General features: G+C 37.5%; 12 protein-coding genes and 1 long non-coding RNA gene across 24 annotated transcripts; 6 read left to right on the top strand and 7 right to left on the bottom strand.

Annotated features, from left to right (window-relative positions):
- Positions 1 to 7,844: 7,844 nt before the first annotated feature.
- smg (sterile alpha motif domain containing protein 4 smaug) lies at positions 7,845 to 16,855 on the bottom strand. Of its 4 annotated transcripts, XM_090173716.1 has the most exons (15): positions 16,566 to 16,855; positions 12,543 to 12,755; positions 11,866 to 12,462; positions 11,655 to 11,783; positions 11,433 to 11,585; positions 11,252 to 11,361; positions 11,086 to 11,172; positions 10,775 to 11,018; positions 10,624 to 10,712; positions 10,243 to 10,352; positions 9,804 to 10,173; positions 9,643 to 9,736; positions 9,501 to 9,581; positions 9,357 to 9,402; positions 7,845 to 9,273 (listed from the first exon to the last, which is right to left on the bottom strand). In XM_090173716.1, exons 2-15 carry the CDS (start codon positions 12,748 to 12,750, stop codon positions 9,246 to 9,248), a joined length of 2,346 nt encoding a protein of 781 aa, XP_090029842.1. In that variant the 5' UTR covers positions 12,751 to 12,755; positions 16,566 to 16,855; the 3' UTR covers positions 7,845 to 9,245. The 4 variants fall into 4 exon arrangements, with proteins under 4 accessions (XP_090029842.1, XP_090029841.1, XP_090029839.1 ...); XM_090173715.1 differs by having other exon boundaries at positions 9,338 to 9,402; positions 11,433 to 11,783; XM_090173713.1 differs by having other exon boundaries at positions 11,433 to 11,783.
- A 10,084-nt stretch (positions 16,856 to 26,939) lies between these two features.
- LOC149948647 (uncharacterized) lies at positions 26,940 to 27,274 on the top strand. The gene is made up of 2 exons (XR_016480407.1): positions 26,940 to 27,122; positions 27,217 to 27,274. It is a non-coding gene; the product is annotated as an uncharacterized LOC149948647 (long non-coding RNA).
- A 470-nt stretch (positions 27,275 to 27,744) lies between these two features.
- Positions 27,745 to 32,928, bottom strand: LOC149948646 (uncharacterized). The gene is made up of 9 exons (XM_090171124.1): positions 32,319 to 32,928; positions 31,667 to 31,833; positions 31,336 to 31,515; positions 30,728 to 31,244; positions 30,093 to 30,535; positions 29,168 to 30,016; positions 28,917 to 29,116; positions 28,274 to 28,598; positions 27,745 to 27,942 (listed from the first exon to the last, which is right to left on the bottom strand). The coding sequence occupies exons 1-9, from the start codon at positions 32,926 to 32,928 to the stop codon at positions 27,745 to 27,747; spliced, it is 3,489 nt and encodes a 1,162-aa protein (XP_090027250.1).
- A 78-nt stretch (positions 32,929 to 33,006) lies between these two features.
- On the bottom strand, positions 33,007 to 33,573 carry LOC149948645 (uncharacterized). The gene has a single exon (XM_090171123.1). The coding sequence runs from the start codon at positions 33,571 to 33,573 to the stop codon at positions 33,007 to 33,009; it is 567 nt and encodes a 188-aa protein (XP_090027249.1).
- A 19,948-nt stretch (positions 33,574 to 53,521) lies between these two features.
- LOC149948644 (uncharacterized) lies at positions 53,522 to 55,213 on the top strand. Its single transcript, XM_090173711.1, has 2 exons — positions 53,522 to 54,253; positions 54,328 to 55,213. Exons 1-2 carry the CDS (start codon positions 53,652 to 53,654, stop codon positions 54,539 to 54,541), a joined length of 816 nt encoding a protein of 271 aa, XP_090029837.1. The 5' UTR covers positions 53,522 to 53,651; the 3' UTR covers positions 54,542 to 55,213.
- Positions 55,214 to 64,481: 9,268 nt separating this feature from the next.
- sip3 (septin interacting protein 3) lies at positions 64,482 to 68,604 on the top strand. 4 transcript variants are annotated; one of them, XM_090173741.1, is made up of 14 exons: positions 64,485 to 64,651; positions 64,885 to 65,030; positions 65,243 to 65,488; positions 65,553 to 65,601; positions 65,657 to 65,760; positions 65,822 to 65,948; positions 66,013 to 66,112; positions 66,175 to 66,240; positions 66,814 to 67,112; positions 67,181 to 67,411; positions 67,474 to 67,660; positions 67,721 to 67,794; positions 67,854 to 67,953; positions 68,015 to 68,601. In XM_090173741.1, the coding sequence occupies exons 2-14, from the start codon at positions 64,902 to 64,904 to the stop codon at positions 68,016 to 68,018; spliced, it is 1,716 nt and encodes a 571-aa protein (XP_090029867.1). In that variant the 5' UTR covers positions 64,485 to 64,651; positions 64,885 to 64,901; the 3' UTR covers positions 68,019 to 68,601. The 4 variants fall into 4 exon arrangements, with proteins under 4 accessions (XP_090029868.1, XP_090029867.1, XP_090029865.1 ...); XM_090173742.1 differs by having other exon boundaries at positions 64,482 to 64,651; positions 67,766 to 67,794; positions 67,854 to 68,604; XM_090173739.1 differs by having other exon boundaries at positions 64,486 to 64,658; positions 67,854 to 68,601.
- Positions 68,605 to 70,989: 2,385 nt separating this feature from the next.
- Positions 70,990 to 76,570, bottom strand: LOC149948642 (uncharacterized). The gene is made up of 6 exons (XM_090171122.1): positions 76,303 to 76,570; positions 75,600 to 75,764; positions 75,282 to 75,380; positions 73,797 to 73,998; positions 72,496 to 72,773; positions 70,990 to 71,190 (listed from the first exon to the last, which is right to left on the bottom strand). Exons 1-6 carry the CDS (start codon positions 76,525 to 76,527, stop codon positions 70,990 to 70,992), a joined length of 1,170 nt encoding a protein of 389 aa, XP_090027248.1. The 5' UTR covers positions 76,528 to 76,570.
- A 5,231-nt stretch (positions 76,571 to 81,801) lies between these two features.
- On the bottom strand, positions 81,802 to 83,491 carry LOC149948641 (uncharacterized). Its single transcript, XM_090172315.1, has 4 exons — positions 83,186 to 83,491; positions 82,739 to 83,047; positions 82,310 to 82,548; positions 81,802 to 82,135 (listed from the first exon to the last, which is right to left on the bottom strand). Exons 2-4 carry the CDS (start codon positions 83,018 to 83,020, stop codon positions 82,009 to 82,011), a joined length of 648 nt encoding a protein of 215 aa, XP_090028441.1. The 5' UTR covers positions 83,021 to 83,047; positions 83,186 to 83,491; the 3' UTR covers positions 81,802 to 82,008.
- A 1,183-nt stretch (positions 83,492 to 84,674) lies between these two features.
- LOC149948640 (inositol-tetrakisphosphate 1-kinase-like) lies at positions 84,675 to 87,859 on the top strand. 2 transcript variants are annotated; one of them, XM_090173709.1, is made up of 11 exons: positions 84,675 to 84,813; positions 85,564 to 85,688; positions 85,772 to 85,796; positions 85,864 to 85,989; positions 86,048 to 86,165; positions 86,226 to 86,321; positions 86,425 to 86,468; positions 86,563 to 86,728; positions 86,789 to 86,856; positions 86,912 to 87,080; positions 87,136 to 87,856. In XM_090173709.1, the coding sequence occupies exons 2-11, from the start codon at positions 85,597 to 85,599 to the stop codon at positions 87,513 to 87,515; spliced, it is 1,284 nt and encodes a 427-aa protein (XP_090029835.1). In that variant the 5' UTR covers positions 84,675 to 84,813; positions 85,564 to 85,596; the 3' UTR covers positions 87,516 to 87,856. The 2 variants fall into 2 exon arrangements, with proteins under 2 accessions (XP_090029835.1, XP_090029834.1); XM_090173708.1 differs by lacking the exon at positions 84,675 to 84,813 and adding an exon at positions 85,128 to 85,151 and having other exon boundaries at positions 87,136 to 87,859.
- Positions 87,860 to 87,998: 139 nt separating this feature from the next.
- LOC149948639 (WD repeat-containing protein 20) lies at positions 87,999 to 92,614 on the bottom strand. 2 transcript variants are annotated; one of them, XM_090173707.1, is made up of 6 exons: positions 92,480 to 92,613; positions 92,077 to 92,392; positions 91,784 to 91,966; positions 90,995 to 91,719; positions 90,344 to 90,929; positions 87,999 to 89,899 (listed from the first exon to the last, which is right to left on the bottom strand). In XM_090173707.1, the coding sequence occupies exons 2-6, from the start codon at positions 92,323 to 92,325 to the stop codon at positions 89,831 to 89,833; spliced, it is 1,812 nt and encodes a 603-aa protein (XP_090029833.1). In that variant the 5' UTR covers positions 92,326 to 92,392; positions 92,480 to 92,613; the 3' UTR covers positions 87,999 to 89,830. The 2 variants fall into 2 exon arrangements, with proteins under 2 accessions (XP_090029833.1, XP_090029832.1); XM_090173706.1 differs by having other exon boundaries at positions 92,077 to 92,614.
- LOC149948638 (transmembrane protein 237) lies at positions 92,398 to 94,097 on the top strand. The gene is made up of 4 exons (XM_090173710.1): positions 92,398 to 93,075; positions 93,146 to 93,461; positions 93,523 to 93,706; positions 93,768 to 94,097. The coding sequence occupies exons 1-4, from the start codon at positions 92,886 to 92,888 to the stop codon at positions 93,912 to 93,914; spliced, it is 837 nt and encodes a 278-aa protein (XP_090029836.1). The 5' UTR covers positions 92,398 to 92,885; the 3' UTR covers positions 93,915 to 94,097.
- LOC149948637 (ral GTPase-activating protein subunit beta) lies at positions 94,024 to 101,377 on the bottom strand. 4 transcript variants are annotated; one of them, XM_090173702.1, is made up of 24 exons: positions 100,978 to 101,377; positions 100,719 to 100,920; positions 100,477 to 100,641; positions 100,167 to 100,400; positions 99,225 to 99,641; positions 98,885 to 99,163; positions 98,486 to 98,730; positions 98,283 to 98,425; positions 98,114 to 98,217; positions 97,817 to 98,056; positions 97,551 to 97,676; positions 97,188 to 97,328; positions 96,899 to 97,125; positions 96,734 to 96,844; positions 96,472 to 96,664; positions 96,145 to 96,358; positions 95,919 to 96,086; positions 95,362 to 95,605; positions 95,141 to 95,300; positions 94,906 to 95,079; positions 94,595 to 94,819; positions 94,393 to 94,531; positions 94,215 to 94,331; positions 94,024 to 94,159 (listed from the first exon to the last, which is right to left on the bottom strand). In XM_090173702.1, the coding sequence occupies exons 1-24, from the start codon at positions 101,179 to 101,181 to the stop codon at positions 94,045 to 94,047; spliced, it is 4,587 nt and encodes a 1,528-aa protein (XP_090029828.1). In that variant the 5' UTR covers positions 101,182 to 101,377; the 3' UTR covers positions 94,024 to 94,044. The 4 variants fall into 4 exon arrangements, with proteins under 4 accessions (XP_090029828.1, XP_090029827.1, XP_090029829.1 ...); XM_090173701.1 differs by having other exon boundaries at positions 94,595 to 94,843; positions 100,978 to 101,376; XM_090173703.1 differs by lacking the exon at positions 97,551 to 97,676 and having other exon boundaries at positions 94,595 to 94,843; positions 100,978 to 101,376.
- An 8,153-nt stretch (positions 101,378 to 109,530) lies between these two features.
- On the top strand, positions 109,531 to 119,178 carry LOC149948636 (uncharacterized). Its single transcript, XM_090171121.1, has 5 exons — positions 109,531 to 110,068; positions 110,224 to 110,331; positions 110,454 to 110,839; positions 118,917 to 118,980; positions 119,039 to 119,178. The coding sequence occupies exons 1-5, from the start codon at positions 109,531 to 109,533 to the stop codon at positions 119,176 to 119,178; spliced, it is 1,236 nt and encodes a 411-aa protein (XP_090027247.1).
- Positions 119,179 to 141,243: the final 22,065 nt, after the last annotated feature.

The following is a 141,243-nucleotide window of genomic DNA, read 5'->3' as shown; positions in this document are numbered from 1 at the left end:
CCTGGGCTGTACAAAGGGACGGATTCGACCAGTCAACATGTAGGTTAAAATCTCCCATTAAGATGAAAACATCGTGCGGTGGAAGAGTCTCGTGTAAGAAACCAAGAAGGTCACTTACATCCTAAGGACTGACAAATCTCCGCGAGTTAAATCGGAACATATTTTAAACTTTATTTTTGTTTCTGAAGGTAGTTTTGTTCGAATTTAAGACCCAAACCTTGCCCAAACGTGCTTTGGCTCGTATATACAGCCGTAAAAATAATCTTTAGACGAATTTCCGGTTAGGAATCCTCCCACGACAGACCATCATTAATATCATTAACCGACGACTTTCAGTTTCATAATAATGGTTATTATGTTAGTTATGATATTATATATTAAATAGTATATTTTATTTTTAATAATAAAAATATTTTGGTACGCCCTTAAAGCAAAGAGTGTTTATGTAGTATCAGGGGATTTTAGCGTATTTTACAATTGTTCTCTTTCTGTAAAATGAATAGCATCGCTCTTCGATTAGGAAAGCCCCAAAATTTGTCATAATTTAGAAAAAAGGCTCCGTTGAAAATTCGTAGTTTTTAGGTTTGGCCCGAGGGGCAGTTCACTCCCATGATTAAATCTGCACTCTTGGTTGATTAAATCTGATTAAATTTGATGTCTGTAGCTTTGGCTGTATTGAATTTAATCCGATTAAATTTAATGTCTGTAGCTTTGGCTGTATTAAATTAAATCCAATTAAATTTTTAACCTTGATTACTTCTACACTCTAAGAAGGAGTGAACTGCCCTTCGGTTTGGCCTCGGGTTTGGCCCCGTTGGGCGCATTTCATTTCGCCGTCTAGCTTACCTGCAAAAAGTTCCGATTCCTCGTCTGCTTTTATTTTTTGTTGACGTGCTTCGGTAAAGCTAAATTGTATCCAAAAACTTCCAAATTCGATTTCAAAGAACAAAATGAGCAGAAATGTTTAAAAAAATTAAGACTCGATACAATTAAGTGAATAAACGACTACAGGCCAGCTCTTATTTTCAAGTAGTCGGATTCTACCTAACCTAACGTACATAATCTCAGAATGTTATAGAATTTTAGGAACGTGTGAAAAGTATGGGAGACGTCACACTGATACTACTCTATTTCCCATTTTCTGTATTTCTGCTTGAAATACTTTAACACAGTAATAAATAATCTAAACTACTAACGCCCCCTTTCAAGTGAAAATGGACTGCAATTTCTTGAAAACAATATAATAACTTACGAAAGTTAGTTCCGCCATTTAGATCCCCAGATTTAATTTTCATAAACCATGGTACGGATACTAACAAGGAGAGTACCCGAGGTGTTTTTTCTGATTTTGTTCAAAGTCGGGCTTAATGTAGACCAATATGAAAATTGAAATTTACCAAAATGAAACGGTGCACTATCCATTGGTTTTGCCATGGCAACCGAAAATGTTTTTGATCACTTAAAACAGAAATGAGATTTTTTCCTTATTTTACCCAAAAATATTTACAACTTTAACCCAAAAATGTTAAAATTTACCAAAAAATGTTCCAATTTACCTAAACGTGGTCGAAATTACCTACTTCGTGATTTTAGTTTTTTTTTTAAATTTTCGTATGTAAAACCGAAAACATTCCATGCTTTTTAAAATGGAGATTTTTTGTTTAAAGTGGTCAAAAAAATTTCAGCTTCCATGGCAAATCGAAAGGGAAGTGCAACGTCTCCTTTTGGGAAATTTCATATCTCAGATAGGTCTACATTATATCAAAGATAATTTAAACTCGTTGTTAAGAAACTGTTTAAAACTATGTGGAATGTTAAAATTAAGAATTAAAAGTTTCAAAACTAAATGTCAAAAAGATAAAAATTAAAGGTTTTCTTAAAAAGTATTTTGTATTTTTAAACTTGTCTTTCTGTCGTTAATGATGTATTCGTACACGTTTTCAAGTTCGACAAGCCCTTGTAATGGCTGCCAGATGAGACCCGGGACCCCGCATTGTTCGCGGATGCTCCTTTTCTAGAAGGCCCAAGACACGTGTTAAGTGTTATCTCTTGGGGGAGCGGAAAGCAGACGAGCGGGGTTTAAACGGTATCTTTGGCTTTTCGGACGACAAAGCGTTCACCTTGTAAAAAATAAAAGTCCTCAAAAATAAAGCTATTTTTCTCGGTTTTAAATATACTTTGTTTCACTAGTTATTTCACCAATTCGATCAAACGATAGTTTAGTGGATTGTTTCAGTCCGATTGCTAAAATCAAACGCTCTCGTAAAATTAAAATTGTTACGAGAAGAAATAAACCGAAATTCTTCACTCGTACCCTAGATTCGAATACTAAGAGCTTTCCCATTGACGGTTTTGTTACGAAGCGTTTACCCTTTTCCGGCACGTGACTTCAGAAAAATCGGGCTCCATCGGTTGCGGTAAGGTGCAAACCATGGAGCGAATTTTTTCTGAGTTCCAGCGGGAAGTGGGTAAACGCTATCGTACACGCGCGAGAGAGTGATTTCGAATCTAGGGTACGAGTTTAAATTATCTTTGATTATATACGCCCGACTTTGAACAAAATCGGCAATTAACACATCGGGGATTCTCCTTGTAAGTGCGCAGTTTAATTGTACCCTTATTAGAGACTCTTATATTGGGATAATTACTTAGGTGGGGAATGAACTAGTGGCGACATGGAACCTAATCCTCGCCGATTAAGTTCTATTTCGTCGCTAGTTCAATTCGCCACGTAATTATTCTAATTGTACTGCTCTAGCTTGTACCAAAATATTTTTATTGTTAAAAACTTGTTATTAAAATAAGCTGATTACCACTCAACTGAAAAAAATATATGATTTAATATAATATCATAATTAACATAATAATCATAAGTATCACTGAACGACGTCGGTTAATGATATTAATGATGATCTGTCGCGGGGTGATTGCGTAATCGGTGGATTAGAAACTGCAAATTCGTCGAAAAAATGACACCTACGTATTATGTACCAGCCAAAGCACTTCCTTCAAACACCAGGGTAATGTTTAAAATTTGTCCCGATTTAATTTGCAAAAATCTGTTCGTCCATAGGATGAATGGTAATTGCCGAGACAGACTATCATTAACTAACGTAGCATTGGGAGAATAGGACGTGTCATACTTATAGTTATTATGTATTAATATAAAATTGCAATTATAATTATAAACTAAAATTAGGTAACGTTTTTTTAAGGCTAATATAATTCTCAATAATAATATGGTAGATAACTATACTATACGTTCTAAAGTATTACTCGTTATGTTAAAATGTAGCTTTTTTCGCTCGACTTTTTCATAATTTAGGTCGCCATTTACCAAAATGGCGATTTTTTTCTTTTCTTTAAACGTGTGATAGACAATAATTCGTAGAAGAGCACTTCATACTATTTAAACAGTGAAATTTTAACAAATTATTTAATTATAGTATGTGGAATTTTGGATTTCAAGAAATTTATCTATTGACCCTGTTTCAATGCATGTTTCCCACCTTCCGGTTTGCCTGTACTATAAAGGTACGATTTTCAGGAGCCACGGCAGTCTGCCCGCGCGATTTTAAAAAGTCGTAGTTTTTAGGGTCTTGATATTGGTGTTTTTTATTTAAAATTATTTATCTACCGCAATTTATATTGTCTTAAGTAACATATTCTACTTACAAAACGTTGACATTTTTTGTAAGAATTTTTTTTTGAAAGCTGTTTTATTCAGTAACCGCGGAAGTACTCCATGACTCAGGGGCGGCTTAAGGGCCGGGCAACCCGGGCAACTGCCCGGGGCGCCGTTTTGAGAGGGGCGCCGAAATTGAGTTGTGCGCCTTTTTGGTTTACCAAGAATTGGATTTGTTTATAAAATTTTTAATGAAAGCGTAACATAATTTGAAAAATCTTTAGCTAATTAGAAATACAAACCATTTTCACAACCAACATCGTCGATGAATGTTTTTTTGCGACTATTTATTTTACAATAGTAAATAAACCATAAAATTACGGTGCATAGTTCTGACGAATAAAGCATTTTCCGGGTATTTTCATTATAAACCAGGGTATATAATATGAAGAAGGAAAAGTGGTTGGGCGATACTAGAAGAATAGAAGTGTGTCAGAATTTTTAGGTCGGTGTACCTAGCAACAGGAGCCATACCACCGGAGGCCTATCATCATAGTGCCCTACGCCAGCGTCCCCAAGCCCGGACAGGTGACAAATCCAACATGGGTAGTAGCGTGGGGCTAGCCAGTAAGAATTTGCCTCTACACCGATTACGTAATCATTAATGAGTTCAGATGATTACGATGAATACACATGATTATGATGAGTACATAATGATTACGATGAGTACAGAATGATTACGATGAGTAAAGAATTATTATGATGAGTACAGAATGATTACGATGAGTACAGAACGATTATGATGAGAACATAATGATTACGATGAGTACACAGGCAACCCAAAACTTTAAAATTGTTACAGATGAGTAATTGAGTACGGGATAATTCCAATGAATAAGCGTGATTACAAATGATTACGCGCTTTACAAATGATTACACGTGATTACAGATAAGTACGCGTGATTTCATAATGATTACGGGTGATTACAGATGAGTACGAAGATTACAAATGATAACGGGATTACAAATGAGTACAAAAGAATAGGTAATCATTAGAGTTAGGGTGTACACCGATTACGGGAAGTCGTTAGCCCCTCGGGTAGTAGTACCCTACTACTGATGGTCGGACCTTTGACGCAAACCACTCAACCCCAGCAGAAGGTGCAGCAATGGGTGGACCAATTCTCACTTCGCACACAGCCGTGGGATTAAGAGTGGATGCTATAGCAACTCCATCCGACACCCTACCAACGTAGGTAAAGAGTCATACCCTTTGGAGAGAGCTCCTAAAGGGGAATGACGGGACGCAGCGGTCCACATAACCCGGCACAGCTGGCCACTGAGATCCCGGTGTGACTCCAAAAGGCCGGGAAACAGGACCAACGTGCCCTCATACGGAGGCCCGCCACCCCACAGCAGGCTACCAAATTCGCCGAGGCGGCCAGTTTACACGGACCCTCTACGTTAACCTGAGTCGAAGGCTCGAAGCTCAGTTTCCAGCCAAACCTGGCCGAAGTCGGAGGTGGAGATAGGACCATTTGATCAGAGCTAACATCTCCCAGTGGGTTACAAGAGCCGGACCCTGACTCCCCGGTAAACCCACCAATTATTGCACACTCTTACCCATTTAGGGTGAGAAGAATAGAAGGAAGCCCAAACTAATACAGTACTTCTATGTGCTTGCTTGCTATTTCGTTGTCATTTATCCAGCTTTATGATAAATAAACTAGCAGGCCATTTTCAATAATTATATTTGTTTCTTAGACTATAATGAACCTGCATTTAATATTCTAAAATGCATTTAAATCGTTTTCGATTTTTAGTTCTAAAGCAGTCTATCGGTACGATTTAAGCTGTCGTGTGTCCGTGGTTGCAGTAGTTTCTTCTATTTTACGCGCACGCGCAGAAAGCCATTTATTAGTTTCAGTTAAATAGTTTTAGTTAGATAGATATTAATTAGAGTCACGTTGAATTGAATTAAGATGTCCGAGAAAAAGAAGCATTCTGGTTCTTTTAATAAAAAAAGGAAATGGAGAGAAGCCGTTGAAGCAGAAAAGGCAGCGACAGCTTTAAAAAAGTTCATAAGTGTAGGCCTTAAAAAATCCCGCAAAAAAGTTTTTAAATTAAGTTGTTAAAGCAATTAATGTAATGAATAAAAGAATAAAGTTTACTAAGAACAACCCGTGAGTTAAAAATAAAAATATCCATTATTTTTATCTTTAACTCACGGGTTCTTCGTAAACTTAATTCTTTTATTTCACATATTAACCGTGATTCTATTCAGTATGGACATTACAATTAATGTACTTTAGGTATACTAGTCTGGCCACCTTACCTAGTGTTTCAAGCTCCATGTAAAATGACCATGTACCATAAAGAAGGTATTAAATATGTTTACACAAAGTATTTATAAAGTGATTAAAGGGATTATTTATTGTTATGAAAACGGTAAATTTATAGCATGGACATGGTAATGTTTTTTACGGGGGGGGGGGGTAGTTTAATTTAGTCTCAAAACAAGAGGGGCGCCAAAAACCCCTCTTGCCCGGGTGAAAAATATTTCTTGAGCCGGCCCTGCCATGACTAGCTCCTCCTAGGCTCCTACAACTAAAGCATAAATAACCCTACATTACCATGCAAAATGGGGGTGCATTTGGCCCTACCTGCCCCCCAATTCCGCGGCTCCTGCTTTTATTTAATTGTGTACTGTAGCTGACATGGATATTGAAAGCTTAATATGTGTTTTTATATTAAAAATTCATTCTTCTGTCCCCTTCTGACAGAGGACGTAAAACACAATGCCATCTACATTATAGAATTTGTATTGTAACAATAAAATATGCTACCAAACAATTTTCTTATACTGTAATAAAACATCATATTTAATTACGACCAAAAATTAAAATAAAGGGAAAACTTCAGTCAAGATTATTTAATTTCAATAATCTTGCTTTAGCCACAAGCGGGCGTGACACGTAGGAGGTTTAACTCTGCATAGTAACTAAATACATTTCGGAGAAATGGGACGTCGGTGATACATGGACTGTAAATTTTAGAGGACGAGTAAAGCGTAGCCTTCCCCTGTAGAATTTTGGTTTCCCCGAGCATCAATCACTTCGAACTAGAGAGAGAGAGTCCGTCAAGGTCATTTGTACCACGCATAGAGATAGACCCCCCCCCCGCATGTTATCTGGAAATCTGGCCGCCCGAATGACACGCGCTTTAGTTTTTTTTTATGACCTTGAGCGACTCCCGTCAGCCTGATCGGTGAACGGGGCGTAAAATACCTCGGGAATACCGGTCCTCTAAAATTTACAGTCCGTGGGTGATATGAGCTTTCGGATTAAAAGCAAGAATATGTCAATTCGGTGAAAAGGGAATTCGGTGATATGGGAATTCGGAGAAAGGGGAATTCGGTGATATGGGAATTCGGAGAAATGGGAATTGGGAGAAATGGGAATTCGGAGAAACGAGAATTCGGAGATGTGAGGTCACTAAATACATTTCGGAGAAATGGGACTTCGGAGATATGAACTTTCGGAGTAAAAGCAATTCGGAATTATATCAATTCGGAGAAAAGAGAATTCGGTGATATGGGAATTCGGAGAAAGGAGAATTCGGCGTTGTGAGGGCGACCCTAACTAAATACATTTCGGAGAAATGGGACTTCGGTGATATGAGCTTGCGGAGTAAAAGCAAGAATATGTCAATTCGGTGAAAAGGGAATTCGGTGATATGGGAATTCGGAGAAAGGGGAATTTGGTAATATGGGAATTCGGAGAAATGGGAATTCGGAGAAACGAGAATTCGGAGATGTGAGGTCACTAAATACATTTCGGAGAAATGGGACTTCGGAGATATGAACTTTCGGCGTAAAAGCAATTCGGAATAATATCAATTCGGAGAAAAGAGAATTCGGTGATATGGGATTTCGGAGAAAGGAGAATACGACGTTGTGAGGTCGACCCAGCTATGCTAGCATTCTTACGCCACCTATACTTGTATCGGTCGCGAATTGAATTTGTGACAAATTAAGAGTTTAAAATCTGAATAGTTCAACCTTTGAGTATTATTATAAAAATTATTTTATAACAAATAGTTTAACGCAAGTTTCGTTTCGGTCGAGAATAGACGAGCGTTCCCCATTAGGATATATTTAGTAAAAAAATTGTAATTTCCAATTCAAAACCAAAAGTACTTAACATTTCTTTATTCTTTATTTTATAACCATAAGAAATTGGTTCATTAAAATTCGCTTAAAATGAAATAAACATTTATGAGACAGCTTTATGTCTATTGAAATGTGGTGTTCTTTTAAGCTGTATGAGACAAAATAAAAAAGCAATGTTAATCTTGATTACACAACATTTTAACAATGTAATCTTAGATAGGCAATAAGAAAAATGAAATTCTCGCCATAATATCTATCAGCTTTTTTATATGCAATCTGCTAAACCCACCAGGGGCTTTTGATTTCTTCTGACAATTTGAAGATATTTTTTAGTAATAGAAAATCAACTCATTTATTGTCTTTAACATTCTCATTAAAAAAAAGGTTAAAAGAAATTCTAAAACTATATTTTCTTTACAAAGAAAAATCTAAAATCTGACTGATTTTTTTTTCTGTGAGAAGCTAAAAATGTCCAGAAATTAGCTGGTGGCATAATCCTTTTATACCCCCAAAAACTACTCAAAAGATCCAATCTATGACATGTTTTTTAGTAGCAAAAATAGTTTTATATTTGAGCCATGTCTTTTGAAAAAGTTGTAGCCATTATTAATTAAAGTAAATCAAAAGAAGAGAAAAGATGTCTGAAAGATGGCACAACACGAAAATAATCACATTTATACATTTTTTTCTATGAGTATCTGCTAAACAGTGAGTATCTAAAAACCTAATAAAAAGTTTGATTAGAATTAGAGGAGTCTATTTTTGCGACTGCCATTTAAAAAAAGGAAATTAAAAGAAATTTTAGACTGTCCCAGCAGTCTTCACTCTATAATAAGCAGTATTTGAGATAATTTATGTTTAAAACTTTAAAACAAACCAAAAATAATGCACTGTACTAAAAAAAATTACAAAAGAAAACACTGCAGTTTCCTCTCAAGGAAAAGTGGAACCACATTCAGCCACACAAATAAAATAGTACTTTTGATATTTTCTTTTTGAGAAATCAAATGTACGGGATTCTACATGTAAATCTATCATATTTTACCAAAAATAATCCAAGACTTTGGTAATATTAATAATAATAATAATACAGCTGCTAATTCCAACTTTTTGAAAAGAAATATTCAAATAGACAATAGGGACGGAAAGTAGGGGAAAAAATCACGTACACAAAGAGAAGGTGCTAAAAAAAGTAAAGTTAGCTTAGATAGTCAATGCTCAATGTTCGCATCAGAGAAAAGCCACTGAACACTTGAAAATTTTCTCCCATAATGTTGTTAATATTGATTTCTTTTCCAATTGAGCTAATGCGCATATTAAAGTTGAGCGCAAAAAAATTGATCATTAGCTCTTCTTAATGAATCAATTCTTTTTAAAAAATGCGACAAGTTTGACTGAGTCTTCCAGCCAACTTTATAGGATTATTTTCCATTCTTGGCACAAACACAATTAGTATAGTAGCCAGGCACGTTTTTCCCTTAAAAATATAATTAAATATTAATTATTTCTTTAAATTAAAAAAACTACACATGATAAACAACCTAAAAAAATTACCATTACTTTGAAGATTTACTACCAGGGCTTGAGAGACCATCCGTATTTTCATCTACAATTAAAATAAAGTCAAATTAATAAGCTTCACTTGTAATTATTTAAAACCAAGTACAAAATAAATCTAGGACAAGATCCAAAATTTTTTCATACCTAAAGATTCAAGAGCATGTTCAGTCATGCTAAGGCACAAGGACTCAAGCCTGTTGTTAATTTCAGGATCTCCAGACAGATCTATATTTAAATACGAGATAATTACAAAAAGAACTAACTGTAATAAGAAACAATTTTATACCTTCCATGGGCTTTCCTAACAGAGAATTTGCCAAAGGATTAAAACGCACTGGGGCTGAATGTGTCCTTTGTATATTTACATGTGGTTTAAGATGCTACAATCAATATAAAAGTAAGTTATAGCTATAAAAACTACCATTGACAAACTCTTCTCATACTTACATCTTGAAGGCTTGGCCTTTTGACTACCATAGATAGAGGACTACGTTGATTTGTCCCTGTCTGTTGAATTCTTGTTAAAAAATCCTGGTTGCTCTGGGAATTTCCCAGAGCCACAGTATGAGATGACTGCTGGCATGGTATTCCCGGAGACTTCCTAAAACCAGAAATAGCACTATTGCCACTGCCATTGTGATGATGAAGGCCAAGGGAGCCAGAAGATGATGTAGTAGGATTGGCAGAACCAGCTGCATTTATTCCTTTTTGGTGATGGGAAGAACTAAAATCAACATTTGTCGAAGACGGATGAACATGCTGAGAACCATTACTAGGGATGGAACAAGTGTTTGTGGGCTGCTGAGAATTCCATTTGCTAAAAACCACAAATAATTAAATTATAAGAGATGAAGTAAGAATTGAAATAATTTATAACAGACGGTACCCTTTGCTTTGTCTGCTATCAAGAGATCTCCGTGGAGGAAGAGGATGCCAAAGTTTTTGAACCTGTTGCTTCCAAGAAAACAGTCGACGTTTTTGAGTAGGATTGAATGCCTAAATGAGATAACTTATTACAATGAGTGGCGAGCTGCTTTAATAGTTGAAATTGTTAATTGTTTCCTAAATTTCAGTGGAGCTACTTCTCCGTAGCATTAATTCCTGAAGGCGAAGTAGCTCTGCTGAAATTTTGAAATGCATAAAAAATTGTTATGCAAAAAAAATAAACCAACTCATTTCAATTTTATTAAATCACAATAGGATTCATCTAGCAATTGAGCGTACGTACAGCTTAAAGAGTTCAAAATGTAAATTTTTTTGTATATACCTCGTGACTAAGGCACTTCTCAAGTAGCATGAGGAACAAATTAAGGCACTCATCTTCGGGTCTAGCTTGGACTAGGAGGTTTGAGCATACTGAAATTGTAATTGTTAAAATACATTTCGCAAAAAATTAAGACAAAAATAAAAAGGTGTACTTTTTCCCATAACCCTCGTAAAGAGTCCAGGCAAATCGCCCTCAGAAACATTCCCATTAGGACTATCTACTCCATTTAATGGAGAACCTGATGGACTAATAGCACCTGATATTGGTCTTTTATCACCAAACTCCTGAGAGGACACATTTTCATTTGGAGATTCCCCATACGCCTTCATAGGGGTTTGAATGATAGACTTCAGTTCAGCCAAAGAATTTTTTAAATTCCCAGTTTCAGCAAGATCCTAAAATATTAAACATTTGGCAACAAATTCCCAAAGAAATAAAACTACGTTAAATGATAAAATTTACTTTTTCCAGGCCCTTTAATACTTTCGATCGTTCTCGTAATTTTGAGATACTCAAAACAATCTTGTGCCTAGCTCCTTTGGTCACATTCTATGGATAAGTAAAATTGGTCAGAATGACTTGTGAGTGAAGAAATAGCTAAAATTGTAACTTTTGAGGTTCAACTAACATGACTCTCTAATTGTTCCTCTGACAAATTCATCATCTCTTCATAAGTCATTTGAGAGAATAAGTGAGCGTACTTATGCAGCCTTAAGGTTTTTAGCCAAGAGGGAACATCTACAGTTGAAAAATAAGTTGAAAAATATCTCTTCTAATATTTGACACAAAACGTTTTGTATATTAGGCACCTTTCATTCCACTTCCTTCCGTATTAAAACTGTTCTTCTCCTCTGAGTGGCTCTCGCTTCCACTGCCAGAGGAGGCTATACTGCTCTGAGGCGAGAGTGGGGCATGATCCTGCTGCCCTGTAGCAAACACGCCACATCCACCAGGATTTGATACTTGAGATTTAGCATTAGAAGAATGAAATTGTGGAGATTCGTTGGTATTAGCCAACCAGTTTACATTACCATCCACCGGTTCTGAAGAAAAGCCATGACTAGTTTGCATAGTTATTTGATGATTATCAGATATGGGCGGCGTCAAACTATTGCTTCGTATCAAACGAGATTGATACAGTGGCAGAGTATGACTAACAGCTTCAAAGCAAAAAAAAATAAAGTAAGAAACTACAAAAAACTATAAAGTGAAATAACAAATGTAAAAGTGAATCATATTTACAAGGATGAAAAGGAGGAATAACGCCATGGGATTGATTATTTGGTGTTTGCATTGGAATATGCGCAATACCAAGGCCAGGAGGCAAACTATTGCTTCCAAGGCCGCTTAAACTGGTGCAATTACTATTCATTGACATCAAACCAGCACCTTCTTTGCCAAAATCCAATAAGCTTCCAGTGCCAGTAACATTGGCGCACCAGCCCTCTCTCTGTTGTCGGTTGGAGTTGTAACCACTGTCATTTAAAAATCCATTGCCATTAATAAGAGGAATTTTGTCAGTTCCATTAGGTCTGCCATTAATGGGATTAAAGTAAATAGAGCTGCAATTGTGAATCCGATCTTCTAAGTGGCGCAGCCACTGGGAAAGAGACCGACGATCTTCATCGCTTATGGCCGGATGCAAGAGAGAGTAGGACAGGAGTTGGCGGCTTTCTTCAATATGAATACTATTTTCGATCGAGTGAGCCAAAATTTTAGGTATCAAACTTAGATATTGATATTTAGCTTCCTCATTGCCAGGGTGTAAGAGAGGTAAATGAAAAAGCATATTCATCACCGCATTCTCTTTACTTTCATTGCACAAACTACTGATGTACTCTATTGAATTAATAGAAATTACTTAAATGCCAATTTTTTTTTAATTTAGACTTATCCTAAAATATGGAAATACCACTAACCCGGATCATTCGCCTCTTGTTCGTGGACTTTAAGATCCAACCATGAAGAGTAAGTCTGTTCCAGAACCAGAGAAAGAAACCTGGCTTGAATAGGTTGAAGTTTCTTGAAAAGAGAATAGAGTGCCACAGTCTGTTCGCATTCATTCCATTGCTCAAACCAGTTGACCACTGCATTTACTTGATCACGAAACATTACTGTTGACTTCATAACTTCTACAAAAAAAAGTATAGGTAAATAAATATCATATAGTCAACATTGAAACAAATTCATATCAGCTACCAACTTTAAAAGTTTAATCATAATGAGAACAGAATATACAAAATAATTCCAAAAAAAATATTATCTAGAACAGAAACCCTTGAACTCTGATGGGAACCACAAATTATTGTAATAAATAAAAGATAAATACGCAATCCTGAAAAAGAGCTAAAAAACTAAATCGGTAACCTATATTAGGAAATTCTTAAATAGACTATAAATGCATATTAAGTTGACAATATTTCAAAACTAAAACTAGCTTAGAAAAGTGCGTTAAAAATCCTTCACACAAAATATGAAAGAGATCAAGGCTCACCGGTGTTACACAAAGTACTTAAAATATTATACCAGCGTCAATTTGGGGTACTTAGTGAAAAGTAACGCAACAGTGACCTTGGATAATTTAATTAGGGAAAATTTTGAATAGTTTTGAATTATTACCAAACCATAAGAATTAACAAAATGCCATATTCAGGAGACCTAATAACACTTATTTTTGTGAAATACATCTAGAGACATTGTAGTATTTAGATCTAAAACCTTTTTCATTATTATAAATTTGATAGTTTCTACTAAAAATTCAATTCAAAAGCAGTAAATCATAAAAAAATATTAGAATCCACCTTAAAAGCCTGACAACAGCTAAATACCTGAAACAGCATTCAAAATAATATACACCCACCACACATTTTAAAACGATAACTTTAATGTAACATTACCTTCCATGGGAGGTGGGGGTGGAACCGAAAAGGGTGAAAACCATAATCCAGTTATAAGTTGCATATTTCTTGGTCTTAGTATTAATTCAAACCAAATTTAAAACAACACTGTAATCCAGGTTACCGATATATCCACAAATTATTTAAGAATAATTATAAATGCTTTGATTGTCACAAATTCACAGTAATTTAGAAACACTGGTACATCACGAAACTTTCAGGTTTAAATTGCAAGCGAATGAAGCACATTTAAAAATTTCCATACGTAATAAAACTTTGATAGCTGAATATGGTCTAATGGACACTGGAGAAAGGTAAGATTACAATGAGAAAGTTACTCTCCTTAAGACGAAAGACCTTTCTAGCACTTTTATCACATTACTCTCCCGTGATCAGTATCTCGTAACATATGTAGGTTATTAAGCTCTTCGTTCTAGTCTGTAGCCTGTCTCAAAAAGACATGCTTAACTGACCCACATTTCAATGTGTACCAACAGGTTAGGTTGGATGGAGAACGTTTCAGAGAAGGGATCGCAAATGGTAGGGGGTAGGGCAATGAGAGAGTGAGGAAAAAATTACATATGAAACAAGGAAACTGAATGATATGACCGAGCCCTTTTGTTTAGATTCGTTTCGGGGCAGCTTTATAAAGAAATGGAAACACTATAAATAAACAGGGCTTTTTTTACCAAAGGTTCAAAAACCTAGGTGTAACAGCCTTTTTGCATTGCACTACAAACCTCACTAAAGTCATGGTTACACTGCAGTCTTCAATTAAATCATAATATAAGGGATAATAAAGCAAGAGTTTGAGCAAACTATAAAAAACTTTGAAAATATTTATTATTAAATTTCATTATTAATTTATAGCAAAATTTTTAACTATAGTTAATTTATTAATAATAATTGTGGTATTTTAAATGTATTTAAAAAATATAGTTATGGATGTAAAATTAGGTGATTGCTTCCTTTACTAGTTTATTGGTAAAATTACATTGTCAACGTTTTAAGAGAAATGGCAATTACATTGGCCAAAAAAAACATTTCACACAAATAAATCATATATATATAAACATGAAATTATCAGTTATATTCTATAAAAAAATGGCATTCAATCAATTTGAAGGAAACGATTTATTGTATAAAAATTTTATGTACTTCCCCCAATGAGGGTCGATGGTCTCTCTCAAGACTTAAAAAGCCGTTTTTTTTTGGTATGATATAAAGAATGGAATAAATGTTCGGTAAACCTGAGGGGGAAAGTAGGAAAAAGAAGGACAAAACAGCCAGTACGTAACGGTTTAGTGGATTCTCTGCAAGCTGCCGAGAAGGAAAAAAATAGGGCTGGAGTTGATAGTGAAATCATTTTTTAATAGTGTTGATGCCCTTTCTGAATATAAGAGGAGTTCAATGAATTTTTATTTGAAATAGAATAGAAAAATTGCCAAAATTATCTTGAGAACCAATTCTGGTTTTTCGCTTTCTCCTTCTTTCTTTTTTTATACTTTAAATTATTTTTAGAACTTTAAAAGGTATTTCATGGAAGAATAACAAGGTTATTACCCCAAAAAACCCTTTAAAATTTTTATAATTTCTTAATTATCACGTGAGAAATACCAAGGATATTAGTACTGAGAGTCCGAGACTTCCTTATACCTTTTAATTATTAATTAAACTGGACTCAAAAGGTTTGGTATTTTAAAATTTCCAATATGAGGCTGTATCAATTTTCATATTGTACAAAAAATGTGCAAGAAACAACTTCAATTCATGCAGCTCTACAGAATTTACCATTTTGGGTTGTTTTTTAAACTTGAAAGATTACCCTGAAAATAAGTCTATTAATAATAACACCTCTATCAACCATAGAAAATATTTCACTAAAACACAGTGAAAAGACCGAATCAATAGCTAGTTTCATCATCATTTAGTATCTCTATGAGTAGCTTCCAATAGAAATACACTTTCTCTGAGTAACTATCTTTATTCTCAGTAAAGTATTTGCTAAACGTTATACCAATATAATAGTCTTATGCTAATCTTTAGATGAAGCAAAAACCCAATTATGAAACCACATATTAACAATGAGATGTAACAAGTTTACATTCATAATCGCAATTTAAACAATTTTTACATATCATAATCAACTAGTACTATTAGTTTTACATCTTAGCTATACCATTCTTACAAGATAAACTACTTTGGTAGTCTTTAGAAGCAGAACTAAGCATATTTACAAGTTATAAGAGTTCACAACCTTCCCAAATGATGGAAGACTAAGAAAAGCTTGAAAATTAGGGTTTTAATAGAAATTTACAATGTAGCTTTTACGAATTGGATATCCATATTCAAATTTATAACGTTTCACATTGAGCAGCTCTGATTGCTCACCAGTTGCTCAGATTCATTCTTTGGTTACTATGAAAGGCTCTTAACTTTTTTATCCAGAGATGAAAGATGAATATACAAGGAGAATCGATTGCCACTGAATAAAACTTATCACATTTTTGCTTGGCTTTTGGAAAGAGAGTCCCTGCAACCTCAGTGCTAGAACCGTGATGTCACAGTCAAATCTGGATAAATATTTGAGCACTCCCAATGGAAACATTATAAATTATCAGTTAAAGAAGTTTCCTCACTTTCAATCACAGCTTTAAATAAAATGTTGCTGCGATTTCACAAATGCAATCAAGCAAATCAAGTCAACCACAAACTTGGGTCTATGAATGTTTGATCATAAATTTTACTTTTGAGTAGTGGTAAAAAATTTAACATATATAATTAAGTAAGACTAGAGTTCAGTAATTAAGCAACTTGAACTAACAAATAAATACATGATATAAGGAATGAATGAGCCTTTAGCTCAGTGACTCCCAATGCCAAAGCATGGATTAAACAATAGCAAGCCTAGCAAGTAGCAGGTTACGGTAGCAAGGCCGTAACACCAAGGCCCACTTTTTATTTTTTAGGTTAAGTCCAAGGCTTAGTAAATTTATTATATGAACATAGACATATGACAAAAATGAAAAATAAAAGTACACTTACAATTTTGAAATGTGTATTTTTCTAGATTTCGTTTTCGCGCAATTTTAAACTGGTTTGCCTCATATTTTTCGCAAAAGTAAACTTGAACAAATCACCATTATAACTCAACCCATATTACTAAAATTTTTGCCGTCGGACTTTTTTCTTCGGTGCAGTGTGCACCCATTGGTGTATTTTGGTACGACTCAAATAAAACCTAATAATAAAACAGCGATTACGCGAGGAAGTTGACAGCGTTGCCAATAGCTTTAAACGTTTATTCTGTGGATGCCTTCCGCCAGTATATTACTCGCCGACAAGAAACTTCGTGGATTTGCAAAAATATTATAGCATACCGGGAAACCTATCGCCATCTAGCCACAAAGCAAGAATCAAATAATTTGGTTCTTGAAAGATACAGATACTCTAGTATTACCAAGAATGTATGAAAGTTACTAAGAATATTGGACTACAGGATTCAGATTTCCATCCTCGCCAGCCTTGGAAATAACGGTGGTCAGGTGGTCAAAGACCAATTAATTAATTGCTCAGACCAGTTTATTTATTAAAAATTTGGGGGGTCCCTGGTCACCGTGTCCAGTTTATTAATTCGAAATAATAACAAAAAAACAGAAGGTGACCAGTTTAATAATTCCAAATAATAGGAAATGACCTTTTAATTCAAGGTTTATATCAATTTTGATTTCCCTATTCACTGGATTTCTATGTACAGCGACTCCGCTTACTACCGCCGCGGCCGCACGCCGAGGTTTTATGTAGAGTCCCTTCGCTCGCATCCCTCAAGGCTCAAACGAGTGGAACTGACTAACCCCCCTCCGGCCTCAAACCCTCAATCCTCTAAGTCTCGTTTTCCCCCAAGTACGGTAGGCTACCCTGGCTACACGGTAACGGACCGGGGACTCTGGAGTTACGGGGCCTAGAGAAAGAGGGCTAATACGGTAAATTACAAGGGTCTTCTAGGCAATGGTAGAAGTCTTAGGTGAGATAATACTATATTGTACTATTCTTGTGGTACTCATAAAATAAAGTTAACTATTTTGAATACGTGTAAAGTTAATGTTACCAACATAATCTAACTTCTAAACATGTAATATAGGTTTTTTTAGGCTTATAAATGACATTAGAACATTTTATATGAGACCAGTTAAATAATTCATAAGCTAGGGGGTCACTGGTCATAAGGACCAGTTTAATAATTCATATGCTAGGGGGTCACTGGTCAACAACCAAGGCTTTGAACAACCAAGGCTTAGGAGCTAAAATGAGTTCTGTTAATGTAATTAATTTGCAAATTAATGAAGTTCTCGGAGACTCACGTTCTAAAATAAATTTGCATTGTAAAATAAAAGAAGCAGGTTTATTGGAAAAAATAGTTGAAATTCAGGTTTAGCTTTTCTGGCGCATCTACAAGATTCTTTTGAGCCTAGGCCTAACTCTTCTAGGTTTGATATGGGTTTTAATAACGCTGGTGGAATATTCCACTTCGACGACTTTTTCCATTTTCGGAAAGCGATCACTTATTGATCATTTCCCCCAACCTTTTATTTTTCTAAATTACTCATTATTTAAAGGGAGTTCCAAAGTTCGGTGGTAAAATGTGTGTAAAGTCAGTAAAGTGCGAAATTTACGGTTAACTCTGCCCGCCTCTGAATTTCTGATAAGGCGGAGTGAGGGGTTGGGGGGAAGGAAAAGCATGCTCAAATTTCTTTTTTTTTGCCACCGAACTTTTGAGCCCCTTTAACTTCATCCGCACAAACCGAGCGAGTTTTTAAATTTCAATAAAGATACATGGTCTGACTAAAATTTCTCAATTTCGAGGTTTTCCATTGTCTTAAATAAATATGTTACTAGCCTATAGTGTGACTCCTAAAATTACTAGGATGAATAAAAAGGTTAAAATCTAACGTAGTCCACCTTTTTACTGGTTCGTGGTGAAACAAACCGCTAGTGAAGATTTTTGAATGGAATAAAGGTACAGTGGCATACTTATGAGTAATTATGTTACATATGCTACAAGTGAAAAGTTTCTATGATTTCTAAAAGTTTCCCCTGCAATGGATTTTTTTAAAGGCATTTTAATCAAGGAATGACATTCGTCGATTAGATTTTTCCGAGGAGCAGCGTCTTAATCATAGTAAAATGATTAAATCAGGGTAATCGTGATTAAATCAGGGTAATCGTGATTAATTCAGGGTAATCGTGATTAATTCAGGGTAATCGTGATTAAATCAGGGTGATCGTTATTAAATGAGGGTAATCAAGATTAAAAAATCTAATCTAGATTTAATCAATCTGATGTGTTTGTTCTTGTTAATTGAACACTCTCTATAAGCTATAAGATTTATTTCCATGATGATGATGATGATTTTTACATATGAAGTTTTAAGTAAGAGTACCGAACATGTCGGCAGCCGGTAGACCACTGTTTAGGTGGTCATAAAACTGGAGCTCCCTCAGCTTCCCCACCCAGTGGCGCCCCCTGGCTATTATAGTTCATAACATCACCTCTTTTTTAAATAGACTGATTATAGTGTATTTTAACTACATTAACGATTAAACATTTCAGTTCATTAATTAAGTCTTTTAATTGATTTACGTCTTCGACTGGATCTTCGTACGTGTAGTCTGTGTCTACTCGACTGAGGCTCTTTGTCGAAATCTTGTCTAATAAGTATCCTTGATCGGGCTCCTTCTGATGATGTGGCTACACTAGGAATAGAGATGCTTGTGGTAGGCTGTTGCTCTGGTCTCGAGTCTTGTCGTGGTAATAAGATAGGATTGCGACTCGGTGATCGACTTGGTGATGATTTGCTACTCCAGCTTGGAGATTCATTGTCAGGACTCAGGATTGGTGGTTGCTGATGACTCTGGATCGGTGGTTGTTGATGACTCTGGATCGGTGGTTGTTGATGACTCTGGATCAGTGGTTGTAATACTGATCTGTACCCTGCATCTGGATTTGAATTCATTTTACTGGCTCCAGTTGTTGATGTCTCAGACACGGTTGGTTTTAATAACTTCTCACTCCTTAGTCTCAATTGGTTCTGATGTTTTCTAATAATACCTCTCCCAATATCAATCCCATACATCATATTTCCGATAGATTTTTTACAGTTCCCTCTATCCAATTTTCTCCCTTACCATAGTTTTTTACAAAGACTTTTTGATTAGGATGAAACTTATAGGTAACATCACTAATTTTTACTAATGGTTTTATCGCTATTATTATTTACTTCTAGCATTTCAATTATAGGTTTATCGATGTTGATATTCTCATTACCTCTCTCTTCTTTAAAGTTCGTTGGATGGACCATGTCAAGTTTGGTGCGGATTTCTCTTCCAAACATGATTTCCGCTGGAGATTTACCACTAATTTGCGGAGTGCGGCGATAGTTTATGAGAAATCTAGCTAGTCTTACGTCTAGAGATCCATTTGATAATTTTTTTAAACCTTCGTCAATGACATCAATGGCAGAGTTAGAAGTAGCATCTATTTTTTTTAATGATGTCTTCACGGTACGCACCACCCTTTCAGCCTGACCATTTGAAGCAGGGTGATACGGTGCAATGGTCAAATGCTTGAAGCCGTTATTCTGCGTGAAGATTTGGAACTCGTTACTTGTGAAACAAGTGGCATTATCACTCACCAGGGTCTTCATAATTCCATAACGTGCCAAATTTTGTCGTAAGAATGTGATGACAACGGCTGAACTGGTTGTTGAAGTGACTCCGATTTCCATCCATTTCGACGTAGAGTCCACTAATATTAATAAATATTTCCCATTTAAAGGTCCGGCAAAGTCTATATGGACACGAGTCCACGGTTGGATCTCCTCGGGCCACTTCAAGTATTCAGCCTTTGGCATGGTTGCATTTTGCTGACAACTTGAACGTGCTCTAATTCTGTCCTCAATGTTGGTGTTCAATTCTGGCCACCAAACTTTGCTCCTGGCTAATCGCTTTGTTTGCACCATTCCCTGGTGTTAGAATGATTTATACCTTTCTTATATCTAATTTCATAGCTGTGCGCTCCTAATGTTAACCATTCTTATTTGCAATATACATCAATAGTTTACCTTCAGCTGTCAACCATTCTTTCCCCAGTCTCTTTGCAGATGACACAAAACTTATAAAAATTCTTAGTACAAACACATCTAACGCCGAGTTACAACAGGATCTCTCTAAAGTTGAATCTTGGCAAAAAATTCCGGTTTATCCTTCAACACCTCAAAATCCAATGTGTCTTGAAAAAGACTGTTTGTAATAGCTTAGTAGTCTTGAAAAAGGAAATGCGCTACTTTTGACGGGTTGCGTTATCCTTTTGTGGGGTGCTGTGTTTGTTGCTTATCGGTGTAACACAGTGTGTTGTAGCTTCTCACTGACACCACGGCAAACAGGTGTCAAGTGCACCTTTCTGCCTAGCATGTAGTATTTCAGTCGATTCAAAAGATCAAGTTTTTAAGGGAAAAATCTGGAATCGCGGTCATTCATTCTAACCCTCTTGAAATTGGCAAAGAAACCTGCTTTCTAAATAAGCATTTTTAGAAGGCCCAAATGTAAAAATCTTACGAACTGAAAGTTTATTTCGATTTTGGAGGCCCAATCATAGGCACCTTTTTTAAAAATTTGGAGGCCCCCAATTAAGTAGGCCTACAGTGTTTCAACGAAATGAATTAACTCTGCCTCCATGAGAAGCCTTAAAATTGCCCGGTAATATAAAAATATTCCGTATAATTTTAATTATTTATACCATAAGAGGATGATAATAATAATAATATTATCTTCTTATACTTAGTTTTAGTAACACTATATATTTTACCTTAAAGTATATTATCGAAAATTAACATTAGTATGTTCCTTATACACGTGAGCCGACGCGTTTCTTATCTAACGCAAAATTCTCATGAGGGCAAAAACACGTCTCCGATTGGCTTAAATATGACTTTTTGGCTGGCCATTCTAACCGTTTAACCGACCGAACGGAAATAGCTCCTTCTGATTTGAGCTCCCCCTGTAACTTACAGTTGTCTCTTCGATGGGCCCCTATCAGTCCTTCGTGGGCGATTTACAGCACTGCCCCGGGGTTTTTGCCCCCTCCTGCACGGCCCTAAGGAGTTCACAAGATTTTTAGATATAGCAGGATACGTGACAAATAAATTTTAAGCTTTAAACCATTGTCTTGTGCCCTACGGAATGTTAACCATTGCTATAGTATAGTATCCTCCAATCCAGGGACGGCGATCCCGTGGGGGCTCCGCGGCCAGTGTCGCCAAAGAGAAAAAAGTAGGCGCAGAGCCCCCACTGAAAAATATTTGTGCGGAAAGCCCCAAGATAAATTTTAAATTATTGATTTTTATTTATTAAAATGTAATTATTTGTTATTACCATAGAAATCGCATAGGTAACTAGAATGCAGCCGCCAGTTCGTTTTGAACCTTCAGCCAATGAGAGGTCGTAGAGTGGTTCCGCCAAGGAGGATAATAATAAACCAACAAGCTAGCAAGCCAAAATATACCTCTCCTCGGAAGAATTGTCCCTAGTGGTATTAATTTCTCGAGATGACCCTTAAAGATATATCTCCGCAATTCAGAGTTATTTATTAAAAACATAATCCCAGTTCTATCCCGCCCGGTATAGAATTTTAATTATAATTAAAATAATTGAGACGAAACAACCGAGTTTAATTTATTAAGAATAATATAAATAAAGTAGTTACAACAGCGAGTTAGACGTACTGTAACAATGCACAATTGAATTTAACCCTTTTTACAGTACAAGTTTATCAGTTAAATATAATACGAAGCAAATTATAATGAAGAAATATCTACAGAGGGTATTTGTATTTTTCTCGTTTACGAAATACTTGCCGCATCATTAACGCTCATTTTATTTCAACACTCGCCCTTGAGGAAGATACCATAGAATACCTATTTTCGACATCTGGTAGTGGACGACTCGTAGACTTCCAGTTGCCGTTGTGACACATACCGCGTGAAAAAGACCAATGCCGTCCAATTTCCAATATCATATAATGACTCGCACACCCAGGAAATCAATGGCTGCATTAGGAATCGTAGATATCCAAATATCCACACCAAATTTATTAACAAGAAGCAAAAACCTTACCATCAACAAAGCACATAGAGCCACTGGACTAAACGACAGCTCGTATAGTAATAAACGTTAAATAAACGCCTTTACATTAATACAACTATATTTTAGTCGATAAGAAAACCCGTAAATAAATAACAAAAAAACTAACAAAGTGGACCACCCACAGGTTCTACCCTTTAATCCTCTTATCTCTGCTGACCGCGCTAAAACAAGATTTGACCTTTAAAATTTCGTACATAAAAAAAAGTAGACTTTAAAAACCATTAATATACTCTTCCACTAAGCTGAGTTTATAATTTTTTTAAGAAGCGTAACATGTATCGGTGGTTCTGTGGTAGAACATTCGCCTGTCATGCAGGAGGGTTCGGGTTCGAAACCTGGGTGGCGCATTCTTTTTAATCAACAGAGAAGACGCTACACTAGAATATCTTCGATGCAATAATTTAAATGGAACACGAAATCAAAAGGGACGGTAGTCCCTATGCAAGGTCCGGGTATAGAGTAGAGCACCTACCCGAGCACTTGCTATATTATCTCGAGTCAGAATGAAGCCTATTTTACCCCCTCGTATCTCAAAAACTATAGGTCGTATCAAAACAAGTGATGTACCGTTTGAAAGGTTACAGGAACGCGACAAACATATACGAATTCCATCGAACAGGGTTGAGGCGACGTTTCGTAGTAATGGGGCAAAGTAAGGCTTAATTTTTCTTCTTTTTCTTCTTCTTCTTCTTCCATCTTCTAATCGCAGACCGCTCTACAGCAAAAACTACTAAACCGATTTAAATGCAATTTGGTATACAGGTTCAAAGGAGAAGTTCATATCTGGTATAGTTCTTGAGTTATGACGACAAATGTACAGTTCAGCGAGTCGGTCCCCCAAATTGACCAAATTGCATTTAAACTTGATTAAATTTAATTTTTAAAATCAATTTAATTGAATTTTTAACGTTTTTGAAATTATAAAAAATTTTCATTTTTTAAAAGGTTTCACAGGAGGGAACCCTTAAAATCCTTCAGATTCCCATGTTATTTTCAATGGAAAAATTCCAAATCATGTTGTCAAAAACGTTTTCGGTTGCCATGACAAAATGAAAGCCCGTCGCAACTTTTCCATTGCGGGTTTTTTAAGGTGTACACTATACCCGAGTTTGAACAAAATCGGTGATTATCACCTCGGGTCGTCTCCTGTAAGTGAAAGAGGTGCAGTGAGTTCGAAGTGTCTCGCCAGTGTCAGGGTGGGCAGTGTGCCGCCAGAGGGCGGTTATCGATGCCAATGAGTAATAAACACAGTACAAAACGTGTAAAGTTTAATAACAATCGTACAAGCTTATTTAATAACATTAAAAAATGAATTAAAGAGCATAATGACGTCACATTTTCAAAAAATAAAGTAAACAATATCTAAACGTACACAATGTTGGCGAAAGAGCTAGGCAGTTCTCAATATTCCAAATAGGTGAAAGTTCACTTTCCAATTTTGTTTATAAATATTATTTCCGCTTTGTTACGTTTGAAGGTATTATAATAACTTCACTTCTATTGTTATAAACAAAAAGGCGCAAAATCCACCCAAAAACCATTCGGTTAAAAATTGCAAGGTCTTTTAAACAATAACGTCACGTCATATATTACTCCAGGCCATAAAAGTAGTGAAATCAAATAACGGGCAAGATCTGTAATTATATTCCCATAAACGTCATAAACCGGACTTATTTATCGACAAGTGATGTGTTCTGAAGTAATATGCTAGACCTTGCGCGTCCTAAGTGTTTAACTGAGTTAAAATCCTTTGTACAACCTTAAAAGATTTCAAAGAGAATGGCTAATATTAGAATCGCATTGTATCAAATATATTATTTAGATCGAAATATATTATCTACTTTGTTTAAATTTATTCTTTTACCTTAAAACCATAATTAAATATAGCAGACAATTTGTTGACTGCAGTAATTACGTCACTGCAGTCAACAACTTGTCTTGCTTTCAGTAATTTGCCATGATTTAAAATAGAGTGACCTGCATCTCGGTGAAACCTCTAAAATTCAAACGACAGCGTTAATTTAGTTTGCTTAAAATTCATTGAAATTTTTAGCATAGGAAAAATCTAAGATGTCCATCAGCCACGTAGAAAATTAATTTCACATATTTAGTTATGCATGTGGTGAGGGTCCTAGGCGAAATTTTCAATTATTTCACTAGATCAAAGATAATTTTATTCTACAGTCTTTGGCACTCTCTCCTCACCCATAACACACATGATATGATAAGGGCCTCTTACTTCAAGGGCCTGCTGTACCGTCGCTACACCACTGCCTAGGCCCTGTCCTAACAAATCAATTGGATACCCGGACTGTCCGGGCCGGACACCGGAAGTTAACAGAACAATAAAAGATACGACGATCAAGAGAAGTTTAATTGAATCGAAGGAAATAATCTAGAGCTTAATTATGTCTAATGCAGAACTGAATTTGTCATGATATGTAATTGATCGCTTTAAAGGGAATAGAACCCTTCCATAAACTGCAACCTTGTACCTCTTCGTGGTGGAAGGGAGTAACAGGTGGAGGGGTAACCCTTCATGCTGGTCAACTAAGGCTCTGCTTCTTCTTTAAGCCAAAGTGTAAGGTATCGTGCTGAGGGCTGAATGGTACCGGGGAATCAAAAATACGGTATCACTAACGATCCGCTCGGGGAACCAGGTGAAACCCCGTTGTAATTAGCCTTCCACCCGGGAGGAGAACTACCGGGTACTTACTTTCCTCCATACTCGTGGGATCGTTCATGGATTCAAAAAACAAAAACAAAACCAAAAAAATGAGCAATGGTCTACTTCCAGTAGTACCCGGCTTGATGGAGAGAATGAGCAACGCTCTGCTTCCAGCAGTACCCGGCTTGATGGAGAGTCGGGGTTATCTTCGGATGTTACCCAACCCTCAAAAACGTATACGCAATGCACGCCACAAGGCTGCAAGGATCGCTAAGAAGAAGGAGGTTTAGTCATCCTCGGGTGACAAAGAAACTGCTTCACTTAAGAGGCTCAGGTCGGAGGATTCCAATCCCTCGCTTGGGTCTTCTCAATCTGCGGTGAAAAAGGCTAAGGAGCGTCTAACTCCTATGTCCTATAGTGACGCAGTAGGGTTGCTTAAGATGGCCATTGTAAAAGATGGCTTTCCAAACAACCTTATCACAGATGGGGAGATGGGCGCCGTCCGTGCAGTGTGCGATTATGGAGAAAATTGATTGGACACCTTCGGGTGAACCTCTTCCTCTCATCAGGAATTTCCATCACATATCTCTGTGGGGATGCCCCAACAGGCCCGGACTGGCATTAATGGGAAATGCGGCCAACGCGATTGCATAGCCAGTGGGGTCAACTACTAGAAAGTCCGGCGCTGTGCTCCAACCGGGGAGTGGTTAAGGAAGGACTTTGACCAGAATGACTGTGTTTTGGAGGAAACGAAACTTTTAGTAATAAAGGTGAACTACCGAAACCGGTCAAGGTCACCTTCAGGACTAAGGATGTCTGGACGAAGAATCCAGGCTGTACCTCTATAACAACAAATTCATTACGAGCCGTTGGAAAGTGGTCACCTCTATCTGTGACAAGAACTTCATTCGATGGATTTTTCAGATGGATGAAGATTCTGTCGCAGTTTTAAAGGAGGCAGGATTTTCTGCGTGCACAGGGGTGGATAAGGAGACTTGTAAAGTCCTCAAAAATCCTAACATCCCAGTGCAGCCTGAAGCGGTGGCAGGAGAACTGGGTGATATCACCCTGGGCTCCATGTCGGACATTTCCGACATCACGGTGGTGGAGAACACCTCCAACAAAGAAGGGTCTGTTCAACCCACAGGGGCAATAGGTGAAGATACGTATGGTTCAGCTGGTGATGGGGTAGGGTCAGTCCTGTACCCACCCCCTTAGCCAGCAAGTAGCCCAGACCCAACACCGGTAACTGTGGTTGAACATGAAGGTGATACAGATCAACCTGCATCACTGTAAGGCAGCCTCGGCAGTCCTCTGTCGTGGAGGGTTTAGACGTGGTCCTCATACAGGAGACTTGGATCCATAATGGAAGAATCCTAGGTCTCAAAAATGCAGGTACTGTTTATTATGACTACAAATCTGCTAAGCCTAGGGCATGTATTTTGATACGAAGCGGCATTCACTCTCTTCCTCTTTCACTATACCAATCTAGGGACACTGCCACCATAAAAATCTTCTCTTCGTCAGCTGACGGAGAAGATGAATTAACGATGGCTTCTGCCTATTTTCCTTATGATGCCTTGTCCCCTCCATCACAGGAGGTTGCCAATCTGGTGGACCACTGTGAGGGACTGGGCAAGAAGCTTGTCATTGGGTGCGATTCCAATTCTCACCACGTTGCATGGGGCAGCAGTGACTGCAACCAACGCGGTGATGACTTAATGGAATATCTGGTTAGTACTAAACTACATATTCTTAATAAACACAATGTACCCACTTTTGTTACAAGTAACAGAAGTGAGGTTATTGATTTAACTCTGTGCACAGGAAATGTATTACCCTCTGTGACACAATGGCATGTGTCTAATGAACCACCACTTTCGGTTATGTTTTTCTGTTTTGGTCAAACCTGCCCAGGTAGTTACCGAAACCGCAATCCTAGATCAACCAATTGGCCTAGGTATAGGGAAGACCTTGATCTTCATTTACGGGAATGTGGCTCTAGGCTACCCTCGGCGCTGGAGCTCGAAATGTTTGTTGATGACATGAAACAGTCCATAATCGACTCCTACCACCAAAACTGTCCTGCAAAATCTACCAACCAGCCAAGGTTAGTTCCTTGGTGGAAAAATGAGATTGGTAGACTTCGCAAAACTACTCGCAAGCTTTTTAATAGAGCTAAGAGGTCGGGTGATTGGTCAGCCTATAAGCAGACCCTCACTTCCTATCATAAGGCCATCTGAGAAGCCAAACAGGCTTCCTGGAGGGATTTTTGTGAGAGTATCTTTGATATTCCCACTACAGCCAAACTAATGAAAATTATGGCACATGACAATACAAAACATCTGGATACTATTAAGTTGAAGGATGGTAGTTACTCCAGTTCTGGAAAGGAGACACTGTCACGTCTTTCGCTGAATCATAAGTGGACTGGTGACATAGCTGTTGGAAATGACTAGACAGGCAATTACTTTTAACAAAATTTGTTTTCTTAACTCTTTCATTGAGTTGCGTTGAAGATACAACATTTGTATGGAAAAATATGAGTGAATACTACAATTGAAACTGGGTTTATATACAGCTTATTAAAAAAGTATTGAGTTCGACCTTATCTTATCAAGATAATAAACATTAATTTTAACTAACGCTTATTTCTTTTAAATTAAACCTTTTTAGAGTTTTTCTATTTTTTTTTTGTTTACGTAATCGCAACATCCTCCGCCCGATGGACAATGATTGTTCATGATACTTCGCTGATTTCTAAGTTGTATAGGTGTTGAACGGCTCTTTTTGCTGTGACGCCACCAGGTAGCCTTAGACTGCACGCTCGAACCTTTCCATCACGTCCAGGAAAGACTTCGGTAATACGTCCGATACGCCATACTTGTCGAGGTAGTTTTTCATCGCCCAAGAGTACGACATCGTTCACCTTGAAAGGAACGGTGCTGGTTACTGCTTTGCTGCTGTGGGCCGAGCGAAGTTCTAGTAGGTAGTTGTTGCGCCAGTGATGCCAGAAATGGTTCAGAACGGCTTGACGATGTTTAAGTCGCTGAATCAGCCGTCTCTCGTTGGCGTTGACGGCTGGTCTCTTGAAGGAATGATCGGGAATCGAAGTGGCTCGTTGACCAATGAGAAAGTGTGAGGGAGTCAACGGGAATGGCTCGTTTGGGTCGGTGGCGTTGTATACGTCAACGGTCTTGAGTTGACGACTGCCTCAATTTCAGTAAGACTCATTGCTAGTTCTTCGAAGGACATCGCATTATTCCCAATGGTTTTCTTTAACAAGGTTTTCACGGAACGGACAAGCCGTTCCCAAAAACCGCCCCACCAGGCAGCGTACTCCGTGATATATCTCCATGCTATTCCCTTGTGGCCCAGATATTCTTGAAACGGCTTTTCTTCGATATTCCGGTAAAGTTTTTCAAGATCTCGGTCGGTTTTCTTAAAGGACTTTGCATTATCAGAATGAATATACGTTTGAACAAATTCCTCTTCGAGCCACAAATCTTCGGAAAGCCATCATAAACTTGTCGGCGCTCATATCAGACACCAACTCCAAGTGAATGGCTCGGGTTACTCCACAAGTAAAGAGAGCGATGTAGACCTTCTTGGAATCTTCCAGCCTTACAGTTTTTAAAGGACCGGTGAAGTCGATTCCGGTTGTCACAAATGGAGGCGCCTCGTTGACTCTTTGGAAAGGCGGGAGGGCGGTAATTTGATCTCCAGCCTTGACGCTGAAACGCCGACAAACCGTTCATCTTCCAATTATCCTCTTCACCATCTGACGACCTTGAAGTATCCAGTAACTCTCCCTTAGTTGCGTCAAGGTAGCATTTAGACCTCCGTGCATCATGGCGCAATGGCTTTCTTTTACTAAGAGCTCGGAAAACCTGTGTTTTGATGGTAGAAGGTATGGATGTTTGACTTGATATTCGAGATTTGAGTTCTGCAAACGTCCTCCAAATCGAAGCATGCCATCTAGTAGAAATGGACAAAATTGAAGGATTTTTGAGTTCTTTGGTAACGGTTGATTGTTTAGCAAACACGCGACTTCTTCTAGAAATGACTCTTGTTGGACTTGACGTATCCATTTTTTACGTGAATTTTCTATTTCTTCTGTTGCTAGGGGACCAGTTCTTCTTTGGTTCCTTGTATTGTTTCGCCAACGTAGAATCCAGGAAGTTACTCGAAGTACTCGAGTTACTGAGCTGTATTTTTGCAGATCCATGACGGGTTCACTTTCTTGCACGAGACCGGGCATTTCAATAGTTCGCCTCTCTTCTTCTACTTCTTGATTGTCGTTGGAAAACTTCGAATTTCTCGGCCACGTCCATTTTTCTTGTAGAAGCCATCGAGGTCCATTCCACCAGATTCTGTTTGACATGAGTTCGTTTACGGAGCATCCTCGGGACGGCAGATCCGCGGGATTGGTCTTTCCAGCGCAGTGACCCCAGGACGACGGCTCTGTTAACTTGTGAATTTCGGCAATCCTGTTTGCTACGAAAGGTTTCCACTCTCTAGCCAATCTTTGGATCCATTGAACGACGATGGTGGAGTCGGTCCAAAAATAATAAGTGGTGATCTCGCCGTTAAAAACGCCAAACAAATAACTCAGTAATCGAGAATGCTGCGATCAACTCCAGACGAGGTATTTTTAATTCTTTTATTGGAGCGGCTCTGGTTTTTGATGAAAGCAGACTGACTCCAATCTTTCCAGTAACTGTCTCGTATCTTAGGTATGCCACGGCTCCATAAGCTTGCTTGCTTGCGTCGCCGAATAGATGGATTTCTTTCGAGAAGTTTCTTTCTTCACAATCTTGATAGTACCATCGTGGGATCGAGACATGACGTAAATCATAGAGTTCGTGACACCATTTATTCCATTCCTCTGTTAGAAAACTTGGCAGTTCAGAATCCCAGTCCAAGCCAGCCAGCCATAGCTTTTGAAAGAGACATTTGACACGTACCAAGAATGGAGACAGGAAACCAATGGGATCGAAGACTCGAGCCGCCGCTTGCAAAACACTTCTCTTCGTATTTTTTCTTGTCTTCAGAAATTTTTGGAGAGTCGATACGTCAAAGACCAGAGTATCTGCCTGAGAATTCCAGGAGATGCCGAGGACCTTGAGGGGCAGCGGGGATTTTTCTAAATTCGGGACCAAAGATTTCTCTTCTTGAACTCCTTGGTCTCTCCAGTGTTTTACTAGCTCCTCAGAATTTGATGTCCATTTTCTCAAATTAATTCCAGCTCGTCAGAGAATGTCCTTGGATTGATGGTAAAGTATCTTCGCTTCTTCGACATTCGGCTTTCCTGATATGAGATCGTCCACATAGTTACTTTTTTCGAGTTCTTTTACTGTCTCAGGATACTGGTCCTTATACCGGTCGAAGTGATACTTCAATACTGCGGCCAAGTGAAATGGACTTGAACAGACCCCGAACAAGACCCTTGTCATGCGCAGGTGAATGAATTTTACGGGTTCGCTTCCCTTTGGTAGGGACTTGATCCAAAGAAATCTCGTGAATTCTCGGTCTGGTACGGCCAGCGTTATCATCAAGAACGCTTTCTCAATGTCTGCCATGAGAGCTATTTTGTTTCTTCGGAAACGGATGAGTAACGCTAGTAAGTCGGGATTCAAGTTCAGCCCAGGGTTAAGTAGAGAGTTCAATGATGGACATCCCTTTTCGTGCGCCGCTGCGTCAAAGACGATACGGAACTTCGTTGTCTCTTTATCTTCTCGTATTACAGGAAAATGCGGTATGTAGTACTTCGGCTCTTCGGACTGGATCAGCTCATGTGGGACTTCCTCTACGATACCCTGTTGTTGGTAGTCATCAAACGTTTCTTGATAGCGCTGGTATAATGTAGGGTTTCGCTGACATTTCTTCACGAGGCCTTGCATGCGTCGACTGGCCAATGCGAAATTACTTCCATAGTAATTTAACTTCATATCGTCCGTCTTGAATCTTTATATTAGAATTATGATTCAGGATTAACTCTTCATCCGTTCTTGATATAGCTTCTTCATCCAGGATCCCTAAGGACTCAAGCTCCCAGAACGCCTTTAGACTCATCTCGTCTTTTTCTTCTTCCTCTTCAACTATCGAATTCATCACGACGACACCCTGAGCAAATACGTTCGAAGACATCAGAGTTGGCCTTTGAACTGCCCATCCTAGTCGACTTTCCAAAGTGACGAGAGAGTCCGTCAATCACGCCGGTGACTATCTTCCAATAGTAGTCCCCTGCTATTAGCATAGACAGCTCTCTTCTTACAGGTTGACCATTTACTTCGGACTTGTCCGCCAATTGGATACCTCTCTTCGCCATTGTTTCTCTGATATCGTTATCTGGCATACCGATAACTGCTCCTAGTATCTTCGGGCTCACGAATACGGACATCTCGATACTACTTGTCGGATCATTCAGGCCCAGTAGCGGCGCTAAGGTTTTTTCACAGGTGGGCTAATTATTTTGTGGCCCCTAAGAATTTTGTGGCCCTTACAACCATGGGGTGTAACTACACTCCATTTTACAAATTTAGTGACCCCTTATACATTTTCCAGGAAGCGAGAAGAGCAAGGTCGTTTTCTTGGTGCGGCTCTCGTCGCGTTTACCTTGTATCCGACCTGGAGGGGACATGTGCATGCCCGGGTTATTTAACTAAATTCCCTTTCTTTTCTTTCTATTGTCCATTCAACTTTCTCCCAATTTCCGTTCTCTTCCTCCCGAATCTATCTGTTTATGGTCTACTATCTTATTGAGTAAACAAATTGATTTTGAAATTTTTTTCCAGAAAATGTTTCTTGGCAATAAAACCAATTTCTAGAGATAAAGAAAATTCATACATTCAAATATGTGGCCCTTTTAATATAAATATGTGGCCCCTCTCAGAATTGCAGGGGGGCTAAAGCCCACTTCAGCCCACCCTTAGCGCCGCTATTGTTCAGGCCCCGTAGAAGGACCTTGACTTTCCTTCTGGTCGATGCTGATGATTTCTCTGTTTCGAAACCTCCAACGGAATTGGTACCTTCTCCAATGATTGGCAATTGAAGTCTTTCGACTACGTCTTTAGTTATGAAGGACCTCTGAGCGCCGTTATCCAAGAGACATCGTATCGGCTGTTTCCCATTAATCCCTTCTGCATATACAACGATTGTTTGAAGGAGTACTTGCTGACCGTGAAAATCTTGCGTCGGACAGCTCGCCGCCATAGATACCAATTCATTATTTTTCACAGACGATTGTAGTTCTTTTTCCGAAGTTCTTGGTTTTTCTCCATGAATGTCTCGGCATATTGATACGTGATGTCGCCTTTGGCATTTCTTACATCTGTTTTTTGATTTACAGCGTCGAGCGGTATGTCTCGGTTTAAGACATAGAAAACATCTATCTTGATGGGTCAGCAACTCCATAATTAGTTCCAGCGTTGCACTCGTGCAGTCTTCCGGCTTGTGATCGCTATTGCAATAACAACAGGTATCTGCATCAGCTACAGCTACGTTCAGGATCGACGCTGTGGGTATTTTGCTTCTCATTGGAAATGCGCTTGATCTGGAGGTCCCGACATCAGCTTTTGAATGGAATCTTACTTTCTTAGCGTCGTCACTATGGTCTCATATTGGCCTATTAAGCACTGCAGCTCGTTCTCGGCACTCCACTTCTTTTCTCAAGTACTCCATCAGAACGCTTGCATCGTAGTCATCATCGGCCTCGTCCAATTGTCTTGAATACTCCAGCGCCATATCGTGAGGGAAAAGCTGAATTACGATGTGGCAAAAAAGATATCCGTAACTTGCTTGAGGAATTCCTAATGCTTCGAGACACTTGACCTGGACATCACATATATCATAGAGTGACCTCAATCCGGAAATGTCCGTGGATTTTCTGATCGGATCTAATCTGGTTATTTTATCCAGATATCTACTGATGGCCACTCCTTTTCGTCCGTATCGTTTCTCCAATAGTTCGACAGCGTCGATGTAGTTTTCTTCTGTAAGCGGAAGTCCAGATATCGTGTTGAAAGCTTTTCCTTCCATATAGGATTTCAAGTAGACGAACTTGGTAACGTTTCCGATGCCATTTTTTCCGTGAATAGCTGCGCTAAACTGATCCCAAAAACTTCGCCATTGCGTAGGGTCGCCATTAAACTGCGGTATCGTTACTCGAGGGAGGTTGACCATGATTTTACCTTGGTTTTCGTCATAATTCTCCTTGATATTCTCTTTTCGGGATACTTCCTCTTCTTCCAGGTCTTGAAAGAATTTCTCTAGCGTAGTCTGCCTTTCAATGATCGCTTCTCTGTATTTTTCTACTTCGTCGATTTCGTTCCCCAATAGGTCTTCAGGTACCAGCGTTTCTAGTAGACCCCGACGCCGCCGAAGAACGCGCCGGCGCGCCGCCGACGCCGACTTTTTTTCAACGCCGCCGACAATTTTAAAATTTAGTCGGCGCGCCGCCGCCGCCACCGCCGATTATTTTTCAGTGTGACGCCGATTAAATCTGTCTAAAATGCTGCCTCGCGCTTTTTGCGGTTTTCAACGAAAATATTGTCCTTTCTCCAACCCGTCTGTGTGTTTCGTGCGCTCGCCTCGGAGCTTGGACGCTATATAGCGCCATGCTCGCAGTCGCTGCCTCGCTAGGCTCGTTTGTCTCCCCCGTCGTCTGCAAAAGTTGAAGGAGGTTCTCCCGGTTGCACCAATGTGGTAGAATAAATAGAGATCCAAATCCACCTTCCAGGACCTACCGTTTTTTTTGCGCGACAGTATTTGTTGAGTTGGAGACAGGATTTTTTTTAAACTGGACCTGTGGCCAGTAGTGTCACGTGATATACTTTGTAGGACTGGCCACCAGGGGGGACCAGTGTGGCAGGAGAGTAAATAAAGTCGCTTCAAACTTAGCTCTTGTAATTAGTCACTCAATAACAGTTTAACCGATTTAACATGGTGTCAGAAGTATTTTAATATATTACTAGTATCCTGGCGTTCAAATTTACTAGTAGGTCATAATTCCGTGCTCCTAACCCTTGGTTTTCCCGCCTAAACCAAAACTTTCATACTTTTGGGCGGCAAACCTCGCCCTTCTCTCTGCGTATGGCTACTACTACCACAACGTTTCCTCCACCGCCGGAATTACAATTGGGAAATGAACCGGCAGATTCTTGGGCGGTTTGGCTGGAACAATTTCAAATATTCTCTGAGGCCACTGAGCTCACAGCCAAACCTGATGTCACTAAAATCAACACCCTCCTTTACAGCATCGGTGATGAAGGTCGTAAAATTTATAAAATACTGGATCTACCTGCATTACCCCAAGGCCAATTACGCACTTTTCAAGCCGTGTGTGATGGATACACGTCCTATTTTGCTCCATACAGAAATATTGAAATGTCTCGTTATCGCTTTTTTACTACCCAACAAGCTCCTAGTCAATCATTTGACGCCTTTGTCACGGACCTGAAAACCAGAGCTGCTCACTGTGACTTTGGCAATCTTCGAGATTCGCTCACCTGCACAATGATTGTTGTGGGCATAAATAAAAAAGAACTCCGCAAAAAATTATTTGCAAAGTCAAATCTGACGCTAACACAAGCCATTCAAATTTGTAGGGCCGAAGAGACTTCCACATCACATACCTCAGCCACTGATGCACTAGCCTCCACAGCAGGCCTTTTCTCTCCTATTACGCCTACAACCCCACAAGCTCTACCTCTAGATGCCATTCAGTCTCAAGCATTCTCTCCACGCAACTGTGGTTGGCGACATCGCACCTCAATGCCTCAACCTCATCAATCCAACCACAACTCCAGATTTCAGAACCGTCCTACTTCCTACACTCGGGGTAGACCCTATTCAGCCACTCCGTCGCTCTGCAACCGTTGTCTCGCTTCTCACCCATATCGCACATGCCCAGCTCACAACAAAATTTGTGACAAATGCGGTGGACTGAATCATTTTGCAAAAGCTTGTCGTTCGCTCAACCTTCATGAAGCTCACCTTGCCCCTGAACACTACTTACCCAATCATCAGGCGAATGACTCAATATATCCTCACGCGGTTCATCATACTTCCCAGGCACAATTTCCTCTATATGGCATTGATTCTCAACTGGACTATGACACCACATATCACTACGTAGAACAATTTCCACTTGAACTATCATCAACTGCATAATCACCTCTCACCCCTCAATCCTATCAGGACATGGATCCATTCCACATTGCGTTCCTCACAGTTGATTCTACATTCACCATGCAACCAAAAGACTGGATCTCCCCTATCCACATACACAATTTACACATACAATTCAAGATCGACACAGGTTCTCAAGTGAATGTACTACCGGCATCACTATATTATGAACTTCAGGCGCCTCCTCCGATCAGGCCTTCCGAGAACATAGTAATGGCATACAACCGACAACAAGTACCGATGGTAGTCATGGTTGATCTATTATGCACTGCTACCACAGCCTCACAGAAATGTTCTTTCTACATAACCAGATTGAACACCATTCTGATAATTGGAGATACTACATCCACCTATCTGGGGTTGGTAAAACGCCTTGATATCCCACCAGACGAAAGTTCTTCCATCAAGGAACAGACTATTCCCGTCACTCATGATCCCACCCTCATTCACTCCTTACACAAACCCGAATGACACTCCTCAGAGACTGATAGAGGAATTTAACGATGTCTTTGGCCCTTTGGGATGCTTACCTGGTGTCCATCAAATCACACTAAAGCCTCATGTACAACCTGTGACAGTTTCTCCACGTAGTGTTCCATATGCTTACCGCATACCACTCAAACAAGAATTGGAACGCATGATCAAGTTGCACATCATTCGGCCAGTGACTGAACCCACTGAGTGGGTTCATGCATTGGTTATCGTTCCCAAACCAGATGGCACAATCCGGGTTTGCCTAGATCCACGAAACCTTAATGAAGCTCTTCTCTTCGAACACTTCAAGCTCGCCACATCTCAAGAAATTTATAGTTAATTACACGGAAGCACTCTTTTCACGGTGTTGGATGTTTCTTCTGCCTTCTGGCAAATCCGTCTAACGGAAGAAAGTTCTTTATTGTGCACATTTGCCACAATTTATGGACGCTTTTGCTACCCTCACCTCCCGTATAGCATTGCAAGTGCATCGGAGATTTTTCAACGACACATGGTCACCATATTTCATGATCTCCCACGGGTATACATATCCATTGATGACTTGTTAATTGCTGTTTTGAACTTAACACAACACAATGCTGTACTTCGAGCTGTCCTCGTCAGAGCACGTCAGTCTGGTATCAAGTTTAGTATGAAAAAACTCCAATTGGCTCGCCCGGAAGCTGTTTACCTAGGCCATATTATATCCACTACCGGAGTACGCATCCATCCCGACCGAATTAAAGCCATCCACGCCATTCCACCTCCGACTACAAAAAAGGAGCTCCAAAGTTTCCTTGGCATTATCAACTTTTTGAGCAAATTTATACAAAATCATTCCACTAAAACGGCACCTGTACGCAGAGGTGGGCAAAAATAGTGAGCACTCGTTTTTGAAAATCCTGCAGTAATGAGCGAGCGCTTCAAATTCGAATTCCAGCTGCTCTTGTTCAGCGAGAGGGCTAAATTGAGCAGCCTCTGGGCGAGCGCCGAATAGTTCGCTCCGGCGTTGATGGCTGACGGCGCGCTGAGGGAGATTCCCCCATCGACGGGTTAGCCCCCTCACTTTTAAGCGACGCGTTAGTACCCTCAGTAGAAAGCGCTGACGCAGCGTTGAGGGAAAATTACCGAGACAAGGAATAGTTCGCTCAGATTTGAGCGCTAGCTACGCGCGGATTTTGATCACGGTGAGCGACGGTAAAGTTCGTTTACGCAAATCGCTCACAGCGCGGCGAGCAAAAATTTCAAAAATCAAACATTAAACTATTACTCGGCTATGGGTTTATTATTTACTTTTTTATTAATAAAATGAAGGGTACTCTAAATGTCCGTAGTTAATGATATCTCCGATTGAATAAAATTCAAAGGTTCTTCCGAATTTATCCAACGATAAACTAGACTGCAAATATTCCGTTTAGTGTTAAAAGAGCTTTATTAAATATTAAAAGCCACAAATTATAACAATAGGCGCTAGTATACATTCTTTTGGTCTTGACAAACTTGGCAGGTGAAATGGGCTACGCGGTACGCGTTTCTTCATTTTTAGGGGATTGTGGCTCGCGCTACTTTAAAGGAAAATATTAGCGCGCTCTCAACTTAAATTAATGATCGGTACCATAAAAACAAGTGGACATTTACTAACCCCTAATCCAACTCATTTGTAAATCTCCAGAATTTAATAGACAGTTTTAGCAACTACCTACAGGGGCGGTGCCAGAAGATTCTTAGGTGTAGGCTAATAATGTTTATCATTTGTGGGCCCCCTGTTCCTCAATATTGGGCCCCTCTATATATTGACTTAAAATTCAATTTTGCAAATTCAGGTAATTTATTTATTATTTGATATTAGTGCGGTTTTTAAAATTTTACAGTATTAACCATCATCACATATTTTTTATTTGAATTTAAAAATCGACTTGATGTGGCCCCGTCAGATCGATTTGTGGGCCCCTATTTGAACACAAAAGTAGGCTATAGCTCGTGTTGCCTACCCCTAACGCCGCTCCTGACTACCTACACCGGGATTTTAATCACAGTGAACGACGACAGAGTTCGTTTACGGTAAATCGCGAAGAGCAAACATTTCAAAAATTAAACTTCACATTTGACGGTATGAACAAGTTAATAATAAGATTATTTTTTATGTATATGTAAAATATAATACAATATCTTTGCATATAACCATCTTCGATTTTGTCCATTGTTTATGACATCGACAAAAATAACCATATCATCAAATGATCAAGCTAATTGCGAAGATTCAAGGTTTTTAAATAATAATTTTTTTCAGAAAAAAAGGGAGGGGTTGGAATTAATATAATGGCCAGCCTGTGCCAATATTAAAACTGTTTTAGTTCCAAATTGAGGTAACTCGATTTACGCGAATTTTCTTTTTTGCCGTTTTTCAAACTTCCTTTACACTAAAAATATAAATATTACAAATAGCGGCCAATGTATAGTTACAAAGTTATCGATTATTTTCTATTTTTAAAAAGCATTACGTTATAAATCTTTTTCAAATTTAAATAATATTTTTTAGATACCTGGTTTTGAAACTAATAGCGTTCTTTTCGTTTTTATTTCACACCGAATTTTAGTAATAATAACAAGTTGGCAAGCCAAAATATACCTCTCCTCGGAAGAATTGTCCCTAGTGGTATTAATTTATCGAGATAACCCTTAAAGATATATCTCCGCAATTTAGAGTTATTTGTTAAAAATATTAACCCATTTCTATCCCGCCCGGTATAAAATTTTAATTATAATTAAAATAATTGAGACGAAACGACCAATTTTAATTTATTCAGAATATCATAAGTTAAGTAGTTACAACAGTAAGTTAGACGTACTATAACAATGCACAATTGAATTAAACCCTTTTACAGAACAAGTTTATCAGTTAAATATAATACGAAGCAAATTTTAATGAAAGAAATATCTACAGAGGCTTTTTGGAATTACTCTCTTACGAAATACTTGCCGCATCTTTAACGCTCATTTTATTTCAACACTCGCCCTTGATGAAGATACCGTAGATATCTGGTAGTGGACGACTCGTTCACTTCCTGTTGACGTTGTGACGCATACCACATGAAAAAGACCAATGCCGTCCAATTTCCAATATCATATAATGACTCGCACACCCAAGAAATCATTGACTGCGTTAGAAATCGTAGATATCCAAATATCCACACCAAATGTATTTACAAGAAGCAAAAATCTTACCATCAACAAAGCACAGAGAGCCACTTGACTAACCGCCAGCTCTTAAAGCAATTAACGTTAAATTATCTCCTTTGAATTAACAGAACTATATATAGGTCGTTAAAAAAGTGGACCACCCACAGGGTCTACCCTTTAACCCTCTAATCTCGGCTGACTGCGCTAAAACAAGATTTAACCTTTAAAAAATACCAGATTAGGCCTTCATAAATTCATTAATAAAAAATGACTTTATTACCTATTATGCTTACGATGCCTGTCTTAATTTCAGTGAATCTAAGCAGCTATCGGTGGTTCTGTGGTAGAGCGCTCGACTGCCAAGCCGAATGGTCTGGGTTCGAAACCTGGGTGGCGCATTTGTTTTTAATCAATAGAGAAACGCTAAATTAGAATTTCTTCGATGCAATAATTTCAATTTCAATTCTATTTCAATTAAACCAAAATTTCGTACTCTATTAAATACGCTTCCGATAAAGCTGAAGGTCTAATTTTCAATAAGGCGTAACAAGTGTCGGTGGTTCTGTGGTAGAACGTCCGCCTGTCAATCAGGAGGTCTCGGGTTCAAATCCCGCCCGATGCGATCGCAAATTGATACTAAGACGAATACCGTGTACAACTGGTGGAAACCCTGCCATTGGACGTTGAGAGGTAGCATTACACTCAGCACTCGGTCCGTCCCAAAGTCATTAAGAAGAAGTTGGAGAGAAAACGCCCATATAAACACAACAGACTCAACATGCACAAACATCAGAACACAAACACAACAAATTCAACACTCACAACCTACGCATAAACATTACAAAAACGTAATACACCAAACCGTCACGACGGTGAGCGAAAAAACACCATCCAAACCAAACCGCAAATGCATCCGTTAACGCTCACCGTCACACGGTGGTTTTGCCAACCCTTTGAGAAACTGCGTACGCAGTGATTACACTTTGCACCGAAAATGCGAACGCGTTCGCAGTCCTGACAGACAGACAGACCCACCCACAGACCCACCCACAGACCCACAGACAGACACGGTCGTTGTATAATGTTTGAATAATTCTAATGTCTAGTTTGTGCGGGTAACAACAAGTTGGCAAGCCAAAATATACCTCTCCTCGGTAGAATTGTCCCTAGTGGTATTAATTTCTCGTGATAACCCTTAAAGATATATCTCCGCAATTTAGAGTTATTTGTTAAAAATATTAACCCATTTCTATCCCGCCCGGTATAAAATTTTAATTATAATTAAAATAATTGAGACGAAACGACCAATTTTAATTTATTCAGAATATCATAAGTTAAGTAGTTACAACAGTACGTTAGACGTACTATAACAATGCACAATTGAATTAAACCCTTTTACAGAACAAGTTTATCAGTTAAATATAATACGACGCAAATTTTAATGAAAGAAATATCTACAGAGGCTTTTTGGAATTACTCGCTTACGAAATACTTGCCGCATCTTTAACGCTCATTTTATTTCAACACTCGCCCTTGATGAAGATACCGTAGATATCTGGTAGTGGACAACTCGTTCACTTCCTGTTGACGTTGTGACGCATACCACATGAAAAAGACCAATGCCGTCCAATTTCCAATATCATATAATGACTCGCACACCCAAGAAATCGTAGATATCCAAATATCCACACCAAATGTATTTACAAGAAGCAAAAACCTTACCATCAACAAAGCACAGAGAGCCACTTGACTAACCGCCAGCTTTTAAAGCAATTAACGTTAAATTATCTCCTTTGAATTAACAGAACTATATATAGGTCGTTAAGAAAGTGGACTACCCACAGGGTCTACCCTTTAACCCTCTAATCTCGGCTGACTGCGCTAAAACAAGATTTAACCTTTAAAAAATACCAGATTAGGCCTTCATAAATTCATTAATAAAAAAAGACTTTATTACCTATTATGCTTACGATGCCTGTCTTAATTTCAGTGAATCTAAGCAGCTATCGGTGGTTCTGTGGTAGAGCGCTCGACTGCCAAGCCGAATGGTCTGGGTTCGAAACCTGGGTGGCGCATTTGTTTTTAATCAATAGAGAAACGCTAAATTAGAATTTCTTCGATGCAATAATTTCAATTTCAATTCTATTTCAATTAAACCAAAATTTCGTACTCTATTAAATACGCTTCCGATAAAGCTGAAGGTCTAATTTTCAATAAGGCGTAACAAGTGTCGGTGGTTCTGTGGTAGAACGTCCGCCTGTCAATCAGGAGGTCTCGGGTTCAAATCCCGCCCGATGCGATCGCAAATTGATACTAAGACGAATACCGTGTACAACTGGTGGAAACCCTGCCATTGAACGTTGAGAGGTAGCATTACACTCAGCACTCGGTCCGTCCCAAAGTCATTAAGAAGAAGTTGGAGAGAAAACGCCCATATAAACACAACAGACTCAACATGCACATCCATCAGAACACAAACACAACAAATTCAACACTCACAACCTACGCATAAACATTACAAAAACGTAATACACCAAACCGTCACGACGGTGAGTGAAAAAACACCATCCAAACCAAACCGCAAATGCATCCGTTAACGCTCACCGTCGCACGGTGGTTTTGCCAACCCTTTGAGAAACTGCGTACGCAGTGATTACACTTTGCACCGAAAATGCGAACGCGTTCGCAGTCCTGACAGACAGACACACCCACAGACCCACCCACAGACCCACCCACAGACCCACCCACAGACCCACCCACAGACCCACAGACAGACACGGTCGTTGTATAACCCCTCCTAGGGGACTTTGTCCCCTCGGAGAGGTAAAAATCAACAGTGAAGAAGCTGTCAACGATCACCGTCAAGCTCAGCATGTGGGGAGTGGGGACCCGCTGGCTGCCGGTGAGTATGAACAAGGAGGGAGGGGGGTGGAATTACCAAGGTAACCTATTTAAAGTTACTATAGACAGTAGGCTATAATCACTATGCTGTAAACATCTGTGTCGCGCGAAAGCGATCCAAATGTAACGACTGACGATTACGATAAAAATTACATCATTCTTCCGAACTTCAAAAGGGCGTTATTTTATTTCTGGGGGGGGGGGGGATTTCTATTTGAACTTGTAATAACTTACACACAAATATTTTCTTTACATTTTTCTGTTTTTATTGCTTACGATGTTACACTTTATATACAATATTGGGAATATTTCAATAATTATTTAAATCTTCGCTCTTGCTTGATACCTACAAAGATTCTCAAAAACAATTGTGTGGAGCGTGTCATTTTCGCCTAATTTGGTTTGCACATGTTTCTTAACAATGAAACGAAACCAAAATTAGTTACCGCCATACGCCAAACGAGGAGGCAATGAACACCGCTAATGCCCCACAATGGAACATTTTGAAAAAAAAGGATCCACCGTGGAACTTCGTATGTCATTAGAAAGTGTTCATCTTGTAAAATACGGAACAATTAAAACAGCGAATATATTTTAGTTTCAATAGTTCAGCATTTTACAATCACACAGTCTAATGGCCTTTAGACCAAACGAAGGTGGTCCTGTAAAGGACCGTTTTGGTTTTAGCCAATTATTTGGCTTCTTCTGGTTTTTGAATTTTTGAGACCTTTACGCAAGAACAACCAGCTACAGCCACTTAGGGGGCTTTGTTGGCATTGTCCAACTGCTCCTTATACAACTGGAGTTCAAATTCCATTGCCCCGTTCTTTAACTTGGCATTCATCAGCTCGTCTGGCCTTTGGTCGAGTTCTTGTTCGTTACAGAAAATATCAAAATATTTTTCTGTAAATCGTCCTAAGAAATAAAAAAACAAAAATTATCAATAATTAGTAACAATAATAATAACTATATGTAAAACTAATTTGCTGTATTTACGTTTTAGCGATCGGCTTTCAACTTGAAGCTTGAAAAGAGGGGGGGGGTGGAACCTCAACCCCTTTCCAAACTATCCCAATCGTTTCAATTTTGGGACCCGCAGGTGGAGTCCAGACACGAAGGCGTCTCTTTCGGCATCTTAACGAAAAGGCAAAGGTTGACCACTCATAGGAAACGTCTCTTCGTCGCAGCGGGACATGACTAACCAAATATTTCCCCGAAATAGGCATTCGCTCGCTAATTTAGGCTTGACTTATAATATACATATATAAATATACTTTTCGCTAAACTGAACTCCCCCTAAAAATTAGTCGTATAGCTTCATAGATAGACTAGATCAAAACTAGCCCTTCTGAAACCGAAATAAGTATTCTATAATAAAATACCATATAGGAAAACTGAGAAAACCATGTATATTCGGGCCGCGTCTACGGAACGTTAGCTCCAAAGTATATTTTTCTGGACTACGGATAGACTAACATGAAAACGTTAATCAATAAAAATAAAAATACTACGTAATATCAAGAATGTATTTATTTATTCTCAGGGAATAAATAAATACATTCTTGGTAATATCATAAATCCATAATTTAATGGAAATAATTACTAAAAGCTATTTACAGAGTGACGTCATCACGGTAAAAAATCGCCCCTAGCGAGATGCTGATAAAGGGCACGTCATACACGAGAAGCCCTCTATATAGAGTGTCTCTTGTGGCTAGTTATCAGTAAACGTTTTGCAACAATATTATTAACTAATGGTATTATTAGCGGAGTGGTTAGCACTTTCGCCTCGCAGCAAGAGGAGCCGGGTTCGATCCCAGCTTGTGGCACTGGGTGAAAACTCGAAACAACTCCTTCTGCGTTGAGTTTGCAAGTTCTCTCCCCACTGGTTTAAGGGGTTTCCCCCGAGTTCTTCGGTTTCCCCTTCCCATAAAAACTTGTAGAGGTTAACGGTAATAGTTAGTGTAGGGAGCTGTTGGCTCATTCTCGTGGCATGCAGGGCTTGCCACCACCCTCCTACGCATTGTAACCCGGCCACCTGAATTAAAGGCTTCAAAAGTCGCTTGATGACTTAGGCCTAAGGTGGTGCCTTGGGTATTAGCCTAGCTGATTATTATTATTATTATTATTATTATTAGCTATTTTTACTACATTTATTTACAATATTTATTTATTCTGTGTTACTATTTACTAAGTTGCGACTAATCGGGCCGATTAGATATTATTGAACCTTGGAATCTATAGCCGACATATTCAGACATTAGAATAGTATTAGTTAATTCAAAAGCATTGAATTGGCGGCTTGGCCCGATTCATAAAATCCTATTTGACTCTGCAAACCTTTTTTCCCACTTTGGGCTTTTTTTTCCAACACTGCCCATTCGAGACAGCAAGGGCGCCACTTACTCGTTACTGCACCTGACAAAAATATTAAAATAGGGGGACAGTCGATGGAGGTTTTTTTCTATTTAGCATCGAACCCATTTTCTTGATTCTCGCAGTTTTCAATTTCAACAATAGCGTGTACTTCTTAACGTCATATGACGGGGGGTCAACGCCAGAATTCCGAACTGACGTCAATGAGTCGCCCCTCCTTTGGGTCTTAGCCGTTTAAGATAGCCAATGCTAGGGCAATTTCGAAGTTTCCTATACTTATACCTCGCTTCGTAATCCTTTCTACAATAATAGTATAAATAGTAGGTTCCTTTCTCATTTCGTTACAGATTCTTGTCGACTTTTCTCAAGTCTGCGTCTTTCGATTCGTATTTCGGTCCTTCCTTAGTTTAATTTTTTCGTGTTTTTTGCTTTAGCTGTTCATAATTTTTCTCGCCTTCGAAGTTTAATTTTTTCGAGTCCGTAGTTTTGGAGTTATAGTACTTCGACTGTGGCTTGAGTTTTTTTATTCAGTTTCAGGCTTTAAGTTCGCTTCCGTATTTTACAAGATGAACACTTTCTAATGACATACGAAGTTCCACGGTGGATCCTTTTTTTTTTCAAAATGTTCCATTGTGGGGCATTAGCGGTGTTCATTGCCTCCTCGTTTGGCATATGGCGGTAACTAATTTTGGTTTCGTTTCATTGTTAAGAAACATGTGCAAACCAAATTAGGCGAAAATGACACGCTCCACACAATTGTTTTTGAGAATCTTTGTAGGTATCAAGCAAGAGCGAAGATTTAAATAATTATTGAAATATTTCCAATATTGTATATAAAGTGTAACATCGTAAGCAATAAAAACAGAAAAATGTAAAGAAAATATTTGTGTGTAAGTTATTACAAGTTCAAATAGAAATCCCCCCCCCCCCCCAGAAATAAAATAACGCCCTTTTGAAGTTCGGAAGAATGATGTAATTTTTATCGTAATCGTCAGTCGTTACATTTGGATCGCTTTCGCGCGACACAGATGTTTACAGCATAGTGATTATAGCCTACTGTCTATAGTAACTTTAAATAGGTTACCTTGGTAATTCCACCCCCCTCCCTCCTTGTTCATACTCACCGGCAGCCAGCGGGTCCCCACTCCCCACATGCTGAGCTTGACGGTGATCGTTGACAGCTTCTTCACTGTTGATTTTTGTTACCCGCACAAACTAGACATTAGAATTATTCAAACATTTTTATTATAACTAAAATTCGGTGTGAAATAAAAACGAAAAGAACGCTATTAGTTTCAAAACCAGGTATCTAAAAAATATTATTTAAATTTGAAAAAGATTTATAACGTAATGCTTTTTAAAAATAGAAAAGAATCGATAACTTTGTAACTATACATTGGCCGCTATTTGTAATATTTATATTTTTAGTGTAAAGGAAGTTTGAAAAACGGCAAAAAAGAAAATTCGCGTAAATCGAGTTACCTCAATTTGGAACTAAAACAGTTTTAATATTGGCACAGGCTGGCCATTATATTAATTCCAACCCCTCCCTTTTTTTCTGAAAAAAATTATTATTTAAAAACCTTGAATCTTCGCAATTAGCTTGATCATTTGATGATATGGTTATTTTTGTCGATGTCATAAACAATGGACAAAATCGAAGATGGTTATATGCAAAGATATTGTATTATATTTTACATATACATAAAAAATAATCTTATTATTAACTTGTTCATACCGTCAAATGTGAAGTTTAATTTTTGAAATGTTTGCTCTTCGCGATTTACCGTAAACGAACTCTGTCGTCGTTCACTGTGATTAAAATCCCGGTGTAGGTAGTCAGGAGCGGCGTTAGGGGTAGGCAACACGAGCTATAGCCTACTTTTGTGTTCAAATAGGGGCCCACAAATCGATCTGACGGGGCCACATCAAGTCGATTTTTAAATTCAAATAAAAAATATGTGATGATGGTTAATACTGTAAAATTTTAAAAACCGCACTAATATCAAATAATAAATAAATTACCTGAATTTGCAAAATTGAATTTTAAGTCAATATATAGAGGGGCCCAATATTGAGGAACAGGGGGCCCACAAATGATAAACATTATTAGCCTACACCTAAGAATCTTCTGGCACCGCCCCTGTAGGTAGTTGCTAAAACTGTCTATTAAATTCTGGAGATTTACAAATGAGTTGGATTAGGGGTTAGTAAATGTCCACTTGTTTTTATGGTACCGATCATTAATTTAAGTTGAGAGCGCGCTAATATTTTCCTTTAAAGTAGCGCGAGCCACAATCCCCTAAAAATGAAGAAACGCGTACCGCGTAGCCCATTTCACCTGCCAAGTTTGTCAAGACCAAAAGAATGTATACTAGCGCCTATTGTTATAATTTGTGGCTTTTAATATTTAATAAAGCTCTTTTAACACTAAACGGAATATTTGCAGTCTAGTTTATCGTTGGATAAATTCGGAAGAACCTTTGAATTTTATTCAATCGGAGATATCATTAACTCCGGACATTTAGAGTACCCTTCATTTTATTAATAAAAAAGTAAATAATAAACCCATAGCCGAGTAATAGTTTAATGTTTGATTTTTGAAATTTTTGCTCGCCGTGCTGTGAGCGATTTGCGTAAACGAACTTTACCGTCGCTCACCGTGATCAAAATCCGCGCGTAGCTAGCGCTCAAATCTGAGCGAACTATTCCTTGTCTCGGTAATTTTCCCTCAACCCTCAACGCTGCGTCAGCGCTTTCTACTGAGGGTACTAACGCGTCGCTTAAGTGAGGCGGCTATTCCGACGATCGGGAGATCTCGCTCAGCGCGCGGTGAGCGCTTAAAAGTGAGGGAACTAACCCGTTGAGGGGGGAATCTCCCTCAGCGCGCCGTCAGCCATCAACGCCGGAGCGAACTATTCGGCGCTCGCCCAGAGGCTTCTCAATTAGAGATAGAGAAAATAAACTCGTTTGCCTTGAGTACTCGCTCACTTGAGCAAGCCGTGTTTAAAACTCTATATGCTCATTTTTCCGAACGCTCGCAATTTTTTGCCCACCTCTGCCTGTACGCAATCTTCTCAAAACGGATTCCACGTTCTTATGGGACGACAACTCTCAACTACATTTTCAGCGACTAAAGGATGCCATAACGCAAGCTCCGGTGTTATCCTTCTATGACCCGAACAAACCCACCATCATCTCTGCGGACTCCAGCCAAACGGGCATGGGAGCTGTTCTATTGCAGCATGACCACCCCATTCACTACGTCTCCACTACCTTGACTCATACTCAACAGCGCTATGCGCAAATTGAAAAAGAGTTACTGGTGATCGTCTATGCCTTGGAACATTTTTACTTTTATGTGAGTGGCACACATCCCATAATTCAGACTGATCATAAGCCTCTAATATCCATTGTCAAAAAACCGTTTCATACCCTTTCTCCACGCCTGCAACGCTTAGTGCTTCGTCTTATTCGCTATAATCCGCGACTTATTTATGTTCCTGGTACCCAAATGTACATATCTGATGCTCTTTCTCGCACCCCTTTACCAACCACCGACATGAACACAGACTATCTTGAAGGTCCTCAAACTGCATTGCATGCCCTAACCACACTCTCTTCAAACCGCGAACATGAAATAAAAACTCACATTCAACTTGACACTGATATGAATCAATTAAAACACTATGCTGAAAGTGGTTGGCCACGCTATTCCAATTCTCTCTCTTTGGAAATGAAATGGTACTGGCCCCATCAGACGGAAATACATGTGGACAATGGCTTACTATATAAAGGTGATCGACTTATTATACCCAAATCTCTGCGCAGCATGATCTTAAATCAACTCCACGGTGCTCATCAAGGCATAAATTCCTGCCTCAGAAAGGCTCGTCTTCATGTATATTGGCCTGGCCTAACCTCTGAACTCACATCCCTCATTCAATGCTGCACCATATGCCGAACCAGAGACAGGGCTAAAACTCATATTGTCACCTCTCCACACCCAGTTCCGCAACGGCCATGGGAGGTTGTTGGTATGGATCTGTTTCACCATGATCGGGTCAAAATACTTTTATGTGTCGACTATTACTCTAAATACATGGAAATAGACGAATTGCGCACCACCACGGCCGACGCTGTAATCAAGGCCATAAAACCTCACTTTGCTCGCCATGGTTGCCCACAGAGAATTGTTACAGACAATGGCCCACCTTTCAATTCCAAAGCCTTTTCTGACTTCTTGACTCAGTGGGGTGTCAACCACACAACATCGAGCCCGCTCTTTCCTCAGTCCAATGGCATGGCTGAGCGTCATATCCAGACCATAAAAAATTTGCTGATAAAAGCTAAGGATGCGGGTATAGATCCCCACTATGTGCTATTGGAATATCGCGCAACCCCTCAACCTCACCTTCCATCCCCCTCTGAGATGCTGATGGGTCGCCTTCTCCGCACTCCAAACTCCACCAACAACAATACGCTGACTCCAAAATTTCCCACTATCACCACTCAAACCACCCTTCACTCTCGTCGAGCCCAAATGCTGCAACCCTCTCCCGCACGAACTCCGCCTCCTCATCCCATCGGCACAAAAGTGCGATATCTTGCCTCTCGCCGTAATTGGCTTCCAGCCACCATAATCGCTCATGCAGATTCCCCAGATTCCTACTTTATAGAAACTGAGACTGGCGCTCGATATCGTCGCACGGGTTTACACATCCGGCCAGTACACTCTTCCCCTCCAGTACCAATGTCTCCTTCGTCCCCAACAGCATCCCACACTCAACCTTCCACAACGACTCCAACTTCATCCGCACCATCTTCGCACACTTCCCTGTTCAAACCATTCGTAACAGTCTCGTACGCAACGCTACGTCATGCTCCTCCTCTCACACCGCCTTCAAATGAATCAACCGATGATGCTGATAACTGGCCAGATGCTCAGAAAACTTTCACCAATGACGAAGATCACATCTCAGCGCCCTCCGACAAGACAAAAGATAATATCTCGGAGCTCCTTCTGAACACATCATTGCAGGACAGTAACATGAACATGAACAAAACTAATAACCAGCACTCGACCAGATTTTATGATCGTCCTCAACCAGGTCCCAGCTCGGCTGTATCAGCCGCAGCCCTCACAGCTCAAGGCATTCCCATACAAAATCTGAACGCATCTCCAAAATGCCACATTGTTATCTACAAAACCCTTAAAACTATCTGTTCTTCACAAAATATACAATAATCTTAATATGAACATTTAATGTTCTCATTTACAAGTTAAACCAATCTGTTTAATGTTTCTCACTTAAAAAAAAACATGTCACGTGATATACTTTGTAGGACTGGCCACCAGGGGGGACCAGTGTGGCAGGAGAGTAAATAAAGTCGCTTCAAACTTAGCTCTTGTAATTAGTCACTCAATAACAGTTTAACCGATTTAACAAGTAGAGCCTAGGTAGTTTAATTAAAAAACTGGCCACTGGCCACTTACCATTTTTAACCTTCAAAATCAGGCTTTCATAGTTTATTGTCAAATTATCTATTCTTGACAATATGTGCTATAGACCCGACCCGAACAAGCCTACTGTTTATATTTCTTTTTGCTAACTGCTAAATTCGCTTCTTCTATACTGTGTGTAGAGTGTAGAGTAGATAAACTCACGAAACCCTGTCATCCACCCATACACACAATTGCCACAAGTCCAACCACACAGCATTTGAAGCAAAGACCAAACAATTTTAGGGATTAATATAGTAATTTTTTAATTAACTAAAATCTTGAAGGGAAAAAACTTTGAATTAAATAAGTGGTCACCGAAGCATTTAATTTTTAAACTGGCCCAGCTAATTTTTAAACTGGCGATTGGCCTGTGATAGTGCCTTATTTCTCACATGTTTGGAGAGTTAGGCCTAGTAAATGAACTTAATCAAATCGTGTGGGCGCCATCTATAATATTATTGGAAAACTAAACCTTAACATATTTTGCAAGTGTCTGTTTATAGAAACAGATGGCGCCAAAACGATTTTAAAAAGTTGAAAATTAAGCCTAATTCTCCTACTCAAATAAAACGTGTCCCACGAATCCCATATTTGATTGGATCGTTATTTATTTTATCTCATTGGGTATAACACACCGATTTTGTTCAAACTTGGGGGTTAAGAATGCCTTAATGAATCATGAAAATTCCCAAAAGGAAAAGTTTCAACGGGCATAAGTTTTGACATGGCAACCGAAAATGTTTTTGACAACACCAAATGGAAAATTCCTTCCCGAAAAAAACATGGGATTTTGAAAAATTCCCTTGGAAAATTTTCCAAGAAATTTAAATTTTTTAAAATGCAAAAACTAGAAATAAAATAAAATTGATAAAAAATTTGAATTTGATGTAAATAAGTAAAAATGCAAATGATTTGATAAAATATATCTCAAAATTCTATCGATTTGATAAACACAGTTGATTTTTATCACATTTAAGATTTTTTTATCAATAAAATCCATTTTTATTAATTTTCTATCAAATCATTTGCATTTTTACCCATTTTCATTAAATTGAAAAAATTGATAACATTTTGATAAATTTGATTTATTTTTTCGTTAATTTTGATGCATTTTTTCTAGCTATTGCATTTTAAAAATTGCAATTTTTTGGAAAATTTTCCAAGTGGCCACTCTTAGAATTTTAAAAATCCCATGTTTTTTTCGGTAAGGAATTTTCATTTTGTGTTGTCAAAAACATTTTCGGTTGCCATGGCAAAACTAATGCCCGTTGAAACTTTTCCGCCGACTAAAATTGACTGGCTCGCCGCCACCGATCAAAATTTCGCGGCGTCGGGGTCTAATCCATAGGGGCCAATAGCCTTCGCATTTTCGTACGTAAATGAAAGAAATGTCTGAAAGATTTAATTGAACATTTAATTCGAATAAACATAAAAATTTAACAAGTGAGTTTCTATGATACCTCCGTTTGCCGCGATACATGTTTGCTCACGATGAAGCATGGCAATGTTTATGTGTAGGGTGTGAATGTTGAGTTTGTGTTATGACGGTTGTGGGTGTTGAGTTTGTTGTGTTTGTGTTCGTTGATTCTGTTGCAGCGCTGTTAGACGTACCATAATTATGGTACAAATCAATAATTTTAGGTAGAAATTTGGGTTGTACCATAAATTTAGCTATGTACCATATGGTACGCTTATTTACAATAATTTTGATAGACTGTACTATAATTTCAATATTTTTTTTATATAGTATCATATTCTCAAAAAATTTCGATTTCAATAACAAAGTCATTGCACGCTTTTACTTTCTGGTGTTCTGAACACCGTGTTCAGCCCCGCTTTCTCGTAACGGCTGCGGTAGCACTGCGCCAGACAGGTTTGCAACTTAGTCCTCTCTTGAGTCTTCTCTTTCAACCTACGGCAGTCTCAGACTTGGTTGTAGAATAAAACATTGATCTGGCAGCCAGCACAGAGGAGAGCTAGTTCAAGCCAATTATATGAACCTTGCGTTCAAGCTTCCGTAGTTTCGCGTGGTCTGTCACTGTTGCCGGCAGTTATTTATAAAAGTTATTTACTTTGGTCGAATGACAGGTCAAGTATTTCAAGAACATGTAAATCTTTGAGGAAAACACTTAAAACGATTTTAAATTTCCGGCAAACTAGCTAAAAACGTCATAAATAGGAGGTGCAATAATTTTGCGAAGAATTCAATAATTTTTTATCGTCGATACCATAATTTCCGTTTAAAAATCTGACAGCGCTGGTATGTGGTGTTAGTACGGGCGTTTTCTTTTCAACTTCTTCTTATTGACTTTACGGACGGACCGAGTGCTGAGTGTTATGCAACCTCTCAACGTCCAATGGCAGGGTTTCCACGGTATTCGTCTTAGTCTCAATTTCCGATTCATGGGGGCCGGCCGGGAATCGAACCCGGGTTCGCTGCGTGCAAGAGATTTACTCTAACCACTGAGCCACCGACGCTAGTTAAAGTACGTTGTTTTTCGAAAACAGCTTTGGCGAATTTATAAATTATATTAATCTTATATTTAATTTATTATTTATAAATTATATTAATCTTATATTTAATTAAATATTTATAAATTATATTAATCTTATATTTAATTAAATAATTATAAATTATATTAATCTTATATTTAATTAAATATTTATAAATTATATTAATCTTATATTTAATTAAATATTTAAGTATTTTAATGTAAAATTTGATCGTGATCAGGAATTGAACTCGGGTCGCATTGTTACCATGTGGATAGTTCACCGCCGAGCCATTGACTTCCTAAGGGAAAATGTTAAAGTAAAGGAACCGTTATGATAAGGCGGGTTTTGTTACTAAATGGATGAATACAATATCTGCGGATATTTTTTATTGTACTTTGTTTTTTAATTTTTGTGAACTTGTTATATATGGTCAGATTGTAGGGAATTGAATAAATTTGCTCCCTTATGAAACACTGAGTTAAGCCTGCGGTTCAGTTTAGATTTAGTTATTTTTAGTTTATTGGTCTGCCTTATTTATAGACTTGTAGATAAAGACCAAAGAGCTGTAATTAATAATTTGAGAAACTCTCAGAATATTTAGAGATTGAAAGATAGGGGCGGTGTGTTCGTAATAGTTCTTTTTAGCAATGACACGAACAATCCTTTTTTGTAAAATAAATAGTCTATTAATGTTTTCTTGGGTTGTGTTACCCCAAATAAAGGTGCAGTAGTTAACATATGAATATATTAAAGCGTAATAGAAGTTTAACATAACTTGAGTACTGAATAAAAGAGCGTATATATTGGAGGCAATTCTATTAGCGACATAATCCACATGCTTTGACCAGTTTAATGATTCGTCTATCCAAAGGCCTGTTGTACGTACTAAAAAACTAATCTTGAACTTTGATAACTATGTGACGTCAGAGTAAAGGTCTTTCCTATATATATATATATAAATGTTACAAATTGTAAATACGTCAGATTTTTCAGTGACATGAAATAAACTATCATTGCTCTAATAAGTTTGCTGTGTATAAACTTACTTCATGGTGTCAGAAGTTTAACCCAGCTCCATGGATTCTCTATGCTGTAATGTGAAGCCACCCTGCTCCGTCCTTACCGTCTTGTTCCTGAGATGGCTTCTGCTTTTCGTGGGCCCGATCATTTCGACCCGGGAAGCATTAATCCCGCCGCGGCATGGGCCGCTTATAGAGACAACTTTAAGATTTTTGCTACGGCTTCGAAACTTTTAAATGAAACTGCAAGTATTCAAGTTGCTACCTTTTTGTATACTCTAGGCCCTGCCGGTCGGCGAATATATGATAATCTGGTCATTCCTCTTCCTGCTGGTCGACAAGACCCCACATTAGCGGAAATCTACGCTGCTTTTGATGCATATTACCAACCATACAATAATCCAGACTCACATCGATATGTGTTTTTTCATATGTCTCAGAAACAACACCAACCATTTGATGAATTCTTGACTGAGCTTCGTTCGCAGGCACGACACTGTGATTTTGGGCAACTGCAAGACTCGTTGATCCGCTACCAGATATTATCTGGTATTCACAAACCTGAGCTTCGCAAGACGTTATTTTCCCATAAAAATCTGACTCTTACCCAAGCTATTACGATCTGTCAAGCTGATGAATCTTCAACTAATCATGCTGCGTTACAACGGGTTCCTCAAACGCCGATACCTGCTGGTATCGATGCCTTGTACAACCATCCACGGTGATTACACCCTGCTTCTCACCAGTCTTCTTCTCAAGTCCGTCCGGGTGGTTATACTTCCTCCCGTTCTTCAGAGATCTATCGTGCGCCACGACACCGGTCATATTTTTCCAACCATCCTCAGTCTGCACCTTACAGAGGACTCCAGTTTCCTCCACGGCCACAGCTTCACCAACGGTCTTCTCACTTGTCATCTACTTCTCCTGCTTGCACGAACTGTGGTCTTCCGCATCTTCGCCATGTTCGGTGTCCGGCAGCCGCATCTATCTGTCACAACTGCCGCCGTAGAGGACACTGGGCGAGTCTTTGTCAATCTGGCACTGTTCGTTCTCTCATAGCAGCTCCTAATACACCGGATGCCACTGGCTTTCCTGGCTACTCCTCCCTGGACGAGCTGTCGGCTTCAAATACTCGTCAACTGGATCCTGACATGACACTGCAACATTATTCCTCTGGTGACTACACGCAAGGGCCATACTCTGAAGAACTCTTAAACCCGTCCGATGTGCTTCATCAACCTCAGACCTACTTTCTCGACTCCACAAGTTTTCACCAAGATGATGCCCTGGACTTTACTATCCATACTATGACTGCTATATGTGATGAGATGTCTGAGCCTGATCACTTGCCAACCGAGGACGAATGGAAATATGCCTGTTTGCTTTAAATTAGACTCCGGTTCGCAAGTCAACATACTGCCACAATCCACATATGACCGTTTTCTGAACCGACCCTCTCTACGACCACTGTCTCGCCGTATAGTAGCCTATACTGGGCATGATGTCCCAGTCTTGGGTATGGCGGATTTTTCATGTGCCTCATTCGTAAGTAGCCAAAGAGTCTCGTTCTATGTAACTGCTACTAACGCGGTCCCAATACTGGGCACCCATGCATTGACCGCACTGGGACTGGTTCAACGAGTGACACGTACTGGATCATTGCTTCCACCACTTTCTACTGCTACTCCGGATCTAAATCCCCAACATATCATACAGCAATTTCCAGACGTCTTTGACAGAATTGGAAAGCTTCCGATAAAGTACCAGATTCACTTAAAACCAAATGCCATACCATCTGTATCCGTGGCACATCGACTTCCTCATGCTCTCCAGCAACCAGTCCTTGACGAACTCCAGCGGATGCTGCGCGATGAGATCATTCGACCTGTCTATGGTCCGTCAGAATGGGCACACCCTATGGTAGTGGAGCGAAAGCCGGACGGTGCTATACGCATATGTCTGGATCCTCGTAAACTCAATCCTGCCATCAGACGCCAACCATTCTCATCGCCAACTGCTCAAGAAATATTTTCCAAAATACATGGTAGCCAAATATTCACGGTGCTCGACGCGAAGAGTGCCTTTTGGCAGGTGGAGCTCACTGAGGAAAGTTCGTACTTATGTACGTTCTCTACCCCGTTTGGGAAATTTCGTTATCTCCGTCTTCCCTACGGTATATGCACAGCGACAGAAGTATTTCAGCAAGTAATGTATCAAATCTTTCCTCCTGAAAAATTTACAAACACATACATAGCAACGGACGACTTTCATCTTACGGCTCCAAATATTACAGACCATAATCAACTACTTTTACGTGTTTTACAGACTGCTCGAAATAATGACTTGACTTTTAGTTCCAAAAAACTTCAACTCGTTGTCAAAAAGATCAAATACCTGGGCCATATTATCTCGCTAGAAAAAATCGAAGTTGATCCCGAGCGTATTAAAGCGATCATTGACTTACCGCCTCCAGATGACAGACGAGCCTTGCAGAGATTTCTTGGGACGGTGAATTACATAACGAGATTTCTTCCTGCTTATTCCGAAAAAGCGCTACCGTTGCGAGCTCTCCTCAAGAAAGACGCCGTATTCAACTGGGATTCAAGCATGCAGGTCGTATATGATAGAATCAAAACATTAATATCGGCAGCGCCTATTCTAGCAGTATTCAATCCTACTCGTCCCTGTAAGATAACTGTCGATGCCAGCTCAATCGGTATTGGCACTGCTCTGCTCCAGGATGATAAAACGGTTGAATTTGCATCCACATCGCTAACCGAAACCCAGAAAAACTACGCCCAAATTGAGAAGGAATTACTCGGCGTCCTGTACGCCTGTGAAAAGTTTCATTATTACATAGCGGGGTCCCATGTGAGTATAGAAACTGATCATAAACCTCTCATTGCAATTGTCAAAAAGCCCATGCATTTGCTGTCACCTCGCCTACAGAGGATGGTCCTGCGCTTACTCCGCTACAATTTTTCTCTTGCTTATGTTCCCGGGAAGACCCTAGCGATTGCTGATACTATCTCTCGCGCGCCTCTTCCACAGACGTCTATTGACACAACCGAGATGGAAGGGTCTTTCGCCGCCATCCATGCCTTGACTGTTCTCTCTGACCAAAAACAGAAGACGTTTCAAACAGAATCACGCGATGATTCAGTACACCCGATATTGCGAACGTACATTTACCAGGGCTGGCCTACGACCCAGAAGAAATTGTTTGGTGCACTGAGGTCATATGGCCCCATCAAGAAGAATTTCACGAAGCTGATGGTCTACTTTATCGTGGAAATCGCCTTCTTATACCTGGAACCATGAAGACTGAGGTTATATGGCAACTACACTCTGTACACGAAGGTACCACGGCGTGTATAGCAAAAGCGAAGCTCAATGTCTACTGGCCGCAGATGACTGTAGATATAACTAACTTTATTAAGGCGTGTCACATTGGCCGCTCTAGAGACCCTGCAAATCCAGCGATACCGTTACAGCCACACCCGGTACCTGATCTTCCATGGGAAAATGTAGCCACGGATCTTTTCCAAGTAAAAGATAAGAAACTTATTATTCTGGTAGATTATTTCTCAAAATTCATAGAGGCTCGAGAGGTGCGTTCTACTACGTCCGAGGCTGTCATCCAGTTTCTTATTCCTCACATTGCTAGATATGGAGCACCGCAGCGGCTGTTTTCTGATAATGGGCCTCCTTTTGGATCTTACAAATTCAAGGAATTTTTACAAGCATGGGGTGTACAACACATCACGAGTAGTCCCTATTACCCAAAATCAAATGTAATGGCGGAGAGGTCAGTACAGACAATTAAAAATCTCTTGATCAAGGCCCAGAAAGAAGGTCGTGACCTTAATTATGTGCTGATGGAGTATCGGACGACTCCAGTTGGCAACCTACCAACCCCGGCGCAGATGCTGATGGGACGACAGATTCGGACCGAGAGCACAACGACCAAGGAAACGTTACAACCTCAGTATCCTATCCAACAGATCCAAGACACCCTACATGAACGGCAACGTGCTATGGTCCAGGCACAGACTCTTTTACGCAATCCCTTTCCAGCAAAATTTAACCCAGGCGATTCGGTGTACTATCAGAATGCGCATCGAGAATGGATACCGGCGACGATTTCTCATCAGATGGCACCACACTCTTATATTCTCAACTCTCAAGAAGGTCATTGTCTTAGAAAAACCAGAGTTCACCTACGTCCTAGGGTAATTAACACTCAGAATAAAGAAAATAAGTGTTTGAAACTTCCAAACAGAGTGCTCCTTCCAACGCTCCCTCCAACTACCTCTTCATATCGAGACTTATCCATGGATAAAGTTTTCCTTACGCTTCCGGGAAGACGTATCCAGCGGATTGAGACACCGCTTGAAACCCAACGACTTAAGCAGACACCTACAAAGCGAGTATCAGTTCCGCGAACAGTTCAGGAACCGACCTCACTAACTCAGACGTTCGAACAAGGAAATTCTACGTCGTCATGGCTCCAAGACAGACATGGTCCTATTCCACCGTCGCCCTTTCCTGCAATATGGCCTCCATTTAGTCAACCCCATAAAGAGATCCCTACTGGCACGGAAACCAGATGTACAACGCGAATTGTGAAGAAACCTCAAAAATTTGACTGTTAAAAAAAAGTTGTTGTACGTACTAAAAAACTAATCTTGAACTTTGATAACTATGAACCTTGATAACTATGTGACGTCAGAGTAAAGGTCTTTCCTATATATATATATATAAATGTTAGAAATTGTAAATACGTCAGATTTTTCAGTGACATGAAATAAACTATCATTGCTCTAATAAGTTTGCTGTGTATAAACTTACTTCAAGGCCTAGATACTTGTAATACGAAACTTTTTCCAGGGTATGACCAGCGATACGTACATTGTTAGTGATAGGGAAATTAATTTTCCGATTTGAGATGAGCATACAAACAGTTTTAGACTTATTAAGTTCGAGGTTGTTATTTTTAAGCCAAGTTTCTATGTCATTAGGTTTAGTTTTTACCTCTCCGAGGGGACAAAGTCCCCTAGGAGGGGTTATACAACGACCGTGTCTGTCTGTGGGTCTGTGGGTGGGTCTGTGGGTGGGTCTGTGGGTGGGTCTGTGGGTGGGTCTGTGGGTGGGTCTGTGGGTGGGTCTGTGGGTGGGTCTGTGGGTGGGTCTGTAGGTGGGTCTGTGGGTGGGTCTGTCTGTCTGTCAGGACTGCGAACGCGTTCGCATTTTCGGTGCAAAGTGTAATCACTGCGTACGCAGTTTCTCAAAGGGTTGGCAAAACCACCGTGTGACGGTGAGCGTTAACGGATGCATTTGCGGTTTGGTTTGGATGGTGTTTTTTCGCTCACCGTCGTGACGGTTTGGTGTATTACGTTTTTGTAATGTTTATGCGTAGGTTGTGAGTGTTGAATTTGTTGTGTTTGTGTTCTGATGTTTGTGCATGTTGAGTCTGTTGTGTTTATATGGGCGTTTTCTCTCCAACTTCTTCTTAATGACTTTGGGACGGACCGAGTGCTGAGTGTAATGCTACCTCTCAACGTCCAATGGCAGGGTTTCCACCAGTTGTACACGGTATTCGTCTTAGTATCAATTTGCGATCGCATCGGGCGGGATTTGAACCCGAGACCTCCTGATTGACAGGCGGACGTTCTACCACAGAACCACCGACACTTGTTACGCCTTATTGAAAATTAGACCTTCAGCTTTATCGGAAGCGTATTTAATAGAGTACGAAATTTTGGTTTAATTGAAATAGAATTGAAATTGAAATTATTGCATCGAAGAAATTCTAATTTAGCGTTTCTCTATTGATTAAAAACAAATGCGCCACCCAGGTTTCGAACCCAGACCATTCGGCTTGGCAGTCGAGCGCTCTACCACAGAACCACCGATAGCTGCTTAGATTCACTGAAATTAAGACAGGCATCGTAAGCATAATAGGTAATAAAGTCTTTTTTTATTAATGAATTTATGAAGGCCTAATCTGGTATTTTTTAAAGGTTAAATCTTGTTTTAGCGCAAAAAGCCTCTGTAGATATTTCTTTCATTAAAATTTGCTTCGTATTATATTTAACTTGTTCTGTAAAAGGGTTTAATTCAATTGTGCATTGTTATAGTACGTCTAACTTACTGTTGTAACTACTTAACTTATGATATTCTGAATAAATTAAAATTGGTCGTTTCGTCTCAATTATTTTAATTATAATTAAAATTTTATACCGGGCGGGATAGAAATGGGTTAATATTTTTAACAAATAACTCTAAATTGCGGAGATATATCTTTAAGGGTTATCTCGAGAAATTAATACCACTAGGGACAATTCTTCCGAGGAGAGGTATATTTTGGCTTGCCAACTTGTTTCGGATACTCTTTTTTTTTAATATAATATGTATCTGGGTTTTAGGCAAAGGAAGAGTCGTATGTTATTTTTACTGATCGAGATAATGTTGTTTTTTGTCTATTCTTTGATCTTATATTTTTATCTTTTGTTTTTTGAGTTTATTTTTTTTCCACGGAAACGTCCAGTTTTGAAGGAGACTTTATAGTGTGTACGTCGTGTTGTTTAGCTTATCCGGTTTCATAATAATAACGTCGAAAATTCCTGTTTGTTAATGGTAAGGCGTCGCACTAACTATTCCGTTTACGGTCATTTATTGATATACGAGTTGTGGTTTAGTCAAGTGGCTTTCTGTGCTTTGTGATGGTAAGTTTTTCGCTTCTTGTTAATACGTTTTTTATTGGTGTGGATATTTGGACATCTATGATTTCTAATGCAGTCATTGATTTCCTGGGTGTGCGAGTCATTATATGATATTGGAAATTGGACGGTATTGGTCTTTTTCATGCGGTATGTATCACAACGGCAACAGGAAGTTTACGAGTCGTCCACTACCAGATGTCGAATATATTGCTATTCTACGGTATCTTCATCAAGGGCGAGTGTTGAAATAATATGAGCGTTAAAGATGCGGCAAGTATTTCGTAAGCGAGAAAAATACAAATACCCTCTGTAGATATTTCTTTGATTAAAATCGGCTTCGTATTATATTTAACTGATAAACTTGTACTGTAAATAGGGTTAAAATCAATTGTGCATTGTTTTAGTACGTCTAACTCGCTGTTGTAACTACTTAATTTATATTATTCTGAATAAATTAAATTCGGTTGTTTCGTCTCAATTATTTTAATTAAAATTAAAATTTTATACCGGGCGGGATTGAACCGGGATTACGTTTTTAATAAATAACTCTGAATTGCGGAGATATATCTTTAAGGGTCATCTCGAGAAATTAATACCACTAGGGACAATTCTTCCGAGGAGAGGTATATTTTCGCTTGCCAACTTGTTAGTAAATAACTCTGAATTGCGGAGATATCTTTAAGGGTCGTCTCGAGAAATTAAAACCACTAGCGACCATTCTTCCGAGGAGAGGTATATTTGGCTTGCCAACTTGTTTTTCGTGTATAAAGGTTTTTATTTATGGCGTACTGTTTTCCGAAAGGTTGTTTGACTTTCAAACGCTAAACAGGTCTCCATTTCAAGATTTCAAAAGCGATTTATAAATATATTTTGAAAAACTTCTTTTCTAAGGTTTATTCATTAAATTAATGAAATTAATTATAAGTATATCTTTAATTTTAATATACAATTTCGTGGCGTACGTCCTTTACATACATTTTGTAAGATAAGTGGGCAGAATTATAGAGAATGGAGATATTTAAAAAAAATACTGCGTTGAAGAGGTAGGAGTTGTTTCTTTGTCATAAGTTTATGATATGTATTAAACTATTCTCTTTTTACGTCTTATGCATTCTAGTCCTATAGGGAATGAAAATTAAATTATGCACTATTGAAAGAATTATTTATCAATAGGAAACAAAATCAATAAATGTATTGTATCCCAAAAACTTTATTCTATCAAGTATTATACGGAAACTCATTGTGTAATGTGTACCTTTTCATCGCATAATTAAAAAAATAAACAATTAATGCAAGAAAAGTAACCATTAAATACCCAAAGAACCAATTAATGCACCCAAAATAGCCAATTAATGCACCGAAAATAGCCAACTAATGCACAAAAACTAACTAATTAATGCACGCAAAACAAACAAATAATTCACCCAAAATAGCCAACTAATGCACAAAAAATAACTAATTAATGCACGCAAAACAAACAAATAATCACCCAAAATAGCCAACTAATGCACAAAAACTAACTAATTAATGCACGCAAAACAAACAAATAATTCACCCAAAATAGCCAACTAATGCACAAAAACTAACTAATTAATGCACGCAAAACAAACAAATAATTCACCAAAAATAACCAACTAATGCACAAAAACTAACTAATTAATGCACGCAAAACAAACAAATAATTCACCCAAAATAGCCAATTAATGCACCCAAAATAGCCAACTAATGCACAGAAACTAACTTATTATTGCACACAAAATAACCAATGAATGTACACAAAATAACCAATGAATGTACACAAAATAACCAATGAATGTACACAGAACAAACAATTAATGCACGCAAAATAACCAATTAATGCACGCAAAATAACCAATTAATGCACGCAAAATAACCTATTGACCAACGAAAAATAACCAATTAATGCACGCAAAATAACCCATTGAGCAACGATAAATAACCGATATACACACAAAATATATGAAATTAATGTAATTGATCACGCGCTGTTCGCGCTACAGCGGCCAACACATTCGTCGAAATTCCGCGAGTTGGCCGTGGCCGTAGTCAATGAATGGCCGCTGATTGGCTGAAGCTTAAGCAAAGACTATATAATCATAGGATAATAAAATACGCGAAAAAGTAGATTAGTCCATAATTAAAAGGGATAATATATCTAAATCCTAAACAAATTTGAAGAAATTAAAAAACTTACTAATAACTCGTACCGATAGGTCTTCGAGCGAATCTCGGATCAAATAGATCTTCGAGTAATAAACTACATAAAAACTAAATAAAATAGCCAGAAATTCCAACGGTAGACCGGTTTCGTTCTATTTGGAACTCATCAGTACCGTGCGGGAAATCTGGCTGGCGACTGTTATATCGAAAAGAGAAACTAAGCCTAAACATTAAAAATATCAAAACGCGTTGCATAGCAACGGAAAGCCGAAAAGAGGGGAGTGTGGTGGAGAATAGTATATACGATAAGTTAAGTTAGAAGAGACCACCTATGGACTGTGAGAAGGATGATAAAATACGCGAAAAAGTAGATTAGTCCATAATTAAAAGGGATAATATATCTAAATCCTAAACAAATTTGAAGAAATTAAAAAACTTACTAATAACTCGTACCGTTTAGGATTTAGATATATTATCCCTTTTAATTATGGACTAATCTACTTTTTCGCGTATTTTATCATCCTTCTCACAGTCCATAGGTGGTCTCTTCTAACTTAACTATATAATCATAAGTCGTTGCTATAAAATATCTTGGCTTCAGGTTCTCCCGTATATAGACTGGAGCAGTCTAGGTAGAAGTATAAGATTTTTATGGACGAACCAATGAGGTAGAATAAATAAAGATCCAAACCAATCTGGGATTCGCGGAACACGTTTTATTCGAGTAGGAGAATCAGGCTTAAGTTTCAACTCTATCGAATAGTGTTGGCGCCATCTGTTTCTATAAACAGACACTTTGCCAAAATATAGTAACTTTTAGTTTTCCAATAATACGATAGATGGCGCCAACACGATTTGATTAAGTTCATTTACTAGGTAATTTTTTTTAATCTCACGACGACTGAAATCGGTTGAAATCATTCTGTTTAGTGGCCTTACGCTATTATGTGATTGTGATTTATTTTCAATAGGGAGTGTTATGAATCAATCTAGAATATCGTTAAACAATAGATTCGGAATAACTGCCTCGCGCGTAGTCAATAGCGTTTTCCCACTTACTCCGAAAAAATTAGCTCCAAAGTTACCATGGTAACCAACTAAATTAAGATAAGACCATGACCAACTTAGATGACGCGCAATTGAGTGTCATCAATGTTGGCCGTGATAGGACTATGACCGCGATCGATGGAGGTTGATTTTTCGGAGGTCACGTGCCGAAAGTGGGTAAACGCTTCGTTACAAAACCGTCAATCAGAAAACTCAGAATTCGAATCAAAGACTAAATAAGCCATAGAAATCTCATAGGTAACTATAATGCTGCCGTGTAACTGGCAAATGGGCCAAACGCCGTGGCAGACGATTGCCAGATCTCAGCCAATCAGAGCTCAAAGAGTGGTTCTGCCAAGAATTTAATGTCACCAGAGAGAATGACGTCGCCTATCTCCCGCTATAGTAGCGGACCAAGGAGGATTATTATCCTCCTTGGCGGAACCACTCTACGGCCTCTCATTGGCTGAAGGTTCAAGGCGAACTGGCGTCAAGCTCGGCCGTAGGCGGCAGCATTCTAGTTACCTATGAGATTTCTATGATATAAGCTATCGCTTATATAAGAATTTATACAGTCTTTGATTCGAATCTAGGGTATGTGGTCTATATTATCTTTGATAACACTTTGCTGGTGAGGTTCAGTTGCGGCCAACTGACAACTACGACCAGTGCAATCTTCACCGCCACGGTCTGACTATGCTGACGCCTTCTCCCACTGACTGCCCTGCACTCGGCTACTTTGTGCTATCTTGCGCCAGGCCATTCGTATTGAATCGGTTCCTCCGTCAGTGACTTCATGATCGATGAAAATTTCATCTTACATCGTCATTATTTACAACACGATTCTCCTTGTTTTCACCAACTAAAATAAAAAAATACATAATTTTTACATTAAATGTAAAAATTAAATATTTTATAAGAACGTTTCCGCCATCTACTGCATTTTTTTTTAACACTTGATTTTTAGATTTCCGGTTCCGGAAAAATAAAACACGTCATTTTTAAAGTCCAAGTACTTTAGAACGCCTAGTATACGAATGAGATAAATAAATAACGAAAAATAGAAATTAAAATGTAAAACGTAACTAATGTTCAACGTATTCAAATGTAGCTTTTATTTACCGTAAATCCAAGACAAATTAATTATCAAAACAAACCAAAGAAAAGTAAGAAGTAGGCCTGAATATTTAGTAAGCCTTTGCTTAGGTCATGGTTTAGAAAGAAAACTTCAGTTTCAAAACTGAAATTAACAAAATTGTTAACTTAGAATTAAACCCAAAGCGTTATGAGAAAAGGTTGCTATTTGGTATTGAGCTATAACCTACAATAATAATAATAGATTTTATTGGAACACATCAATATTAAATTACAATATTTCTAAAATTTTCTTCATTTATAGCATAAAATCTTACCAACATGCGTGCTGCCTTATTAGCCTTGGGAAGTGTGGTTTTGACAACGACTGTCATTGGAAATGCTTATTTTCAGAAGCAACAGTTTTATCCATCTGTTGTATACATTACAAAATCAAATCCTAGCATGGCTGTAATTGAACTATTTAATTAGCTACTATTTGGCTGTCCCATGAGACAAAAAGACCTATATGCTTTGTTAGATATAAACAATATTTGCTAGTAATAACAAACACCAGGCTTTTAAGTTCTTGTAAATATTTTTCACGAATCATATAGGTCATTATTTCATGGGATAATCATATTGATTTTTTAATTTTAACTCGTTTGTCCATCTTTATTTAGGTTATTTATCTACAAGCTTTTGTGTTTGTATTATTAATGGGAAAACTTGTCCGGAAAGTTTTCTTTGGACAGTTACGAGCTGCGGAAATGGAACATTTGATCGAGCGGTCATGGTATGCGGTGACAGAAACATGTTTAGCCTTTACAGTTTTTCGAGAAGATTTTAGCCCAAAATTTGTGGCGCTTTTCACATTACTCTTGTTTCTTAAATGTTTTCATTGGTTAGCTGAAGACAGAGTTGACTATGTAAATAAGTTATCATTTATTCTTAGCTTTTAAGATGTTAATTATAAATTTTGTGTTGTTTCAGATGGAGAGAAGTCCAGTAATATCCTACCTGTTTCATCTCAGGGTGGCCTGTAAGATATTAGAGTTAGATAATGTTAAAATCAAAATTAACAGCTGTTATTGCAGCGTTGTTAATGCTATTAGGAGGTCTGGACAATCTATTTGTAGGGCACGCCTATCACAGCACTTTAACTAAAGGTGCTTCGGTACAACTTGTTTTTGGATTTGAGGTACTTATTTTGGGTGAAAAAGAGAAGTATTTCAGCTTGAGTAATGTGTTCAATTTTACAGTATGCTATTCTTCTGACTGTTGTCATGAACATATTTATCAAATATGTTCTTCACACGATAGACTTGCAGAGAGATAATCCATGGGAAAACAAAGCGGTTTATTTACTTTATACTGAACTAGTCATGGGTATGGCACTTTCATCTTTGTTGCGAATTTTAATATATCAATATATAATGCTCTATCTTTGTAGGATTTATTAAAGTAATCTTGTATTTGACATTTATGTTCATCATGATCAAGATTCACACTTTTCCACTCTTTGCAATCCGACCCATGTATCTTAGTATGAGGTATTACAAGTAAAAAAAAATATTTTGTGAAGTTGATGTTTAAAATGTATTATTTTTTCTAGAGCTTTCAAAAAAGCAGTGAATGATGTAATCATGTCAAGTAGAGCCATAAGGAATATGAATACTCTGTAAGGTTTTTGCAAGAATGTATTTATACTTAAGGATAATGATTAAGTTGATATGATTTCTCCCAATCAGTATTAGTTCTCTAAAATTAATATCTTAAGAGATTCTTGGATATTAAAAACACCCTTGTGATATAATGTTTTCCCCCTTCTCATCATGAATGTGTATAGACTCAACATACTCTTTCTCTCTAAGTGTAAATAAGTACATTCTTGGGTTTTGATTCTGAAAGTTAGTGTTGGGTCCAAACCAATGTGTTGATTTTACCATTTAATTGGTTTCGCAATCTAAACTACCGATTTTACTAATTAATAGGAAAAATCTACTGATACCGATTTTATCTAGTTATTTAAAGCCAATCTTCTCAAATATGGGTAGATGGCACGGCTAACCATGAGGCTCATGAGCTTTGATTTAGTGAACACACAAAGGGTGACTCTCTGAAAATCGATATCAGTATAGGTTGAAATAAAATTATCGCTCTGAGTTGAAACTCAACATCTGTTAAATTACAATATTGACTAACACAATTGAAAATTATTCTTGTCTTACTCATTTTTTTAAAACTAATTCAGATATCCTGATGCTACACCTGAAGACTTGGCGTCAGTTGATAATGTCTGCATTATCTGTCGTGAAGAAATGACAGGGGCTGCCGGAGCCAGCAAAAAATTACCTTGCAATCATATCTTTCATTCGGCATGCTTGCGTTCTTGGTTTCAACGTCAGCAAACTTGTCCCACTTGTAGAATGGATGTGCTAAGGCTTCCCAATGGTGCACTCCGAGGAGGAGAAGCCGCCGCTCAGGCTGGAGCTGCTCCTCAAGCCGCTCCAGGTGCTGCTCCTCAAATGCCTCCTGGACAAGTTCCTAATTGTAAACACCAACCTAAATAATTTAAGATTATCCATTACAAAACAATGGTATTTAAAATTAAATTTTAGGGCCTGGTGTACCACCTTTGGGAGGTGGATTTCCATTCTTGTTCGCTGTACAGCAACAGCAACAAGCGGCAGCTGCAGCTGCTGGAAGACCAGCTGGAGCAACACCACAGCCAGGTTCAGAGCAGCCATCATCGTTCAGCGCATCTGCAAGTAATCAACCGGGTGCTTCGTCGTCTAATAGGCCAGCTCAGGCTTTCTATATGCCACCAGTGCCTTTATTTCCATTTTGTTGTAAGAAATTTGTCAGGTACTAGATGAAAAATTAACAATAACATATATTTTTATTTCACTAGTTTTGCCCCCACCTCCTATGCCATCAGCTGATTTTAGCGGATTAACACATGAGGAATTAGAGGCACTAGAAGGCCGCGAGAGAGAAAATGTTGAAGCCCGCATAAGATGCCTGAGAAATATACAAACTTTATTAGATGCGGCTGTCATGCAAATGCAGCAGTATAGCTCTGTAGTTAATACAATAAGGTCAGGAAAATAGGTTAATCCTAAAATTGACTTTTTGGAATAATTTTCATTGAACAATAGATCTCCAGAGTTGAATAATCAATCATCTACTTTTTCCGCAAATAGAGAAAGTTCACAAGGCGCCAGTACTTCAGGTAAAGACAAATGAAAATTAGTTGTTTACATTTATTGGTTGTTTGGTTTGTTTTATTAGAAACAAATGCCGCTCAAGAAGGAGTTCCTCAAAATCCTTCAGCCCAAGAGAGTAATTCCTCAGATCCTCAATCGGAAATAAGAAGAAGAAGATTGGAAAGGTTCTTGCAAGGCAACGAACCTAATTAAAAGACAAAATAATACATCTTTTACGTTCTACAGATAAAAAGGAAACATTTTTTTCATTACCTTGAAGAGCCATGATAATTGTTGAATATATTTTTCGTTTATATCTTCGATTTGGGCTAACAAAAGCCTGCGTTTCCTTTGTATAGTTTATTTTCCAACTGGTAAATAAAAAAACCCTGTGAAATTAAGGAAAAATCATTCCCAAGATTGATAAAAAAATATTATTTAGTGTATATTAATTTAATTCAAATGTAAAAAAAAATAGTTCACTAATTTCTATATGTTTTATAACCCTTGTAATGGTACATACCGCTTTTTGATTAAAAAAATCCAAAATGTTTCATTGGCTCTGAAACTAAGTCAATGAAATAATCACATTTGTTAAAACTTAAGTGCTTTGTACAATAATACGCTTATTCCAATTATTCTTTGTTTATTTTTCTCTTAAAATTGTTCTTTGGTATGTTTCTCAAATGTAAAATAGAGTATTTAAGGTAAAACTTGAGATAAAAAGAGAGATAATATCGAAAGTGACATAAGCCTGTCACTTTTGACAATACTAATGATTGAATTTACAATGTAAAATTGTATCATTAATTTATTTGAGAATTAAAAATATTTGATATTGAGAAAAAGACAAACAAAACTGAAGTACACCATCTACTTTCAAAGTTTCAATACTCATGCCATCTCATAGTGCAAATAAGTCAATACACTCTTTCGCACTCACAATTATCTCTGGCCGACGTCTCAGTCGGTCAAATGGACAGTGCATTTTGCCGACTGTTCATTCGGCCGATTGCTCGTTTGGCCGACTGAAATAGAAAGTTTATGTTTCCGATCTCGACGCGTTTCCAATATCTTGGTTTTTCCGGTAGGACGATACTACGTGCGTTTGGCTAGGTACTGCCCTCTAGGTCGCGTTTTAGAAAGCCCAGCTTAATTGGTTATAAAGAACTGGGCTGGTGGGCGCCGGTCCGAGCCCCCAGCGCTCGAGCGAAGCAATTGCACGGCGCCGTCACACGCCAATACTTAGAATACATTCCCTGTTCTTTAAGTCAACCTAACACTAAAGACATAGTATAGGACAGCCTATAATATAACAGTCGGTCAAATGAGCCGTTCATTTGGCCGACTGAGCCAAATGAGCAGTCGGTCAAATGGGCTGCTTATTTGGCCGACCAGAATTTCGGCTAAAACTTTTAAAAGAGTAGTCGGCCAAATGCACCCCACCCATTTTTCCGACTTCTCAGTTGGTCAAATGGACTGCTCATTTGTCCGACTGAAAAGTCTCCCCTCTCACGTATTTGTTTGTTAAGTTAACATTGTGACGTCAAAACAAGTTGGCAAGCCAAAATATACCTCTCCTCGGAAGAATTGTCCCTAGTGGTATTAATTTCTCGAGATGACCCTTAAAGATATATTAAAGTTATTTACTAAAAACGTAATCCCGGTTCAATCCCGCCCGGTATAAAATTTTAATTATAATTAAAATAATTGAGACGAATAATTTTTCTCGCTTACTTGTCGCATCTTTAACGCTCATTTTATTTCAACACTCGCCCTTGATGAAGATACCATACCGCATGAAAAAGACCAATGCCGTCCAATTTCCAATATCATATAATGACTCGCACACCCAGGAAATCAATGACTGCATTAGGAATCGTAGATATCCAAATATCCACACCAAATGTATTAACAAAAAGCAAAAACCTTACCATTAACAAAGCACAGAGAGCCACTTGACTAAACGACAGCTCGTATAGTAATAAACGTTAAATAAACGCCTTTACATTAATACAACTATATTTTAGTCGATAATAAAACCCGTAAATAAATAACAAAAAAACTAACAAAGTGGACCACCCACAGGTTCTACCCTTTAATCCTCTTATCTCTGCTGACTGCGCTAAAACAAGATTTGACCCTAAAAATTTCATACGTAAAAAATGTAGACTTTAAAAACCATTAATATACTCTTCCGCTAAGCTGAGTTTATAATTTTTTAAAGAAGCGTAACATGTATCGGTGGTTCTGTGGTAGATCATTCGCCTGTCATGCAGGAAGGCTCGGGTTCGAAACCTGGGCGGCGCATCCGTTTTAAATCAACAGAGTAGACAGTACATTAGAATATCTTCGATGCAATAATTTAAAAGGAACACGAAATTTCGTTCTATTTTAATAATAATTTCAATTTCAATTAAACCAAAATTTCGTACTCTATTAAATACGCTTCCGATAAAGCTGAAGGTCTAATTTTCAATGAAGCGTAACAAGTGTCGGTGGTTCTGTGGTAGAACGTCCGCCTGTCAAGCAGGAAGTCTCGGGTTAAAATTCCGCCCGATGCGATCGCAAATTGATACTAAGACGAATACCGTAAACCATCGGTAGAAACCCTGCCATTGGAAGTTGAGAGGTTGCCATAACGCTCAGCACTCGGTCCGTCCCAAAAGTCAATAAGAAGGAGAATACGCACCCATAACAAACGTAGCGACGGTGGGCGTTAACGAAAAAAAAAACTCACCGCAATCGCCAATTTATCCGTTATAAACGGTCCGCGGTTAACGCTTACCGTCACACGGTGGTTTTGCTAACCTTTAAACTGCTAAAACGGTTGTTCGACTGCGTACGCAATGATTACCCTTTGCCCCGAAAATGCGAACACACTAGAGGTCGGCATTATCTGACCGTTATCCACGTTATTTGGGGTTATCTATGGATAAGTATGAAAGTCGGATAATTTGTTTTGATTACATGACGTAGTAGAATTAATCAAATAAAATAGTTGTGGATGTAGAAGCTTACCATTTTAATCAAAAAAGTTATTGCGTTAAAACATTTTTCCAAATCTCTTTGTCAACAAACTAAACCGTTCAACTTTCGACATAGAAACAAATGTTCAACTAAGCAATAACAAAATAAAGAGACAAATAGATAATTTCCGTAACATTATTTTTTTTATTTTTTTTAGAAAGAACTCGATAAATAATTGTTTATGGAATATTTTAATTTGTTGAATCGTTATCCTTCCACCATAACTTCAGAGACATCATGGCGGTAATTGTATCTGCCTGGAGACTTCCCCTCTTAGTGGTAATAAGATCACTTCCAGCAGAAAATACTCTTTCGGCTGGCACTGATGTTGCTGGTATGGCAAGATAGTCTTTCGCCATTACACACACCGAAGGATACATAATTTGGTTATCCTGCAAAGAGGACATCGTAATTAAGGATGTATTGGTAATAGGTTTTCTAGATTGGAGTATGTAAACCTGTTTGTTAAGTAGGGCCAAAATTTGGTCGAGTCTTGTATCAAGTACTTGATTAAGAAAATATTATTTGCGTAGTCAAGTTAAGAAAAATGTCCGGTTACTCGCACGAGTTTATTTAGTTTAGCACTTTTTTTACGCGCGTAAAAAGGTCTTAAGCTTGGTTTCCACCAGCGCGCGTCAAAAAGCGACACTCAGCTTTGAAACGTGCATATGTTCTTACGCGCGACAAAAAATTAACATTATGACGCGCTCTTACGCGCGTTGGTGGAAACCAAGCTTTAAGCTTGTTTTCCACTAGCGCGCGTCATAATGTTATTTTCTTTACGCGCGTAAAAACGTTTGAACGTTTCAAAGCTGAGAAACGCGTCGTTGCGCGCGCCAGTGGAAAACAAGCTTAAAGCTTGTTTTCCACTAGCGCGCGTCATAATGTAATTTTCTTTACGCGCGTAAAAACGTTTGAACGTTTCAAAGTTGAGAAACGCGTCGTTGAGCGCGCCAGTGGAAAACCAGCTTTAACGTGTCAAAACTGAGGAACGCGCTATCGCGTGCTAGTGGTAAACAAGTGATATGCTTGTTTCGGATTCAAGACACTAGGAATTTTTCGCGATTTGGCACGCTTTGCACGCATAATCGCTTGAAACGTGTCTCGTCCACACACAAAAATTTTGAAAACTTCCCGAGTGAACGAGATGCGTTACAAGCGATTATGCGTGCGAAATCGCGAAAAATTCATAGTGTGAATCGGTCTTAACGCGCGCGATGGCGCGCGCCGGATGTAGAAGGTTTTGCACGCGTATATAAAAATACATTATGACGCGTGTTAGTGGAAATTAAGCTTAATGCTTGTTTTTCACTATAGTGGCCGTAACGACGCGTTTCTCAACTTTGACACATACAAACGGTCTTACGCGAGTAAAGACATAAGACGCGCGCTAGTGGAAACTAAGCTTTACAGTCGAACGATAAATTAACGCAATTGCTTTATGAACGGTTTTTAGTTTCAATCGCTCAAGATCGTGGAACAGCGGATATCTCTCCATCACTTTTACTCCTTTACCGTTAAAGAGAATATCGCCAATAGAAAATCTCGGAAATAGCGTCGCAGCGAGCTTATAACATGTACCCAACGGAATTAGAAAAATAATAAGTCAGCTTATACTGCTATTAATAGATAAGGTATAATTTTCCTAATCTCGAAAAAACGACTGTAATCACAATGAAACCGTTATAATTACTTACTTTCCACCATTGTAATATGTTGGTTTTAGGTGGCTGGAGGTCATCCTGGAAGAACTTCAATAGTTCAGACCCGCGAACGAATTTGGCTGGGCGCTTTGGGAAAAACGCGAGAATACCCGTGCGATCTTCATCAGCGCATGCGTTGTTTGAAGTCGAGGCTACGCTACTCTTCTCGTAGTAGGTATTAAAAATATTTAAAATCTTGGTCTTAATGGATTTAGCTTGTGTTTTTTCGAAATTTGCTTGAATGAAATCCATTTTTAATGTAGGGTCCAAAGCTAAATAATGAAATAGTGAAAATAATATTTTACTATACGTTACATATATACAGATCTTAATGAAGGTTCTAACTTAAGATTTGAAAACATTAATAGTAGGAACATTAAGCTATGTGTTATGTTTCGAAATAATGGCAATCATAAGTTACAACAGTGTGACGCTTTCTAGTTGTACAACGCAACGTTTTTAATTGATAGCAGGTGAAAACTATTCGCCAGTCCTGAACCGTTCGGACTGTCGCTACGCAGACTACTCGCCGGATATAGAATTTTCGGACAGTTCGGGCGCAGACTCTTCGCTCTCGAAAACAGGTTTTCGGATCGTTCGGGACTGTCCGAGCAGTACTTGCTCTCGAGATGGAACTGGGCTAGAACTCAAGTAAAATTCGTCTACTTGTTAGTCAGCCGTCAAACATAGCCCCTGCCTTCTTCATTTTTAGTAGTTCTTAACCCATCTATTCGAAAAAAAATACCGAACTGTTCGGAATTTTTAGTGACGTCGCATCTTGGTTTCGAACAGTACTGTGGACTGTTCGGGATTGGCAAATAGTTTTCACTTAATTTGTTGCGCCAAGAACCACACTCTTGTCTTAAAATTGCGAACTACTGAATTGATCTAAAAACATTTTACTCGTATATATAAATTATATTCATCAAACTACGTGGAAATAATTTCTACGTAGTAAATTCTAGGAACCGGAACCGATAATATCAAAATTTAATAACCGGAATCGAAACCGGTACCCTTAAAGTAAAAATTTTAGAACAGGAACCGATGAACCGAAACTTTAAGAATAGGATCCGGAACCAATATAGCTCAAAAACGTTGAACCTTTGCATCCGTACTGTTCACTACCCGTAAATAATACCCAACCCTTTAGCTTTGACTTTACAAAAGATACTACCTAAGATTGTACTTTCTGTACTCGGTGTACATAATTATCAAAGGTAGTGCACCCCTCGCGTTTGGGATAATGAAAACCAACGTGCTTGTAACTAGTGACGTATGAAAAAATATCGTACCAATAGCTATCCAAAATGCTTCGATATTCGAAGATTCACGATAGGTGTTGAGCTTAGCTCTAGCAATTGAGCACGCTTCCTCCAAAAGCGGGTCCATAGTTGGATTGTTTAGTTTCTCAAGCAACCAGTGGTAGGCCGGCTTTACCATGGAAATAGTGGGATATGCCACAGAGGAAAAGGAATTCGTTGCTTCCTTGAAATCCTAAAAAAAATGTTGTATTTTAAATTTACCTACGCTGTTACGAGTTTGTATAATTTTTCCGGCCTGCTCTTTCAAATGAAGAAAATTAGGAGATAGTAAAGTCAGATAAATATAGGCTGGCAGTTTGGTCGGGTTTAAGTAACCTGAACCCGCGTTTTGGGTTTAACACGATTTGGCCCCAAGCCCAATGCGCATTTTCCGATAGGGTAGGTTTCTAGTAACTTGAACTAGCCGGTCTGTAAGCCTAGTTAATATGTTGCTATTAGCAACACTAGAACAGGGGCGTAGGAACCAGGAGGGGCAGGGGGGGCAATGCCCCTCCCTTGAATTTTGCTGGGAGGGGCGATTAATGTTATTGCCCCCTCCAACTTTTTGGTCAGTTGAAATCTTCAAAAGGCTCAAATTCTCATTTTAAAAGCATATAAAGCTTATAGAACCTCAACTGTGTTTAAATTTCAGTCTTTTCCCGCTAATTTACATAGTGGTAAAAAGTACACATGCATTCGGAGAAGCTACACTCCATAAAAAATTCAAAACCATTCTCCAGAGACCTTTCCATTTCTCTTTGCCCCCTCCAACTTCTAGAACGTTGCTACGCCCTTGCACTAAAAAAATAAGTATAACAGAAAACGTTGCCTTTGAGTACATTTTCAGAGTTATAGCGCAATCAAGGTTTAATTCAGCACAGAGCCCTTTAGCGTGTAAAATATGTCCAAACCGATCTGTACTACTATACCATGGACGAATATAAACGGTTGCGCGTCATATAAACCATTGGTTACCAAACTGTTCCGTCGCTGAAACTAAGATTAACCAGCATCTGCACAACCCCAAAGGTCAGACGGATTTTGGTATTCAACAGTCTATTAATACGTTCTAAATAAATCTTCGGATAAAGTTTCGGAAACACTGGTTTATGTTTCCACCGTTCCGTTTGCAAACGTTCAGAACATTTCGGCTGAACCGCTATCGCGGAGTAACTTAATATCGTTTGGTGACGTCGTCGCATCGGCGTTCAGGCAACACATGACTATCACATCGCATTCAAAACCAAACCTATTAACGAAGTGTTTCCTAAACACTACAAGCCACTTCGATATCGAAACGACGCAACTCATCTCCGAGGGCTCGTGCGAACCCGACTATATCCCACTTACAAGTTAGTTCGGTTGCTAGCTGCTGCGCGAGTTTCGTTGTTGAAAATGGCTGGGTCAGAATTTAGCATTAACGCAAAACGAATTATCATACTCAGTATTTTTAAAGTTACTTATGATGATACTAACCTTAAGCAAATTAAGGAGTACGGATAATGCATCCCATTCAGCGTCTGATAAAGTAAATTTCCTTATGTCTTTATCTGTTTGCATTATTGCTTGCAGAGACTAAAGAGAAGATATTTACAACAAAAGTCAAAATTTCATCTAAACACGACCAAATCGCTAATCAAGAGCGTATCAAGGATTTTATTTCCGGAGGCGTAATAGTCGAACAATTTCCCGAGACTCATTTAAGCTAACCCCCTGCCACTCATCCATTACCTACGGGGGGTTTAACTACTAAAACCCTCCGCTTCGATACGCCCTTGTATGCAAATTAAAAACCTGTCTTAAGTACGTAGCTCGGGAAAGCATGTCGTAGGTTGAATTCCAACGAGTCTTTACGTCGAGTACTAATTTCAAATCCTTTATCCCAAAAGAAACATTCAGCTGTGATAAATTCTCTTCACGAATTCCAGATAACCTTATTTTGGTGACCACATTTCGAATCTGTAAACCGTCGATAATTTGACTTTGTTCAGAATTTATCTTAAGCTTATGTAATTATTGCCATGAAGCGATATTAGACCAACAATAGAAAGACACCGACGGTCGATATATTACAAAAAATAAGGTATACTCGAGAGGCCAACGACTTGTCTACATACTGAACATAAGAGTACAGAGAGGGTCAGTAAAGCGTTTGGTAGTACAGAGTTCGCGCACTCTTAGTACAGCCCAAGCTACAGTATCGTACACAGATTTCGCGTGGTGATAAGCCGTTTTGAAATAGAAATAGCGCGATACTTCGGCAAATATGCCTTCGAGGCTAAATTAAAATTAACAATAAAATAAAAGTAAATTTGATAGAAGTGCAATTACAGTATTTATTTAGAAAGGGAATAGAACCTAGGCTTTTTGGAATCGAAAACCTACACTTTCACTATCGGCGCTAGTTGGCGAGTTCTCGCTAAAATTGTTAAAGTCTTCCTTGAAGAATTCCTTGAGGTTATATTTCGTTTAAATTACTCTAACTCTTTAGGATTACCTTTGCCACAGCATTTCCTATGTGACAGTCCGTACATGTCCACACATCGACTGCTTTCTCTCGATACTCTTCAATAGTATCAAAGTTTGGTTGAGATTTCAGGTGTTTGAGTAGTTCCTGGACTGCTAAATTCAGGACGTGGGCAAAGCATCGTATACGAGTTTGTGAGCTGTATCTAATACCTATGTCTACTAATGTTTTCCAGCTCATTGCTGAATGTTTCATTGTTCGAAGCGTTGTCCATGGTAATGGAAAGCACCTATGCCAAGGCGTGTTTCCAAAAATCGATATAACATTATGGAAGAAACATTTTAAATTTTAGTAAAACGTTAGAAACAATATTATTCCTCAAAAATTCAACCGACCTTCGAATTGTACTTCTGTACCATAGATACGAACAAGTCACAAATATTTTTTCCCGTATGTCGAAGAGGGAAATGTACGAACCCCATTAATTTGTTGCGCATTACAAAATTTGCGTCAATCCAGTGACCAGTGACTGCGACGAATGGTATTCTATTTGATGACGTCCAACCATCAAGAGTAAACGACATTTGCCCCTCTACAGCCTAGGGAAATTCAAGGAGATTTTACGTGCTGCGTTGTATTCGTTATTTGATTTCGTTTATTCCGAAAGTGGAATCAAAATATATACTAGGACGTCACTTCGGCCGCGTACAGGGACCACGGCCGGGTACAGAGCAAAAAGAGTTTCCATAGAAGTCGTTGCTACGCTCTTCGCTATTCTCAATAATTCCCAGATTAAGTACTTAGTCTATTTATTGCTATAATCCAAAACATCCGCTGCGTCTACCACGGCACCGATTTACATGTAAATATTCTAAGCTCGTAGTGCATTACTCTCTCTCTTGCGGGGCAACACGGTCCTTTACCCCCAAATTACGAAAAAAATTAAGATTTCATTATTAAACCCTCAAAAGGTCGATTGCCAACTAAGTTCTTTAATATTTTAGGGCTGTTCGTAAATGACGTAAAGCAAAAACAAATTTTCGAAATAAGTTTATACGTAGTTCTCTATTGTTTCAGAAGTGGGCAAAAATGGTGAAAACTCTTCCAAAATGGGCGCTCACTCATTGCCAGGCTATAGTGAAATATCATCGCTAACAATTTTTGCCCACCTCTGTATTGTTTTACTTTTAGATACTATTCATACTAATCATAAATAATAAAGGACTAAATTGAGACTTAAGTTTAAATGTGCAAATGTTGCAGTACAAAATGAAAATAAGTAACGTAACATTTCCGCGTACCCTTCCTTTCCCCCAGTAATTTTATTAACGCTTCAACCAACCTGCCTCCTCTGCGTTATGAAATTTGTGAAAGGCGCCTTACCAAAGTAATTAGTCTTTTAAATTACTTAGAACCACGCCGTGGCATATGTGAGAAGTTCGTAAATTGCTGGTATATCGTCTGTTAAGTAGACCATTTTCATTGATAAAAGACCAAAGCGTCTGTTTAGCTGACAAAAATTCAGCAGTTTGCGAGCTTCTCACATAAGCCACGGCGTGGCTTTATCTTAATCTAAATGGCTAATTTCGCAATATGTATAGCGATAAACTGTACAACCTACCTTACACGTATCTACTACTAGTTGCGATTCTCGTTCGTAGATAGTCATTAGGTTTGATCTCAAAACTTTGGCCGATTGAGGTAATGAATCAACAAGGGTAGTATTTTTGGTACACAGAGAATGTAGTAACGCTTTAAATCTGGGATGTTCAATTGTAGTAAACGGCTGATCTGTTTCAACGACCCAGTGCCTTAAGCAATCCTTCGCGTGGTCGATGGCTACTTCGCTTGGCTATACGTGTCAAAAGACTAGTTAACAGTCCACTCGATTTCTTATGTCATTCTGAAACTTACCTTTGCGGTAAATAAAACGCCCACCACCGACGAGTGTTTTTTATCCAAATGGTATTTCAGGTGGCTAGTTCCTTGGTATTTCAAAGAATCCTGAATTTTGTACTCCCTACAAATTGTTAAAAAAAATATTCTAAGACTTTGGTGGCCACTTTATATGACACGATATGTAAAACGGTACTCCTCTTTCAATTAGATCGTGATAAAATAGTTGAAAATGAACTTAATTGTCAACGCATGGTTGACGTCAGTAGACTACTAAAAGCTAGACCAAGTCTGCACCTGTCTGTGCACGCCTAGCAGTGCTTAACAGTTAAGTGACGCCATTAAATTGTACCCAATTGCAAATGTTTTACCGTTAATATGCCCTATGGTCTGGAACAAACAGTGGTGTAAATTCAGTCCGCTTGCTGTAAGAGCGAATGCCCACAGGAGGTTGAAACTGGCCCATAGCCGAATATATTAAAAAAAATTAAAAAAAAACAACCCCCGGCATTCCAAGTATAATTTCATGATACGATCCCTTTTTTTAATATACAGTGTATATTCTCACGGGGCCGGTGTTATCCGAGGTAAGTGAGGCGATCGCGTTGGGTTTCCCACTTAGCATTGCTTAAAAAGGGGCCCGCTTAACGGTTTGAACTTTCCTACCAAAAGAAAATTTATTGGTGGGAGGGGCCCGCTTATTTGTCGCTGTACGCTGAGACACTAATGTATTTAGTAAAGTTTACATTTTCTGGCAACAAATTAAACCCCGTCACTCGTAAATACCAAAATTAAAGTATGGAGTACTTCTCGCAATATTTACAATGAGCCATACTACCCACGATTTGAAAATGAGCCCACACTGGACTACGCACATTTCGTTTCATATTGAGGTTATCATTGTGCGTTGACTTTAATTCATTACCTGCCATTGCCTAAATCTAAATACTTTTAAATACTCGTAATATATCCAAAATCAGTATACGCTACCACTTTATTACTACCCTCGGATGCTAGCAGAAATATACGAGCCGACAAATTACCATCACATAGCCCAGCAGCTTACGATTAATTAATTCATTTAAACGGAAACTGAGTAAACTTATTTTGGATTTTTTTAAACACATCTGGGTAGGTGATTCACCAATTCAATTTTTTTGTAACCTGAAATAAACGATTAAAAATATATCAAACAACCGAAGCTTCCCTTATTTAAAAAAACGTCAGACGAAAATAAATCATAAAGCCTAATTCTTTTAAATAATAATAACACTCCGCGGGTTGTTAAAATGGTCATTTTTTAAATTAAAAATATAAGTGTGTGTTCAAATATTTATGTTGCACAGCTAACTGATATGGATAATTTTTTAATTAATTGAGACCGGTCAATTTTAACTGCGAATAATTATCTATGGATAACACTAAGATTGCTTAATCATGGATAAAAGTTAACTGAACGCCGACCTCTAGAACACACACACACACACACACACACACACACACACACACAATGGCAATCTAATGCGGTTGATATTACGTAATTTTTTTGCGCTTTATATTTTAGTAATTTTTAATTTTGGTTTTTTGATTCAATAAAACCTATCAACTGATATTTAGTATATCATATTTAATCTATAAAAACGTGAAAAAATACCTTTTGGAGTAAAAATGTACCTCGTGTTTATCTTTTTTCGAACAGTATCGTAAACTCTTAGCGATACTTGTTTTTTTTTTCAAATAACCTTGTAATTGGTTTACGGGGGCTAAAAACCAGGCTTTTTACCGATCCTCTAAAATCTACTATCCATGTTCAAATTGAAACAGTAACACCCTTTGTCTTGAACTAATTGTTTTAAAATACTTTTTTGGCATAATATTCAAAACTTTGATAGACCTTGGATTAATTAATTAATTAATAAATTAATTAATCCAAGGATAGACGAAGCACTTGGCTAAATTCAGCTTTTATTAAAGTGGCACGAACTAAGTACCGAGTTAAATCAAACTTTTCCTTAACTAATACATATTTTCTTAAATTATAAAAGAAAGCGTTGGGAAAATGGAGGGTTTCCGTTTCAGCAAGAACGTATATATACGTTCTTGGTTTCAGAGAGAAACGTTAGGTAGTAGATCATGCTAGTGGGTCTGGAATGTATAAACGTTCATACGCTCTCGGGAATCTAAGTATGTTCTTGTTATTTGAAAGAAATTTCTACAACAGGGATTTTCGTGTTAGTTAGTCCATGGGCCAAATAATGAATCATTATTACTTAGAATTTAAGTGTGATAAAAACTCGAGTTTTTTAAAAGGAATATAACCAAAAACGACTATGCAGGACCGAAAAGTCTTAGGTGGAGCACGGACTTTGAATTCTAAAGTGAATTTGAAGATACGTGTTTCATTCGCCGTAGTTGAAACCGGGTGCATTCTTAGCACAGTGGCAATGGAAACTTAGATATTCCATGTATATCATGAATGTATTAATTTCAATCATGAATATCGAACTACATTTAGGTATACACTCTTTTTCGCGCCTTTATTTTACCCCTCTTACTTGCCTCCCGCTTGTCGGCCATTGCCTCGGCCCTCAGCGGGCAGTCTAGCATCCACTCTTTGGGTATCCGTAATGGAGTAAGGGGCTGAAAGGGGGAAAACCAAACATGGACGCGCCCAGGAAAATACCGCGGAAAAGAGTGTATAGTTGTATACTCTAGCCTCAAGGTCCGTCGAGAAAAATACATGATCGGTGTGCTTTTCTTTTACGAACCTTGATCGGTGTGTAGCCTCAGTCGCTAGGATGGGAGGGGCTTAGTTATTATGACGTTGGCGCGCGCCGCTCAAAAATTGTATCGAATTGACACTATCTTTTAGTGCCAAGGCTTTGTGCAATATTTAGTTTGTAAAATTTTAATACACATCTTTTTGATTGAACGAAAATAGGTAAGAATAATAAATTCCTTTATTTATGATTATCAAGTAATTTTGTTAAAGTACAGGTATTTTTCCAAGAATCATCAGTCATTTTCTTCGCGCAATCACGGGAACGTTTTGTGGATCGAGTCAACAACAAACGCCTGTCTCCTGATTGGCTTAAGTGATTACGTAAATGCAGAAAGGCACCCCCATCTTAGCCCCAGATGGTAGAAAGCCTTTCTAAGAAAATAATATATGTATACATCATTACCAGGGTAATGATGTATACATATATAATTTTCTTGTGCAACATAGTAATTCGACTAAGGGTTTAGCACGGGTATAAAGAAGGCAACTTGATATAGGAAAACTACATTAAAGGGGCTCCAAAGTTCGGTGGCAAAATGTGTTTAAAGTCAGTAAAGTACGAAATTTACGGTTGACTCTGCCCGCCTCTGCCAAGGCCGAGTGAGGGGTTGGGGGGAATGAAAAGCATGCTCAATTTTCTTTTTTTTTTTGCCACCGAACTTTGGAGCCCCTTTAATGGTTTGGACAATTAATTGTACTGTATATGTGGAGTTTTTGGTTTATTTTCTTTGAAAGACCTATTCACAGAAAACAAAATACTTTTATTTTCAAAGCTGCGAAAGCGCACGCTGTTTTAAAAATTACACACAACCAGTATGTGTTAATTAATGAATAAATACTTTTGGTGTAAGGAAGAGAGATCTACATTTTGTACATAAAAACTAGCGTTTTTGGGGGAAAGTATGACAGAAGTAAAATGTAAGATGTCTTCTAGTTCTGCCATGGTTTATATTCGAAAGCCGAATACGCTTGAAAAGTAATTATCTATGTACAGTAATGTTATCTGAGTAGAAGGATCAACGCCGTGATGGTTGAGACATCACCGCTTAGTAGTCCATTTACGCTTCGTTACAGGTAGGGTAAATTGTTGAGCAGTCCTCCCCGCTTCGACCTTTCCTGGTGGCGTCGTAATTATTTTGGAATGCGTTAGTTTTCTGACCGTCCAAAGCAAAACTAGCGGCGTATCTACAATGTCAAGAAAGGGCAATGCTTAAGGACACGTCCGTGGTCGAGTTTAGGAGAGAAAAAATGCTAACACAACCCCACACCAAAGTTTGGTTCGAATAGAGCTTGTAGCTTGGAACGCAGTATTACCCGAAAGACAAGAAACAACGTTGAAATTAAAAGAAAATTTCTTACCCTCCAAATTGAGCAATAAGGTATCCAATTTCCCGGCCATCCTTTACGGCTTCCTTGCTAGCTTCGCACAAATGCCTCTGGACGCAATGTCTGTCCTTGGTCATAATAGACTTGACGTATCCCTTAAGAATGGATGCTCCGGCACTGGCAGCGTCATCCATGGCGTCCCTCAAACCTCGAGATTCGGAAGCTCTCGCTCGTTGGCCGAAAGAATTTTTGAGCATATCCAATAAACTTACCTGGAAATATTTTACCCCGGCGATTGTTAAGACAATGACAACGACTTCGGTTAAGGCTAGTTTTCACTAGACCAAAAACGCCGCGACGGGGTATTATTCGTAATAGGAATTTCAAATGTTGGCGCTCACTGTCGCGGCGTTTTCGTCTATTAAAAACCAGTCCTTCTCCGTAGTTCTTAAAGAAATTCACCAAGATATTAAGAATTTGTCTCGAAGTGGCGGCGCTCTCCTCGTCGTTTCCAAAGAATAACTTAACGAAGGTGCGAATTAGGTTCTTGGAGGATAGAAATTGGTTGGGCTCTTTCTTGAGGCCTTGTTCAACAACGTCGTATTTACTGAACTTGCGTTCGTCGTAGCGCGCTCTTCGACCAACTCCTACTGTGGTACTATTCTTGCCGTCGTCCGAACCAGGAAGGGCCATGCAAACACTGGCCAAAGCCGCCGTGGCGAAAATAATGTAAACCGTCTTCATCGTTTCGATTTTTAGTTACAGGAATAGCTGTGGAAAACGATTAAGTACTTTAAATCAATTTGATTATTCTTGTATCTCGCGAAGGTAGAAAAAATTTATCCCGCGTTTATCACTGTATTCCAAGCCGATGAAAAACTATTTCATTGATGTCAAAATATTTCTTACCGTGCTCGGTATGAATCCTTCGACGTTCGGAGTAAAAATTCTTCGAAACTTGACCCGGTATCGCTTTAAATACGTCGGCCACCGGGTCAAAGCCGAACTACGTCACGCTTTTCCGCATATCCTGCAAAAATAAGTTACTGGCCCGTAGCGAAACGGGAGATTCTCCAAATCCCTATTGAAACGCGTAATTTTCTTTGGAAGAAAAATATTGCCCTAGAGACTTTATTTGAGTATAAGCGCCTCCCGTTGTAACGTAACATCCTCGAGAAGGTCTAACTTTTGTGTGTTTGGGATCGTTCACCCCTACTTTGGAACCCCCGATGTCTTGGTGACCCAGTTTGTCTGGATCCGAGTCAAGAATTATCTTTAAGACGCGCTCCCAGGGAAGCTAGTCTTCGTACACCCGGAACCATTTTCCAAGTCCGAGAGACAATCGCGAGAGGTCACGGTCAGTAGAAAATTACATTTCCAGTTTCTGGTTTTAGTCGGTTAATATTTGGCGAAGGGTGCCCTGAACCAGTTTTTGTTATTTTTATTGTTATTATGACGCTCTAGGCCTCCAACCAGTTTATGTTTATCCACCGTATTATAAATTCCGGCGCATAAACATTATTTTAACCTACTGACAGGTGAAATTTGGTGTAGTCTCCAAATACCAGTTGGTTGGACGGTACAACTTTAATACTTGGCTAAATTTCATTCTACAGTTATATACAGAGTAATGTGACAGCTCGAGAATTAACCCTAGGGATCTGACCAACACAAACATTGGGGCCAATTGATGCAATAAAAGTTCCGGAATATGTGATTGAAATTAATTAATTACTGAAAGGAATTGAATCCAGCGCCTTCCATCGACCTCAAACTCTTTCTAATGAAATTAACATAAACGAGCGTTGTTTTGAGGAAATAAAATTACTGAAAGATGTAACAAAAAGGAGGGTTTTTGGCCTTTCTAGTCAAAACTAATACACTTCGTTTGTTAAAAACTTAAACTCATCAACGTTTGGAATCTTTCTTCCATTAATTCTACGAAAGGCTAAGGGTGTAGTCCTGTAAATCGAAATAGGCCATTTTATTATACTTTTAACAAAAACATTGTCTTGTTCATTGTCGTTTCGCGGGTAGTTTCTTTACGCGGTTCAATCGTTTCAAAAGTTATCTACACCTACTTATTTAGTCATACTGCGTCCGGGTTTTAGTATTTTGGAAAATTCTTAATGATATTTTTCTCTAAGGTTGATAATTTTTTCTAAGGTTGATATTTTTCTCTAAGGTTGGAATTTTTCAAAATGCGATATATATGACCGTTGTTTTAATGAACATAATAAGGAAGAATCGTACTTTTCAATATTTTTTCTTTTCATTTACTCGAGAACAGGTTTTTAAATATCTTGGTGGTTCCCAAAGATAAAATGAAAAGAGATTTAGGCGCCATCTTCATTACAATTCGAAAACTATAAATTACATTTCATCGTGTAACAAAAACTTTAACTGTGTTGGGAACTTTCGATTACGTAATTTATTTTACGATCACAGATTCCCGTTTCTTCTAAAGTTGGAATCACTTTTTAGCTTTGACGTCATTACGAATGAAACGATGATTAAGTAACTTAGTATTTTTTCACGTAAGTAGTAATTCTGGATAAAGTCAAGGTAGTTAAGCGATTTAATTACGTAAAATGAAAGTTATTTAGGACGATGAATGCAAGCCTTTGCAACATTCTGTTCTGCTTTTTTTCAAATCAAATTGTTTAAAATTTTGAAATATCTGAATTTCGGATTAAGTTAATATTGTCACCATTTTCCTGACAATTTTATCTCCCAAAATCATAAGTTTTTATCTTTAAACTATTTATTCTTGGTGTACAATTTGAGAAGTTGAATCAATTGCATGCCCTTGACCCAACTATTTTACGTTTTTAGTTAATATCGAAGCATTGCAAATTACAATAAAATGTTTTGGGTAATAATTTTTTAAGCCTGCCCCTTGCATCCTTCTAAGCTCCAGAAGCTAGAAGCCTGACATAATTAAGAATGTGTGTCACTTATAGAAAGTTGCACCTACACACCCAATACTTTTCTAGAAAAGCTAAGCCATTATCCACCGTGAAGCAATCAAAGTTTATAGAGCTGATAATCAAACATTATTTGCTATAGAATAACTGATTTATTAAACTTAGTATGGGGATCAGCAAATAGTACTACGACTATTCAGTATCTGCCAAAGATAAGATAAACTATTTCAGTCTCAACTAACAATCAAATTCCCCTTAATAACAAAAGTATAGTTGTAGTTTTTGCTTTGGTATAAAGTTTAGTAACCGACAATCAGTTATTTTACATTTGTTAAAATGAATATAGCGGATATTTCTTAGGATCTAGGTAGAAGAACTTTAACAAAATCAATTATGGATCACCAATCAAATAAGAGTATCGGGTATTGGTGGAGTGAAAAAAAGACAAAAAAATTTAATGTCAAGATGTTTACACAGTGTTGTCAGTAAGTATTTGCCAGTGCAGCTAGTTTAACTGGTTAAGATTTTTCTTTCTAATTATAATCTAATGTTCTATTTAAAACATCAGATCGTATGGGTTGCAGTTAGTAAGAGTGAGTACATTGTTTTAAATTATCAAATTAAGTTATAATCTGAATTATTTCCTTTTCTATCCTTCAGTTGAATTTTGACGAACCTCTAGATAATCAGGGTCCTTTTTCTGTTATTCTGCACAAGTTATCCGATATAGTGGTTAAGGCAGATCTTGGAAATCCAGAAGCCATTTGCGCCCTTAACTCTTTCGAAGTAATTCATTATACTGTAGCTAAGGATCTAGTGGCTACATTATTAACTTTTACCACAGAAATACATTGAAAATCATCCTGAGGTTGTTGTCGTTGATCCACTTTCAAATGTTTGTAAACTTCTGAACAGATGCGAACAGTACCAGCTGGTCAAGGATTGCTGTTTAGGAAAAACTGGTTGGTTTGTAGAATAATAATAAAAAATTCAACCTAATTATCAAAATTACCATTTGAAAGGAGAAGTCTTCACTCCAAATTTTGTTGAGCTTACTACCACAAATGTTGAAGAGAATGCGGAAAAATTAAAATTATTCAATGTAAATTACCCCATAGGTAGGCATTTCTTGCAAAAATAATTTAATAGTAGAATAGAAATGTTAAACTATTAACATTAATGTTATTGATTGATTTTGAATAATGTTTGAAACATTTTTAGTTTGTAAACCAGTCTTAGCGCATGGATCCAGTTTAGCCCATCAGGTATTACTAATTAACTTTGTAAAAAAAAACCTAAAAATATTGAATGTTAAGCTTAATTTCTGAGTGCGCAAAATTAAAATTTTATATTTTTCAGATGTGTTTGGTCTTTGGAGATCATGGCTTGAAAGACATAACGCTTCCTTGTGTTGCGCAAACATTTGTTTGCCACAACGCAACACTTTACAAGTTGTTCATTATTGGTAGTAAACATTTTGTCATTGAAAGGCCTTCTTTAAAAAATTTCCCTTCTGGGAGCACAGGTTAGATTTCAAATCTTAAGCTTTTCTATTTATTTTTTAAAGCAATTTATTTTTTAACAGATAGAGAAACAATTTTCTTCGATAGCCATGACATATCAAAACCTAATTCAGCCTCTTCTTTAATAAAGGTATATTTCATACCTATTTAAGAATTTTTATTTTGAACAATTATGATTATTTTAGATGGATGATGATGATCATCACACAGTTACTATGTCTCCTGATGCTAGCAAAGTTGAGAAAATTGTTAGCGTATTGCAGAAACAATTGGGTCTTGACCTCTTTGGTATAGACTTAATAATTGACAGAAGCAATGGAAACTATGCCATTATCGATATGAATGTCTTTCCTGGTACAAACAAATAAATTATTGAAATGGGATAAAATTGATGTTTTTTTAATTTTAGGTTATGATGGCGTGGAAAATGTGTGGGAACCAATGTGCCAATTATTACTAGAGAAACTAGGTTTGCTAGATGAAGATAAAGCTGTCCAACCAACAGATTTAAAGAGAATATCATACTGCGTGAATTGCTCTATTTGCTTCAAGACGATGGTGGAAATTTGCACATCTTGCGCTATGAGGACTATAATCATAGAAGAAGAAACGAAAAAAGGTGCTACTACGCACAGTGATACTTGTACGGAAGACTCTGGTATTGATATGTCAGAAGAATGTGTAAAAACCAAATCAAAAGTAGCTAGTGCTACAAAAAATGCCAGAAAACAATATACAAAAAAATCCACTGCTGTCAGTATTGGAACTGAAAAATTAATTTGTCACTAGCATTTATTTTTTAGAATAATGTTCTTTGTTGTACATATTTTTTATATCGTATATATATAATGATTTATAACGAACTAGGAAGTCTAATCATGTAAAATCTAAAAAAAAAAATTTTTAAAGTAGCTGACTGAATTTCATGAAATTTTTAGATTTATTATTTGAGCTGTCACTTTTTTCATTTTAAATGCGTATATTCTTTGAATGGTAAATTTGTAACTAAAACCACAATTCCATTAAAACAGACGTAAACAAGAAAAAATAATTATACTATATTCTAGATTTTGTAGTAATAATAACAGAATAAATTTTTCTTTTCGATATACACAACTAAATGTGGTAACTAATTAAAAAAGTTTTATTCCATCAATAAAATATCCCATTTCTAACTTTCAATTTGCAACCGTTTTTTTTTATTATTGAAACTGCAACTTACAACCATGTAAATATTGGAATTTTTTATTTACATGGAGAGGTGATGGTTGGTTTTTATGTTCAGACTCCAGTACACCAAACATTTCTTAAGGCCTAAAAAACACACCCATTCTAATATGACCGCATTTCCGCACCTTTTTATAATTTTTTTCATAATTACAAAAGTATTTACAAACTATTTCCAAAAAAAGTCAAGAAGCCACTATTTAGGTCTTGTGAAATTTAAAAACATGTATGTACAGGGGAAATAGCATTAAATTTTTTTATCTTCCATTCTGTACATAGTTATTTTATAAAATCTAACAAAAGTCATTTTTTTGACTCTGTACTCGATTTGCATTAGTATATTTTCCCATTTGTATCACCTACGTAACATTCAACTATCCCATTTTACACTTTCAATAAATTTGGCATAGGTTGTTAGAAATTAAAAAGGATAAATTAAATAAGGGTGCATCATCCATTCGATGGCAGATTAAACACCGACTAAATTTATCTTTTTTTTATAAATTAAATACTTCCCTAATAAAGAAATTTAAAACACTATATAAGAATGAGAAGGAGAATGTTCGATGTAATAAATATCTCCGTATCGCACATAGTTGATACATATATATTTATATGTTCTACAGCTATTTTTAAATGCTGAAATGTTTAAGAAGTGTTTACAATAAAAAGCAAAATAATTTTATAAATAAAGTTACGTTCATTAAAATTTTAAAAATTAATAATTTTGTAAGATGTATATTAAGCATCGATAACCCTCGATTAAACCTGGCTCCACAATTATATTTGACTATAACTGTTTTTTAATCTAATCAAATACACCTAACCCAAAATATAAAAATGATACCCTAGATTTTTATCAGACCACATCTCAACAATTATTGGCACAAGGACTATTTCAAAAATTCTAATAGTACTTGTTATGTCTGATATTATTTAAAAATTTTAAAAAATTAATGATAAGAAAAAAAGTAGCAAAGGAAACAAAAATTAGACTAGAACATTTTTGACTAGTTTATAATAATTTAAAAAAATATTAAATACAGACATCTTTGAAGAATTATCTGTAATAGTAATAGGAAAAAAGGTTCTGGGCTAGTTAACTTATGTAGTTGAGAATGAGAAACAAATTGAGCCATAATTTTACATTTCCTGTAGAAAATGAACTGAATTATTTTTCTCATCTGAAATAATTTTATGTAGCTATATTAGGGGTATTCTTTGAGTTGACTGTAGTTAAATTTATTGCATAATAGGCTAAGTAGTTTTAATACGTTACTTTCAAAACGTATTTCTATTATTATTATTAAAATTAATTAAGGCAAAAAAAACACTCTGAACATGATTGGTTAAGTTTTAAATAACTAAGTCACACATCTGATAATAGCTCATCTTTAATTAAATAATTATACTAGATATAGCACACTTTTTTAACTAGACATTTCAAAAGTAGCCCCGAGAACTACTTTTTGATTACAAATATGAAATACGCAATCAAAAAATGTGATTATACATTTTTTAACTACATCGCTAAATTTATTTGGAAGCCTGGATAAGTTTTTATTTTCTTGTGGCATGAAATTTGATTCTACAAAGAGTAAATTATTTTTTCCTTTGGAATTCTTTCTAGTTTAGTGTTCAGGATTTTCCAATATTGTTTTTAGGACTTAATAGACTCGAGGATAAGATTTTACGCGTAGAAGACTAGCACTGGATGATTTCACTATATTAAGTTAAATCATTCAAAAACATTCAAAACTATGGTACCCATCCAAAAAAGTTCCACAATCACCCAAGATGTTTTACTCTGTATCACACAATGTTAGAATTATGTCAACTTTAAAATAATAAAGGACCGTAATCTATAATAGTAACAGCTATACAACTGTTCCTCCATTCGGATTGCTCAAATTTGGACTGGCCAATTGTTGAGCAGCTTGAAGGCCCTATTCAAGCAAAATACAAATCATGTAGGAACATTTCTGTGAGACAAACATTAAAAAATTAAAAGCCACTAACATGCCAATAAGTATTTCAATAAAATAAAACACAAAAATTAAAAGTTTAAAATGTTTTTCTCTGCGTCGCGAGCTTAAGCTTTTTAATACTTTATTGACACGCGCGTTTCCAAAATCTTTATTGACTCCAGCTATCTTCAATAACTATAGCTAGTGATGTAGAAAAAACATTTACACCTGAGCTCACGTATTTTATTGAAACACCTATTGAAAGAATCATAAAAGAAGTGAGAAATAGATATTTGCATGACCAACCAAATAATTATTTTATAATTTTGCATACTAACTATTCAGCTATACAAATCCCATTTCAATACCAAATCTTAGTTTAAACTAATCTCACACTACATTGCTTGAAAATTGAAAACTCACAACTTTTCCTGGTCTGACCCAAGTGCAAACGTATCCTTCTTGGCATGCTGTTACAACGCAATCTTCCCTGAAGACCAAAGCTGTCAATCTTTCATGAGCTATTTTCTTACACACTAAAGGTTCCAACATTGGTACATCATCTAGTCGAGGGCACAACTGAGTTCCAATCAAACGTACTGGGTCTTCCAATATTCTGTTATGCGAAGATTTGTTTATATTGTTTTTTTCGCTATTTCGAGATGCAAGACTGAAGTTCCTTTTGTGCTCTTTCTCAGTCTTTTTCTCTTTCTCGAGAGACGAGGTCTTTCCACCAGAGCTAACCGTATCTCCACCTGTTAGTCCTCTAACACCACTGCTAGTATTTAAGGTGAAAGGTGGCAAGATTAGACTGCTATCAGACACGTAACCCTCTTTTGGTAAGCAATTGCCTTGTGAACCACCAACATTGTTGCACTTTCCCAAAGCAGCCAATTGAGAAGGACTGCTAAGTAAAACACTAGTACGAGTCCTGCCTAAAGGCTGTTTCAAAACATCTTCAGTCAAATCCCACAAACATAGTTGAGTATCTTGTCCAACTGAACCAAACCTACAAAAATGATATACATTATTTCAAACTGGTCATCATTCGAGGGTGGAATAACCTTTAATTACCTATAAGAAGTTATATTAAGTGGCCTTCCTTCTGAGGAGGTACAATTAGAAGTAGTACTATTGGTTTTATTCGGTACAGTTGTGGTACCAATAGACCCATTGCTTTTAATCATTCCAGTATCATTTTGCAGGACTGTGTTAGAATGTTCATTGCCTATTTCTTCATCACTACCGCTAAAATCTAACAAGTCTAATTCACTATAACACGTTGTGTAGGAATCAAATGAAACAACGCTAACCCACGATTTGTGTCCATGACCTCTAGCAACTACACGTTTATCATGGAAAGACCAGACAGTTACTAGGTCATCTTCCCCTCCTGTTACGACGTATTTGCCATCTGGACTCCAACATACGCACAATAAGCCACCAAAAAAGCTGCGTACTAATCCTATTAGGTCCATAGTGTCGTAATCAAAAATCCTAAGAAAGCCATCCTGACTCACAGTGGCCAAATATTTGGAGCATGGTGAAAATGCAAATTCATTCAAAGCTCCTTCTCCTATAACCCACCTATAAAGCGGGTTTCGCGTACTTTTAGTTTTACATGTATAAACCGCAAATCCCTCTCCTTGTTTAAATAACTGATAATGAGGAGGTGTAGTTCCGCATGGAAGATCTTCTTTATAAACGTACATTTGACCACTACTATGAGATACCAAAAACAAATTTGGAGAGCCAGGCAACCATTTCAGGCAAGTAACTTTTGTTTTATCTATTAGTCTCTGAAAAGAGTAATAATCAGTTAGCTCAGAAAATATAATCTATGATTAAATAAACAAGATGTACCTCTTCATTATATAATTTACTCATTTCCTTTTTGGTTGGATCTATGAGTTGAATCTGCCCAGCAGAGAAACCAACAAGAAGAGCGACACTTTCGCTACTAACTGTCATCTGATTAAAATCATGACTTGTTGGATAAGTTCCTTTATAAACTCTTTTATCAACTGGTTTGGATAAATCTGCTGCCTAAAAAAGTTCGAGCACCAAGAATTAGTTTTGCATTTTAAGAATGGTAATGCAATAAATAAGGTAATAGCTCAAAAACTCAATAAATGTTCGTTTGGGCCAAGGCTTACTTTTTTAACACCCTTGTACATGTACACGTAAAGCTCTCTTCCAACGTTCAAGCAAATGCGATCTCCGTTTCCAGACGGATCGGGTAAGTGAACAAACGATACTTTTACCGGTGTATTAGCTTGGGCATTAAAGCCTACCCTATTGGGCCTCGAATATTCGCCTAGAGTCATTAGTTTATAAGTTCCTTCTCTTGTAATAAATTGTGTTTTAAGTTCGTCCTTGCCACCACCTTCGCACTGCACCGCCATTTTATTGAAACCTCCTTAGGGTGGCGAAAGCCGGATTATCATCGCGAATATTAGAAAACATATCTCTCTACATTTTATAAAGGTACTTTATATTACAACTCCTATGCCAATATTATAAATTGTTGAGAACAACTCATAAAACAGCTTAAATTACCATTTATTTTACGTAACCTTCCATTATCAAATTCGCTCCCGAACCGCGGTGAAATAACGCGAATAAAAACCATTAAACATTCATTTATTTTTCCAACCAATAAGATCGAAGAAAGTTCATTCGCTAGATGGGGTTTATATAGGTTTATAGGTTTATTTTGCCGTACAGAGGTACACCCTTTTGAAACAGGGCGGCTCCTAGAACAAACATGGCTGAATATGTAGCGAGTATTGGATCATTTATTAGTCCACACAGCTGCTATTACTCAAATGTCGTTGTGTTTATCAAAATTTCCATTTGTTTAGAGAAAAGTCAATGACACATTGACACCTAACATGAAATAAATAAAGAGGAGCAGTGCAGCTCTAACCACACCGTACTTTAACTCAACATAAATTTATTTACTATGACTGATCATAATAGAGACAAACAAAAGGGGCGTCTGAGACCAAAATTAAAATCCACAAGTCATCCAGCTGAAAGAACAAATGAAGGGTTTCCAGAACTAAACTCTCAAAGTAAAAGTGACTATGGGAGGAAATATGGGACACAACCAGCTAGTATTCCCCTTAATAAAATATTCATAGAAGTAGAAGGTATCAAATACTTCGTTGTTAAGAAGTAATTTGTGCCGGTGGTATTAATACATCCTTAATTTATTTTCAGATGGTTTCAAACAAGTCAATCAAGATTCATTAAAACAAAAAAACATGATGGATTCCCAAAATTCCCTATCCAAACTTTCCAAAGAAAACATTTTTAAAAATTTGGCCTATAAAAGTCATTTATATTTCCATAAATTTAGCACTCTATGTCATGGATTATTTGCTGGCATAGCCATATGGCACTGTGTTGTCATTTTCAACCTCGCACCTGCAAATGAGTGGACCGACTTTGTACCACATTATAGTCATTTAGCGTATAGCTATCAAAGCATTTTCTACTTTTTAAATGTGATATGCGTTATATCAGTATTAGACAGGTTTGTTTAATAAGCAGCTTTTAACTATTTAAAGAAAACTAAGACGTTTGTTTAATTTCAGATTTGATGTATCCAATAAAAAATGGGATTCAATTGTCAACTTTTATAAGCAACGCAACCCAATTATACTAACGCTACTTTTATATCCAGTATCGTTAATAATAACTGTATCCATAACCAATATCGACCATATGGTGGCAAGTTATAAATTTTCAAATAAAACTACATGGTTTAAAGATATGTCAGTAAGTATGGTGATGCCATTAGTTCTATTAAATTCATACTCACATAAATATATTGTTTAAGAAATTGGGTATTCATGTCACAGAGAAACTGGAAGCATGGCAATGGTTAATTCTAGTTAGGACCCTCTTGGTTTCTTGCAGTTGGTGTTTGATAGCTATACAAACTGAAAATGATTTTTTTCTCCAACAACTAAGCGAAAACTCTTAAATTTGGGACCAGAAAAGATACAGTTTTGTAAAAAGAACAAAGTCTTTATACACTTGTAATAATATTAATTACAAACTAACCTGATTAAATAAATCTACTGTTTTTTTTTAAATAAATAACCGGTATAAACTTAATCACATGATGTAAACAAGGATGTGAAAAATTCAGCTTCTTTCATTTGAAGGTGAAATCGTTCAACAATTTCTTGAATTTTGTGTCGTCTCCTCACGTGTGGTGGGATGAAACTGAGAATTTAATCAAATAAATCAATGAAATTTAATGATTTCAAGGTCTTCATACCTATCCGTATCTAATCTTCGGCGCCTACAAAGATTTAGAGTAGTTTGTCTAACCATCATACCCAAGATTCTGCGGCTTACTACCATACCATCAACTAATGGTAATGCAAGGCTAATTCTGAAAAAAAAATTATATATAAAGTAACTAACCTACGAAATTTAATTTCTTCAAACATTACTTTCCGACCGGTCCTTGCATTTTTATCCTAAATAAACCATTTTTGAGCGTGTGAATAAATATTATGAAAGAATCTTTCTCAGTTAACCGTTGCACTAACGAGGATTCCAAACCAGTAGATGTTTCATTTAGCATTTCATCTAAATTAAAAGGGTCATTTTAATCATGCCTAAATAGAATTAAAAAGGGAAGAAAAACCTTACTTGTCGGAAAAAACATGTAATCCTCGAAATTCTCTAGCCAAACCACAAAAATTTTCGTATCATAGCCACAGTGGGTTTGGCTACGTCCAAATTTTCTTCCAGAAGATCTTGTTTGACCAACATTTAACCCTTCAGATGTAGAATTTTCGAGATTTAGGGATAGAGTTCTTGGTTTGGAATTTGATGTCAAAGATGATTCAGAATCTGTGGACAGGCTGTCTGGATCTTTAGTGGAAGAATCAAAATTGACTAGATAACAAAAAGACAGACTGTAAAACAAATTCTATATAAGGGAACAGGAAAATACTTGCCTTTAGACCTCAGAACAGGTTCTTCAGCAATTTCATTTTCATTTTTTTTAGCCTGTTCATTTTTGTACTGTTTTGACGGAACCACAAAAGCAACTTCACAAGATGCATCTGCCCAATAGAGCACTTGTCTTTGTCCATTGTAAAGACTTCCACCATGATCAATAAAATGACGATCTAAAAAAATTATATTAATTTAACTATATACAAAACATTCCATAATAACCCAAATGACTACCTGGAATAGGTGGAGGATTATTGCTACTTGCAGAAATGGTTTTGACATTCCATGATGTGCGCGTATGACCAGTCCATCCTATATGTTTTGCCACTTCAACTGGCCACCCCAAAGACAATAAAAATTCCAAGAAATGAGGACTAACTAGCTGGCTTGAACCCTTGAATTGAACTTTATTTACCTTGAATTGCCTTTGAATAAACTATTAACCAAGTACTTACCACATTTGATAAAATTTCATTAACATCTTTTTGTCCTTTTTTAACATAAAACACAAAGGCAGTGTCATAGGTTCGATTAGACATTGTATCTAAACCATCCAACTGACTTGCAAAACCATGCTGATTGGAATCAAGAGCCATTAATGGAGGCATAGGTTGTGTTAGAGTCTCTTTGATGGAATCAGACGTTAGAAACCCAAAATGAGACAGAAAAAGTCTGGCAGTTTGAAAGTCCTGACATAATCTGGATGAAGCAGAGAATATATTAGACAAAAAAAGGGCTATAATGGAGGGGTGGATAAATTTTTGAGAAGTTGGATGGGCGAGGCAACTATATTTATATTTTTAATTCACTTTGAGCTGACCAAAAATTTGGTGGTGGCAATTACATTATTTGTCCCTCCCCTGGTCCTATGCAGTATCAATTGAGAGGCTTCTTTGTCACTCATCCTGACAAATATTCCCAAAAAAATGCTACCCAGGGCAGATAATCCTCTCCAACCACCTAGCTAAGCTACTGTCCCTACTGTAATTAAATTAAGTAATCACATCCTTACTCGGGTTGTTTGCATTCATTTTCAATGCTTGGAGATTCTGGAATGTTGAATTTACTTTGAGCAGCGTCTTCAAAAAGAACTTGTTTCTCCATTAGTTTGGACAATTTATCAAATCCAGAAATAGATGGATTTCCAATAACATCTTCCATTTTAGGTATGCTAAAATCACTGGTGAAAGAGATTTGAATAATATCATACACACAATGGCAATAAATAAGTTATCTACGCTTGGCATTGGGGAATCTTGCGAATTGAATCTGGAAAATATTGCTGTTTTGTTGCAAAATGAACACCCGGATCTTTAAATGGACTCGGCCGATTTGGATGAACAGTACTGAGTTTACTACCCAATTTGTGTCTCGGTAAGTGCCTTAACTGCATTGCCCATGCGTGTTTTCCAAAAGGACCACGAATCAGAGCAGTTACGGTAGGCTGGGGATCTATTAAATTAAAATGTATTACATGGTTTAAACTAAAGGAGGTTAATAAAAGTGATCGCAATGGGGTCTTTCTGTAAGATTTAGAGCATTTATAGTACAAATGATTCTTGTACCTTGGTCATTTCCTAAGTGCTGTTCTAGTAGAGCCAAAATGGCGGAATTATTAATTGAATAATAACGAAAATACGAAACAGCCTGTTCTTGCAAAACTGGTCCTCTACTCCAACTATTGCAATGTTGAAGTAAAGATTCTTCATCTAAGAGTGACGATAAAGTTTCAGGTCCAGATAATGTGGGAAAGTAGCCCTTTATGGTAAACATAACCATTAGCTAATAATTGTACATTTTTCGATAAAATTTGGCAAGCAACCTTACCACCAAATCCATTATGCAAGTTAGTACAGATTCAGCAGCATCTTTTACTCTCATGGATGCTGGTTTCAGTTCTTTATCAGCCTTAAACTTTGGAGTTTCACCAGATTTTCCCTGTAAATGGTTTACATTTGTAACCACCCAGGATTCGTTTTTAAGTAACATTACCTTGGACTTCGAGCCACAGATTCCCAGTTCAATAACTTCCAGAACAGTATGGACACTGTCTTTTTCCACTAGTAGAACCGGGTGCTCTAAGAGCCAAGTCGTAACACACTGATAAGCAGCCACAATAGTGGAATGCAAATCTTTTGAATGAGAGGGTGGAGGTCTTGAGCACTGATATACAATATAATCACAGATCCATTTGACAGCACGTTTACACTCTGACACGTCTATTTAAGAAAAAATTTATAATGAACAAAAGAATATTTAAAAAAGTCAAGATTATCGGTACCTTGATTTGGAAAATGAATTCTGGCTAAACCCGAAAGAACTTCTAAAGCAGCCAATGAAATATTCAAGTCGGTTTTCCAGGAGGAAATGAGGCGATGACAAATCAAATAAGTTGCACGGACAAATAACGCGTACGCTGAATCTGATAAAGGATGCCAATGAAATATTAATTTATGTAGAAAGCTTGAAAAAAAAGCACCATTAATAAGATATTATCAGATTGCATGGAGAACAAATGTTAGAAATTACTACGCCAAGACAAAAGTTTAAATCTGAAAGCCCCGAAGGATAGAAAATGGGGTTCCAGAGAAAGTTGTTACAGTTGAGAAGAGACATTTGAGGGTTGAATTTTGATTATTTTTACCAGATGCAGTAATTTCGGAGCTTTCAGACCAACTGTCTAACTCGAAGCTTGCATGACTCTCGACTGAAATTGAAGAAGGTAAACTGCCAGGCTCAGATGGCTCTATTTCAGACTCTGGGGTTGTATCTGCGCAAAAACAATTTTCCTAACGCAGTTAAGCAACTACTCGACAAAAGCAAAAAAATCACAACACAAGTGCAATAGAAAGAAAATATACATAGAGATCACGAAACCACAGTCAATTAAAGTTGAATTTAAATGTTTACCCGAGCATAAAAGTACAGCAACAGATTCTGATGGTTTTACATCTTGGAAAGATTCTTGAGTGAATTGTTCAACTTCTTCTACAGTTGCTGAGTCCTGGACACATTGAAAAAGACCACCCAACAGCATCTGGGTATTGGTTGAATCAGTTTCACCTTGAAGCGCATTGATAAGAAGATTCATAAGGCGAGGTCGTAAGGTTTGGAACATTATAGGGGGTTTATCACTTGATCCAATTAACTCTGTGAAAATTAATTTAGTCAGTTAAATTTTCAGTTTCAGGTTGCTAGTTCAAAAACCTTTGATAGGAAGATCTCTGAAATGCAATGAAAGAGGCAACATTGAAAGTAGAATTTGAATTGAAGCTCTTCTTAAATCAACGATGGATGAATTTGGCTGGGGTCTACGTTTAAATCGCTTTTTAAAATAGGATTTCATAATTTTTATTAAAAAAAACTTTTTTATTACGTCAATTTAAGATCTCGTTCAGGGAGAACGTGTTCGAGAGTGGAGAGAAAATGAGGCAGCAAAACCATGCAACCATCTAGATCCTGTCTGAAAAGATCGCAAGAATTCAAAAGAATACTGGAGGCTACTTGTCCCAGTTTCTTCTACAGGAAAATTAAATATTAAATGAAATATTTAAAATCCAAAAAGTTAGATTGAACTACCTTTCCTCCAGAAAGGCCATACTGTAATGCTAAATAAAATCGAGCCAAGTAAACAGGCAGTATATCTTCACCCGTTCTTTTGGCGCAAAAGATTCTGCACAAAGCTCCAATGGCTTCAGCTTGGCCTGCTTCAAAATTCTCTACAGTCAAATTGGGAGGAATTTCGATTGAATCTGGCATGGCTGGTCCAGCAACATTCTTATTATCAATAACGAGGGAACTTGGTCTTCGACTAACAGCTCCAGCTAAAAGATAAAACAATTATTTTAAAGATTATAGTGTTACCAAGTGATAGTAATAATTGGTGTTTATTGTACTGGAAATACAAAGTGTATGAACTTATTGGACGCTCTGTCTTGTGCAATAACAAAATAAAATTTAAAACAATTTTAGTCTTACAATCCCCGCTTGATCTCGTAATGATACCAGATCCAATAAGCGCTGCTTCAAAAAGCCAACTGCCAAAAAGGTGCAAAATTGAATTGCACTGTGGTCTAGATGGAGATAAACAATTGTGGTGTCCAGGTATAAAACACGAGGATGAGGTAGTGTTCCCTGGAGATTGAGCGGAGCTTTGAACTGGCTGTTGATGGCTTGGTTGGATGTTAGGAGGAGGAGGTGGAATTGAAGATGATCTTGATGTTAGTCCTGCTATTAAACTTGTTCTTGGTTGATGGACTGTAACAGAAATAATACTGAAAAACAATGATAATAATTTATAAATAATTTTTTAATTTACTTTTTCCAGGGCCTGATGACTTTGGAATAACGTTACGTCGAAGATGGGGCGGAGTGATAGAAACAGACTGAATGGTAGCAGTTGTGGTTGGATGAACTTTCGCAGGGATCATTGTCGGTTGGGTTGCTATTTCTTCAATCTGAAGGCGGCCCAGTCCCAAAAAAGAGTTGATGAGGGTCGAAATTCCATGCATGGCTTTGAAGAAGACTTGAGGCAGAGAAGAAAGACAAGGGTGTTGGCAAGGGTCGATAACCATCTCACTCGACAGTGCAAAATGGTAGAACTTAGGGGTTTGACTGATCACTTCAGGACGACTAAGATAAACTGGATTTCCAAGGGTGTGCAGAAATCTGAACCAAGTCTGCGCAATATTGTAATTGATCATTTCAGTTGGAACAAGGTTTTGTTCAATCTCACCTAAGTTTTGAAAATAAAACATAATTATCAGGAAATTAAATGTATACACTTGGTATGGACATAAGCCTGGGTTCGTAAAGAGTTCACTAAACCAATTTATTAAAGAACATAACCCAAAGACTAAATCGGAATTCCTTAAAATCATTATCTGGTATGTTCATTTTTTAACTGAACAGGGTCCATTTTCTTTGCGCCAGTGGCAAAGCAATGAATTTGAAAATGTGTTACTGCTGACATCCAACATAGCCCTGCCTATTTCTCTAGGTCAGAAATCCATACCTCTAATTGGAATGCTTATTGCGGCAGATTTTTGTCTCGATGTGGCTGACGGTTTTTTTGACGTCAATATGTTAACTTAACAAACAACTACGTGAGAGAGATTTTTGATCTCATAGGCGGGGCCAAAGCCGTCAGTGTTAGCTTACGATACGGTATACGGCAGAATAAGCATTCCACTTAGAGGTATGGATTCCTGTCCCAGCATTTCAAGTGAAATAAAAAGAAACAATGGAGAATGATATTCACTCAGTTTAACTTCAGGTAAATGTTCTCCATAGAGGAATTGCAAAACTCGAGATGTTAATGCTAAATTGACTTTGTTCCATTGGTCAACGAGAACCACTCGGTGGCGCCAGCTACAGCAGAGCTCTCTGAATGTTTTCCACAATGGTGGTGACGGGAAACAGCGATGACAAGCCAAAAGCCAAACTTTAAATAAAACACCCAATATTCTTTCACCGAGCTTGCTACTGATGTCATCTGCATGACAAAAAATTTTAATATTTTATTACATTGAACAATAACCAAACTATATCAAAATAGATAATATTTAAACCTTGAACTGTTGGTGGAGATAGTAAAGTGTCATTTATGGCAAGGAGAAATATTAGAATGGTGTCCCAGGTTTCCCTTTCTAAAATGTTTGATTCATGAGCCAATGTTTCCAGCGTTCTCAGCACACGATGACACAATACAGCCTGTCTACTTATAGTATCATCACCTTCCAATACAATAAAATGTGTAAGTACACCAAAAAAATAAGTGGACTTCATTTAACAAATAACAAAATATACGAACTACTCTCTGTTCTTGGTACAAAAAGGTTATACAAATGTTGTATCATTTTCCTAGCATAGATATTAGGATCATCACAAACTGGCTTTGGAATGCAGACCTTGGGTTCTTTGGTTAAAACAGTCAACCAGTCACAATAGATGCTAACGCAATCACGAATGGCTTCATGCTCAGTCAATGGCAAATCAAGTCCAAAGCAAATAACCTGCAATTTTATTTGGAATTTTACAAAAACATAAAACGAGTAAGGCAGAAGGTTTACCTCCATCGCCCATTGAACTTCTTTTTCACTTTTGAGTGTACATGGTTCACAGTTTGTTGCACTTACACCGAAAGTGGAAGGCAGTGATTTCATGACTGCCACCACAATATCCCTGCCAACAGAGCTGGGAAATTTGTGCAAAACACTCCATCTACGTTCTTCTACTTGTAGACTTACTGGTATTGAGACCCACTCCGAATACATTGCATAATTTTTAAGTTAGGAGCTAAAACCTTTATGACATTTCCATCCCCACAGCCACAGCCACAGCCACAGCCACAGCCATTCCTTACAAAGGCTTCGGGAGAGACTTCCTCTTTGACACTAAACGGGAAAGAAGGTAAGAGGGGGAACCGAATCCGACCGATGGGAGAATGAGTGAGTGAGTCGTGCTCTCTCTAATAACCTTGAGTCGTGCTGTCCGTCCGTCGGATCGCTGTAGATTTTTAGGGGGCGCGACTTCAATCAAGGATTCTATATTTCTAACAAGTTGGCAAGCCAAAATATACCTCTCCTCGGAAGAATAGTTCTTTCTATAAATTTTTTACGCTTATCCAACTTGTTAAAAGTAGGAGTATAACATGTTGCTCTTACGTCACAAGACTTAGTTTTGGCAAAATTATCTTAAAGATATATCTCCGCAATTCCGAGTTATTTACTAAAAACGTAATCCCGGTTCAATCCCGCCCGGTATAAAATTTTAATTATAATTAAAATAATTGAGACGAAACAACCGAGTATAATTTATTCAGAATATTACAAATTAAGTAGTTACAACAGCGAGTTGGACGTACTAAAACAATGCATAATTGAATTTAACCCTCTTTACGGTACAAGTTTATCAGTTAAATATAATACGAAGCCAATTTTTGTGAAAGAAATATCTACAGAGGGTATTTGTATTTTTCTCGCTTACGAAATATTTGCCGCATCTTTAACGCTCATTTTATTTCAAATTAAACATCTTAAAGGAAATATAACCTCTGGTATTTCTGTCGCCCTCCGAGGGTTCCAATATTGTCCGCTGCCTCCCATGGCTTTTCACACTTGGAGCGTTGATAATCGCTGATTGTGAAGGGAATACCGGAAATTGATGGGGTCTTCCATAAAGAACGCGTTGGAGGTTCTATTCCCTTTAATCAGTCGAGAAAACGTTTAAAATAAATAACGAAGTAATGACGACCCAGTTAAAAACCATACCAACATAAGTGTAAGCGCACGATGTATACAACTCGATAAAAATAAACGACTGAAAAAACGAAATAAAATACAAATAAAACGAAAGATATTTAAAATTAATGGGAATAGAACCTCCAACGCGTTCTTTATGGACGACCCCATCAATTTCCTTTATTCCCTTCACAATCAGCGATTATCAGCGCCGCAGGTGTGAAAAGCCATGGGAGGCAGCGGACAATATTGGAACCCTCGGAGGGCGACAGAAATACGAGAGGTTATATTCCCTTTAAAAAAACTGATGCTAATAAAACGTGAAAATACCCTCCACGTCACGCACATTCGAAATACGCAGAAGTAACGTTATACTATATCCAGTTTAAAATATTAGAGTATTAAAAAATAAAAATAACGAATAGAAAAATACACAATAACAACCCAATCAATCAGACTTCAGAAACAAAACTCATAGAAAAATATTATAACGCAGTCAAGCAATGAGACTTCAGAATCAAAATAATAAAACGAAAGATATTTAAAATTAAAAAAACTGATGCTAATAAAACGTGAAAATACCCTCCACGTCACGCACATTCGAAATACGCAGAAGTAACGTTATATTATATCCAGTTTAAAATATTAGAGTATCAAAAAATAAAAATAACGAATAGAAAAATACACAATAACAACCCAATCAATCAGACTTCAGAAACAAAACTCATAGAAAAATATTATAGCGCAGTCAAGCAATGGGACTTCAGAATCAAAATAATTCATAGAAAAATATTATAACGCAGTCAAGCAATAAATTAGTTCAAATACTTAGAAATCGAGCAATAGAAAATATAATATCAAGAAGCACAACACCTTACCATTCACAAATACGATTTTTCACGTTATTATAATGAAACCGGATAAGCTTTTGGGCATGACTTACGCTCTTAAAGGTTCCTCTAAGACTGGACGATTTTGCGGGAAAAAGGAAATAAACTTATAAAATAGTAGATACAAAAATAAGACAGAACAAGATTAAAGCAACATAATTTCATTCGTAAAAAACCAGATAAGGCCAGTGATGCCAGGTCGCAAAAATGGATTTTCCCTTTCCGACACGTGAAATTTCCCTTTTTGAACAAACATTTCCCTAGTTTTCCTAAACCCTAAAAACAATGATATTTGCGTAAAATAATTACTTGGGACGTTGTAAAACAAAAATAACAAATGTCCTGAAAAATAATACTTTTATTTTACTAGAGCTAGAGCGGACTCGTTCATGTGGGCCCGTTATTTCGGCTTTTGTCCCATTGGGTCGATTCTCATTCAACCGAATCCCGTTCGACCGACTGTCCCATCGACCGACTATCCCATTCGACCGACATTTTGTTTGCTCACAAGTGAAAGCATGAAACCTAACCTAACCTAACCTAAACTATCCTTATCTAACCTAACCTAACCTTGCCTAACCTTACCTAACCTAACCTAACCTAAACTAACATAACCTAACCTAACCCAACCTAACCTAACCTAACCTAACCTAACCCCAAGGGTTGGTCAGTCCGCGAACTCGGTGTACACTGTCGTACCTCTGACTGTGCTAATAAGAGTTTATGAACTCGTTAAAATCCGTACCTTTAACAGTACTAACATTGTAAGTACCCGAACTCGGTGTACAGGTCATCCCAGGACCCAGAGTGACTTACCCCTCGACCTAACCTAACCTAACCTTACCTAACGAAATAAACAGATTTCAATTCTATAAACTTTTTCGGATAAATGGGATTCGACCCAATGGGATTGCAAAATTAAAATTCGATCAATTGGGAAAGTATATTTTTTGATTCGATCCATTGGGAATTCGACACATTAGGATTTTATCCAACGGGAATATACCTTATTTAGCAGATGACTTTCCAAATTGACCCAAAAAAAATTTCCGGGGTGCCAGCTAAAGCGAATCCGACCAAATACTTAATATTGTACTAATTCACTCTTTCATAATAAGTCCATTTAATGAAGGTCTGCCATTTATTATGTTAGCTTTGAATAAAATCATTTTTACACTCGAATTTCCCTAGATTTAGCTCATTTTTGGTCGGATTTCCCCTTTCCCTTTTTACCGCCTTTAGGGGTCAAAATTTCCCTAGATGTGGGAAATTTCCCTCAATCTGGCATCACTGGATAAGGCCTTCATAAATTCATTCATAAAAAAATTCAAGACTTTATTACCTATTATGCGTACGATGAGTGTCTTATTTGCAGTGAAGCTAGGCAGCTATCGGTGGTTCTGTGATAGAGCGCTCAACTGCCAAGCCGAATGGCCTGGGTTCGAAACCTGGGTGGCGCATTTGTTTTTAATCAATAGAGAAAACGCTAAATTAGAATTTCTTCGATGCAATAGTTTCAATTTCAATTCTATTTCAATTAAACCAAAATTTCGTACTCTATTAAATACGCTTCCGATAAAGCTGAAGGTCTAATTTTCAATGAAGCGTAACAAGTGTAGGTGGTTCTGTGGTACAACGTCCGCCTGTCAAGCAGGAGGTCTCGGGTTCAAATCCCGCCCGATGCGATCGCAAATTGATACTAAGACGAATACCGTAAGCAATTGGTGGAAACCATGTCATTTGGACGTTGAGACGTTTATCGTAACCCTCAGCATTCGGTCCGTCCCAAAAGTCAATAAGAAGAAGTTGGAGAGCAAAGACGCATATGCAAACTCAACACTCACAACCGCCATAACACAAACTCAACACTCACAACTGCCATGCCCCGGTAACGCGTTTTGGACTTTGCCCCCGGTAACGCGGTCGCAGAATAATAATAATAATAATCAGCTAGGCTAATACCCAAGGCACCACCTTAGGCCTAAGTCATCATGCGACTTTTGAAGCCCTTAAATCAGGTGGCCGGGTTACAATGCGTAGGAGGGTGGTGGCAAGCCCTGCATGCCACGAGATCGAGCCAACAGCTCCCTACACTAACTATTACCGTTAACCTAGACAAGTTTTTATGGAAGGGGAAACCGAAGAACTCGGGGGAAAACCCCTTAAACCAGTGGGGAGAGAACTTGCAAACTCAACGCAGAAGGAGTTGTTCCGAGTTTTCACCCAGTGCCACAAGCTGGGATCGAACCCGGCTCCTCTTGCTGCGAGGCGAAAGTGCTAACCACTCCGCCACCCCACTTATAGACACACACACACACAGACACGATGATTGTAAAACCCCTCCTAAGGGACATAGTCCCCTCGGAGAGGTAAAAATATAGAATCCTTACTTCAATGGAAAAGATGCTGTCGTGCTGTCGTTCGGCTGTTCATCGCGCAGCGTTAGGGAAACCATGGATTAAACACTAAAGGATGTTTTTTTTTTTCGCTTGTCCGGGGACAAAAAGTGTAAAATTTTTACCCTAAGACGTTTTATTCGCCTGTTCTCGGGGTAATATTTACCCTGTCCCGAATTTTGTTCGCTTGTTCCGGAGTATTTGGGTTACACTTTTTACTCCTCCTCGAAAGGAGGTGTAGAGGGAGTAATCTAGTTTTGTCGTCTGCTTAAATTTCGTTTCACGAAAATATGACGGGAAACTTTTTATAAATAACCTTTAACCTTTAACTACTCCCTTCTTACTCCAACTCGTTTTTTTCGTCAAGACAGAATTGAAGTAAAATGACGTCATATGGCTACACTTTTTAACCTGCTCAAAAAACCCAGAAAAGGCGAAAAAAAACCACCTAGTCTGTAACCTTGCCACCTATCGGCGCGAGCCCGCAAACCGGAAATTGTTTTCTATCCAGGGGCAAACAAACACGCGTGCAATGATACTTCGTTTATATACTTACCAAAGATCTTTATTTTAGGATTTGAAGCTTTGCAGTTTCAACCTTTACACTATTTACTATTTGTAATATTAAACGAAATTGAAGATTGATAAACGAAGCGTGTTTTGATCCATGTGGTTATAACCTTCAACTAAAATAGCAGACAAAAATCACGAAATTTCAAAAACCAGCGAAATTTAAAAAAAAAAATACGAGATGGCGCTTCAAAATTAAATCCGGTGCCCATAGGGGAGTTAAGCGCGGGTGGAGGAAACACGTTACGACCGAGCCAACGCGAACTCGGCATTGAAATCTTAGCTTGTGGAACGTCCTTTAGTGTTTAATCCATGGGGAAACGCTCATTTCCCCAACTTGCCATTACCCCAACCACAAATGCTCCATTTCCCCAACTGTTCATATCTCCAACCGTTCATTTCGCCAACTACTCATTTCACCAACTAGTTTTTTTTTACGGAGTTGGTGAAATGAACAGTTGGGGAAATGAATAGGTCATTTCCCCAACTGTTCGCTTCTCATGAACCCGTTCCGGTTGTCCCCCTTCGACTATAGACACCGCGGGACAGAGGGCAAACGGGGCTCAAAGGTGGCGCCTACACTTCTCTGGAGTGTACTTTAAAGAGGAGAGCTGTTAAGGGTCAGCTGTGTTTCTTATGCGCTTACTTCTAAATAAAGCGGCAAGGAATAGATAACTAAATTATTAGAAATTATCGGTTTAAAAACGGCAAATAATATGTAATTAACTCATAAGAAGACGTTATGGCTGAGAGATCACAACCCGCCTTAACTCCAGATGAAAAACGGCTTAAGAGAAACGCAGCAGCGTGGAATAGATACGCGGCTAAAAAGGCTAATCAAACTATACAACAAGGCTTCGACGTTAGCGATTACCGCCGGGGACTTTATGCTGCAAATAGTGAGAGTTTGAACAACTCGCGGCGAGACCAATATGCTGAAAATAGTGAGAGTTTGAACAACGCGCGGCGAGACCAATATGCTGCAAATAGTGAGAGTTTGAACAACGCGCGACGAGACCAATATGCTGCAAATAGTGAGAGTTTGAACAACGCGCGACGAGACCAATATGCTGCAAATAGTGAGAGTTTGAACGAAGCGCGGCGGGAACAATATATCGGACATCGGGAAACATTAACTGAATCACGGCGGGAACAATATACCGAACATCGGGAAACATTAAACGAATCGCGGCGGCAACAGTATATCGAAAATAGTCCCAGTAATCGCAGAGTAAAACATAGCGGGCGTATACGGCAATCTGATGCGTGTAATGTTTCAGAGTTTAATGTTGGAGAATTCAAAGAGGTTTGCCAGTTTTGCAACGCTAAACATTTTACCACTGAGCGTCCTTCGGATGGAAAATTTACATGTTTTTGCCAAAAAGGAAAAGTTGTGATAAACCGATTTCATGGCTATCTTATGACGGGAATTCAGCCGGATTGTAAAAACTTTCAAAACAACATCAGACAATTCAATAGTGCTTTGGCATTTGCGTCAATGGGTGCCGGGCTATCACACGTCTCTGGCCGTGGTCCGTATTGCTTCAAGGTACACGGACAAACGTATCACGTAACTTCTACCAGTGTCGTGCCCGAACACGGGAATGCGCCTCGCTACGCTCAGTTGTACTTTTTAGATACCACGGAGGCGGTTAACGCGGGAATGTCTTCCCCGCAAAATCAGTAATGCGAACGTGCAACTATGGATATATTATCAAAGTTTATGACCGAGAAAAATGTGTTAGCTCAATCGTACAAAATGCTCTCCGAACTGGAGAGAGAATTAGATCTGAAAGGAAATGGAATCCCAGCTTTAACGTTTTCTTTTCGCAAAGACGCCAAAGACGACCAGAGAAGATACAACGCCCCAAGGGCCAACGAGATCGCTGTTGTCTTCCGCAACGCGGACGGAGAGCCACCTTTCGAAAGGGACATCAGAGTTTACAACAAAGCCAGTAATTTGACACAAAAGGTATCCATACTTCACCCGAAATGTGATCCTATGGTCTATCCGATTTGGTTCCCTTTTGGCTCCGATGGCTGGAGTGCCAATTTAACCGCTATAGGATCACAAAATCTCTCAAATGGATTATTATTCTCATCTACTGTCTATTAGAGATTAATTCAATCAATTCCTCTTGGCGGGGAAATTAACACAGCAGTTTGTCGTCGACGCCTACGTAAAGACAGAAGCTAACCGACTGAATTTTATAAGAAACAACCCGCGACAATTACGGGTAGAACAGTATAGCGGTTTGATGGACCATTTAAATTCCAGGGCAACAAGGCAAGGTATGAAAGTGGGAAAGGCCGTAATATTGCCATCCACGTTTCAGGGAGGTCCACGTAATATGGCGCAATCCTACCAAGATGCTATTGCGATTGTCCGCAAATTTGGGTCGCCTGACTTATTTATTACGGTGACCACCAATCCGAAATGGCCGGAGGTGCAAACAAATTTGGGCGGCTGTACTCCCGAAAATAGGCCCGATCTTATCGCCAGAGTTTTCAATCAAAAACGTAAGAATATACTAAAAGACTTAACGGAAGATTCTGTTTTAGGCCGAGTGCAAGGTAAAGTGCACGTCATTGAATTTCAAAAGAGAGGTCTACCTCACGCCCACATATTGTTGATTCTTCAAAGCGAAGACAAACCGAGGACGCCGGAAGACATCGACAAATCAGTTTGGGCAGAAATCCCCAATCCAGATGATCATCCAATTCTACATAGTACTGAAACAAATGATTCCTGGTCCCTGTGGTAAATTAAATCTTAATTCACCATGCATGGTAGATTGAAAATGTACCAAAGATTTTCCAAAAGATTTCGAAAAACAAACCTCAGCAAATGTCGATGGATATCCTCGCTACCAAAGAAGGCCTCTTGCCGATCTCGGACGAGTACCTTACGCAGTAGGCACCAAAGTGGTTGACAATAATTGGGTGGTTCCATATAACCCATATTTTCTGCAAAAATACAACTGCCACATAAACGTGGAGATTTGCGCTACCTTTACAAATACATCTATAAAGGTTACGATTGCGCAAACATCGAGATCGGTGAACATTCCGCGGGAAAAACTCTTGACCACGACGAAGTTAAATCTTTCTTGGATTCGCGGTACATTAGCGCCCCAGAAGGAATGTGGAGATTGTACGGTTTCAGAATGCAGCACCAATCTCACCCAATAGTGCGCTTAGCGATACACATGCCACAGATGCAACCTTTCTATTTCCAGGAAGGTAGAGAAAAACAAGCTTTAGACAGAGCACACATTAAACAGACAACTCTAACAGCTTGGTTTAAACTTAATGAGCGAGACCCGCACGCGCGTCAGTTTCTTTATACCGACATTCCGGACAAATACGTTTTCAACAAGCAAAAGTCCGAGTGGAAACTCAGACTCTGCGGGAACGTCATCAGCAGAATGTACACCATCAGCCTTGCCGACCAAGAAAGATACCACCTTAGGCTTCTCCTTTTACACGTCCGGGTGCGATGAGTTTCGAAGACTTAAAAACCGTAGATGGAGTGCTTTAAAGAGGCAGCTTCGCAAAGGCATTTGTTAGCTGATGACGCTGAATGGGATGCTGCGCTCAAAGAAGGGGCATTATCAAAAATGCCTAAACAGCTACGGCAGCTTTTCGCCTTTATATGCATATTTGGAGAAGCTATAAACGTTCCGTTGCTTTGGGAAAATAACAAGGAGTCACTTTGCGAAGATTTCGTTTTTCGAAAAGAAGCTGACACGGAAAATCTGGCTTTACACGAGATTAGCGAAACCCTGGCGGTTCATGGGAAGCTGTGTTCATCTTTCGGCTTAAAAGAACCAACGACGCCTCCATCTTCAATACCTAATGAAGAATACTGTGCCGCGTTTGAAGCAGTTCAAGGAAAGCTTATGGAGTCGCAATTAAATTTGGACCAAAAGAACGTTTTCAATTTAATTATGCGCGCAGTGGACGACGACAGTGAATCTGAAAGATGCTTCTTTATTGACGGACAAGGTGGCACTGGAAAGACATTTTTATACAACGCGCTTCTCAGTGTGTTAAGAGGAAAGGGTAAAGTGGTTCTCCCTGTCGCGCCTACGGGTATTGCAGCTACGCTACTCAAAGGGGGACGAACTTTCATTCGCAATTTAAACTCCCCGTTCCTCTGTTTGAAAACTCGGTTTCCAACATTCGGAGTAACACTATTGATGGCCGAAAAATCAAAGAAGCCGTACTGATCATCTGGGATGAAGCCAGCATGACTCCAAGTCACGCCCTTATGGCAGTCGATCGCCTGCTACGAGAGCTAACGGGCAAAGGTCTTCCTTTCGGAGGTAAAGTCACGCTTCTAGGTGGAGATTTTCGTCAGACTTTGCCGGTTGTTCCGCGTGGCCACAAAGTTGCGGTTATACAATCGGCAATAAAATTTTCAATTTTGTGGCCAGTTTTCAAACAGCTTCGTCTTACAGAAAACATACGCACGGGGTCAGAAAAAGAGTTCGCGGATTGGCTGGTGCAAATAGGAAATGGACAAATTTCCAACTCCAACCAAGAGCAATTGCTACAACTGACTCTTTGGTTGATGAAATTTTCGGTGCTTCGTTTACTATAACCGATGCAAAATCATTCGCCGATAAAGCTATTCTATGTCCCAAAAATGAGCACACATTCCATTTAAACGATAAGATTTTGAATAAACTCGAAGGAGAAAAGAAAATATTTTATTCTATTGACTCTGTTCAAACGGATTATGAGCAAGAATGGCTTAATTTCTCAACGGAATTTTTAAACACTTTAACACCGTCTGGAATGCCATTTATTTTGAGACGTCGGCAGTTTCCGGTTAGACTTGCATTCTCCATTACAATAAATAAGCCGCAAGGTCAAACCCTTCAAAAAGTCGGCATTTTTTTGCCAGAACCAGTTTTTGCACACGGACAACTATACGTCGCATTTTCTAGAGTTACATCGGCCATTACACTTAAAGTAAAAATATCGAAAATGGACTATCAGGGCCCACTTTTAAATCGGCGAGAAATAATTTTTACAAAAAATGTCGTGTATAAAGAGGTTTTGTAAAATTTGTAAAAAAAAACCTTACGTACATTGCGATTAAAAAATACTTTTATTCCCATATTATTCAAAACAAGTTGGCAAGCCAAAATATACCTCTCCTCTGAAGAACTGTCCCTAGTGGTATTAATTTCTCGAGATGACCCTTAAAGATATCTCCGCAGTTATTTACTAAAAACGTAATCCCGGTTCAATCCCGCCCGGTATAAAATTTTAATTTTAATTAAATAATTGAGACGAAACAACCGAGTTTAATTTATTCAGAATAATTTAAATTAAGTAGTTACAATAGCGAGTTAGACGTACTAAAACAATGTACAATTGAATTTAACCCTATTTACAGAACAAGTTTATCAGTTAAATATAATACGAAGCAAATTTTAATGAAAGAAATATCTACAGAGAGTATTTGTATTTTTCTCGCTTACGACATACTTGCCGCATCTTTAACGCTCATTTTATTTCAACACTCGCCCTTGATGAAGATACCGTAGAATAGCTATATTCGACATCTGGTAGTGGACGACTCGTAGACCTCCTGTTGACGTTCTGACACATGCCGCATGAAAAGACCAATACCGTCCAATTTCCAATATCATATAATGACTCGCACACCCAGGAAATCAATGACTGCATTAGGAATCGTAGATGTCCAAATATCCACACCAATAAAAAATGAATTAACAAGAAGCGAAAAACTTACCATTCACAAAGCACAGAAAGCCCCTTGACTAAATAATAAATGACCGTAGACGGAATAGTTAGAGCTCTTTATAAATAAAATAATCGAACCAAATTGATGAACTGCATTAAACATCTTAATCAGTCGAGAAAACGTTTAAAATAAATTACTCAGTAATGACGACCCAGTTAAAAACCCAGACCACTATGTAAACAACTCGATATTTTCTTCATAAATGAACTATTAACCTTGAAAACTAATACGCTAAACACACACGCAATAGATAAAAAAGACTGAAAATACGAAATATATTAAAAAAAAACTAACGGGTTCTACCCTTTAACCATTTTATCTGCTGACTGCGCTAAAACAAAATTTGACCTTTAAATTTTCATACGTAAAATATTTAGACTTTAACAAGTTCACAACTTAAAAAACAAAGTTCAATAAACAATATATACAGATATTGTATTCATCCGTTTAGTAAAAAAAACGCCTTATCATAATGGTTCCTTTACTTTAATATTCTCTTAGGAAGTCATTGGCTCGGCGGTGAACTATCCGCATGGTAACATTGCGACCCGAATTCGATTCCTGATCACGATCAAATTTTACATTAAAATACTTAAATATTTAATTAAATATAAGATTAATATAATTTATAAATATTTAATTAAATATAAGATTAATATAATTTATAAATATTTAATTAAATATAAGATTAATATAATTTATAAATATTTAATTAAATATAAGATTAATATAATTTATAAATATTTAATTAAATATAAGATTAATATAATTTATAAATATTTAATTAAATATAAGATTAATATAATTTATAAATATTTAATTAAATATAAGATTAATATAATTTATAAATATTTAATTAAATATAAGATTAATATAATTTATAAATATTTAATTAAATATAAGATTAATATAATTTATAAATATTTAATTAAATATAAGATTAATATAATTTATAAATATTTAATTAAATATAAGATTAATATAATTTATAAATATTTAATTAAATATAAGATTAATATAATTTATAAATATTTAATTAAATATAAGATTAATATAATTTATAAATATTTAATTAAATATAAGATTAATATAATTTATAAATATTTAATTAAATATAAGATTAATATAATTTATAAATATTTAATTAAATATAAGATTAATATAATTTATAAATATTTAATTAAATATAAGATTAATATAATTTATAAATATTTAATTAAATATAAGATTAATATAATTTATAAATATTTAATTAAATATAAGATTAATATAATTTATAAATATTTAATTAAATATAAGATTAATATAATTTATAAATATTTAATTAAATATAAGATTAATATAATTTATAAATATTTAATTAAATATAAGATTAATATAATTTATAAATATTTAATTAAATATAAGATTAATATAATTTATAAATATTTAATTAAATATAAGATTAATATAATTTATAAATATTTAATTAAATATAAGATTAATATAATTTATAAATATTTAATTAAATATAAGATTAATATAATTTATAAATATTTAATTAAATATAAGATTAATATAATTTATAAATATTTAATTAAATATAAGATTAATATAATTTATAAATATTTAATTAAATATAAGATTAATATAATTTATAAATATTTAATTAAATATAAGATTAATATAATTTATAAATATTTAATTAAATATAAGATTAATATAATTTATAAATATTTAATTAAATATAAGATTAATATAATTTATAAATATTTAATGAAGTATAAGATTAATATAATTTATAAATATTTAATTAAATATAAGATTAATATAATTTATAAATATTTAATTAAATATAAGATTAATATAATTTATAAATATTTAACTAAATATAAGATTAATATAATTTATAAATATTTAATGAAGTATAAGATTAATATAATTTATAAATATTTAATTAAATATAAGATTAAAATAATTTATAAAGAGTTAATTAAATATAAGATTAATATAATTTATAAATATTTAATTAAATAGAAGATTAATATAATTTATAAATATTTAATTAATTATAAGATTAATATAATTTATAAATATTTAATTAAATATAAAATTAATATAATTTATAAATATTTAATTAAATATAAGTTTAATATAATTCATAAATATTTAATTAAATAGAAGATTAATATAATTTATAAATATTTAATTAAATAGAAGATTAATATAATTTATAAATATTTAAAATGATGTAGAATAAATTATAGTACCTAACGTTATAACTTCGTAAAGGACATTCGCCACAGCTGTTTTTTAGAAAAACACCGTAACTTAACAAGCGTTGGTGGCTGAGTGGTTAGAGTAAATCTCTTGCACGCAGCAGACCCGGCGCCAATAAATCGCAAATTGATACTAAGACGAATACCGTGAACAATTGGTGGAAACTATGCCATTGGACGTTGAGAGGTTGCATAAGACTCAGCACTCAGTCCGTCCCATAAAATCAATAAGAAGAAATTGAAGAGAAAACGCCCGTACAAACACAACAGACTTAACACCCACAACCGTCAAAACACAAACACAACAAACTAAACACCCACAACCGTCGTAACACAAACTCAACAATCACACCGTACACATAAACATTACAATTATGAAATATCCAATCAAACTCTCGCGACGGTGAGCGTTAACGAAAAATCACCATACAAACCAAACACGTTGCACGGTGGTTTTGCCAACCCTTCGACCTCGTTCCCTAATTCCTAGCAACTGCGAACGCAGTGATCAGTGGCATAGCTGATGGTCCGCAAGGAGAAACTGCGTACGCAATGAATAACGTTTGCACGGAAACTGCAGGACTGACACACACACACACACGGACTGACACGGTGATTGTATAACCCCTCCTAGGGGACTTTGTCCCCTCGGAGAGGTAAAAATTATTTTAAAGTTTATATTTCAAAAATTACATAACATACAACACGTGTAACTGGCTGAACGGGCCGGCCCGGCCAAAGGCGTGTATTCAGAAACACGGGAATATGTACTTTCAAGAACTTTCTACGCCCTTCGCACTTTTAGTCTTTTTGCAGATTTAAAGCTTGCATGTCATCTGTTGCATAACTAACACACATATGTTCACTTAGCTGCAAGCCCGAAAGTAATGACACCAACATAAGATAAGTAAAAGATTTCTAAGAATATGTATAATTTAAAATTAGTAAAAGGAATTCAAATGATTTTTCAGTCGGTCATTTGAATTAAAAGTCGGAATAGCTCTCCCAATTAACCGACATCTACTATCCCAGTTGAAGACGCTACAACTGGGAGGGGGACTCGAGAATTGTTAGCTCTCCCAAAAGCTATTAGGAAGAATCATCAGAAGGAAATAAAAATACGAAGTTTTCTGAAGACGGTTTCGGTATGGTACCGTACTTTTAACCTCTCCGAGGGGACAAAGTCCCCTAGGAGGGGTTATACAATCACCGGGTCTGTCTGTCTGTCTGTCCGTCAGGCCTGCGAACGCGTTCGCATTTTCGGGGCAAAGGGTAACCATTGCGTACGCAGTTTCTCGAAATTTCTGCGTTCGCAGTTTCTCGAAGGGTTGGTAAAACCACCGTGTGACGGTGAGCGTTAACGGATTTATTTGCGGTTGGGTTTGGTTTGGATTGTCTTTTTTTTCATCAACGCTCACCGTCGCGACAGTTTAAATTCAGTTTTATTGGATATTTCGTTATTGTAATGTTTATGTGTAGGGTGTGAATGTTATGACGGTTGTGGGTGTTGAGTTTGTTGTGTTTGTGTGATGATGGTTGTGGATGTTGTGTTTGTACGGGCGTTTTCTCTCCAACTTCTTCTTTATGACTTTGGGACGGACCGAGTGTTGAGTTTGTGTTATGGCGGTTGTGAGTGTTGAGTTTGCATATGCGTCTTTGCTCTCCAACTTCTTCTTATTGACTTTTGGGACGGACCGAATGCTGAGGGTTACGATAAACGTCTCAACGTCCAATAGCAGGGTTTCCACCAATTGTACACGGAATTCGTCTTAGTATCAATTTGCGATTCATTGGCGCCGGCTGTGAATCGAACCCAGGTCTGCCTCGTGCAAGAGATTTACTCTAACCACTCAGCCACTAACGCTTGCTAAGTTACGGTGTTTTTCTAAAAAACAGCTTTGGCGAATGTCCTTTACAAAATTAAGTTTTAACGTTAGGTACTATAATTTATTCTACATCATTTTAAATATTTGTAAATTATATTAATCTTATATTTAATTAAATAATTATAAATTATATTAATCTTATATTTAATTAAATATTTATAGATTATATTAATCTTATATTTAATTAAATATTTTAGTATTTTAATGTAAAATTTGATCGTGATCAGGAATTGAACTCGGGTCGCATTGTAATAATGCGGATAGTTCACCGCCGAGCCATTGACTTCCTTAGGGAAAATATTAAAGTAAAGGAACCATTATGATAAGGCGGGTTAATACAATATCTGTATATATTGTTTATTGAACTTTGTTTGTTTATTCTTTGGTACGGTTTTTTGTTTTGTTTTAAATTTTTGTTTAATTCTTAATAAAATTTCGTTAAACACAAAAAGTAGTTCATTGTTACCTTTTAACAACGCTTAGAAAAAGGATAATTATTCAAACCTCCCGCGGAAACTATATCAAAGTAATAATATAGCGCCACCGTGTGGAGAACTATCAATCAAACCGGGTAAAAAATATAATCTCTTCAATTTTTTTAACTTTAGTCAAATCTCGACGGGTCAAACAAAAAACATAAAATAAAAGTACATAAGGCCGTTGCCGTCTATATAGAAGATATAGTCATTCTTAGTTCTTGGCTGTCAGACGAACTACTACAGGACGGGGTCCTGGTGTCGGTCAAAAGTTATGAGGTAACTTTGCGGTTTTAATTAGTATGTTCGGTCATCGGTCAAGAAAAGAGTTAAATTGTGTTTCGCGTTTTTAACGTGAGTGAATGGACTTAAGTGTATGAACAGTGCGTGTTTAGGACTGAAAGTGTTAAAGTAATTGTGAACTAACTCAAGTCAGCTGTAAGATAAAATTGGTTGTTATTATTTTTTGAATTGGAATAACCTAATTATACCCTTGAAATTATCAACTCAACCTGTGAGGCTAATTAAGTAGATTGGAAGTAATTAGTAGCGAACAGCTCTCAGCTGTTAATTAAGACAGTTTATAGTTAGGTAGTTTGAATTTAGTTAAAATTACTCAGTATAATTTGTGATATTTACTGTAAGTGTGTTTTTAGACACTTGAGTACCAGTTCTGTACAATTACATAAAAGGGATATATATTGTTGGGTTATTGATGAAAGTTAAATCTAGAACGTTCCATTGACTGTTCTGAATAAAAATAAACATTTATAATTTTGCATAATTCTGGTTGCCATTTTATTTTCTAATCACTCGCCCACAACATTACAGTTCTGGCAATCCCGAATCAAATAAATTTTCGATATAACGGCGATGGGAAATTATTCTCGTAAATTTATCGCGCGGCCTTAGGGAATATTATTTTAACGAAATTTCGATAATCTATCGTTTAATTAAAATCGGCCAGATTCCGTTAAAATTATAAACCAAAAAGCGAACGGTCGTTATAATACCCTCTGTAGATATTTATTTCATTAAAATTTGCTTCGTATTATATTCAACCGATAAACTTGTACTGTAAAAAGGGTTTAATTCAATTGTGCATTGTTATAGTACGTCTAACTCACTGTTGTAACTACTTAACTTATGATATTCTGAATAAATTAAAATTGGTCGTTTCGTCTCAATTATTTTAATTATAATTAAAATTTTATACCGGGCGGGATAGAACTGGGATAACATTTTTTGTCAAATAACTCTGAATTGCGGAGATATATCTTTAAGGGTTATCTCGAGAAATTAATACCACTAGAGACTGCTCTTCCGAGGAAAGGTATATTTTGGCTTGCCAACTTGTTATTCATTGAACGACTTATAATTTTACGGTTACGATTAAAATGGCAGCCGTAACAATTAAAGGCCAGCGTTTGTTTGCTGTTTTATTATCAGCAATAGATGAACTTTTGTATTATAATGATTTACAAATTATGCATCGTAACTCAGATTTTACTAAATATGCGGGTTTAGGAACAATGGCTGGTCAAGAAAAATAAAAACGAAATAGGCACCAATTTGATTATGTGAACTGCACGACGCCATTTTTTCCCCGCGTACCGAACCGAGCCAACCTGCTTTTTATTTTGGTCCATTCGGTGCGTACCGGATCCGGACCGGACTCGTGGAACCGGAAGTGAAAAAGTCGTTCACCGGCGTACCGTACATTTTGGGTAGCGTCGGTACAAGTCCGGTCCGCTTCGTCGAACGTAGCAAATGCGTGATCGGAGGAATTAAAACCGTAAATTGGTCGAAAACATTATCGGTGTGTCGTTATTATATAAGAGCCAAAACGCGTTTAGGTCGCAAATCCAAACAAAACTACCTTCAGAAACAATTCCTTTTTAATGCTCGCGTTTCAACTCGCGGAGAGTTGTTAGTCCATTGGTCTGCACTTAGGATGTAATTGCCTTCTCAAATGGAAGGTGAACAGCTTTATAGCAACTGGCCCTTTCTACTCGAAATATATGGCATAAAGCAACACCTAAAATTACAACTTCAGAAGGACCTAACGCGATTTACGGGGTAGTCGCCCCCTTTTTGGAGGCTAGTGTTGTGGAATCTAACGGCTTCCATGCCCCGACATAGAATGTCAGCCAGTGACGAAGGCGTGCCGACATCGTATGACGGCGCCCATGGAAATGCTCTCGTAAATCCCGTGAAATTATTTTTGGTTGAGAAAGGCAAAAACATTTTAGAATAATTTTAAAAAATAAGTGCTGAGTCCAGTGCAGCTAGGAGTAAAATGGACAAACTAAAAACAAAGACGTCATTCAGAGTTATGACAAACATTCTGAAATAGATACTCAGAACTTTATTGCGACAATTATTCTTTCGATTATGGCGTATTTGAACGACCCAGCAGAACTTATGTTTCCTACTTTTCAGGTTTATGTGCATTTGTATGAATTTCTAAAAATGTCATTAGATAATATATGTCACGTTGTTCAATTACAGCCAGGGACAGCTACTGAAGAAATAATTAAAATCCTTCCATCACATCCATGCCTAGCAGTAGCGGGTAAGATTAAAACGAACCTCGTTTCTGTGTGTTTTCTTTCATGAACATGATTTTTTAGGTAAGCTTCGAGATGGAAATTTGTTCATGTTGGCTATGGATGTAGTAAATAACCATTTGTCAGGTGATAACCTTATCGAAACTGTTGGTGCTGTACTCGCGCTGTACTACATGGCCAATATAGAATACCCACGGGAGTAATAATAATCAGCTAGGCTAATACCCAAAGCACCACCTTAGGCCTAAGTCATCATGCGACTTTTGAAGCCCTTAATTCAGGTGCAGGTGTACATTGGAATTCTTTCAAAGGTATTTTATCTCAGTGGCGGATACATATGGGGGCCGTGGGGGTACCCCCCTTGACCCATGTGACTTGTTATTACACCCATAGGCCATAGCTCTAGATATCGTTTAGCGCCTTCCCTGGTTTTTTTCTGTATCCGCCACTTTCCTGTATTAGGTTTGGTGCCAAAATTAACCCAAAGAATCAAAGAGAGGCTTCAAAGTTAAACTGATCCATCAAAAAGTGTTAACTTTAGTTAATAAAATTGCCAAATACGATTGGTCACATGAATGGTAAGAATTTACATTCTAATTTGTTTCTTCTTATTTCCATGTCTATTTTCAATAGTGACGTGCAAGATGAAGACGTTTGAATTACCAAGGTCTACAGTTTAAATTTCATGAACATATCTTTGTCAATTAGTTTCAAGTTTTGAATGTATATTTGGTTTTAAATGCACATCTTTTGGCATACAGCACGTTTTTATACTTAATATTAAAAAAACGAAACAATGTTAAAAATAAATTATAGGAGATAAAGTTAGGAATATACAGAAATACACCAATAGTTGGAAAACCAGAAATACACTAATTAATAGTTAGAAATACAGTAAGGAGTAGTAGGAAATATAGTAAAGAGTAGTCGGAAATACAGTAAAGAGTAGTCGGAAATACAGTACTTAAAAGTTGGCTTGTTTCGATCAATTTCAAACACTCTGTACATTCTGCATCAACTGGCAAAATCTATTGTTACGTATACAAGCTTTTCAGAACCATTGAACATACTCAACTTCAAACAGATTTTGATGACTGGAAGCACGCAAGTGATGCAACTAAAAGAAAGCAGTGCATGAAAGGATCATCTTAGTGCTCTTAAATCTATGTCGCAAGGCAAAGGTCCAGTAGAATTGATACACAACTGCATACTAAAGGAGAAGAACAAAATGTATACGTACTGGACTGAAGTTCTAAAAATAATAATTGCTGTAATAAAATTTATGGTTGAAAGAGGTTTAGCATTTAGCGGAAGCACTCAATTACACAATTGCCCTAACAATGGAAATTATTTTGGTTGCCTCTATCTTTTAGCTTAGTTAGATACATTTTTAAAGACACGTAAATTCAGGGAAAGGCATAGCTTTCTGCTACGATTTATAGGTTCTAAAATTATGGACAATATAATATCTGCAATCAAAGATTTTAAATATTACGGAATTAGTATTGACTCAACTCCTCATATTAGTCACATTGATCAATTTTTTATTATAATTAGGGCTCTGCAAGGTATTTATAACTATTCGATTCGTCCAAATTATTTGGCTAAAATTCAGGTTTACTATTCGCACTGATGAATCGAATTTTTGTTACGAATATTCTAGAATACCAATTAAATAATGAATTTGAAAAATCCGAGAATTCTATTTATAAATTTTGACTATTGGATTTTGTCAAATTTGAACCAAATTTACCAAACTATTTGGTATTCATATAAAATTTCCGGCTGGGAGCCCTGCAACTTTTGCTGTGTTTGCGAGATGGTGCCTAATAGTTTCACGTACCATTCTTTCGCGGTGTGTCACCACCTCCTAACACGCGCTAAGTCAACAATAAGAAGTTGTACTGACATTTCCAAGGCGTTTTTAAAGGGAATATAACCTCAGGTATTTTTGTCGCCCTCCAACGGTTTCGCCGTTGTACGCTCCCTCCCATGGCTTTAGAGGTTTCGGCGCTACTTAGTGGTTTACTGGCGAGGTAATCCCAATAATTGTGGGGGTCTTCCATACAGATCGCGCTGGAGGTTGTATTCCCTTTAACTAAGAATGAAGTATCAAAGAACCAGCTAATTTTTAAATATAAGGAATGACATATCACGCGAATTCTAGTGAAATCAGTTTTGAAAGTATTCCGACTCGAGTGAAATCAGTTTCGAAAGTATTCCGATTCGAGTTAAATCAGTTTCGAAACTATTCCGATTCGAGTGAAATCAGTTTTGAAAGTATTCCGACTCGAGTGAAATCAGTTTCGAAAGTATTCCGACTCGAGTTAAAACAGTTTCGAAACTATTCCGATTCGAGTGAAATCAGTTTCCAAACTATTACGATTCGAGTGAAATCAGTTTCGAAACTATTCCGATTCGAGTGAGATCAGTTTCGAAACTATTGCGATTCGAGTGAAATCAGTTTCGAAACTATAGCGATTCGAGTGAAATCAGTTTCGAAACTATTGCGATTCGAGTGAAATCAGTTTCGAAACTATTACGATTCGAGTGAAATCAGTTTCGAAACTATTCCGATTCGAGTGAGATCAGTTTCGAAACTATTACGATTCGAGTGAAATCAGTTTCGAAACTATTCCGATTCGAGTGAAATCAGTTTCGAAACTATTGCGATTCGAGTGAAATCAGTTTCGAAACTATTACGATTCGAGTGAAATCAGTTTCGAAACTATTCCGATTCGAGTGAGATCAGTTTCGAAACTATTCCGATTCGAGTGAAATCAGTTTCGAAACTATTCCGATTCGAGTGAAATCAGTTTCGAAACTATTCCGATTCGAGTGAAATCAGTTTCGAAACTATTACGATTCGAGTGAAATCAGTTTCGAAACTATTCCGATTCGAGTGAGATCAGTTTCGAAACTATTACGATTCGAGTGAAATCAGTTTCGAAACTATTCCGATTCGAGTGAAATCAGTTTCGAAACTATTGCGATTCGAGTGAAATCAGTTTCGAAACTATTACGATTCGAGTGAAATCAGTTTCGATACTATCCGTTTCGAGTGAAGTCAGATTCGAGTCTGTTCAGTTTCGAGTCTATTCCATACCGCACATTGAGCTTTCGAGACTAGTCAGTTTCGACGCTAATCAGTTTCATGGTTATTCATATTCGAGACTAGTCAGTTTCGACGCTAATCAGTTTCAATGGTTATTCATATTCGAGACTAGTCGGTTTCGACGCTAATCAGTTTTATGGTTATTTATATTCGAGACTAGTCAGTTTCGACCGGTTTCGACGCTAATCAGTTTCATGGTTATTCATATTTGAGACTAGTCAGTTTCGACGCTAATCAGTTTCATGGTTATTCATATTCGAGACTAGTCAGTTTCGACGCTAATCAGTTTCATGGTTATTCATATTCGAGACTAGTCAGTTTCGACGCTAATCAGTTTCATGGTTATTCATATTCGAGACTAGTCAGTTTCGACGCTAATCAGTTTCATGGTTATTCATATTCGAGACTAGTCAGTTTCGACGCTAATCAGTTTCATGGTTATTCATATTCGAGACTATTCAGATTAGTGGTCGGCATTAACCATCCATTATCCGAGGAAATTTCGGCTATTTTTATCCGTTTTTCTACTTCTAGTTAATTGTAAAAGTAATCTAATTTAGAAAAGCCAAAAAACAAATGAAATTCGATAAAATAACTTTAAATCTCAAAAATGATATATATAGCTAACTTACTTAGATAGAAAATATATTTTATATGCAAGTACATGTAAGCTAAGAAATTAAGCGGTTCAGATAAATTATTGGAAAACGACGAATAGAAGTTTATTTTTAAGTTATGTTTACCTGTTATTTTTTTACAATTGATAATTTATATAAGATATTCCTTAAATAAGAATTGATTGAATAAAATAACTTAGTTACGCAAAGCCATCAATTAATTTTTTCGTTTTATTCATTTTTTGAAATATGGAAAGATAGTTTTTGAGATATAAACTTTTAAAAATAAATTTTTCTTATAAAATAGCTATTATAACTGAAAAAAAACCCGTAATTTTTATTATCCCATTAGATTTTTTCACTTAGAAAAGACAATCTATTCAATAGCAAGTTTCAAAAATAATTAGTTCTGATAAATTATCTGTAAATGGCAAAAAAAAAAGATATTTTCTTTTTCGATTTTGCGATTTATTTTTCAAAAATGTATTTTAGTTTAGAAAATATTTTATTTGTTCGTCATGAGAGTTTATTTGTTCGTCAGGAGAGTAAATCAGCCATTGTATACAGGGGGTTTAAAGGAGTACAGAGGGGTTTGGGACGCCTGCGAGTTTTTGAGTTATTTTTGCGGGAAAAAGGGTACCATGGAAATTCTCGCATTGGAAAAGGAGAGGGGAGTACCACGGTAACTATCACATGGGAAAAGGGGGGAGGGGGTCCCACGGTAATTATCGCATGGGACAAAGGGGGAGGGGGTACCGCGGTTATTATCACATGGGAAAAGGGTGGAGGGGGTACCACGGTAATTATAACAACGGGGAAAAGGGTGGAGGGGATACCACGGTAATTATCACATGGGAAAAGGCGGAGGTAGTACCAAGGTAATTATCCCATGGGAAAAGGGGGGAGGGGTACCACGGTAGTTATCACATGGGGAAAGGGGGAGGTGGGTACTACGGTAATTATCACATTTGGAAAGGAAGGAAGAGGTACCACGGTAATTATCACATGGGGAAATAGGGTCGGGGGCCTTCCTGGGGTGGTTCTACTATGGGGAAAAGAGTACCATGGAAATTCTCGCATGGAAAAAAGGGGGAGGCGGCCTTACTGCGGTGGTTCGAATATGGGGAAAAGGGTGCCTCGAAACACCCCACTAGCTGAGGGCCCATATAACAGAATAAGAACCGCAAACTAGACGGTTTACAAGAAGAATTCAACAACGTTTAAAAACATCATATAGGCTCCGAGCTTCGGAAAGAAAGCGCCTTCTACATTCAGTCGTGTTAATTATTCTTATGAATTTGGCAGACGACTTTTGAATTTTCCGTATAACATCGTAGTATTGTCTTTAATTTTAAATCGATTTAAAGTTATGGCGTTATAATTCTACTATTAAAATAATAAAGAGTCAGGATACTAACAAAATTATATAGAATTTGAATTATAATTATTTGATTAAATAACTAATAACAAAATTAGATAGAATTTGAATTTGAATTATTTGATTAAACAAAATTAAATAAAATTTGTGTTTAATAACAAAATTAGATAAAATTTGTGTTTAATAACAAATTTAGATAACATTTGTGTTTAATAACAAAATTAGATAAAATTTGTGTTTAATAACAAAATTAGATAAAATTTGTGTTTAATAACAAAATTAGATAAAATTTGTGTTTAATAACAAAATTAGATAAAATTTTTATTTTAATTATTTGATAAAATAACATTTGTGTTTTAATAACAAAATTAGATAAAATTTGTGTTTAATAACAAAATTAGATAAAATTTGTGTTTAATAACAAAATTAGATAAAATTTGTGTTTAATAACAAAATTAGATAAAATTTGTGTTTAATAACAAAATTAGATAAAATTTGTGTTTAATAACAAAATTAGATAAAATTTTTATTTTAATTATTTGATAAAATAACATTTGTGTTTTAATAACAAAATTAGATAGAATTTGAACTGAGGAAAAAAACCTTGTGCGAACGGTGGTTGTAACTCTTTCTTGACCAACGGACGGGAATAAAACAGAAAGAGTGCGAACGGAAATCCGTCTCACTTGGCGGGGTGAATTCACCCCCCAACGTGAAACGGACCAAGTAGTGCGAATTAGGTTACTTCTTAGAATTAAAATTAAGGAACGTATTTGCAACTCTAGGTTATATGTAAACCACAGCCATTCATAACTTTTATGAAAATCGGACTTAAATTAAGGAACTGTATGTAGATTTTTAGGAGAAAATATAAAACCACGAAAATTGGGGCCCCGTAAATTACCCTGAAAACTATACTTAAATTTAATATTTACTGATATAACCGAAGTTGTAGGTCCGCTGAATCCTATCCAATAATAATTTTTTTAACGTTATCGGACTTAATTTTAAATAAAATATCTACCACATAAAGCGAAACCACCGAAAATTAGGATTGTGTGTAAAAAGCTGTTGGTTTAAATTCTTTAATAGAAATTTTCAAAAGTGACGCCAATGTCAGTCTCTAACAAGTTCTTCTTAAGTTCTTAAGTTCTTTATATTGCCCAACAAAAGGTCGAAACCCATCACGTCAAGACACAGTAATACAAACAATAGGTATATACAAGAATTACTATACCGAATGCATACGAGAAGGTCGGAAAAAAATATATACAGGGTCTTTTTTTTTGCTCGGAAAAGTGTTTTTTTTCAAAAACTATTTATAGTACCGATTTCAAATTTGGAAGGTCAATTCTCTATACCGGGGGACATCAGTTTGAGAAATTTGAGCGTTTTCGGTAATGTTTTTCACCAATTTTGAAAAATTATTTTTCGACCACTAGGTGCGAGATAAAAAATTTCTATTATAAAGTTGTAGGCCGTCATCGAAAACCCTTAAAAATTGTTCACTTGACGAAAAACAATTTATTTATCAGTGAAAATTCGAGCTTGAAAAATTTACAAGTTGGTGAAGCCAAATTACGATTGTTTGAAACGATAATTGAAACCGAATTACCTAATCCAGTTGAAACTTTGGTTAAAAAAACGACCGGATTTAAAAAACACGAGGCTAGAGGTCAATCCTAAACATGCATTGGGTATTTAAAGGAAAACTTTGGGAGATTATTATCAGTGTTTGATAATATTTCGAACAATGCCTCGTTATTCAGTAGCTGAGCGTACCGAGATAGTTGCCATTTACTATGGAGAAGCAGCGCAAAACCTTAGAAGAGTGACTGAAATCTTCGCAGAAAGACATCCAAATGGAGCACCATCTGTAAATACAGTAAGACGAGCAATTCACGATTTCAATCAATTTGGTAACTTGCAACCTAGGTTTCGCGGATTGGGTCAACCGGATTTAGACTTCGAGAACAATGTACTCGCGTACTTTGTGGCATATCCTCGTCACAGTTGCGCTAACGCCGCTGCTGATTTGGGTTGTTCTGCAAATCGTGTGTGGAAAATTCTTCGTAAGAATCGCTATCACCCATACAGAGCTACGCTCCACCAAGGACTAATTGACGGAGACCATCAAAGACGTTATGAATTTAGCAACTGGTTACTAAATGCTGTCCAAGAAGATAGACAATTTTTGCGCCATGTTTTGTTCTCCGACGAAGCGTCATTTTCTAGAGATGGGCCCTTTAATCATCAAAACAGCCATCTTTTGTCTGACATCAACCCACATTGGGGTTTTGAATATCATCACCAGGTTCAATTTGAACGGGTCAATGTTTGGGTTGGACTTGTTGGAAACCGTTTGATTGGTCCCTTTTTCCTGCCGACGAACCTCAACGGCCAAAGGTATTTACATTTTCTACAGAACGAACTGAGTGACGCAATCGACGACCTTCCATTGGCTGAAAGACGTCAGTTGTGGTTTCAGCAAGATGGCGCCCCTCCGCATTTTTCCCGGCAAGTAACTGAGCACCTCAACAACGAGTTTCCTGAAAGGTGGATAGGGAGAAATGGTCCAGTGCATTGGCCAGCAAGGTCACCTGACCTAACACCGCTGGATTATTTTCTCTGGGGATTCGTTAAAGCAAAGGTATACGCCACGCCCATTGAAACTAGGGAGGAACTCATTAGACGAATAATCAGTGCTTGCCGAGACGTCACACCAGAAATGGTAGAGAAAGCGTTTGAGAACTTAATTGTCCGCGCACAAACCTGTGTTGCAGCCAATGGTGATATTATTGAAAATGTTTTGTAAAAATTTATGTGAATAAAATATCTGCATTTAAAAACCAAACGTGTACATTTTTTCAAGTGTGAAAACTCTACTACGTTTGTATTAGACTTGTTCCCTTTTCAATTATCGTTTCAAACAATCGTAATTTGGCTTCACCAACTTGTAAATTTTTCAAGCTCGAATTTTCACTGATAAATAAGTTGTTTTTCGTCGAGTGAACAATTTTTAAGGGTTTTCGATGACGGCCTACAACTTTATAATAGAAATTTTTTATCTCGCACCTAGTGGTCGAAAAATAATTTTTCAAAATTGGTGAAAAACATTACCGAAAACGCTCAAATTTCTCAAACTGATGTCCCCCGGTATAGAGAATTGACCTTCCAAATTTGAAATCGGTACTATAAATAGTTTTTGAAAAAAAACACTTTTCCGAGCAAAATAAAAGACCCTGTATAAGCAGATAGACAGAGAATTTAAAAACCGCATAAATATGTAACATAGATATATGGAATTAGAATATAAACAGGAACGCTATACAGTGTTCCAATAAAGAGACAAAGAGGTCTAGGTAAGTCGTAAGGGCCTTCCGGAATTGGTTGGGACTAGGTACGACTTTGAGAAAGTCAGGGAGAGAGTTCCCGTCGCGGAGAGAAGACGGGAGAAAGGAATGTTTCCGGACGGAGAGGCGAAGGCCAGGGAGGATGAACGATACTGCTTTTTCACCCCGGGGGGCCCGGTGCCATGCCGAGATGGCAGAGGTTAGTGGGGCCAGGGCGCCGTTCGAGTGATGTATAACGCTATTCACTAGGGTGAGGCATTTCACCCGACGACGACAAGCCAACGTATCCCACCGAAAGTTTTTCATAACCCTGGTCATACTCACACTCCAGGAAAACCCTACGTTGACCGCGAAACGGAGAGCGCGCCGCTGAATGCGCTCCAGCGCGTGCGTGCCGCTCGCAGTGTGCGGTGACCAAACCGGGGAGCAATAGTCGAGGACGGCAGGACGTAAGTCAGCCCAGGCCGTAATATTAGTTCCACATCAGTGTATATAACTTACGCAAAAACCTACGAATGTTTAGTACCGAAAAAAAAACACTAAATTGGAACAGCGTTTCAATTTAGAAGTTATTTTCCTTTAGCTTTATGCTATATGGAGTGATACCGTACTGGTGAAACCTTTTGTTCTAAAATATTGTATTTTTAACGTATCATATTTTGGTTATTAAGTACGTATTTAATTTAAACAAGTTGGCAAGCCAAAATATACCTCTCCTCGGAAGAGTTTTTAATTTTCAGTGAAGCGTAACTGTATCCGTGGTTCTGCGGTCGAACGCTCACCTGTCGTTTAAGAGGGCTCGGGTTCAAATCCCGGCCGATTAAAAAATTATACTACACCCAATGACAAAAAGAGGGTGCTTTTGGAAAAACCTTTTCCCTGATTCTAAGAAACTGGGTACGCAGTGATTACCCTTTGCCCCGAAAATGCGAACGCGTTCGCAGGCCTGACAGACAGACAGACAGACACGGTGGTTGTATAACCCCTCCTAGGGTAAAAAGTCCCCTCGGAGAGGTAAAAAGTTGTTATGTGTTTAGTAGTTTTGAAAGCAACCATACAGAAATAGAAATTATTATGCGATCGAAGTATCGAAAATGATGACTAAAACTGTATTTGTTGAGTAAGGTGCTGTTTATTTATTAGATTAACATCTGGAATATTTTTAGCATTTTCCAAGACAAATGTGCTGGAAACATTGTGTAGTTCGCTTTTTTCGTGCATTCGAAATCGCTCGATTCCCTTTTTCCAGTTTTTAAATCCCGTGTGAGTAAAAGCTGATTCAAAATTATGACTGGAATTCCCTCTTGCTTTCATTAATTCAATGCACAAAACTAAATCTTCCGATACATCATTATGAAGCCAAGGAAATTGCTCGAACCAAGAATATACAAAAGACCTTCCCTTTTCATCCTTTGGAAAGGAAAAACTCGACGTTGGCTTATTTCGATCATTATTATAACATCACGCGGTAACCCTGTTTTAGTGGTTGATTTAGTATTATCTTGACAGTCGCCCTTTTTAGCATTAAAGGAGTTGGAATCGGAGTCAGTAGAATGAGTCAAGGTCGAAACACCAAAGTATTCAAAATTTGTTTTTCCTTCCTGTTAATCTTGCGGTTTTCACCTAACCAAATATGTTGCAGACGTTCCAGATATATCATATATAGACCCTCGCGAATAATCAGTTCCTTAAAATCGGATGAAAGTACTTAAGTTCGAAAGCAGCGAACACCGAGTATGTTAATGTTCGAATTGCAACACATTTTGGACATTAAAATTAAGCTACACGACGAAATTGAAATAAAAGTATTCGAAGAAGACTAAAACAAGCCATATGCGTGGCTGTGAGCATTGACTTAACAGAACTATTCGTTTTAGACTCTTCGTGTACCCTACCTCACCCTAAAATATTTTTAATTTTACAGTCGTACCGATTCCGCTTAGCGCCTTAGGCTTCGCCTCTAAGGTGCTTTTCAATCTAGGAAGATGAAAACTATTCTCCTAGTTTCAATTAATGTTTTAAACCATTATTTTCACAGATAAAACTAGAAAAAGCACAATTTACCTGAAATCTTTCTCGATTTGTTGATCTGGAAAACTGTTATATTCAATATTTTTACTTGAAGTCTTAAAAATTATAAGCACTGGAGCACAATCTTGAAGCAATAACCGGCTATTATTTTTAGATTAGTAAAAGGTGGTTAATAAAAGGACGCGACCAAGAGGGTCTCGTGTACGAAAACCAATGTTATTGGTAGATTAACCAGGTGACGTCACCTGTAACTTTGAGAATGCTAGCATTTTCCAAACCGGCAGACGTCATGTACTACAGTAGAAGGCCGGGTAACATCCTCCTTGGTTAGTAATATCATTGAAAACAGCAAGGTGTCGCATGTTTAGTCAAACTCTCAGACTGACTAAACATGACACCGTAAGTGTCCGTCCTCGCTCGGATCGCCATAGGCAATTAAATATCCTGAGTGAACAACCGCTCAGCCCAATATATTCCTGGGGAAAATTAGCGGGGGCGGGGCCCCCGTGGTTGGCACGCGCCTGCGAGTAGGCACGTGCCTACGTGGAAAACTAAAGGGGGCCCCAAATTTAATAAAAAAGGGGGCCCTATTTTTTCATATTGGTAAATTTTCCGTAGCCGAATTAATAGAGAAATTGCTGAAAAATTTCAAACTTATGTCTATCAACTAATGCACATATTTTATGGGTTTATATTTACTCCATTTAAAAAGGATAATACCCATTGTATAATACCAGGGGGTAAGGGCGTAGCAAAAACGCAACGGGTGCCTTAAGCTGCCGTCACTTGTACTACCGCTGAGCTGGAGTTACGCGCGTGGCTAGACGAAACACGAAATCGCACAGGTGCGACAGTAAGAAAAATAAACAAACAACAAGCTATCTTGTGACTATAGATTTAAGGCTTGTATATAGTTCTCTTCGCTATATTTTGACGACTATTATAAAATGGCCGTCAGTAGCAGAGAAGTAGACATGTAGTGTATTATTTCAAAGAAAAAAAAGGGTGACTCACTTTCTCTTTTTATTTCGTACCTGCCCTATATGGGGGCGGGGCAAGAAATATTGCGTTTACTCAATAGTGGTAGAATTAGATGGTTAGCTCGTAGTGCCCGTAAAGGCGGGAGAGAACCGTTCGACATTGTAGAGAGGTCTACGGGCAACCTCTCTGAAATAACTAGCTAATGTTTAATGTTTATAATAGTTATTTTTATCTCCTGATATAATAATGCATAAATATTTTCACACAAAGTAAGCGTTATTTACATTTTTGAAAGCATTTCAATTTTTAATGGGCCTTGGCTGTATCACTCGGCAATTTCCAAAGACCAAGAGGAATTCGTCGAGAGTTATTAGTCTTTATTCACTTAATAATTTAAGTTTTCAATGGCGAAACAGACTATTATTAAAAAAAATGCATTAGGTTAATAGGTAGTGTGATACTTATGTTTATTATGTTGAAGTAAATATATTAAAAATTGGTGGGCCCCAAATTGATGTGCCTACGTGGGAAACAATCCTGGCGGTGCCACTGGTAGTAGTGGCAGATGATACCGATGTAATGGTACTTCTCATATACCACTCATCGAATACGAACATATTCATGTTGAGACCAGGGAAGTTATCTCAGACTAAGAGTCCAACTAGGAGAATTGGCTGACATTTTACCATTCATTCACGCGTTTTCTGGTTGCGATACGACTTCCTCCATTTATAAAAAAGGAAAACTTGCAGTCTTGAAACTGGACAACGGAGGTTTAGTTAAAAAGTGTCACGCGTTTATCCTCGAAAACGCTAGCAAACAAGATCTCTTTAAAACTGGCGAGGAACTTTTTCTTAAACTCTACAAAGCAGGAAACGCTGAAAAAACTTTAAACAAACAAAGGTTTTTGCAATACAATAAAATAGTGTCAAAACCAATTTTAAAAAGTGAGTTTGATTTAGCAGCTTTACCACCGACAATATCAGCCACGCAACAACACACACTACGTACGTATTTACAAACCCAAGAATGGTTAGGAAACGAATTAAACCCAGAAGAATGGGGTTGGAAAATTGAAAATTCAAAACTGCAAGGAGTTTTTTGCAAGATTCCACCTGCTCCCAAAAACATTTTAAAACTGATTTTTTGCGGGTGTAAGGCGAGTAACTGCGGTAAGGCATGCTCGTGCCGAAAATATGGAATGAAGTGTACGGCTATGTGCGGAGAATGTCACGGTATTTCTCGTTTAAACAACTATAAAGATGTGTTGGAAGCGAGGGGTAAGACAGTCTCAAGGTTCGTAGAGAAAAATACACGAGACAGTCTCAGATAATCTGTACACCGAGTTCGTGCATTTAGCACTGTTAAAGGTACATATTTTCAAGAGTTCAAGACAGTGGCGTAGCTAAGACCCGCGAGGCCCCCCCGCAAAACAATATTCGGAATTTTATCCGGTATCTAGTATATACTTTGATATGAAATTAGGGGGCCCCTAAAGCTCCGGGGCCCCCCCGCACTGCGGGGTCTGCGGGGGCCTTATCTACGCCACTGGTTCAAGAGTTCGATTTAGGACTATCAAAGGTACGGCAGTGTATACCGAGTTCGCAGAGTGTCTTACCCCTCGGTTGGAAGATTCTTTTGATGACTAAAATGCTATATTAAAAATATTTAACCTTTGTAAACTTTTTAATTTATTTAAGTTTCTGATTTTTTTAAAGCAAAAACCCCATAGAAAACCAATATTTTTAACCTTAAATGAAGGAAATCCACGTACCTTTTAAACGGTACAACGTACAGATATGATTCAAATACCATTAGATAGATAATTGTACGACATTTATTTCGTACATTTCCAGGGTACTGTTAAAATTCGCGGCATTGTTATCGTATTTTACAATCTTCGCCCTTTAGTCGGTACTGTATTTTTCAGCTTAAAGGGAGCGTAAGCCTCGTTTTAAATGGTTCCTCTAAATTTCGAAAAAGGTTATTACCCCTTTAATTGCCGATTTCTCATTTATTACGTAAAATAGTGAGAAGAAATAAAAGGAATATAAATGTTTGTTAACAGGAAACAGGCTCACAGGCCCATTTACTTTTAGAGATTTATTCGATTTCAGCTTGTTGCTAATTTGTTCTAGGTCAAATGCTAATTTCCCCGGACTAAACGCCAGGCTTACGCAGCGAAAAAGCTGAGGCGTCTAGATTTTACTCCGGGGCCAGATGCAATTAATGCTTAGTTATGTGGTCAGAAACTTAAATACCGGTGGTCTCAGTATGTCAGAATTTATAGCCCGTTGTACCTAGTAACAGAGACCATACCACCGGAGGTCTATCATCATAGTGCCCTACGCCAGCGTCCACAGCCTGGACAGCTGACAAAACCAGCATGGGTAGTAGTACCCTACTACTCTGATGGTCGTACCGTCGACGCAAGCCACTCAACCCAGCAGAAGGCAGGCCCGGGCAGATCGGGGCCAACTCAAATAGTGGGCCAAAGTGGAAAAATTTGGCATTAATGGGAAATGAGGCCAACACGATCGCATAGCCGGTGGGGCCAACTACTAGCCAGTCCGGCCCTGGCAGAAGGTGCAGCAATGGGACGACCAATCCCCACTTCGCACACAGCAGTGGGATTAAGAGTTGATGCTATAGCAACTCCAGCCGACACCCTACCTACGTAGGTAAAGAGTCATACCCTTTGGAGAGAGCTCCTAAAGGGGAACGACAGGCACACAGCGGTCCACATAACCCGGCACAGCTGGCACCGGAGATCCCGGTGTGCCCCAAAAGGCCGGGAAACAGGACCACCGTGCCCTCATACGGAGGCCCGCCACCCCACAGCAGGCTACCCTCTCCGTTAGCCTGAGCCGAAGCTCAGTTTCCAGCCCAAACCTGACCGAAGTCGGAGGTGGAGATAGGACCATTTGATCAGAGCGAACATCTCCCAGTGCGCCACTATGGGTTACAAGAGCCGGACCCCGACTCCCCGGAAAAGCCACCAGTTATTGCGCACTCTAACCCATTTAGGGCCACTGGTGGTCTCAGAAGAATTTACTTCGGGGCCAGTTGCATTTAGTTGAGAGAGAGCAGTTTCATTTGAAACACATTCAGGTTCCACTACCGTGTATGGTCAGAAGTAATAAATAAATGTGGAACTTACTTATCGAAGCATTTTGACGACTTAGGCCTAAGGTGGTGCCTTGGGTATTAGCCTAGCTGATTATTATTATTATTATTATTAAGTAGAGATGTGAGCCGGTAAATTTTTCGAGGTAAATTTACCAGTAATGGTAAAATTACGGTAAATTTACCGAGTGGTTTTACCGGTAAATTTACCAATTATTTTCATAAAGCAAAAAACACCCAAAAATATTTTGTTAAACTTCAAATAAAAGAAGAAACAATTACATTTTACATTTTACATTGGACCAGAAAACCAAATCATTTTCCTGTTAAAGAGAGACGGGTGAATAGTCTCGAAAATGATTAGTCTCGAATCTGAATAATCTCGAATATGAATAAACATGAAACTGATTAGCGTCGAAACTGACTTCCCTCGAAACTAACTTCACTCAAATCTGACTTCCCTCGAATCGGAATAGTTTCAAAACTGATTTCACTCGAATCTGTTGGAAGGGAAACATTTGTAACCCTTCAGGTTCATTTTCCCCCGTATACTTATTTTTTTTATTTTCTGTGTTTTATTTACTTTTGTTATTACGTTTCCCCGCACTCTTGACCCTCTAAATTTACAGTTTTTGTTAAGTATTCTTGAAGCCCCCTACATCAAATATCTTAGAATTCCGAGCTCTATTTAATGAAACTAATCCCAGTGTTAAATATAAATTTAATTTAATGATAAACTAAAAACTTAAATAACTTTTGAACCATACATACAAATTAATTATTGTTTATAAGCCTTATAGAACTCGATCAAACCCCACGATAAAATATAAAATTAAGATAATTAATTAAACCATTCTCTCAAGATAAATTATAAACTAAATCCCTGCCTTCGGCAATACTAAAATTAATCTCTCGCTAATTAAAGTGTTTTTCTCTCGGTCACAAGACCATGGTGCAATACATTCAGCGAACTTTCCCAGCCCAGATTTTACCCTAAAACTTTCCGAACTAAACCAGTAAAGCTCCCTCAGCTCACAGCGATCCCATGAACAAGTCCACAGGCTTCATATTAACTACCAGGTAGCGATAACCCAACAAAAGCGCTCGTTTTCCAAGGCCGTCGCCACAGGGTCAAGAGGGCGCCCGGACGTTTCCGCTTGGAGACAGAAAATCGGGAACATCGAGACTCTCTGGCATCCCCCCCCCCCCCGCAACCCCGAGCGACCTTTCGTAAATCGGACAACGTCACCACCGCATGACTAGACACGAGTCTTAAATACGCCAATGACCTAAGTAAAATGGGAGGTCACCAGTTGCTTTTTGTTTCAACCCCGCCCCCCAATAATCGGAACAAAACCAAGAGACAGAGCCCCAAAAAGACAGAACGGAGAGAAAGGACAGAACGGTACAGAACTGGACAGAAGTCTGCTCTTGCAAGAACGGACAGAACGGTAGAGAACTGGAGAGAACTCTGCTTTTGGCAGAACTCGACAGAACTCAACTTTTACCAGGAAGGAAGTCCACCTGCATTATTCGGAGAAACCATGTCGAAATAAATATAAAATAATGTGCGATGAAGTCGCGCTTAAATATTAATTAACCCTCAATGCAAGCCACATGATCGGAACAACCCTCCTTGATTGCCTAGATGACCCACAGCCAAGAGATTCCGATCGGAAGAACATAAGCCGAGCAGTAATAAGTCTGAGAAGCGTAATGCCCTCAACACCCTCGAATCACCTGTTGATCACCCAATATCTAGCCATTCCGAGAGAAGACAGCCAGATGACCGAGACCGATTCCCTAGCCTAGCCGGACATTTCAGACTGAAACCCGAAGTACCTACGCCCCCGTCAGCTTGTGAAGTAAAATAATATAGGAAGAAACCCGCAATCCGGCCGCCTAACCGTAGACGAGTAAATAAAGAGAATTAAAGAGAAATGTGAATAAAGAAACGCGTAAACAATCAATCCCCAAAGACGTCCCGTTCTGTGAAGTGCGTGTGTCGGGCATCTTACGTAAACCGAGGAAAGAGAAAACCCGTAAACGGAGAGACGACAACGTAGCGGAGGACACCGAAACCAAGTGATGAGTAGAATTTCCATCATAACCCCCCCCCCCCCCCCTTGTAGAGTACCCAGGGTCGAAATACGAAGTAGCCAGTGAAAAGTAGAGAAAAAGTTTTAGAAAAGAAAGCTTAATCCCTCGCTATTGTCCGAGAAAAGGATTTAAGACAGGTCCCCTCGAGGTTGAGAGTTCATTCTGCTTCTTGTATTTATACAGTTCAGATTACTTTTTCCGTTCGCGTTGTGCCCTCGCCGTTGTTATTATTTTGAGTTAATTATTGTCATTGTTTAATTGTAGAATCTTTAATTGTAGTATTTAATTGTAGTGTTTATTATTATTTAGTGTAAGTGTATATTAATTTCTGTCCCCTCCGTCCTTCGAGCCCAAGATGCCTGAGAGTAAGGATACAGGAACCAATCCCATAGAAAATAGTAAGAGATAGTTTCATTAACAAATTTAAGGTCAAAGAGTGTATTTTTAGTGTTTAAATTCCCCTCGTATATTGGAAAAAGCTAAAAGAACCATAGTAGAGATGGCCTAACCATCACTAGAAGCAAACTAAGATTATCCCCTCAGTTCCCCCCGCAATTTTGTTCATTTGTTTTTGTATTTTAGTGTTATTTATAAATTTGAGTGTTTAATAAAGATTTTGTGATTGATTAACGACAAAGGGTTTCCATTCTGAATTCGAATCTCCCCCTCTTTTTTATTTTTTTCTTTCCCCTGTATGTAACCCCCCCTCTCTCAGATTTAATTCACTCCACGATAAGGCCACGACTCGCATTTTGTCGCCATCTTTCTCCCGCCTTGTGAATTAAAATCTATGAGCAAGGGTTAGGAATATTTCCGTCCATCAATTGTATGACGAATTCCTTAAAAACCTTACACATTCCAGGCATTATAGGATTTCAATGGTGCTAAATTTATTCCCCGCAAATCATTATTTAAAGTTATGGTTACTTGAACGAAAAGTGATCTGTTCAGTTTCGAGTCTATTCCAGTACCGCACATTGAGCTTTCGAGACTAGTCAGCTTCGACGCTAATCAGTTTCATCAGAAGTTTTTAATAAACCCCTTCGGGGGAAGTATTCAACTTCACTTTATTTGTGATACATCATTCCGCGGCACTTCAGGGGTTTTGCTTAAACGTGGCGGAATACAAACAGAGCCTACTCGCGGTTGGTTATAATCCTGCGCCACGAGCGTTTGCCGCCGTTATCCATTCCGTCGTCCGCTTTAATAAACTAGACTTATGGAAGGAACGTTTACAGTACAGTGAGGGTTGGCGGGGTTTTTTTGGTTGCAGTAAACTTTTTAAGGAATGTTATTGTGATTTTTACCTCTCCGAGGGGACAAAGTCCCCTAGGAGGGGTTATGTTTGTGTGCTGATGGTTGTGCATGTTGAGTCTGTTGTGTTTATATGGGCGTTTTCTCTCCAACTTCTTCTTAATGACTTTGGGACGGACCGAGTGCTGAGTGTAATGCTACCTCTCAACGTCCAATGGCAGGGTTTCCACCAGTTGTACACGGTATTCGTCTTAGTATCAATTTGCGATCGCATCGGGCGGGATTTGAACCCGAGACCTCCTGATTGACAGGCGGACGTTCTACCACAGAACCACCGACACTTGTTACGCCTTATTGAAAATTAGACCTTCAGCTTTATCGGAAGCGTATTTAATAGAGTAGGAAATTTTGGTTTAATTGAAATAGAATTGAAATTGAAATTATTGCATCGAAGAAATTCTAATTTAGCGTTTCTCTATTGATTAAAAACAAATGCGCCACCCAGGTTTCGAACCCAGACCATTCGGCTTGGCAGTCGAGCGCTCTACCACAGAACCACCGATAGCTGCTTAGATTCACTGAAATTAAGACAGGCATCGTAAGCATAATAGGTAATAAAGTCTTTTTTTATTAATGAATTTATGAAGGCCTAATCTGGTATTTTTTAAAGGTTAAATCTTGTTTTAGCGCAGTCAGCCGAGATTAGAGGGTTAAAGGGTAGACCCTGTGGGTGGTCCTCTTTCTTAACGACCTATATATAGTTCTGTTAATTCAAAGGAGATAATTTAACGTTAATTGCTTTAAGAGCTGGCGGTTTGTCAAGTGGCTCTCTGTGCTTTGTTGATGGTAAGGTTTTTGCTTCTTGTAAATACATTTGGTGTGGATATTTGGATATCTACGATTTCTAACGCAGTCAATGATTTCTTGGGTGTGCGAGTCATTATATGATATTGGAAATTGGACGGCATTGGTCTTTTTCATGTGGTATACGTCACAACGTCAACAGGAAGTGAACGAGTCGTCCACTACCAGATATCTACGGTATCTTCATCAAGGGCGAGTGTTGAAATAAAATGAGCGTTAAAGATGCGGCAAGTATTTCGTAAGCGAGTAATTCCAAAAAGCCTCTGTAGATATTTCTTTCATTAAAATTTGCTTCGTATTATATTTAACTGATAAACTTGTTCTGTAAAAGGGTTTAATTCAATTGTGCATTGTTATAGTACGTCTAACTTACTGTTGTAACTACTTAACTTATGATATTCTGAATAAATTAAAATTGGTCGTTTCGTCTCAATTATTTTAATTATAATTAAAATTTTATACCGGGCGGGATAGAAATGGGTTAATATTTTTAACAAATAACTCTAAATTGCGGAGATATATCTTTAAGGGTTATCTCGAGAAATTAATACCACTAGGGACAATTCTTCCGAGGAGAGGTATATTTTGGCTTGCCAACTTGTGTAGAATTATTTTAATACTAAATATAGAGAACTTTATGGAATGTTTAGATGATATATTATTTAGCTGTGAAAGCCAAACGTTTATGTTCAAGGGACTACTATTCTGGAATTGCATAAAAAATTTATTGATACTCTGTTTCAAAGCTCTTTTACAAGCTTTAAAGCGCCCGGTGCAGATACGTTTTGCGATTCCTGTTAATTTTAACATGATCGCAATTTAGCGATTCAGATGCGAGCTGTTTATTTTGCGATCCTCGCAATCGAAATCGCCGTGCAGAGACGTTTTAGCGATTCCTGTTAATCGGCGACGCTGTTATTTTTCCGAATTTTTATACCCAAGTCACGGACTATTAGGAGAGCTCGAGTTTTGACGCAAAAAGCAATCACGTGGTTATGGTTGGCTTGCATTTTGATAATGGAAGATTGGCTCTTTTAATTAATAATTTTCTTACTCTAATTTTATTATTAGTTTTTATAATTTTTATAGTTAAATCCGTTATTTTATTAAAATATATTTATATAATATAGCCACGAAGGGAAAGCAAATCAGTTTCTGAAGAATGAGAGGTTATCCAAAATCTTTTTTAAAGCCATAAAATAGTGCATGAAAATGTTTTTTCTGATTATATAATTTTCTTACTCTTATTATTGCATTTACAGTTTAATGGTTTTATTATTTTTATAATATGGTTTGAGCACCAATAAAATAACGAATGAAAATAAGAATTATTACTATTATAAGTCAACATTTTCCGAAAATAATTCTCTGTTAAGAAATTGAGCCAAATCATATGGTTTTTGGGAAAATATTTATTTCAAAACTTATCTGATAGCAATTAAAATAAATCTAGTTATAAAATAAATAAAAAAACAGCAATTTCACGAGTGTACAAAAATTGGTAATTGTCTAAAACAATTTATAGCTAAATATATTGATCACACGTAAAACAATGGTCCTGCTTTTTGATATAAGTTGTTGTTCTACCTAATTATCTGGCATTTACATAGCCTAGTCAAGGTATAAATTTTAACAAATGATATAAGCATGGAAAATTAACTGACAAACACTTTTACGGTACTACATCAAATTGGCTCGGTAAGCTCTTGATGCATGCCAAATAAACTTGACTATTTCTATACATCTTTTATCGCAACTCCTAGTCTACCTGAGGAAAGGTTTCTTCTTAGTAGATGAATTGATATAAACGCTGGTTGATAGTTGAAGATCTTTGATACACTGAACCAATTCACCATGTCATTACTGACTTATTAGTTAAAACCCAGTGCATACACTACCAGCAAATAAGGATCTATAAATAAACCAAGCATTAGAATTACACCCAAAGAAGTAATGTATAAGATTCCCTATTATAATTTATTCTTACCTGTAAAGTTGCTAAGAGTAGCTGGCTTATTTTAGTGTTTCGTAAATCGTGATCTGGTTAGGCCTTGGCTCTGACAATAATTAATCCTTTTTGGTTGATGTATAGGTTCTTCTATATTTTTAGTTCGCTTGCCACTAACTGATTTCTTAATTGTTGATTCACGAGTCTGAAATGACTTATTTAAATTATCTTTTATATAAAAATTACATTGTGTTTCCTTATTAACACCACTGCCACCTCGGTAGATTCCCGCCATTTTATTTTTAATAAAAAAATCCTCCGTTGTCGTCCTCTGGTACTACTTTTATTTTAAAAAACGTCATGATTTTAAGAACGAATGAATAGCGACCATAGATATAAGAAATGTATATAAAGGTCCTTTATAAAGGACCTTTATATACATTTCTTATATCTATGATAGCGACCGTAGTGACGCGCGGTTTTTGAACTGTCGCGGAATGATGTATCATTAAAATAACATGGGCTCAATGGGAAGTTGAATACTTCCCCCGAAGGGCTTTATTATAAACTTCTGGTTTCATGGTAATTCATTTTCGAGACTATTCAGATTCGAAGCTAGGACACTTTTTACAATCTTTCGGTGTTATTCACATTCGAGACTAATCATTTTCGAGACTATTCAGCGGCCGCGTTAAGGATTCCGAATTCCCGACACTGTGATTTTACGTTCCATACATTTAAATGTATTTGTAAGGGGTTATCTAGAAGGTTTCTCTAAGTTTAATGTAACCTAAGGCTATGGTAAAATTTAAATACTATTTTAATAATTATTGTGACATCAAACCATTATTTTGATTAAATAAAAAGGTTAATGGTAAATTTACCGGTAAATTTACCGTTTTTATTATTACCGGTAAATTTACATCACTAGAAAGAAGTAATATTTCACTCAAATTTAAGGTTTATTACCAATTCATTAATTTATGTTGCCTTCTTAAATGGAATACGGGCACGAAATAATATTATCGCCTTCTTGATAAACTTGTTAGTCAGTGCACGGCCAACTTCGATCACGCGTACCGCGCTTTAGCGGCCTCGTCAATCGCCTGAATTTACCGTGTATATATTTTCCCACCAGGGTTTCGCTACGACCAAAATTTAACGTTAGTCAGATAGGAAAAATCGACAAAAAACAATTATTTTTAAATAAATTTTAAAAAACATTGAATTAAACCGAATGTAGGTTAATATTTAACTAATAGTATAATATTTTTTTAATGATTCTAATTTTTTAACGGTGTTTATAAATTATAAAAGAGTTAAACAGAACCCAGAACATCCTCTAGATGGTGCCAGCAACATAGTATTATTGTTTAATACTTGAAACACATGTAAATAAATAAATAAAACAAAAAGTGAAAAGAAGATTCACTGTAACTTCAGGGTAAATATATTATTTTAACATTTTTTATTAAATAATATTAAATTAAAATATATTATA

This window comes from Leiobunum rupestre, chromosome 4 (assembly GCF_980474605.1).
Source record: "Leiobunum rupestre chromosome 4, qqLeiRupe1.1.hap1, whole genome shotgun sequence".
Lineage (NCBI taxonomy): Eukaryota > Metazoa > Arthropoda > Arachnida > Opiliones > Sclerosomatidae > Leiobunum > Leiobunum rupestre.
The sequence above is the reverse complement of the archived record's forward strand: the minus strand, read 5'-3'. Positions and strand labels throughout refer to the sequence as shown.

What these genes read in the sequence shown, in the direction of transcription:
- LOC149948646 (XM_090171124.1), bottom strand. Translation starts at nt 32,928, where the DNA reads ATGAGAAGCAAAATACCCACAGCGTCGATCCTGAACGTAGCTGTAGCT. An exon ending in CCGAAGTAAATGGTCAACCT is followed by an intron (nt 31,516 to 31,666) that starts GTAAGAAGAGAG and finishes GTATTTGCTCAG; the next exon opens with GGTGTCGTCGTGATGAATTC. An exon ending in TTCAAGACGGACGATATGAA is followed by an intron (nt 31,245 to 31,335) that starts GTTAAATTACTA and finishes ACATTATACCAG; the next exon opens with CGCTATCAAGAAACGTTTGA.
- LOC149948642 (XM_090171122.1), bottom strand. Translation starts at nt 76,527, where the DNA reads ATGAAACATTCAGCAATGAGCTGGAAAACATTAGTAGACATAGGTATT. An exon ending in TAGGAAATGCTGTGGCAAAG is followed by an intron (nt 75,765 to 76,302) that starts GTAATCCTAAAG and finishes GACGGTTTACAG; the next exon opens with ATTCGAAATGTGGTCACCAA. An exon ending in ACATATTACAATGGTGGAAA is followed by an intron (nt 71,191 to 72,495) that starts GTAAGTAATTAT and finishes TCCTCTTTGCAG; the next exon opens with GATAACCAAATTATGTATCC.
- LOC149948638 (XM_090173710.1), top strand. Translation starts at nt 92,886, where the DNA reads ATGACTGATCATAATAGAGACAAACAAAAGGGGCGTCTGAGACCAAAA. An exon ending in AATATTCATAGAAGTAGAAG is followed by an intron (nt 93,076 to 93,145) that starts GTATCAAATACT and finishes ATTTATTTTCAG; the next exon opens with ATGGTTTCAAACAAGTCAAT. An exon ending in GTTATATCAGTATTAGACAG is followed by an intron (nt 93,462 to 93,522) that starts GTTTGTTTAATA and finishes GTTTAATTTCAG; the next exon opens with ATTTGATGTATCCAATAAAA.
- LOC149948641 (XM_090172315.1), bottom strand. Translation starts at nt 83,020, where the DNA reads ATGAAGACGGTTTACATTATTTTCGCCACGGCGGCTTTGGCCAGTGTT. An exon ending in GACAAATTCTTAATATCTTG is followed by an intron (nt 82,549 to 82,738) that starts GTGAATTTCTTT and finishes AAATATTTCCAG; the next exon opens with GTAAGTTTATTGGATATGCT. An exon ending in CTTATTGCTCAATTTGGAGG is followed by an intron (nt 82,136 to 82,309) that starts GTAAGAAATTTT and finishes TTGACATTGTAG; the next exon opens with ATACGCCGCTAGTTTTGCTT.
- LOC149948639 (XM_090173706.1), bottom strand. Translation starts at nt 92,325, where the DNA reads ATGGCGGTGCAGTGCGAAGGTGGTGGCAAGGACGAACTTAAAACACAA. An exon ending in TGTACAAGGGTGTTAAAAAA is followed by an intron (nt 91,967 to 92,076) that starts GTAAGCCTTGGC and finishes GAACTTTTTTAG; the next exon opens with GCAGCAGATTTATCCAAACC. An exon ending in CTTAATATAACTTCTTATAG is followed by an intron (nt 90,930 to 90,994) that starts GTAATTAAAGGT and finishes TCATTTTTGTAG; the next exon opens with GTTTGGTTCAGTTGGACAAG.
- LOC149948644 (XM_090173711.1), top strand. Translation starts at nt 53,652, where the DNA reads ATGGCTTCTGCTTTTCGTGGGCCCGATCATTTCGACCCGGGAAGCATT. An exon ending in GCCTTGTACAACCATCCACG is followed by an intron (nt 54,254 to 54,327) that starts GTGATTACACCC and finishes CCCGTTCTTCAG; the next exon opens with AGATCTATCGTGCGCCACGA.
- LOC149948640 (XM_090173708.1), top strand. An exon ending in TTTCCCTTCTGGGAGCACAG is followed by an intron (nt 86,729 to 86,788) that starts GTTAGATTTCAA and finishes ATTTTTTAACAG; the next exon opens with ATAGAGAAACAATTTTCTTC. An exon ending in CGATATGAATGTCTTTCCTG is followed by an intron (nt 87,081 to 87,135) that starts GTACAAACAAAT and finishes TTTTAATTTTAG; the next exon opens with GTTATGATGGCGTGGAAAAT.
- sip3 (XM_090173739.1), top strand. Translation starts at nt 64,902, where the DNA reads ATGCGTGCTGCCTTATTAGCCTTGGGAAGTGTGGTTTTGACAACGACT. An exon ending in TTATACTGAACTAGTCATGG is followed by an intron (nt 65,949 to 66,012) that starts GTATGGCACTTT and finishes CTATCTTTGTAG; the next exon opens with GATTTATTAAAGTAATCTTG. An exon ending in ATAAGGAATATGAATACTCT is followed by an intron (nt 66,241 to 66,813) that starts GTAAGGTTTTTG and finishes AAACTAATTCAG; the next exon opens with ATATCCTGATGCTACACCTG.
- LOC149948636 (XM_090171121.1), top strand. Translation starts at nt 109,531, where the DNA reads ATGGAGTGCTTTAAAGAGGCAGCTTCGCAAAGGCATTTGTTAGCTGAT. An exon ending in CAGTGTGTTAAGAGGAAAGG is followed by an intron (nt 110,069 to 110,223) that starts GTAAAGTGGTTC and finishes GAAAAATCAAAG; the next exon opens with AAGCCGTACTGATCATCTGG. An exon ending in CAAAGGTCTTCCTTTCGGAG is followed by an intron (nt 110,332 to 110,453) that starts GTAAAGTCACGC and finishes GTTTTCAAACAG; the next exon opens with CTTCGTCTTACAGAAAACAT.
- smg (XM_090173713.1), bottom strand. Translation starts at nt 12,750, where the DNA reads ATGAAGTCAACAGTAATGTTTCGTGATCAAGTAAATGCAGTGGTCAAC. An exon ending in TATTCCTCCTTTTCATCCTT is followed by an intron (nt 11,784 to 11,865) that starts GTAAATATGATT and finishes TTTGCTTTGAAG; the next exon opens with CTGTTAGTCATACTCTGCCA. An exon ending in AGGAACAATTAGAGAGTCAT is followed by an intron (nt 11,173 to 11,251) that starts GTTAGTTGAACC and finishes ACTTATCCATAG; the next exon opens with AATGTGACCAAAGGAGCTAG.
- LOC149948637 (XM_090173701.1), bottom strand. Translation starts at nt 101,181, where the DNA reads ATGTATTCGGAGTGGGTCTCAATACCAGTAAGTCTACAAGTAGAAGAA. An exon ending in GCACTTAGGAAATGACCAAG is followed by an intron (nt 96,359 to 96,471) that starts GTACAAGAATCA and finishes TTAATTTAATAG; the next exon opens with ATCCCCAGCCTACCGTAACT. An exon ending in ATGCAAGGACCGGTCGGAAA is followed by an intron (nt 94,332 to 94,392) that starts GTAATGTTTGAA and finishes TTTTTTTTTCAG; the next exon opens with AATTAGCCTTGCATTACCAT.
- LOC149948645 (XM_090171123.1), bottom strand. Translation starts at nt 33,573, where the DNA reads ATGGTCAACCTCCCTCGAGTAACGATACCGCAGTTTAATGGCGACCCT.